At 47.8% G+C, this 142,889-nt stretch overlaps 3 protein-coding genes and 1 pseudogene across 9 annotated transcripts in view; 2 read left to right on the top strand and 2 right to left on the bottom strand.

Moving 5' to 3' along the window:
* DPM1 (dolichyl-phosphate mannosyltransferase subunit 1, catalytic) overlaps window positions 1-844 on the top strand; it is a 25,841-nt gene extending 24,997 nt beyond the window's left edge. For both annotated transcript variants that reach the window (XM_012467455.3, XM_012467454.3), the window contains one exon: window positions 1-844. This exon is cut by the window's left edge and continues 1,819 nt beyond it. The gene's annotated coding sequence lies outside the window, so the exon portion shown is untranslated.
* A 1,446-nt stretch (window positions 845-2,290) lies between these two features.
* On the top strand, window positions 2,291-41,794 carry ADNP (activity dependent neuroprotector homeobox). 2 transcript variants are annotated; one of them, XM_064382521.1, is made up of 5 exons: window positions 2,291-2,896; window positions 4,938-5,112; window positions 29,322-29,434; window positions 31,206-31,298; window positions 37,623-41,794. In XM_064382521.1, the coding sequence occupies exons 3-5, from the start codon at window positions 29,327-29,329 to the stop codon at window positions 40,731-40,733; spliced, it is 3,312 nt and encodes a 1,103-aa protein (XP_064238591.1). In that variant the 5' UTR covers window positions 2,291-2,896; window positions 4,938-5,112; window positions 29,322-29,326; the 3' UTR covers window positions 40,734-41,794. The 2 variants fall into 2 exon arrangements, with proteins under 2 accessions (XP_064238591.1, XP_064238592.1); XM_064382522.1 differs by lacking the exon at window positions 4,938-5,112.
* On the bottom strand, window positions 19,296-19,998 carry LOC105727518 (26S proteasome non-ATPase regulatory subunit 10-like; annotated as a pseudogene).
* A 7,276-nt stretch (window positions 41,795-49,070) lies between the features above and the next one.
* Window positions 49,071-136,530, bottom strand: BCAS4 (breast carcinoma amplified sequence 4). Of its 5 annotated transcripts, XM_064382518.1 has the most exons (7): window positions 119,523-120,142; window positions 116,715-116,834; window positions 111,149-111,220; window positions 109,524-109,579; window positions 99,954-100,055; window positions 89,076-89,210; window positions 49,071-54,192 (listed from the first exon to the last, which is right to left on the bottom strand). In XM_064382518.1, exons 1-7 carry the CDS (start codon window positions 119,755-119,757, stop codon window positions 54,070-54,072), a joined length of 843 nt encoding a protein of 280 aa, XP_064238588.1. In that variant the 5' UTR covers window positions 119,758-120,142; the 3' UTR covers window positions 49,071-54,069. The 5 variants fall into 5 exon arrangements, with proteins under 5 accessions (XP_064238588.1, XP_064238590.1, XP_064238589.1 ...); XM_064382520.1 differs by lacking the exon at window positions 89,076-89,210 and having other exon boundaries at window positions 119,523-120,144; XM_064382519.1 differs by lacking the exon at window positions 116,715-116,834 and having other exon boundaries at window positions 119,523-120,141.
* Between the last annotated feature and the right edge of the window lie 6,359 nt (window positions 136,531-142,889).

Below are 142,889 nucleotides of genomic sequence, written 5' to 3'. Positions count from 1 at the left end.
GTGATCATTCCTGGACAACAGAGTGAGGCCCTGTCTTTTTTAAAAGAAAAGAAAAGAAATTGAAAGTCTAATTTTTTATTTGCATTTCTCTCTGACAGATTCTACCAGAAATGAATCCCAGACTATAAAACCTGTGGTGTCATTTCAAACATTAAAACCTCCCACACTTCTGTAGTTGAACCCATAATACACATTCCAATAAGGACCACTACTGTTTCCCTTTTGTCCAGAACTGACCAGCTGTCCAATGAGGGACCTGCCTTCCTTGGGGAAGAGATTTCTCATTAATAACAACAAGAACATTCATTAGTGCTTGATGTGCAATTACGTTTAAGCTAAGATAATAGAAATGTAATATTCTCAGTTTTTTTGGAGTGATTAGAAATTATTCTTCTTAACCTAAATTCAAAGTTCTCAGTGTCAAGTATGTGGAGCAGAAATTAAATAACCACCTTAGAGAACCTAATACACAGTACTGCCTTCTCAGATCTCACTAGAGTAAATGATGTTTGCTCTTTAAATCTTTTCATTTGTGATTCCCACAATCTTTACAACACTCACTCTTAGAATTTACAGTAGAGAGAGTATTTGAGCAGTGAAGACTCATAGCATTTGGAAGTCATTTAGAAAAGAATCTGGACTATTTAGATGCATTTTTGTAGTAAATCTGGTGCTCAAACACTGTAAAATTAAACATTTACATCTGAATCCAGCATCCTATTTTGCTTTGTAAATGAGGCCAAAGATGAAATCCAGATGTTTTTCCTTTGTATTTGTATTATCACTATATGGAATCTAAGTATATCTAAGGGAAACTAAACTTAAACTTACTTTGCTTATTTCATATTAGTTTTGTCTGTTTTCTGCAGTATGTAATTAAATTATCTTTGGTTCTTTGAATCAAATGCTTTGCCCCAACCCCTTTTTCCACGACATTTTTCAGCTGTTTTCCCTTGAAATACTGACTTGGTTTTTAAAGATATTTTATCACAATTGCAGAAATGTGTTGTATGAAAGTTTTTTTAAACAGGGCTAACTGAAGTCTTAGACGTTGAGCAGCTATGTGTAACCACAGTTTATATTACTTGCAACGAAGTCAGATTATTTTCGGATGTTAAGTATGGCTTAAAAGTATGTTAACTTGAAATGTAAAGAAACAGCAAAAGACAGATGTATTTACAAATCACATATTAAGGAAACAGGCTTGGTTAATTCTTCACTATTGACATTATTATTTGCCAGTACATTTAACCAATGATACTTTAAATCATGATACTTTAACCAACCTACTTTAAAAGGTTGGTTCAAAAGTGTTGAGGAAATAATGTATTGGTTGGGTTTGACCTAAATTTACAACGTAACCATGTGCTGTCTTACACTACCCAGATTGTGGGCACACCAAAAGTTATGTCCCTAGGACTACAAGGTGTGTTGTTAAAGGATCTTGCAGAGAGCCAATGCCCCCATTGGCAACATCACTTCTCATCCTGAAGTTTCACCAGTTGGGAGGCCTCAAGGCACCAAGATTCCCATTTTTTAAATTCAGGTCAAATGGGAAGAGTCCATCACTGTGACTGGGAAGAATGTCAAGTCACAGGGTAACGGCGAACCTTAATAAAACTCGACCCCTCTGCACCGAATACCCCACCAGGAAGGGCTCAGGCATCCTTGGGGTTGTGTCTCATCCCAAGTCGCTGTGTGAAGCACGAAGCCCTCACACCTCATTTAAGGCAGGAGGCGTCAGGGGCGACTGGCCAGGTGTTCCGGCGCCTTTCCACCGCTTCTCAGGCGTGGAGGAAGCGCAGGCCTCTGAGCACGTGGAGCCGCCCCGGGCCGCCCTGCACACCCCTCCCGCCAGATGTAGTCCGGGCCCAGCTGGGCCCGCGCAGGGATCCCCAGCACGGCCACCTGACTGAGTGCTGGGCGTGCTGCGGCCCGCTGCTTCTGCCTCCGCCGCCGGAGCTGCGGCCAGAGGAAGGCGCCCGCCGAGCACACGGGCCCTGGGAGCGCACTGCGGCCATTATCCACGGCGCCTCCTAGTGGGTCAATGGTAAATCCGCCTGGTTCTCGCGAGAGTTCCCCCACTCAGTGGGGATTATATAATTTCCCTCAGGCGGGGGTGGGGGTTCTGAGAGCACCCTCCCTCAGGAAATGTTAGGTGCAAGCACAGGTGGGAGTAAGAGGGGCCCCCTAGGGGAAGGGGGGTTAGGGGTGCTGTCCCCACTGCCCCCCCCAACTTAGCTGGACAATGAGTCCTCTTATGCTAATGAGGCACTTACGTCACTTCCTCTCTTTCTCGGCCGCCATTTTGGCTAGGGCAGGTTCGGGGACTCGGTCCGAGGCGCTTGTATTGTCTGCTGAGGGGAGACGCGGGATCAGCCCCCCTCCCCCGCCTGTTGCCGCCGCCGCCTCCGCTGGCCCGGTCTCCCCTCCGCCGCCCGCCGGGATCCATGAGCTGAACTCCCACCCCCCCCGGCCGCCGCCATCTTGTGCCCCCTCCCACTCCCGCAGGCAGCGCTAAGGGGGATTTTGGCGTCTTCTCAGACACAGCTCCCTCTCTCGGTCCCCGCTGCTGAAGAGCGAGAGGAGCGCGGCCGTCGCCGCCCGCGCCGGTGAAGCCGCCTCTCCCACACCCTCCGTCTCCTCCCTCCGCCCCTCCTTTGTCTGCACCGCTCGACGACGCCGCCGCCGCCCGCCGCTCTGCTGCGCCCGCCGCGCCCCCCGGCAGCACCCGCGGCCGCGGCGCGAGCCGGAGCCCGCCGAGCCGGAGCGCGACGAGGCCCCGGGCGCGCCCTCCCCGCTGCCGCCACCGCCGTGCCGCCGCCATCCGCCCGCCGCCGCCGCCGTCCGGCCCCCGAGCACGCCGGCCCCGCGCGCGCCTTGAGGCCGAGTCAAGGTAAGCTTGGCGCCGCCGCGCGCGGACCCGCGGCCCTGCCCTGCCTCCCGACCCCGGCCCGCGCGGCCGTCCGCCCAGCCCGGCCCCGGGCGCGGGCGCATTGTTGTTCGCATCGCCGCCCTCCAGCCGCACACACGCTTCTTTGCACAACCCGGCGCCGACGGGCCGCCAGTCCCGGCACGGACCGCTACCCGGCTCTGCTCTGGAGGTCCAGGCGCCTCCTCCTGCAGCCCGACCCCCTTCTCCGCCCCGTGAGCCCACCGAGGCCAGCAGCCAGCTTGGCTGCCGGGAGCTTTTGCAGCTAATGGCATCTCCCCCACCCCGCCCCCAGCCAGAACCTAGCTTCTCCCATCCCTAGAACTAATCCCGTCCGCCCCCCACCCCCAAAAGGAGCCCCCCCACGCACACTCCCATGCCTGGAACGAGCCTTCTGCCAGGTCTACCCACCCCTAGCTGGGGGAGGGGGGACGGAGTTGGGGGACCGGGGAGCATGCATGGCACGGAGTTAAAGTCTTTACCTCCCCTGTGCAATCCTTCCTTCCCAACCTACCAGCTTCCCTCCTATCCTGACCACAGTCTACCAACCATCCCTTTTCCCAATCTCAGCTGCCTGGTCAGCGCCTCTTTCGAACATTCTGAGCCCTAACTTTGCAGTAAGATGGTAGAAAATGGAAATCCAGAAAGCTGCAAAAAGATTTTCTCGTAATGAATGGGGAGTAGTTTGGGGAGCACCCTCTTATTCACCTCTTCTTTCCTCTGGGCTGCTTGCCTTCCTTCCCCTCCCCCCCAACCTTGATCCCTGTCTGCTGGAAAAGGCGCGATTGCTTCTCTTCCTCTTCTGCCCAAGGCAAGACTCTAGGTCTGATACCTTTTTAGCCACACACACACACACACCCACCCCACACACACACACACGCGAAGTCTTCTTAATGTTTTTGCATTCATCAGTTTCTCTGGACACTTCTTGCCATAACCCCATTTTACAGACAAAGGCTTAGGAGGGAAAAAGGACCAAACTGTTTCCTGTGTTTGCCATGTTAATGCTGTCCATCCCCACACACCCAGTTCCCATCCCTGATGCTTCTTGTGCCTGTGTCTTGAACCTTCAGAATGGAAAGAAAAAAAAGAGTCTCTTGGATAGCTTGATACAGTTTCTTTAGAAATCTGCATTGTTGCTTCTGGTTTATGGCCATGGAGAAAATACCAGCCCCCACCCAAAATGCACCGCAGCCAAGTCGGCTAAAGGCGATGAGTGTTGGAGTCAGTAGGGGGCGCATTCTCTGCACTGGGTAAGGCTGCAGAGGGGGGAAGGGCCCCCGAGCTAGAACAGGATGTGCTTCACAGCGCCTTCTACAGACCATGGGAAAATGGGCCCAGCAAGTCACACTCGCACTTAAGTTGGTGAGCTGACAGCAACATGGCGAAGGATTAAGTGAGTCAAGAGCAGTGATTTTACTTCTTTTAAAGAGCCCACCCTGCATTTTAGAAGTTTGCTCCTTTTACTTTTTCAAAACTGTTGGCCCTCAGACAGTCCACATTTGTTCTTGACGAATCACCTTGGCACATCCTTGGTTCGGATTCCCTTTCTTTAGAATAACATTTTGAATGTGTCACCATAGCTTTCCTAAGTCTGGTGGTAAAGGAGAAGGTTTGAAACCTGAAAGTAACAGGTTTGGGGGCATTGCTGATTAACTCCCTTCATCATAGCCCAAATCTTTCCAGTTCTTTGAGAGGTAAAAATCATTCTTGACAAATGATGGATTTTTGTGGGGTAGTAATTTTTATAAGTGAGAAGATGGGTGTCATGATTTGCAAAGCCTTCTTGGTAAACATCAAGCCCATGTTGGGTTCTTCATTGTCAAACTCAACAGTGTTGATTGTAAAAATTTTGTTTCCCTCCAAAATTGGACTTGTAATTGCCATTCATTATCTCAGCAGCCAACCACCTTTACCAAAATGTTGATACCAGTCTTCTGTGAGCACCCACCTTCTTAGGGTGTGTTGATTTCTATAGATTTTACTCCTCTTGTTATTTCCATAGGTGTGAGATGCACAATGCGAAACCTAGGCCCCAGCTTTTACACCATGATGCGCAGGGTTGTACTTTTTGTACTGAACTGATAGGTGGCCTAGTGGTTATGCCCTGTACTACCATTTTGAGGATCTGGACTCCGTTTCCTGCCTTGCTCTTTGGACCACATTGTCAATTGACACCGGTGGGTATATTCATTTTGGAGGGTGGGAACTTCAGCAACAGGGAAGCCAGAGACTTCTTCCTCCTTGGTCACCACCAAAGCCAACACTTCCAAAATTTCAGCCTAGCCACATTCTTCAAGGAACCGGTTAGAGCTGTTGCAGTAGTGGGTTCTGAACACTTATTAACATAAGAAATGACTTACAGCTTCTTTAAGAGAAATTTTTACAGATGCTGATACTGTCGTAATCATTTGCATTCTACACCCTTGTGTATAAAGTATGTTAAGTATTCAGTTACTATTACTTTGATGACCCAATTTCCAAGCTTCTAAAAGCCTTAAATATCTGATGAAAACATGCTTTTCCATGAACTTGTTCTTGCTACCAACGATTGACAGTGGTTGATGTTTGTGGGTACCTTTAAGAGCTTGTTACATCTTAGGTAAATACATCAAGATAAGTTTATGGGGAACTGAATGGGTGTATTCTTTGATACCTAGTTAACCAGTTGGTGCTTAACAGGAGAATTTTTTATTGGAGAATTGCTACCAATTAACGTTTTGGTGAGTGAAAAGGAGGCCCTTTGGTACAGGTATTTGACTAGAGACTACGTTGCTTTTACAATTTTTTAGTAATTGTAAAAAATCAGATATTTAAATGGGATTATTTTAATTTTTAAATACTGTATAGTATATGTAGACAGGTAGAGCTTTTATCTTTATTTGGTGTTTTATATATAGTTACTTAAGTCCTAATAATGAGCATATAATTTGAAGACAACTTAGTTGAGGGAATGTTGGAGATGAAGTTTGTGGAGGGGCTTTTGTTTTATTTAGCAAATGAGATACAGTGTTGAATGATGTCCTAAGTGGTAACAGCCATTTTCCGTTAAAGGAAAACTTGCTGTGAGCTCTTAGAAAGCACATATTCTACAGTTTCAAAGGTTTCTTGGTTTTAATACTCAAAAAATAAGGTGAGGTCAGGCGAAGTGGCTCACACCTAAAATCCCAAAACTTTGGGAGGCTGAGGCAGGAGTATCACTTGAGGCCAGGAGTTCAAGATCAGCCTGGGCAACATATTGAAACCCGATCTCTACCCAAAAAAAAAAAAAAGTGAAACAATTGGGCTTGAAGACTGGAATTTATAGTAGGTAAACTGTATACTTATTAAAGTATAGTAAAAGGCTCAACTAGAGTGTGGGAATGGGTAGTCTGTGCAACTGAACTTTAGGTAGAAATTCCTTCATCTTGGCCTTTGTCGAAAAATTTCCTGAGACTGCCTTACTAGGAGCTGCTGTATATTGAAATTAACTTCTTTGATTTTGGTTCTTTTTTTTTTGGAACTCTTCCCCCCACCCCCGATTTTGGTTCTTATAGTCCCTGTATAGGAAATATAGGAGATTGGGCTGAAACTCTTAATGCCTCTGGCACTGCCAACCTTGGAAGTTACTGATTTTAGACATTCCCACTGTTAATTTGCTTTGCTTTGCTTTGCTTAAGTTTATCTTTTTCTCCTTATACCAGAGTGCAGGAAGAGTTTTAATACTATTTATATTAAAATAAGAACTTTGCAATATTGAACAGGTTGTTTTGGCACCACTTGCAAGTAACCAACAGGTAGGCTTTTATCAGGCCACAGTGGCTTATTATTTATATTTGATTATTAAAAACATAAGGCATGCTATGTGTGAAGTGGTTGCTTTCCTTGTAACTACTTAAAAGTTTGTTTGCTTGTTTGTTTGTTTGTTTTTAATTTTAAAGACGAGGTTTCACCATGTTGGTCAGGCTGGTCTTGATCTCCTGACCTCAGATGATCCTCCCGCCTTGGCCTCCAAAGTGCTTGGATTACAGGTGTGAACCACTGTGCCCGGCCCTAAAAGTTTTGAACGGATTAAAAACGTTAGTATTTTGAAAACTGAAATAGCAGTATATTAGTTGAATGAGATGATGTTAGCTACAAGTTTTACTGTGAAATTTGCAACTTAAGGAAGATAGAGCTGTTTTGTTATACAGGAGAAAGTAGGGATTGATGATACTTCACAGGGTAGAAAAGAGAAAAGAAAAACTTCAGAATTTGTCTTTTTTCTTTTGAGAATCATGTATAAGTAACAAAACTGCAATAATTGTAATAGACCTCAGCCAATTGATTTCATAATTGGGATGTGTGTGTGTACACACACACACATAGAACACAGTTGGGTTTTCTAGAGCTGGAAGTGGTTATCATATTATTAAATACAAATGAAAAGTTCAAGTATCAGAGGTGTAGTTTGGGGAAACTATATTTAGTTTTGAGATGTCATTTGGGGACAGTACATCTAAGTGTAGTAAAAAACATACCAGAATTAAACTTTATCTACTTTTTTCCAAGTAACCTATTTAAATCTTAGTGAAATAGAGATTTTAAAAATGATATGAAAGATAAATAATTGAAATTTTTATTTTATAAGGTTAGAAGTATTATTGTGGTTTACACCAAAATACCCATGACTGTTGTGTAAATAAGCTACTTGTTCAACCTGGACTTCCAAAGGATTTTTACTTTAAAAGAGTATCATAAAGTCAGTTGTGTCTTACATAAGGTAAAATACTTTCAGTGGGAGTTTAACCTTCATTCTCTTGCCTGAGACACATGTACATTAAGAGAAACATTGCTCTCCCCATGTGTAAATAATTTTAATTATAGATTCACAGAGCTTGACTTGTTACTAGCATTGCATAAACTTAATAGTTTTTCTTCTCCTAGTTTATTGTTTTGTTTGTCTTTGAGACAGTCTCGCTCTGTCTCCCAGGCTGGAGTGCAGTGGCACAATCTCAGCTCACTACAACCTCTGCTTTCTGGGTTCAAGTGATTCTACTGCCTCAGCCTCCTGAGTAGCTGGAATTACAGGTGCTCGCCACAATGCTTGGCTAGTTTTCGTATTTTTAGTAGAGACAGGGTTTTGCCGTGTTGGTGAGGCTGGTCTTGAACTCCTTATCTCAGGTGATCCACCTGCCTCGGCCTCCCCAAGTGCTGGAATTACAGACATGAGCCACCATGCCTGGCCCCTCTCCTATTTTTGTAAGAGCTTGTGATATTAACTGTGGAGCAAATGCCATGTTTTGCTGGTGTACATCAGTGTCAGTTAACATCTTTTATATTGTTAGTTTGGAAACTTGGTGTTTGAAACTGGTATAAAACAAAGCCCCATGCTAATTAATTGATATTTTGAATGTAAAAGCTGTTTCTTGTTTTTACATTGGCACTTTCCACCTTGATTGTTGAGATACTTTATTAGATAAACCATCCATGCTTTGTCCATCATGGGTGGCCATTGTGACTTCTTGGTTTTTTTGTTTGTTTGCCTGATCCTTTTAATTAGAAAGTGAGGAGAGGATGATTATGCTCCTTCATTCTCTCTGTGTCTTGGTACTCCTTACACCTGTGTTACGTTATGACCTACCTTTGCTATCTGCCAGTTTTGGGGTCAACTTAAGTGAGAATTCACATTCTGCTTCGCTAGAATGAGAAGGCTCTCCTCACATATTATCATGCTTCTCAAGCCAACTTGATTATGTAGAGCATATGTGTGTAGGATGTCACAGATAACATTTGAGCCAGGTATGGAAGGTGACAGTTTTGATTGCAGGGCACATGTTTTTATTCTAATCAATGAAAAATGCAAAATTCATATCACTGTTTTAGTCCTGGGTCCTCTCATCTCTGTGTATTAATTCAGTCCACTGCCTTTAGGGTTCCCTGAGATTCACTCACAGACTTTGGCATTTTGATCCTTACCTTGCTTCCAAGACAGCTGCTAGAGAAATCCTGGAACCCCTCAAGAATTTCAGCAGTGTTCTAGAAATAAAGATGAAGAAAATAAGAGGAAAGCATGGACAAGGTTGGATAGAGTTTACAAAGGGAAGGCTGCTCTGAATATATGCCCTAGTTTTAGATTTAAGTTAAAGATATAATTTAAAAGCATACACATAATCTAAAAGAGTCATGCATTATTTGACCAGCTGTTAGAATTAAAAATGAATCTGCATATCCTAATACCCTCTTCAGTAACGATATAGATTTGTAATTGAGTCACTTAACTGTGGGTTGTGTTTATGTGTCACTTCTCTTGTGACTGGTAACTTGAATGAGGATGCACTGTAAAGTGTAAAGGCCCCCTCGCTGGCCTTTTATGTATTATAATATTGATGGCTTGCCCATTCCATTTTCCAAGCACTTTATAAACTATTCTTGATTCCCTCAGGATTGTCCTTGTTTCACAAGAAGGGAAATCAGGACACTGTCACATACAATGATGAAGTGAGCCACCAAATATGTCTGGGCTGGTTCCTAGGCCTGTGCTTGGAACACAGGCCTTTATGGTGCTCCTGTAAGCTGTTTGACTAATGGGGGCTCACATAAATGCTTTATCATTTCATAGTAAGGTTTTGTGCTTCCATGTGAGCTTACACCCAAGGATCCCAATGGGCCCTACATTTAAAGAAGCTGGCCACAGCCCCAGCAGGGAGAGTATGGGTGTAAATTGTGCAGGTGGCAGTTAATTGAAGTGTAGCATATTTCTACCTTGAAGTTAACTGTATAAGAATCTAAAAAGAAACTTTGTTTATGGTCCCTTTTCTTTTCCCAGTTCTTTAGTTTAAGGCAGTCTTGTTCATTCTCCCCTGAGCAGTTGTTTTTGTTTTTGATAATTGCTGGCTTTTACCCTTTCTTTTTCTGAAGCCTTCATGCTCCATTTAAGAGCTTGTGGAAACCTGTGGTTCAGTCGACAATCTGTAAAGCTCTGCTCTTCTGGTAGAAGCTGGTGACTTCAGAACTTTTTGAGTGGTCTGTTTTGAAGAAACTCCTGTCTAGTGGAAATATGGTGAAATGTATTAAAATTTTAAATTAGAATTATAAATTTAGGTTGACAGAATCCTTGCTCTTGTGAGCTGAGACTGGGAGTGCCCAAATGCAAAAAGTGCTCAGAATCCTGCTTCAAAATTAGTTACATTTTTTTTTTTTGTACATTATCATTATTATTTTAATATAGATCTGTAACTTCGGTTCCAAATTTTTTTTTTTGTACATTATCATTATTATTTTAATATAGAAGTTACATTTAAAAACAGCAACAAGAGGCCAGTCTCAGTGGCTCCCACCTGTATTCCCAGCACTTTCTTTGGGAGGCCAAGGTGGGCAGGTCAGGAGTTTGAGACCAGCCTAGCCAACATGGTTAAACCCCATCTCTACTAAAAATACAAAAATTATCCTGGTGTGGTGGCACACAGCTGTAGTCCCAGCTACTTGGGAGGCTGAGGCAGGAGAATCACTTCAACCTGGGAGGCGGAGGTTGCAGTGAGCCGTGCCACTGCACTCCAGCCTGGGCGACACAGTGAGAGTTTGTCTCAAAAAAAAAAAAAAAAAAAAAAAATTAAACCAGCAACAAGAAAAATGCAAATAAAAACTGGGGAAAAGTATAAAAAATTGAGCCATCCAGTGGCAAAACCTGGTACAAGAATGTTTTTGAAAAGATACCTTTGGTGAATCCTTGATCCTGGGAGATGGCTTAAAAACTGAGAGCATGGTTTAAATAAATTATTCTGTTACTCAATAATAGTGAAAGAAATATATTTCCTATTGTGGGAAATTATTTCTAAGTAGTTTTGATAAAGCATGAAGAATTTGACATCATTTAGATACAAACACTGGCATGCTTCTGAAATAATTTATAAGTGGACATATCTGCTTGTCCTTTTGTGGTGTTATGATAGATACTGGTTTTCGTCCACCACAGTTCCTGGCTCATAACACCCATAACCCCTATTATCGTGTTTTGTTAGAATATTGGGTGTGTTAGGCCTCAGAAAATAATCTCTCTGACCTTCTCTTGCTCTCCTTTCATCTGCCCCAAGGCAAGACTCTAATCTTTACCCAGCTTTCTGATTGTGGGTCTTGAGACCCTCCCTAGAGAGGGCCCCACCCTATACCTGGGGGAAGGGAGCTAGGAAAGGATGCCAACAGGATGAAGCTTGCATAAAAACCCAGGAGGACTGGGTTCAGAGAGCTTTTGGATAGCTGAAAACATGAAGGTTCCTGGAGTGTGGTGCACCCAGTGAGAGCATGGAACCTCCGAGCCCCTATGCATCTCTTTATCTGTATTTTTTATAATAAACTGGCAGACGTAAGTATTTCCCTGTGAGATGTTCCAGCAAATTAATAGAACTTGAGGGGGGTCTTGGGAACCCCAGCTTAAAGCATCAGAAGTTCTGGAGGCCCAGACTTACAGTTGGTATTTGAAGAAGGGGAGAGCAGTCTTGGGGACTGAGCCCCCCAACTTGTGGAATATGACACTATAACCAAGTTAGAGGACACCAAGCTGGTGTCTGCTGCTTGGGGAAAAAACCCATGTTTGGTCACAGAAGACAATGTCACAACTTCTGCGTGCTGTGATGGCAGAGGAAAAACACAATTTTTGAGAGTCCTAAAACACCCCTTAAGGGCTGCTTGTGAGTTATTCCCCTTTTTACATTGCTCTTAGGCCAGGTTGTCCACTTACAGCGACAGCAAGTGGCTGTCTGCCTGTGGAGTGCTTGTGTAGGCATCGGAGTGCTAGGATCACTCTTTATGCTGTGCCCCTGCCTTGCTGCAGTACCTATTTAAAGTGAAGTAAACTGGGAAGTGCTCCTCACCTCACACTCCTCCTTATCTAGATTGGTATATTGTAAAGTATCCTCACTCTGTTTTTCTTGTTTAAGCACTGAGGCATCTTCCCCCATTTACAAAATACAATTTTAGGTGAACTCTTAAATTGTTGAAGGGTTAGCAGGCCAGACCCCTGCCTTCCTAGCTTTTACCTTGTCCCTCAGGCATCATCTTCCCTCTATTTGTGTACAGATCTTAAACTCTTATAGGAGTTCAGCCTGAAAACAACTGGTTCTACTGGTGTGCTGGAAATTCCAGCGGTCCCTGCTAGAATTCTTGCCTGAAATCTGAATACTCAAAGTATCAGGATAAGCAGCAACACAGTCACGGTTTTCCAGTTGTGGGCACCAGTCTTCTAATCTGAAAATCTTCCTAAAAGACCAGTGACTCCATATATTTTTTAAAACATAAGATATGCAAAATCTAGATGACACCTTTAGGTTTGTACATAACCATTAAGTCACCTAGGTTTATTTAAGATAGTTGCAGATGTTCTGTTGCATAAATATTTTAAGTGTCACTGAGCTTGTAAAGTTAAGAATGTGCTAACCTGAGTATTCATGGCTCACACAGATGTAAAATATTGTATAAAAACACTACTGTGCATGTAGCACATTGTAATATGTACAGGAACAGATGTTGTTATGGCAACCACATCTGATTCTTAAGCATAATACTTTGAGCTTTTTGGAGAGGTTGTGCCCTAGTGTGAACTCAGGATTTTCAAAGTGATTATTTCAGTATCTCATCTGGTTTAAGGTAATAATGGTAACTATCTTAAGTATTAACTTGCATCATGTCATTTAGTCTTTCTGACATCAAAACAATGAAATAGTGTCCTTCTGGTTACACTGTAAGAAAATAGACCTCTAGAGGTTAAATAACATGTGTAGGATCGCAAAGCTAGTCAGTGGCAGAGCAAGGATTTCAATACAGATCTGTCCAGCTGTAGGGTAGACCACTGCATCTTACCTTTATTTCCTAGCAAAGAAAGACTTCACTGTGCTAAGTCACCGTACCTCTTGGTAAGGAAGTTTGAAGTTATAAGGTACAAATTTCTTACATATGGCTGATACGTAAATTTTTGTCCATGAAAACAGTATTATTAGCACAAATTTTTACTTAGGCTATAATCTTCACCTGTGAACCTTTTCTTTTCCCCTCCTTTTACAGTCACCCCAGTATCTTCTTATCTCCTAAGGCAGTGATGGTTTCCCAGACCTCTCAGATTGAGAAGATGTGGCATGGGTGTAAACTCCCTCAGGTGATTCTGAGGGTTGGGTAGGTGTGGTATCTTTTCTTAGTTGACTTCCTCCAGGCCTTTATTTTCTTTTCTTTTTTTTTTTTTTTTTTTGAGCCAGAGTCTGTCTCTGTTGCCCAGGCTAGAGTGCAGTGGAGCAATCTTGGCTTACTGCAACCTCCACCTCCTCCTGGGTTCCAGTGATTCTCTGCTTCAGCCTCCTGAGTAGCTGGAATTACAGGTGCCTGCCATCATGCCCGGCTAATTTTTTGTATTTTTAGTAGAGCCAGGTTTCACCATGTAGGCCAGGCTGCTCTCAAACTCCTGACCTCAAGTGATCCACTACCCTGGCCTCCCAGAGTGCTGGGATTACAGGTGTGAGCCACTGCACCTGGCCCTCTGGACCTTTCTTAATGGGACCTGCTGAACACAACTAGATTAATCCTCTTAAAGTGGCATTAGAATCATATCCCTTCTCTACTTCAGTATCTGCTGCATGTCCTCAGTGCCTACCAGTCATGGCAGCAGACTCCAGCTTCACATTCAAGGTTCCCCATCCTATCCTCACCCTGTCTTTCCAGTCATTCATTCCTTGTTACTCAGAAGCTTGACATAGCAGCTATTCTGACTCAGTGGAGTTGAGCAAGGACTTTCAAGAACACCTTGCTTTCTGGCCTCTGGAACCGCACCAGAAGTTTTTTGCAGTAAATGCAAATTTTCCACCTAAGTTAGTGGCCCCAACTCAGTAGCTGTTGCCACCCTCCTTGCTGAGCATGAACTAAATCTCTTATGAAGCCTCCTGGGATTTAGTTTGTGACACATCTGATAACATTGCCTCTTTTACTGCAAATATTTATTTGATGTCTTATCTGTAAGTCTTTTCTAGGCACGGATTCATTCATTCAGTCTGCATTTATTGAGTGCCTACTTTGTTCTTGCCTCTGACATAGATGTTAGAGAGAGCAGGGGAAAAAAACAGGCAAATTCCCAAAGTCTCCCTTAGTAACCCAGCCTAGAGCACCATCAGTGCTCACTGCAACTCGAGTCAGCCTCCCGAGTAGCTGGCATGCACCACCACACCTGGCTTTTTTTTTTTTTTTTTTTTTTTTTAAGTAGAGGCTTCACTATGTTTACCCAAGCTGGTCTTGAACTGCTGGGCTCAAGGATCGTCCCACCTCAGGCTTCCAAAGTGCTGGGATTACAGCTGTGAGCCACACCTGTGAGATGGCACCCTAGTCCTGGTGCATATTTTAGGGTTCTGTTTTGTCCGTGAGTTGAGGTCAGGAAAATGAATGTGCTAAAAGATAATATAATGATTATAATTTATAGACATAAATACCATCCATATCTGTTACTATTTTAGGTTTTATTTTATTAAATCTCTGAGATCATCTGTGATCAGCTTTTAAAATAAAACTTAGAAGTCACAGTGTAATTATAATTTTTGTATAATTCGTAGGTAATGTGATGAACCAGGCTGTTTATTTACCATTAGATTGTTGGTTTGCTATTAATGAACTACACCAGCATGAAAGAAAACAAATTTCCTTTAAGTGCTGAAATTAAATTTTTCGTCATTCTGTTACCTTTCAAAAGCTTCCCATTTTATTTTTCCCAGGACCTCTCCTCTTGCTCTTCTACTTTTGTAGTGGAAACCGAAGGTGATTTGAAAATTTAACATATGGAAATTCTCTGAAGATTTTTTTCTCTACTGCCACATGCTCAAGTTTGCAAAACAAAGTAGTTGAATGCCTCACTGATGAAACCCCAACTGTATTAAATCTATTAGTTAAGGCGGAGTGAATCAGGTCCTTCATTGCCAAAAGTAATATACTGTTCCTGGCCTTTTGGAGTGGAGCAGATTTGCCAAGAACGTGAGCTCCCTACCAGTTTTTTTCCTTAAGTACCTAGGTTCCATTAATGTATTACCACTCATATTAAATGATTATAGTGTCCAAAATGGTCTGGAAATTCGTGGAGACCTTCAAAATGCTGTGTTACATCCACGGTTTGTTCTAGAGGATCTGTCCTGTTCTGGGGAATATTAACAAATGCTTAATATTCATATTTTGGTAAACAGACCCATCAGTGATAAATGCCCCTGATTTTGAACCCAGACTACCCTGTTGTTAAAATTATAAGCCTACTTTGTCTGCTTCCCTAATCAACACTGCTGCCTTACATTTTCCAGTAGCCACTTTTTAAATAATGAATTTATTTTTAATTGTTGTCAAGTATACATAAGCGTCACCATTTTAGCCATTTTTAAGAGTACAGTCTATGGCATTAAGTACATTCACCTTGCGCAACCATCACCACTGTCTATCTTGAGACTTTTTTTAATCTTGCAGAACTGAAACTCTGTACCTATTAAACAAAAACTTCCCATTTTTCCCACTACCCAGCCGGTGACAATCACCATTTCACTTTTCTGTGCCTATGAATTTGCTTATTCTACAACGTCATGAGTGGAATCATACAATATTTGGCCTTTTGTGATTTTATTAGCTTAGTATAATGTTTTCAAGGTTCATCTGTGTTGGAACATGTGTCAGTACTTCATTCCTTTTCATGGCTGAATCATATCCCATTATGTGGATATAACCACATTTCATTTATCCATCAGTTGATTTGAGTTGTTCGTATTTTAGGGGTATTATTAATAATGCTGCTGAGAACATTGATATACAAGTCTTTTTGTGGTCATATGTTCTAGTTTCTCAATTCCTTACGTAACAATATTTGATAGGGAAGCTGGAGGTAGTTGAGAACAGACTAGCCTCCTACCAACTCCCTCCCTTCAAAAAAAAAAAAAAGCCTCCAGTTTCCCAAGGGACTTTCGGAATAACATGCTTAGAGTATTAACAATGGGAAGATAACAAAAGGGAGACATCGGACACATCTGTTTTTTGAAAAGCTGGCCTGTTTTTTAAGGATACCAAGGTTGTGGTTTTCCTTTTACAAGCTATTATGATTTGGATAGAAAGAGATTCTTCAGATGTGACTAGTGACTCTTGGCATCCATGGTGATGGTAAAAGAGTGATTTAAGACAAGTGTCCTTAGAGCTGAATTCTTCTCTGGAGGTGACAGGATCATCTGACTGACCTGAGATATGTACAGATTCTTAATCTCTGTATTACCGCTTCAGCTGGTTTGGCTGAGCTTTTTAATTTTTTAAGGCCATTTCAACCTTGGGTATTGAAGTTCTCTGGCACTTTCAGATGTACGTAGGGAACATGCTGCTGTTTGTTTTTAGTGAATGTCAGAGGTAGAGTTTGGTCAGCATGGGTAATGAGAGGAGGGCTGCATCTTAGGTCTGGAGGGTGGCCTTGAGACGCAGCTCGCTCCTGGGCAAGCAGTTGCTTCACCTCAGCTGCTAATTTGTAAGATGAGAAGAGTTTAGATTAGGCAAACCCTAGGTTCTTTCAGTGATTCAGAGTGCTGCTTTTTCGTAAGAGATTTCAGTTGATGGTGTGATTTGGAAGATGAATCTCAGTCTTTTGACTTTCCTAAGGCCTGTACTGGACATTTGTTTCTTTAATTATTGGTTTTTTGTTTTTCCCCCTCATTTCAGAAACAGAATGCTTGTGTTCCTGCAGTTGAGGAGACACTGAAGACTGGTGGTTGTTACTTAGATTCAGTGCAAAATACCTCTTTCCTCACCAGCTGAACAAGCTAATTCTGAAAAGCCACTGCTTGCTTTTTTTTTTTTTTTTTTGGAGACAGATTTTTGCTGTCACTGTCCAGGCTGGAGTGCAATGACACAGCTCACCGCATCCTCTGCCTCCTGGGTGCAAGCAATTCTCCTGCCTCAGCCTCCCAGGTAGCTGGGATTACAAACATGGACCACCATACCTGGCTGATTTTGTATTTTTAGTAGAGATGTGATTTCTCCACATTGGTTTGGCTGGTCTTGAATGCCTGACCTCCCAAAGTGCTGGGATTACAGACATGAGCCACTGTGCCCGGCCTGGCACTGCATATTTTTAAAAATATATTTTATGTCAGATGTATGAAGTGGATGCCATTTACACAGTGCACTTTTCAGGAGCATTAATTGAAAAACTAATGTCCAGAATTAGAGTAGTGGTGTCTAACTTGACCATCTCCTGAATATGTCACATCCGAATAACAGTTTATCCAGGGAACCAGGGAGACTGACAAGCTGGAGCTTATTCTTTGGAGAGCGGCCTGTGAGATCACAGAAGGAATGGTGAGAAGAACTGATCCTGGTTAATTGGGAGAACAGGGGGTGTCTTAAAGTTTTGAAAGTCTGTCATGTGATTGGGAATTTATAGCTGAACCGAGAGCTATGGGCATGTTACACAGCATTGTGAAGTGTAACCTGTGAACAGAAGCTGTCCAGTGTGGAATGAGCTGTCTGGTGGGATTTTGTGCCCCTACCCCCTTACTTGAGGTGATCAGTCTTTTAGAGCAGAGTTTTTTGTAGAAAGGATTCACACAAAACGTTGATGGAAAGTGACAAAACATATTACTTTGACTAAACATTTTTGTACAGGATGCTGTATTTAGATAAGCATTATCTTTCGCCTTGCATAAATGTACACTCCCAAGTAAAGAAATTGTTATAAAAACTTAATTATAAAGAATTTAATAATTGATACAGTTAAAAACTTTAAAATCAATATTTGTGGAGGCAGTATCAAACTGGGAGAATATGAAAGTCCAATGAAGTTAGTAAGAATAGTAGAATACAGAAATTGGTTATATTTCCAGCCTGCTGCTTATCTTTATTTAAGAGTGTTCTAATACGATTGTCTTAAGCAGTATAATTGATGTTCATTATTCAGATTTAGCTTTGAGCATGTGTGTCATCATTTGCAAAGTAGTTTTCTTTCTAATCTTCCTTGTTCTCTAACTCTCTCATCCCCCTTTTAGCCTCAATACTAGTGCACATTTTCCCGTAAGCTTAAGGAAAGAAGAGACTAAACTTTCTTACCCCCTCTTGCTGCAGTTTTATCTGCTAACCCCGAAGAACATTCTGCCCCCAGAGAGTCAGAATTAACGTGTTCTGTAGATTTGAGATTGAGGAGGAGAGGAAAAGAAAGAGGCATTAGAGTTTCCAACATCTGTAAGCTCTTTTGCCTAAGCTTATAGGAGAATGGAAATCAGCTACCTCTGTTCAAGGCTGTGTATTTTAGGAAAAGATTGAGTGGGGTGATTGCTTCCAGGCTGGCTGTGGGCTCTCAATCTTAAAGCAAAGCTGTATGAGATTAATTTTTAAAAATGCAAATATATAAACCTTTTTGCAACTGGTTTTATTTAAATATAGGACTAGTGGCACATGTAAAGCAAATAAAGTTTGTTCACCTCTTCGGATGTAAATCCTAAGGTAGTAACAATAAGGGCTTATTGGTTATAAGAAGAAATAAGGTTTTACTGTGACAACAGTTTTTGACTCAATGAGTAAAATAGACAGGTATTAAATATGTTGCTGAGGGAAAGGTAGGAAGAAAGGAAAATGTGTAAATAAGAGAATGATTTTTTTTTCTTTTCAGCGTTTTTTAGTTTCTGAAATACAAATCAGAATACATTTTGTTAATACCATTTTAACAAGCTTGACTTTTTTTCAATATAAGGTGACTCAATATAGGTACTTTAAAACTCCTCCCTCCTCCTTTTTTTTTGTTTTTTTAAAAAAACATATATTTTACCTTGGGAAGTAGCTCATCAAAAAACAAAAAAAATACACATGTACACGGGCATATTGTTTTTCATTATTTTAGGGCACACCCTCCAACTTAAAATTTGGTCCACTAAAATATGTAAATATTCCTCCTATCACAAAAATAAAATCTCATGCTTGGGAAAAAAAAATGTATTTGGCATAGGCCTAAGTGAGCTTGAAAAACAAGTTAGGATGTTTTAACTATATGGAGGAGCATTACGGGTCCACCCAGAACCATCTAGCAGAATGACTAGCCTGTTGCCATTGGAGCTCTTCTATTTCAGAGACGGATATAAAGTGTACAGGAGGGTGCCGAAGATTCACAACAGCCACAGAGTTACTCAGAATTAACCAAAATTTCAGTACACAAGGACATATGACAACAGTAGAACAATGGTAACAGTTATTCAGTGCCTGGAAAGCAAGCTGTAAGTTTAGAACAAGAACCTCGGCAGGAACAATAGTCAACATGTTTATAAGACTTTGGAGGTGAGAAAACATTTGTAGGTGATGTCTTGTGCACAAATACGTTAGTTTCCAGGACACTGGTGATGACACTGCAACTTACGAAGTAGGAATAAAGCCAAGCTGTTTAACCTTCTACCATTCTCTTATTAAACCCAGGCCACCTTTGGCCAGTTGCTGGGTTTCTTTTCTTCTTTATTCTCAATGTAAATATTTGCTCCTTGGGACACCAGCAGTTTTGCTTCTTCCACTCTTTCCTTATCATAGGCTAAGTGTGGAGGGGTGTTACCCTCAGTGTCTTAGATGCTTGTGGATGCTTTGTAGTACAGAAAGATATGAATTATCTTCAAGTTTCCCTTGGCTGGGGCCTGGTACATTGCTGTAGCCTCATAATGATCCTTACCATCTGGGTTAGCCCCACGTTCTAGTAACATGACAGCAATCTCATGCCTGTTTTTGGAAGCTGCAGAATGTAGAGGAGTAGAGCCATTTTAATTGACAGCATTCACTTGAGCACCTTTTCCCAGAAGGGCTTTTACAGTGTCATCCTGGCCAGCAGAAGCAGCAATCTGAAGAAGAGATCAATCTGCATAGTCTTTATCATTTACTGGCACTCCAAGTTGAAACAGAAATTCAACAATTTCTGTATGTCCGGCTGAGCATGCCCAATGCAATGCACTTCTGCTGTCCTGGCCAGTTCTCATAGCCAGGGTTTATTGGCCAGAATTCTCTCCTTCACCTCCTCCAGCTTCCTGCTGTAGACCAGGTTGCAGACCCTTAGGTTAGACACATACCCCTTCATTTTGCCAGGATTGATGTTTTCTCTCTGATTTTTTTTTTTTTTTTTTTTTTTTGAGACGGAGTTTCGCTCTCGTTACCCAGGCTGGAGTGCAATGGCGCGATCTCGGCTCACTGCAACCTCCGCCTCCTGGGTTCAGGCAATTCTCCTGCCTCAACCTCCTGAGTAGCTGGGATTACAGGCACGCGCCACCATGCCCAGCTAATTTTTTTGTATTAGTAGAGACGGGGTTTCACAATGTTGACCAGGATGGTCTCGATGTCTCGACCTCGTGATCCACCCGCCTTGGCCTCCCAAAGTGCTTGATTATTTTTTATCTTAACAGGTACTAAATGTTTCCACAGAGACATAACAAAATCTGTTTTCTAAAAATAAATAAAGTACTGTCACAGGTAGCAGTGACATTAACTGATGCTTTGTCTTCATGAGAAGCAAACACTTGTCCCTCTTAGAAAATTGCCAGCAAAACTTAACTTTCTTTTGTAGATCATTGGTTTAAAGAAACTTCAAAAATCTTACTCTTTTTTTTTTTTTTTTTTTTAAATCTTACTCTTAAACCTCAGTGGGGGTTATAAGAAAGATCTGTACAAAAATTCTTGTATCAGTATCAATTGGAGTAATTTAAGTATCAAGGGTCTGAAATTCTTACATATTAACTTGGGTCTATGTTATCAAAAATTGAAATTGTTTATGTCATAGTAGCATGATTGTCTTCTAATTTTTATCAACTTAGAAAATATAGCTACCCTTTTTTCTTTTTTGAGACAGAGTCTCACTCTGTTGCCCAGACTGAAGTGCAGTGGTGTGATCTCAGCTCACTGCAGCCCCCGCCTCCCAAATAGCTGGTATTACAGGTATGTGCCACCATGCCAGCTAATTTATTTGTATTTTTAGTAGAGATGGGGTTTTGCCTTGTTGGCCAGGCTGGTCTCGAACTCCTGGCCTAAGTGATCACCCCCCCCCTTGGCCTCCCAAAGTGCTGGGATTACAGACTTGAGCCACAGTGCACCCATCCTGACAGCTGCCATTTTTCTTCACTAGTAGTAACCATTCCTAGCCATTGATTCCACACTTTCACTTCTTCCACCCCTAGGTAAAAGATAATCCCAGAGAGACTGTATTTTTCTTTACAATTTTAGTGTAGAAATGTTTAAAAATAAATATCACATTGTAAACTTTATTTTCTGACTCTTTATGTTTACTGTGGATTCCCTATAACTTCATACTCTAATCAGACTAATGTTATTTGGTGAAGATTATCAGTAAACTATCGGAATTCTGCTATAGCCATCAAACTTCATGCTTTTGTTTGATTGCCCACTATGCCCAGATTCTACATTTCAGTAACCTGCCACTTTTGCATAAATTTGCATCATGGGCTTAGATTAGATTAGTGACTATTTCTTGGAGGTACTTGGGTGCAGGGAACTTTTCTATCTTTCAACCTGAGCACTTCTAATTTTTATCTTTTTTATATTTCACCTAATATTCCTTTGGAAACAAGGGTTTCACTGCTTTTAAAAAATAAAAAGTTTGAGGCTGGGCACAGTGGCTCATGCCTGTAATCCCAGCACTTTGGGAGGCCGAGGCAGGCAGATCACTTGAGGTTAGGAATTCGAGACCAGCCTGGCCCAACATGCTGAAACCCCATCTCTACTAAAAATACAAAAAATTAGCCGGGCACGGTGGTGTGCATCTGTAATCCCCGCTACTCGAGAGGCTGAGGCAGGAGAATCGCTGGAACCTGGGAGGCAGAGGTTGCAGTAAGCTGAGATCATGCCACTGCACTCCAGCCTGGGCAACAGAGGGAGACTCCATCTCAAAAAAAAAATGAATAAGGTTTGACGAAAATCATTTGTTGAGACTAAGTGCAGCTTATGTTTAGGTGTCAACAAGAAAGAAGTGTAACGATCCTTGTGTAGCTCTCATTGTAATATTAGAGATGCTTTTAGAATGGAAAGTAAAGTTTTGCATTCACTAGTAGAACTGATATATTAGTCATCACTCTGGGATATGTTCAGGTTTTGGTTCCCCAACATCATAAAGTAACAGAGTTACACCTGCAGTTGAAGGAAAGTAGGACGCACTATAACATACTAGACCTTCACTTGGAATCGTTTAAAATGTACTCTGGACAAGTTGGATTTAGAGGCTAGTTTTTTATTCTGCTTATCTGTGCCAGTTCAAAGTTGTTACGGCTGGTTTATCTTTTGGTTATCTAAAAACAGGTTTATCTTTTTGTTTTGTCTTTGTTTTGTTTTACTTTCAGATGATACTGGTAAATGCTTTTCTGCTTTTTTTCTGCCCCTAAAAATACAGACTCTATGGTGCCATCCTTGATGTGGTAGCTCTGCAGAAGAACTGCCATACACAAGCTCCACCGATTGTTGGTGTGTCAGATCCTGCAGACCTTACCTTGAGCCTGCTAAACTAGGACTGTCATCTGCTGGGGGATTATCCATCTGCCTGTCCCAGAAGAAGCAGAGTACACCTTCTGATTAGATCCAGGGCTTTTGGCAGAGCAGTTGTTTCATAAATCATTGTAATTGTTGTTGGTTACCTCTTTGCTTAAAGTTCACAGTTATCAATGTTGTATAATTGTCCTTCCCCTGTACAGTGAGCTTACAAATATTTTTTCCTCGTAAGCCACGTTCTCTGTACCTCTTAGTACATGGAGTGTTTTTACTTTTGATAGTTGGAAGAGAGGATCAGATTTTTTCTTAATTAAAATTTTATTTGTATTAATTTAAGGAATGCAAGTACAGTTTTGTTACATGGATATATTGTGCAGTGGTGAAATCTGGGCTTTTAGGGCCGGGCACAGTGGCTCACGCCTGTCATCCCAGCACTTTGGGAGGCTGAGGTGGGTGGATCACCCGAGGTCAGGAGTTGGAGACCAGCCTAGCTGACATAGTGCAACTCCATCTCTACTTAAAATACAAAAATTAACTGGGCTTGGTGGCGCACAGCTGTAATCCCAGCTACTCTGGAGGCTGAGGCAGAATTGCTTGAACCCGGGAGGCGAGGTTGCAGTAAGCCAAGATTGGGCCATTGTACTCCAGCCTGGGTGACAAGAGTGAAACTCTGTCTCAAAAAAAAAAAAAAAAAGAAAAGAAAAAGAAATCTGGGCTATTATTGTATACATCACCCAAATAATGTACAAGGACACCTTTTTCAGTCAATGGTGCTAGGAAAATTGGATTGCCATAAAGCAGAAGAATGAAACTAGATCCCTATCTCTCACTATATACAGAAATCAACTCAAGATAGAAAAAAGACTTAAAGCAAGACTGAAACTAAAAATACTAGAAGAAAATCTAGGGAAAACTCTGGATGTTGATCTAGGCAAAGAATTCATGACTACGACTTCAAAAGCACAAGCCACAAAACCAAAAATAGATGGGACCTAAACTGAAAAGTTTCTGCACAGATATATATTTATCATGTATATGGTTTTAATTTATCTGTAGCCTAGGGCCTGGATGAATCTCAGATTTTCATTCCAGCTGTCTGACTCTTGCTTTGTAAGAAAGCACATGAATAGGATTTGGGCTTGGCTTAGTAAAACTTTTAACGTCTGGGCCCTAATCAGTAGATGTGGGTATAATTTGCAAAAACTAATAGGAATGAGTATGGCTAGTTCACTCAACAGTGTTATTCTCCAAAATTGAATGTTGGCTGGGCACAGTGGCCCATACCTGTAATCCCAGCACTTTGTGGGGCCAAGGTGGGAAGATCACTTGAGCTCAAGAGTTCGAGATCAGCCTGGGCAACATAGGGAGGACCACTTCTCCATTAAATTAAAAAAAAAACAAAAACAAGAAATTAGCTGAATGTGGTGGCGCCCACCTCTAGTCTCATCTGCTTGTGAGGCTGAGGCAGAAGGATTACTTCAGCCCGGAGAATTGAGGCTGCAGTGAGCCATGATCATACCACTGCACTCCAGCCTGGGTACCACAGTGAGACCTCTTCTCAAAAAAAAAATAATACTAATAATTGAATATTTATATGTAGTTCATCAGATGGCATGTGCTTACCAAAAGGTTAGTTACACTCTTTATTTAGAGATAGGGCCTTACTCTATCACCCAGGGTGGAGTGCAGTAGCACGATCATTGATCATTGTTCATTGCAGCCTTGAACTCCTGGGCTCAAGTGATCCTCCCACCTTAGCTCCCTGTGTAGCTAGGACTACAGGTCCACACCCATGCTTTTCTGTAGAAATGTAAGTCTTACTGTGTTGCTCACTCTGGTCTTGAACTCCTGGCCTCGAGTGATTCCCCCACTCGGCCTCCTAACATCCTGGGATTGTGGGTGTGAGCCATTGCACCCATACCTCGTTACTTTCAGTCATAAATAAAACACTTGCAAATCTTAAGTCTATTATTAATAGATAATGAGCTTTCTCTTAATTCTTTTACTATTTAGGGTGTTTAACTCTCCATATAGTGTTTTTGTTTTTTTACTTAATGAAATTGGGGGCCAAAGCATTTTTTAGAATAACTTTCATCTTACAAATTCCTACTAGACCCAATTCACAACTGTAATTATTTTGCGTAAATACCCTATCTACCTCTTAATTATCCACTTTCTGTTCTGTGTCCCACTGCCCAGTGGGTCTGTCAGAATTTTTGGTTGTGAGTGATACAAAGTTAGCTTAGGCAGAAACAATAATGTGTTTGTTTATATATTGGAAAAGGCTGGCATAGGGAAGTGGTATTCTTCAGGCACAGCTGGGTTCAGGACCCTAAACAATATCAGTAGGAGTTGTTCCCTACCTCTGCCATGTGATGGCAGGTTCCAGCTCTCCTTTTCAGCATTACTGTCAGCCTTGTTTGGGGGACATGTCCAATTCTAGTGGTCATCATCTACGGAGATGAAATATTCTTACTAGTCAACCTAAGTCAGGTATACTCTCCTCTGCTGACAGAGAGACTTCCTGTCTTTCATCAGTTGTGGCAGAGTCAGTTCCAAGAGGAGGCTGGGCAGCCAAAAACAAGGTCTAAACCTTGACTGAGGGCTGCCTGTGTAATCCAGGCTGGAAGAAATGGACTGTTGAAGGGAAGAACTGTGTCTTACTCATCTCTCTTTTCCTAACACAGTTGAGTGGCTAAGTGCAGGTTCTCTGAAAGTGATTGTCTAACAGTTGAACAAAATATTGGTTTGTTAAATTGGATATTTTTCCTTTTTTATGTCATGAACTGAAAGGTTTGGCTGAAGGGAGCCAGCTCTCCTTGGTATTGGAATAATGATGTTCATCTGAAAATTTTTTTTTGTTCATCCTCATAACCAAGGAGGCAAAAGAGAAAGGATTAGCTCCCACCAGACAAATATGGGGAGACAGTACGCCCATTTCTCTGCATGTCAAAGCCTCTATCTCTTGGACCATTTTTGGCGTTAGTGTTAAGGTGTCTTTCTCCCTAACAGAAAGGATTATCCGTATTTTAATTTTTAGCTTTCTTTGCATTCAAAAGTGAAGAAAGGCCCCTTAATCTCAGGCAGAGACAATTTTATATTTATTCTGTTCCCACCCCTCAGTTACTTAAGTATGGATCCCTTGTCCAGATTGCTAAAGAAGAACCAAGTAGATAACATTAATGAACCCTGGAGCCGGCTATTGATTTGAACTTAAGTTTCTTAACAGCAGGCAGTAGATGCAGAGAAACATAGGGCCCTTCTGTTCTTTTTCTTATTACCGGTAACGATTGGTAGAGTTGAAACTTTTTTCCAAAGAATTGTTTGGCTTGTTGTAGTGCAAAAACTCACAAGAAAGGGTAACCGTGGCCCCTTCTGGGAAGGGGAGCTGTGTGGCTGGAGGGATAGGAGTGAGAAGGAAGCCTTCTTGGCGTATATTTCTGAATTGTGTGCTTGTTTTATCTATTGAGAAAAGTATTTAAAGCAAGAAAAAAAAAAACCAGAAAAATCTTTGCAAATGATTTTGAAGATGCCAGTGCACACCACTGTGTTATTTGAGCTCCAAATGGAGAAAATCTTAAGAGAAATGACCTCCATGAACAAATGCATGGAGGGCATACTTTGATCTGGAAAAAGGAGCATTATGGAATTTCCAAGATTATTAGGAATGTTAGAAATATGCATATGAAGAAAGTTATAATCTTTACATTGAAAGATGTAGAATGTTCCGACTTAACATAGATTCCTGGCCAGGCTTGGTGCCGCACACTTGTAACTCCAGCACTTTGGGAGGCCAAGGCGAGCAAATCACTTGCTCAGGAGTTCAGGACTGGCTTGGGCAACATGGCAAAACCCCATCTCTACAAAAAATACCAAAAAGTTAGCCAGGCGTGGTAGTGTGGACCTATGGTCCCAGCTGCTTGGTGGGGCTGAGGTGGGAAGACCAGTTCTGCCCAGGAGGTTGAGGCTGCAGTGAGCTATGATTGTACCAGTACACTCCAGCCTGGATGAAAAGTGGAACCCTGGCCGGGTGCGGTGGCTCATGCCTGTAATTCCAGCACTTTGGGAGGCCCAGGAGGGTAGATCACCTGAGGTCAGGAGTTCGAGACCAGCCTGGCCAACATGGTGAAACTTCGTCTCTAGTAAAAATACAAAAATCAGTGGGATGTGGTGGCACAGGCCTGTAATCCCAGCTACTTGGGAGGCTGAAGAAAGAGAATTGCTAGAACCTGGGAGGCGGAGGTTGCAGTGAGTCGAGATTGCACCGTTGCACTCCAGCCTGGGCAACAAGAGTGAAACTCCGTCTAAAAAAAAAAAAAAGTGGAACCCTGTCTCAAGGAAAAAATACAGATTATTCCTAGTTGTTAAAGCCTACAGCAAAATAACATTTTTTTGATATAGCATTTCCCAATAAGCAGTGTCACTGTTTTATTTATAAGCCTTTTAAATTCAACATAGTTAAGTAAACCCAACACCAACTCTGTGGCTGAAATACCACTTTTAATAAATTACAAGTTTCTTACAACTGAGTTCCCTTACAGGCATACTCACTTTTTCAGAAAAAAATACCTACCAGGCAGTGAGATGTTTCATCTTAATGTCTTAAACTGACTTTTAAAGCTATGGGTAGGCACTTAGGAGAATGGGATTTTCTTTACCCCAAGCTGCAGCTCGATTCTTATTTTATGTTTTCTATAGACGAATGACCTCAGTGGTGGCTGCATTTCCAAATCTTTATGTCTTTGTTTTGCTGAGATTGTTGAGTCACTCATCCAGGAGGCAGGGATACCAGTAGTGGCTGGCTTCTGGACACATCTCTTATGAAGTGTGAAGCAGGGTTAACTGAGAAAGTTCCCAGATAACTGAATTTTGGCACATAGTCTATGAAATGAATAGAGAAACAAGATGTCTCTTCCCAGTCTTAGGTGTCTGTGGGCATCCATTTTAATACCCAGTTTCTTCAGAATTAACCTGTAATACTTTTCTGTATTTCTGAAATATTTTTCTAGTATGTGTGTCTGTCTAAAAAAGACTTGATTTGTAGTAACTGTTTTAAAGGAAGCAACTAATGAAGAATTTTCTGTTTTTAAGCCACCACAAAAAGATGGTTTCAAACCATCTTTTTGTGGTGGCTTAAATCATTCAGTGATGAAATTTGGACCAAAAAAATTGATTTGGTCTTAATTTATATCAGAATAGACTTCTAAATCTGCAGTTGGCTTCACAACACGTAAACTACTAGCATGGCAGAAGGCAGGGGACACTATAGTCATTGCTTCATAGCGAGCAGCAGTTCTGTCTTGAGTATGATAAGGCTGAGAAGGTTTTTTCAAAATACTTTTCTCTTTTGGCCCCAATTAAACTTTGGTACTTGATAGAGAATATTTTGAGAATTCTAAGTTAGGGTAACATACCCAGTTTCAAATTTTCTAGGAGTTACAGTTTGATTTTGGTAGATTTCACTTTTGATTTTTTATTTTTTATAGTTGACATTGATTTGGATTAAAATAATAAATAGGCAACATATTTTATATTTGGATTAGTTGCAGTTTACAGATGATACTGGTATTACAGAGTAACAGCCTTTATTAATTAGACCACTGGATTTGCATATATTAATTTTCCATTCTTGGTGCTTTGCCTTTTGTTTTTGCTGTTTTGGGTTTTAGAACTACATTATATCCTGTAAAATTGTGTTAGGTTTGGATTATTAAATTGACAAATTTTTACCATATTATAGGAAGCATTTATGATCACATTAGAAACCATACATATTCTCAACTGCCCAAGTTTTATTGATTTTATTTTCTCCTTAAAGACAAACTTTTGTTTTTAAGGAACTTGGGAAAGTTGATCTAAATAGCTGATTTAATGTATTAAGTCATTCAAATAATTTTTCAGTTTCCTTACACACATAACAGGCTTTTCATGATTTCAAAGGATCCTCCTTAAAGTCTTTAACAGTTGCCATTTGTGAGTGCCTTTGCCCAGGTATGTTGCAGACAGGGGTAAACTGGGCATGTTTTGGTCGAGTCACATATCTTTACTGTCTTTAATTTGGGCAGTATACAGAAACTGTAAAGTTTTTGTTTTTGTTTTTTAAGACTACCATAGCAGTAGGCAGGACAGTTCCCATTCAACAAAATCCTCTCTACCTTGGCACTCAAAACTGTGTAATGATGATGAAATGGTTAAAGCACTTTTCTGTTTTCAGAGGTTTAACATCAAAAGGAGAAAAGCACTAACACTTGATTTAAAACTAATTGGTTGCTATTATGTCTTATAATTCTCAACTATAAGTTCATCGCTGAACTGTTTTAAGTCTAATCAGAATTATGCCAGATTAGACTCATAGTCAAAATGTCCTGTTAAAAACTAGGAAGATCAGAGAGTACTTATTTTGCCTGCCTACTTTAAGTATTCAAAACATAGTAGATACATGCCTGGCTCAGTAGCTCACGCCTATAATGCCAGCACTTTGGGAAGTCAGGGAGAGAGGATGACTTGAGTCCAGGAGTTCGTGACCAGCCTGGGCAACATAGTGAGATCTAGTCACTACAAAAAATTTTTGAAAATTAGTTGGGCATTGTGGTGTGCTCCTGGAGTCCCATCCTCTTGGGAAGCTGAGGTGAGAGGATCACTTGAGCCTAGAAGGTTGAGGCTATGGTGAACCATGAGTGCACTACACTCCAGCCTAGGCAACAGAGCAAGACTCTGTCTTAAAAAAAAAGATGGATGGATGGATGGAGCGAGCCATACGCACATGCAAGTGTGTGTGTGTGTGTGTGTGTGTGTGTGTGTGTGTGTACACACTAGATGAGGATACCTATGCACCTTTTTTGTCAGATGGGTAGGGTTTATGATCCTGTCATCAGTGGAATTAGTAAATATTACAAGTTGTACGTGTTTTGACTTTGACTTAAATTTTTTTTTCCAATAGAAACTATGTTCCAACTTCCTGTCAACAATCTTGGCAGTTTAAGAAAAGCCCGGAAAACTGTGAAAAAAATACTTAGTGACATTGGGTTGGAATACTGTAAAGAACATATAGAAGTAAGTAGCATGTCATTTTTAAATTTTAACATGACTCAGCTTCTGATCCATTACTTTGTGTCAGTGGCCAAGATGGCTAATTCTTAGATGTGATTCTGAATTTCAGCCACAGCAGTAGCTTCACGAAAGCATTCTCAATAGCATAACTTGTGCCCTTCTCCCTAAAATGGGCTTTTTCATTTTTGCATCCTGAAGCAAAAGGCTACCATTGAGGACTTCAGCATGTCAGGCAATTGTACTAGGTGCTGTCAAGTTGTCTATACATTTATTTCTTAAAACAACCATGGAGGCGGGAGGCAGTGTAGGAATTCTTATATACACTTTACAGATGAAGAACAAATAAATAGGCCCAGCCTTGCAGCTGAGAAAGTGGCAGTGTCTGTGGGACTCAAAGCCTGTTCTCATTCTGATAATGCCTGAATGTTCTGGTTGACCTTCTTCTAATTGTTGAGGCATGGTTGTGTGGGTGCTTGTTGTCTCTTTCCTTAGGATTTGAGCATTTGTTGCCCCTTTTGACCCATCATAGACTATTACTTTCCCCCTTGTGTAACAGTTTGGGCTTTATGAACTGTTTTTCAAGCTGTTTTATTCTGTGAGCTTTATCACAGCCCTATGAGATAGCCATGCAGTGGTCTCCTCCTTTTCCACATCTCACTGTTGTAGGTCTTACGGTTTATTGGTCAAAGTCCCGGATTGAAAAGAAAAGTTTGAAGCTGTTTCCCCTACTAACCTTTAAGTTCTAGCTGGCTAGGGACCATAGCTACCCTGTTTATCCATTTGTCCCCAGCACCTAGCACAGTGTTTTGCACATAATAGGCGGTCAGTAGATATTTGAATGGAATTGAAAGTAAAAAAGCAAATTCATTTATGCAACACATTTTCTTATTTTGAGTTCCACTAATGCTTGAAGAGTATATCTTGGAAACTGAAGCTGCTCAAAAGTTGACTTCTCTAGTTATGTTCCAAGTGTGGAAGTAGCCTTTCTCCAAACCCAAAGTTCAGGTAGATCTGCCCAAATGAAACAGTCCATTCACTTTGCACTCTGTGGGATCATCTTCATAGAAATAATTAATGCCAACATCACAGTATGTTTTCTATCATGCATTTGATTTGTTCCTCCTATGATTATTTACGTGTATACTTCGTTTTCAACCTTGAACTGTGACCCTTTCAGGTACAAGTGGGATTTTACCCTAAGACTTTTAATCTTCCTAGTCTGGAGGGAAGTGGGCCATTAAATTTTTACATTAGAGTATAAATTTAACATCATATGGCTTAACTTTCTTTGAATAGCTTTCTTTCTGCCTTTTTGGGTTTGAAATTCTGAGTTTTCATTCTGATCTGATATCCTGCCCCCTCCCCTCAAAAAATTTTTTTTTTTTGCACAGAACCAGAAATTATATCTGCAGGGCTGTAAGCAAACATTGGTATTTTAGACGCCATTCCATTGCTGTAACCGATGAGTTACAGTACTCTAATGAAAAGTGCTTTGATATTAGTGTGTGGCTGAATTTTTTACTGAATTAAAACTTCAGCAGTTTCCTTGGAAACCTGGCCAACCATCAGGAGAGTGGTTGGTTAATATAAAATGTAGACTGCAACTTCCATATGCCTTTTTATATTTAAGAGCCTTATCACTCCTAGTTTAAGTCCTTGATGGGGTTGGTTTTCCTGTCCTCTCTCCATCTTAGTTAGAAGTCGGATTTATATGTAAGGTTGGGTTAGCGTTTATACCGCTATGTTTTCGTAAACTTCTTTCACTGTTTTCTAGGATTTTAAACAATTTGAACCTAATGACTTTTATTTGAAAAACACTACATGGGAGGATGTAGGACTGTGGGACCCTTCACTTACGAAAAACCAGGTGAGTGGCACAGTAGACTTCCTCAAATGTCAGCATGGTATACTCCCTTTTCAGTTCTAGGCCTTTTATAGCAATGAAGTGATTGTAGGCAACAACCTAATGTGGAAAGTGTCGAAATTGCATTTCATATTTTCCTGAGCTGTGGGAAGACTAAGAAAAACTTTTTGTTTTTGTCAATGGACTGAAACTGTAGGTTTAAGAAGAAAGGGAAATTTTGTTACTTAAAAGTTATGAAGACTGCTGTATACCAGCATTTCCCCTAAAGCACTCTGGCTCTTCTTTCTGCGTCTTCTGTGTTTCTGTGTCCGGCCATTCTTTTTTTTTCTACACAGAAAAAGACCAGACCCTTCCTTACATTAAGCTTTTCTTAGTTCTCTATGTTGATGGCATCCAACTTCTATGGGAGGCCTGGGAAGGACGTCCTCTGTAGGACAGCAGTGACAGAGATAAAACTTAACTTTATGCATATTGGCATTATAAACAGTATTAGTCAGCAGTGCCAGCAAATATCAATACATGATGATGTCATATACATAGAGGGAGCGGGAGTGATTCTCACTCTACATGAATGATCTGTTCATCTATTGGAACATACTCTTTAGGGAATTAGTACTTCTAAACTTCACCTCAAAAATTTGACGACTTTTTTTTTTCTTTTTTTTTTTTAATACCCTAGGCAAAAGTACTAGCCAGCAGTCTTAGAATGAGAATGCTTTCCAGTGGGACACATCATCTATTTAATTCAGTTTTATCAATCTGAAAGCCTCATAGCTGAATACTAAAGAGTTGAGCTTTGAGGAGAAGCAGAGTATTTCATCTTAGTTCAAACCAATATCTGAAACAAAGTTGGTTTCTAGGGAGAAAAGATCATGTCTTGCCAAGCATATGTCAGTTAACCTATCATCATCAAAGGACTGACTAGCTAAGTGTTAACAATCCTAATTCTGAAAGTTGCTCTTTGATATCAGTATATTCCATAATGCATTATTGGCTTTTAAATTTAAATACTACACCCTCCACACAGTCTGTAGGGCATTTTATTTAACTTCTTGATTTGAATCAAAGCAGCTGTTACTTCGTTAACTGTTTTGAAGTGTTCTTGGTTGAGAAAGAGCAGCATGGCTTATAGAAGAAAGCCAACTTTTGAAATCAGTCATTTTTTTGATCAGCACTGAATCTGATACTACACTATACTTTAATCATAGAAAAAAATGGAGATTTGCCTTTTTTCTATGAAAATTTCTCCATAATGGGGAAAGGAATAAAAGGGTATAGCTTTGTCTATTAAAATTGTCTAATTGTACTAAAATATTCTGGCCCTGAATTTTACTACAGTCACGTACCGCATAACGACATTTTGGTCAGTGACGGACTTCCATCTACAACAGTGATCCCATAAGATTATAATTGAGCTGAAAAACCTCTATTACCTAATGACATCATAGCACAACATACACATGTCTGTAGTGATGCTAGTGTAAACACACCTGTGTTGCCAGTCATATAGAAGTATAGCACATACAGTTATTTATAGCACATAATACGATGAGGCACTGCTTAATGATGGAGTGCATTCTGAGAAATTCCTTGTTAGGTGATTTCATTGTTGTACACACTTCATAAAGGGTACTTACATAGACCTAGGTGGTATAGCCTACTGTACACCTAGGCTATATGGTATGCCCTGTTGCTCCTAGGCTGCAAATCTGTACGGCATGTTACTATACTGACTACTGTAAGAGTGATTAATACAATGGTAAGTATTTGTGTTTCTAAACATAGTGATACATAGAAGAGGTACAGTAAAAATACAGTATAAAAGATAAAAATTGGTACATCTGTATAGGGCACTTGTGGGACTGGAAGTTGCTGAGTGGTGAGTGACTATGAAGGGACGTACTGTACATCACTGTAGACTTTATAAACACACTTAGGCTACATAAATTTATTTCACAAACTTTAAAATTTTTAACTTTTGAATCTTTTGTAATGCTTAAGACACGAACACATTGTACAGCTGTACAAAAATATTTTGTCCTTATATTCTTATAAGCTTTTTTCTAGTCTTAAACCTTTTTTTTTTTTTTTTAACTTTTTAAACTGTTAAAAACTAAGTCACAGAGACAAAATTAGCATAGGCCTACACAGGGTCCAGATCAGTGGTATCACCACTGCCACCTTGTCCCACTGGAAGGTTTTCAGGAGTAGTAACACACATGGAGCCATCATCTCCTATGATGGAGTGCCTTCTGGATACTTCCTGAAGGGACCTGCCTGAGACTGTTTCAGAATTAACATTGTTTTTAAAAAATAAGTAGAAGTGGTACACGCCAATAATGATTAAAAGCTCATTACCAAAATCCTTGCATACTCAAGTCCCACAGTTGGCCCTGAGGAACCTGCATATACCAAAAGTTAGCCCTCTGTATAGGAGGTTTTAGGATCCCAAGAATATTGTATCTTTCATCTGAATTTGTTTGGAAAAAATCCATATATAAGCAGTTCGAACCCATGTTGACGGGTCAACTATACAGTAAATACTAGGTGACAGAAATTTTTCAGCCCCATTATAATCTTAGGGAAACATAGTCACATGTGCAGTCTGTACTAGACAGAAACATCAGCACATGACTACTTGGTATGATAATTAAAAACTACATTACCAGTTTTTTTGCTATATATACTTTTTATTATTTTAGAATGTACTCCTACTTAATAAAAAAAGTTTACTTTAAAACAGCATTTCATGGTAAACTGGTAGCAGCCTCATATATCTCGTGTTTACTGTATCTTTTGATTGCATCATTTTCTCTTGTGCTGGTTTAATCTCATGGTATTTTGTTCATCATGGCCCGTTAGCATACAAAATCCATAATGTTACCAGTAAGAGGCCATGTTGAGTGATTGACCTGGAAGCAAATGATTAAGGACTACAAAGGTGGAAAATCAGTGATGGTTAATTCTTGCCAGTGAGGCATGTCTTATTCCACCATAGCTACGATCTTGAAGAACAACAACAAAGTGACGGAAGCTCTTAAAGCATCTGCTTCATTGAAGGCAATGAGACTAACAAAAATTGAAGAAGGACCTTTATCAGACACAGAGAAGCTTCTGATGACCCGGCTTGAAGACCAGACACAGGTACACATGGTGCTGTGTACCTCTCAGCACCATGATGATCACAGTCAAAGCAAGAAGTTTGTTTGCAGTGTTGAAAGAAAAGGCTGGACCTGGCTGTGATGTTGAATTTACTGCTAGTTCTGGGTGGTTTAAACAATTCAAGAATCATTACTCATTACATATTGGGAAAGTGGTGAGTCTGTGAGTGCTGATGTGAAGGCAGCTGAAGAATTTTGGGAAGCTCTAGATAAGCTGAGTCTGGAGGAAGATTACTTGCCAGAGCAAATTTTCAACATGGATGAATCCTTTGTATTCTGGAAAAACAGATATGCTTAAAAGGACTTTGATCCATAAGGAGGCCAAAGCAATGCAAGGTTTCAAGGCTTTTAAGGACGATGACAGTCTTGCTTGGGGGCAATGTTGCAGGCTACAAATTGAAACCCTTTGTGATTTCGCACAGTGAGAACCCTAGGGGCTTCAGGCATATCAGTACACACACACACTTGGCCAGTGCACTGCAGGAGCCATATGAAGTCATGGGTGACTCTTCCAAGATGACCTCCTGAATTGATATGCCTGCAAAATGGAGAGGTAGTATTGAGAGAATAACATACCCTTTAAGCTTTTGCTTATTGTCAATAATAAGCAAATGCCTCCTTTAATTGGCGTTTTCATCCCAATGTCAAATACCACCTCTTTGATCCAACTGATGGACTTACAGCAGCTTTTAAGGACTTCTATCTGAGAAAGTCCTTTGCCCTGTTGTCGCAGCTGAGGAAGACACTGAGAAGATTCTGATGTAATTCTGGAAGGATTACAACATCTGTGACTGTATTAAGAATCCTGCGTGGCGCGCGCCTGTAGTCCAAACTACTCGGGAGGCTGAGGCAGGAGAACTGCTTGAACCCAGGAGGCAGAGGTTGCAGCGGAGGTTGCGGTGAGCCGAGATCGCGCCATCGCACTCCAGCCTGGGTAACAAGAGCGAAACTCCGTCTCAAAAAAAAAAAAAAGGAATCTTGTTTGGGCTTGGGGTAATGTCAACAAGGAGTGTATGCATGACATCTAAAAGAATACACTCAAGAGGTTTGTCCATGACTTCAGAGGATTTGCATAAATCACAAAGTCTGTGGTTGAGATGGCAAACAACTTTAACCTGAGTGTGGATGAGGATGACCTTAGAGGATCTCCTAGAGGTAGTTCCTGAGGAATTAACCGGTGAGGAGCTGTGGGAACTGGAACAAGAATGCATAGCTGAAGAGGAAAGAGAAAAGGAAACTGCAGGAAAAGCAAAAGAAGAACCCCCCAAGAAAATGTACGGTGAAGAATTTAGCAGAAGCTTTTGCAGACCCCAGCAAGCTCCTTAAGAAGTTTGAAAACATGGATCTCAATGCCAAATTGTGTTCATTAATAGAGAAGAATGTTCATGGTTCATTATCTGCATACAAGCAAATCTGTGATGAAAAAGGGAAACAAAGCACCATAGACTTATTTCTGATCAGTGTGACACCTCCTCAAGAAGAGCCTCAGGCAAGTCCTTCCACAGTTATCGAGAAGGCATTGTTATCATGGGAAATGACAGCTCCCACGATAACATGTGTGTTATTGTTCCTGAAGACCCTCTAGTGGGACAAGATATGAAGGTGGAAGATAGTGATGTTGTTGATCCTGACTGTAGGCCTAGACTAAGGTATGCATTTGTGTCTTCGATTTTAAGGAATAAAAAAAGTTTTTTAAAGTTTAATAGAAAAAAGATAATGGGTATATAAAGATAGAAAATATTTTTGTGCAGTCCTACAATGTGTTTGTGTTTTGGTTTTTAGTGTTTAACTCTGTTGCCCAGGCTAGAGTGCTGTGGTACAATCTTGGCTCACTGCAACCTCCACCTCTTGGGTTCAAGTGATTGTCCTGCCTCAGCCTCCTGAGTAGCTGGGATTATAGGTGCCTGCCACCATGCCCAGCTATTTTTTGCATTTTCAGTAGAGCCAGGGTTTCACCATGTTGGTCAGGCTGGTCTCAAACTCCTGACTTCAGGTGTTCCACCCACCTGGGCCTCCCAAAGTGCTGGGATTACAGGCATGACCGCCTGCACCTGGCCAATTGTGTTTGTGTTTTAAGGTAAGTATTACTACAAAAGAGTCAAAAAGCCAAAAATTTAAAAGCATATAAATTTAGAGCAAGCTGAGGTTCATTTGTTATTGAAGAAAAAATATTTTTTTAGGGCTGGGTACAGTGGCTTACAATCCCAGCACTTTGGGAAGCCAAAGCAGGAGGATTGTTTGAGCCCAGGAGTTCAAGGCCAGCCTGGGCAACAGAGTGAGACCCTGTCTCCACAAAATTTACTCAAGTGTGATGGCAGACTCCTGTAAGTCTCCAGGACTGAGCTGGAGGTAGGAGGATCCTGTGAGCTCAAGAGGTTGAGGCTGCAGTGAGCTGTGATTGTGCCACTGCACTCCAGCCTGAGCAACAGTGAGAAAAAAACATGATTTTTTTTTAGTGAGTTTGTGTAGCCAAGTGTTCATAAAGTCTACAGTATTGTACAGTAGTATCCCGGGCTTTCTTATTTACTGTCTCACCCAGAGCAACTTCCAGTCCTGTAAACTTTGTTCATGGTGAGTGCCCTGTATAGTATAGTTTACTATACCTTTTCTGTGCTTAGCTATGTTTAAAAACACAAATATTTACCATTGTGCTGATCATTGCCTAGGGTATTCAGTACAGAAACATACTGTACAGGTTTGTAACCTAAGAGCAATAGGCTGTGCCATGTAGCCTGGATACGTAGTAGGTTGTACCATCTAGGTCTGTGCGAATACACTAGGATTTCACACCATGATGTATTTTTCGGAATGTATTTCTGTGGTTTAGCAACATATGACTGTATAGTAAACCTGAAGTCTTTAGTGACTTCCTTCATTTAGGTTTTTCTTGTCATTTCTAGCTGCAAAATGTTTATCTTGAAGTCATTAGTCTTTGGTTTGGCTAAAATGTGACTTTTTCTAAACATTGAGAAAGAACTTAGCATTGACTTTCTAATTTACACTCAAAAATACGCTTTTTTTGAGTTTTTTCTGTTTTATAAAGTTACTATACAAAAAGAAAAAACAGACTAAAATCAGTGCATTATTAAGAATGCAGGGCATCTGGAATCTGTTAATTGCTTGTCTGAAGTGGCATTCTAATTCTAGTTGTGTTTGTTTACTTTAGGACTATCGGACAAAACCTTTCTGCTGCAGCGCTTGTCCATTTTCCTCAAAATTCTTCTCTGCCTACAAAAGTCATTTCCGAAATGTCCATAGTGAAGACTTTGAAAATAGGATTCTCCTTAATTGCCCCTACTGTACCTTCAATGCAGACAAAAAGACTTTGGAAACACACATTAAAATATTTCATGCTCCAAACGCCAGCGCACCAAGTAGCAGCCTCAGCACTTTCAAAGATAAAAACAAAAATGATGGCCTTAAACCTAAGCAGGCTGACAGTGTAGAGCAAGCTGTTTATTACTGTAAGAAGTGCACTTACCGAGATCCTCTTTACGAAATAGTTAGGAAGCACATTTACAGGGAACATTTTCAGCACGTGGCAGCACCTTACATAGCAAAGGCAGGAGAAAAATCACTCAATGGCGCAGTCCCCTTAGGCTCAAATGCCCGAGAAGAGAGTAGTATTCACTGCAAGCGATGCCTTTTCATGCCAAAGTCCTATGAAGCTTTGGTTCAGCATGTCATCGAAGACCACGAACGTATTGGCTATCAGGTCACTGCCATGATTGGGCACACAAATGTAGTGGTTCCCCGATCCAAACCCTTGATGCTAATTGCTCCCAAACCTCAAGACAAGAAGAGTATGGGACTCCCACCAAGAATTGGTTCCCTTGCTTCTGGAAATGTCCGGTCTTTACCATCACAGCAGATGGTGAATCGACTCTCAATACCAAAGCCTAACTTAAATTCTACAGGAGTCAACATGATGTCCAATGTTCACCTACAGCAGAACAGCTATGGAGTCAAATCTGTAGGCCAGGGTTACAGTGTTGGTCAGTCAATGAGACTGGGTCTAGGGGGCAATGCACCAGTTTCCATTCCTCAACAATCTCAGTCTGTAAAGCAGTTACTTCCAAGTGGAAATGGAAGGTCTTATGGCCTTGGGTCAGAGCAGAGGTCCCAGGCACCAGCAAGATACTCCCTGCAGTCTGCCAATGCCTCTTCTCTTTCATCGGGCCAGTTAAAGTCTCCTTCCCTCTCCCAGTCGCAGGCATCCAGAGTGTTAGGTCAGTCCAGTTCCAAACCTACTGCAGCTGCCACAGGCCCTCCCCCAGGTAACACTTCGTCAACTCAAAAGTGGAAAATATGTACAATCTGTAATGAGCTTTTTCCTGAAAATGTCTATAGTGTGCACTTCGAAAAAGAACATAAAGCTGAGAAAGTCCCAGCAGTAGCCAACTACATTATGAAAATACACAATTTTACTAGCAAATGCCTGTACTGTAATCGCTATTTGCCCACAGATACCCTGCTCAACCATATGTTAATTCATGGTCTGTCTTGTCCATATTGCCGTTCAACTTTCAATGATGTGGAAAAGATGGCTGCACACATGCGGATGGTTCACATTGATGAAGAGATGGGACCTAAAACAGATTCTACTTTGAGTTTTGATTTGACATTGCAGCAGGGCAGTCACACTAACATCCATCTCCTGGTAACCACGTATAACCTGAGAGATGCCCCAGCTGAATCTGTTGCCTACCATGCCCAGAATAACCCTCCAGTTCCTCCAAAGCCACAGCCAAAAGTTCAGGAAAAGGCAGATATCCCTGTTAAAAGCTCACCTCAAGCTGCAGTGCCCTATAAAAAAGATGTTGGGAAAACTCTTTGTCCTCTTTGCTTTTCAATCCTAAAAGGACCCATATCGGATGCACTTGCACATCACCTACGAGAGAGGCACCAGGTTATTCAGACGGTTCATCCAGTTGAGAAAAAGCTCACCTACAAATGTATCCATTGCCTTGGTGTGTATACCAGCAACATGACCGCCTCGACTATCACTCTGCATCTAGTTCACTGCAGGGGAGTTGGAAAGACCCAAAATGGCCAGGATAAGACAAATGCACCCTCTCGGCTTAATCAGTCTCCCAGCCTGGCACCTGTGAAGCGCACTTACGAGCAAATGGAATTTCCCTTACTGAAAAAACGGAAGTTAGATGATGATAGTGATTCACCCAGCTTCTTTGAAGAGAAGCCTGAAGAGCCTGTTGTTTTAGCTTTAGACCCCAAGGGTCATGAAGATGATTCCTATGAAGCCAGGAAAAGCTTTCTAACAAAGTATTTTAACAAGCAACCCTATCCCACCAGGAGAGAAATTGAGAAGCTAGCAGCCAGTTTATGGTTATGGAAGAGTGACATTGCTTCCCATTTTAGTAACAAAAGGAAGAAGTGTGTCCGTGATTGTGAAAAGTACAAGCCTGGCGTGTTGCTGGGGTTTAACATGAAAGAATTAAATAAAGTCAAGCATGAGATGGATTTTGATGCTGAGTGGCTATTTGAAAATCATGATGAGAAGGATTCCAGAGTCAATGCTAGTAAGACTGCTGACAAAAAGCTCAACCTTGGGAAAGAAGAAGACAGTTCCTCAGACAGTTTTGAAAATTTGGAAGAAGAATCCAATGAAAGTGGTAGCCCTTTTGAACCTGTTTTTGAAGTTGAGCCTAAAATCCCTAATGATAACCCAGAGGAACATGTACTGAAGGTAATTCCTGAGGATGCTTTAGAACCTGAGGAGAAGCTAGACCAAAAAGAGGAGGATGGTTCAAAATACGAAACTCTTCATTTGACTGAGGAACCAACCAAACTAATGCACAACGCTTCTGACAGTGAGGTTGACCAAGACGATGTTGTTGAGTGGAAAGACGGTGCTTCTCCATCTGAGAGTGGGCCTGGGTCCCAACAAGTGTCAGACTTTGAGGACAATACCTGCGAAATGAAACCAGGAACCTGGTCTGACGAGTCTTCCCAAAGCGAAGATGCAAGGAGCAGTAAGCCAGCTGCCAAAAAAAAGGCTACCATGCAAGGTGACAGAGAGCAGTTGAAATGGAAGAATAGTTCCTATGGAAAAGTTGAAGGGTTTTGGTCCAAGGACCAGTCACAGTGGAAGAATGCATCTGAGAATGATGAGCGCTTATCTAACCCCCAGATTGAGTGGCAGAATAGCACAATTGACAGTGAGGATGGGGAACAGTTTGACAACATGACTGATGGAGTAGCTGAGCCGATGCATGGCAGCTTAGCCGGAGTTAAACTGAGCAGCCAACAGGCCTGAGTGCCAGGTTCCCTGGCATCAGTGACATGCTGCAGCCTGGAACTCTAATCTCCATTCAGTGTGATTGCAAAGCTATCTTCTAACTGGTACTGCCTTGTGAGTACTGGTTGGACTGTGGGACATGTGGCCGCTGAGTTCCAGTGGTTATTTCTAAGTCTATGACACGATAGGCTGATCTTGCTTCAGAACCTTCTCTGACAGACACAGTAACTAAATGTGAAGACCAGTAAGCTGGTGGCTCATGAATACACATGAGGGAAAGCAGAGGTTTATTTTATCTGCCTTTTCAACATTTCTTTCCCTCTGTAAAATGATTGGTCTGATGTCTTTGAGAAGCGTTAACCTAATTCACATGGTAGTGTAGGGCCAACGTAAAAGCTACCAGTCTAATGTGTATAGTAGACTTGGGGAAAAGCGATTTTTTTTCATGTATTCATTCTGAATAGTTGAAATGTATATTTGTACAGTCTTTTAGACCTATTCAAGTGATGCTCATGATACTGTTACTGTGTGCCCATCATAGATTTCTTTTTTTAGTGTTGACCTTGCTGTGTAATAAACGCTGTATCTAGTTTACCTAGCAAAAGCTCAAAACTGCGCTAGTACGGACTTTTGGACAGACTTAGTTTTTGCACATAACCTTGTACAATCTTGCAACAGAGGCCAGCCACGTAAGATATATATCTGGACTCTCTTGTATTATAGGATTTTTCTTGTTCTGAATATCCTTGACATTTACAGCTGTCAAAAACAAAAACTGGTATTTCAGATGTTTTCTGAAATCTTTTAAGCTAAAATCACATGCAAGAATTGACTTTGCAGCTACTAATTTTGACACCTTTTAGATCTGTATAAAAGTGTGTTGTGTTGAAGCAGCCAACCAATGAGTGCTGCATTTTGGATATTTAGTTTTATCTTTAGTTAAACACCATCCTGGTGTATTCATTTATACCATCTAATATATGACACACTGTTGTAGTATGTATAATTTTGTGATCTTTATTTCCCTTTGTATTCATTTTAAGCATCTAAATAAATTGCTGTATTGTGCTTAATGTAAATATTTGCTTTATTACACATGACAGTCCTGTGTGTCCATTTTATCTTGTGCCATTTAATGCCATAACTCCTTCATCACAGATGGCAGCCACAGTCACAGAGGAAACTTGTGGAAAACCAAGATCTGCCATCTGCATAAAGAATGCTTTCTCTTGAGGCACCTGGTACACAATGTGTTTTGTGGTTTTTTTCCTTTTAACTGAAAAGTAAACATCCTTGAGTTTTTCATTTCACCTTTTGTTAAGGAGCAGAGCCTGCATATATATGTAAATGTCTCAATGACTTTAAAAAAAAAACAGGATGTAAACAGGGATTGACATTAATTCGAAAGCAGAATTTGAATAGCCTGATGGGGTTTTTTTCTTCTAGACGAAGTAAGTGTTCATTTTCACCTTAACAATGGGAACAATTGTAGTGCAGGCAGCTCTGCCTCTTGCCACTCTTGGCCATCTTGCTATTAAGGGAAAGGCTTTGAAGAGTGCACACTTAGAGGGCTGTCAAGATGGAAGGAGCTGGTATTTTTACTGTGTGTAGATTCCCAAGAGCAACTTGTACTAAAAAGTGGAACGTTACAAGGAAGCAGAGTTAGGCCAACATTTTCAGCAGTTAGTTGATGATGGGATGTTCCAATCCACAAGGAGGCTGGTCAGTCATCTCTCAAGGATACTGGCCTGAAGAAGTCTGAAGTGGCTGATGTCCTTAACTTCTGAGTCCCTTTCCAAAAGACTTGCTGTTACCAGAGAGTAGATATTTGACCAGCCTCTCCCTAAAGTGTACAAGTGCAAGAATAGACTAGAACCTTTAAGGAATTCGGGGCTGGAACGGAGCTATATTAAATCTGTTATACAGGTAGATTATAAATTCTACATGCACTAGCCAAAATTTAGGACAGGATGTCCCCACAGATTACCAAATCAGAAATACCAGCTGAATTTAGGCCAGCTCACATTTGGAAATTGCCCTCCCTGATTAACAAGTGGGAAGAACTTAGCTTGAGCTTCTGAGTTCTACGAGCAGGACTAGTGAGACTTGTACAGACAGCAAAAGGCTCAGGGTCCAGGTCCCACATGGATATTGGAACAGAGACAAGTGTGTTTTCTCATTAAGGTGGTGGGAGTAGGCCTTTTGGCATTCAGAAAAGGGCTTAGCCACCCTAAGAGTTGGAAATAATAAAGATTCCCAACTGGAAATGTTGCAGAATCCCTAAAAGTCTCAATAAAAGCCATTTTAAAAGAATATTGTTGCTGTTTGCTTTCCAAATAATCTGGAGATCATTTAACATTAGGCTATGGCAATGTTCCACCTCCTAGAGGATGCTTATAAATGTAGGCTGAACAATTCTAACATGAGAAAATCAAAGTATCCTAGAGTGGTTTGTTTTGTTTGTTTGTTTGTTTTTGTGAGGGAGTGTGGGGAGGGGTGGTTTTTGGCCCTCTGAGTTTTCTTGTGGGAATGAGTTCCACAGACCAGCTAGGGCTGTGGTTTCTCTCCCTGTTCATCACATGGAGCATTTTCTCATCCTAGCTTTGGTTCCTTGTCATTGTGCAGTATAGGAAGAGAAGAATCTTTATCAAACAGCTTCATTCCCTCTTGAGAGCCAAGGAGAAAGGGTATCTCCCTCTCATACTGCTCTAGAATTGTATGTCAGTTTGATCCAAATGCCTGCCCCTTTGTAAAGACATCCATTTCTGACAGGAACAAAATGAGTGCCAGATTTGAAAACTGGGTGTATTAAAGATGGGAGTTTCCCATCTGAAATGCTTCATGCTAGAAATGACAACCTGCTTATTGCCAAGTAAGTATTGGCGTACAGAAGGGTAGTTCCTTTACCCTTAGACCTCAGACTACTAGTACTGAGCCCTTGAGATGTGGCTCAAGGATCATCTCTAGGTTCTACGCCACCAACATTTGAGAACCATTCAGCTTGAGTGATGGAAATTTTCTTTCCCTATTGAAGTAGAACATGTTGAATACATGGATATAGCAAAGTATCAGGCAGTGGTTTCTATTTTGTTTCCTCCTGCCTGTTGTGACCCTAACTTCCAACCCCCTGCTGAGCAATAACTTGGTACCGGTTGAGGCATGTTTCACCAAACTGTCAGGCAGAAAAAGCTTCCAGAAGACTTGAATGAAGAGGCTGCTCTCACCTTTAGGAAATGGCATTTCATCATCCCAATTATCAGTGGGTCACCATGAGGTAATCTAGAAAAAGACCGTCTTAGCTGATAAAAACTCGACAGGCAGGTTTGAAAATAAAAGGCATTTTTCCCAACTGCTGGAAAGTGGCTTGAAAACTTGAACCAAAGGAAGGTCCCCATTTGCTATTCTTTGCGTCCTGCTTCTCACTGACTTGCACCACTGTAATAACAGACTACTTACTGTAACTTGAACGAAGTGGAGCTACAGTGTCGGTGGGATTGTGTTTGAAAGCACGTAAGAGTTGCATGTAGTCAAAATCACTCCCTGAAAATTCTTAAGTCATGACGACAAAGCGTTGCAACCAAAAGGAGGGGACATGGGAAAGAAGGTCCAGGAAGTCATTTCCAGGAAAAATCTTCCACATTATTTAATGAGTTTGGTTGCACGTGTGTGTTTTCAGCATACAGCATCACTGCATCTGTGATGCATACTCCTTCCCCATCCAGGACACCATCTAGCCTTAAGGTATAAGACCATTTAAACCTGAACTGGTTTTTGCAATTAAAAATCCTTATTTTTGGCCACGTGCTGTGGCTCACGCCTGTAATCACAGCACTTTGGGAGGCTGAGGCAGGCGGATCACAAGTTCAGGGGTTCGAGACCAGCCTGGCCGATATGGTGAAACCCCATCTCTTCTAAAACTACAAAAATTAGCTGGGTGGGGTGGCTTATGCCTGTAATCCCAGCTACTCTGGGGGCTGAGGCAGAAGAATTGCTTGAACCCAGGAGGCGGAGGTTGTGGTGAGCCAAGATCATGCCATTGTACTCCACCAGCCTGGGCAACAACAGCAAACTACATCTCAAAAAAAAAAAAACAAAAAAACTTATTTTGGCCCCAGCACTTTGGGAGGCTGAGACAGATGGATCACCTGAGGCCAGGAGTTCAAGACCAGCCTGGCCAACATGGCAAAACCCCATCTCTACTAATAATACAAAAATTAGGCAGGCGCGGTGACGGGTACTTGGGAAAAAGAGCGAAACTCCCATCTCAAATGGAAAAAAAAATCCTTATTTTATGTACCTTTAATAATATTATTATAAGTGAAGCAAAATGGATACTCTAATAAGCAGACCAGGCACCTTTTAGGAACCATAATGCCGTGGAAGTAAAAGGGCTTTTCCAATATGCTTGATGTGAGTGCTGTTCTGGCTGCCATCCTAGACTGCAGCGGGACGTGACAGCTGTGTACATGAAGTAGCATCTGCAAGTCCAGGAATCAAAAGCAGAGATCCTGCCTTGGAGACAGAGGAAGAGACAGTGGCGTGGTTTGCCCACTGCCACTCAGTCTGCCAGCAAAGCTGTATCAGCATCTCCTGGGGAAGCTCAACTAGAACCCTCTCCTCCAAGGAGGGGTCTCTGCACATGGGGCTCCACTACACCCTTCCTACAAGGGCAGTGTTGTTCCTCAAAACACTTCAAGCTCTGGCATCATGAACACACAGCTACCCCACAGGTATTTTCAGAACTGACATGTAGTTCCTGGGACTAATTGTAGAGCGCTGGAATCCAAGGAATCCAAGGTATTAGAGTCCTCAAACAGTCCAACCCCAGTCCTCTTGTACGCTCCTCCAAAACCCCAAACCCTGGAAAGGGAGTCGGAGCTCCAGGTTTCAGGTGCTGACATGAAGGTGCAGAGAAGCTAACTTGTCCTGACATCGCAGCAGGCAAAGGGGAAGCTGCTGACTAGGACATGGGCTACCTGAGTCCACAACGGCTGGTTATTTCCGGCCACACCACGCACCTTGGCCTGGAGTGGACACTGGCCTCAGAAGAAAGGCGGCTGCTGCCATGAATGAGAAGACGTGTGAGCCCCACGCAGTGTTCAGTCCCCGGCTCAGCGTTCCCCAAACTGACTCACACCCCACCACCATTGTCAGTGTTGCCACATCTGCCTCACAACTGCTTTATGCTCTTATTACGGCTCAACTCTGTCACTCCCTTCTTGTGGGGGACAGAGTCTCCCTTTGTCACACAGGCTGGAGTGCAATGGCACGATCACGGCTTGTGCAGCCTCAACCTGCTGGACTCAGGCAATTCCTCCTGCCTCAGCCTCTCAACTACTGGGACTACAGGCGTGAGCCACCATGCCTCACCCTCCCTCTCCCTTTTAAAGGAAAACGTCACCAAAAAGCAAAATCACCAAAAAGCAAAAAATAATTTGCCACAAATTCAGATGACCATAAAAGTGACTAGGAAAGTAAAATACAAGACAAACATTACATTTTTGCTACCTGTTACACTGCATGCTGAGGCTGCAAGCCTGAGACTGGGTCTATTAAAAAGGAAAATCAGCAGGGTCCCAGGTCCATGAGCACCAAAATGAGACCCAGCCTCGGCGCAGACCCGCCTTATCCCGGGGTGACTCTGCCACCTCTCACATGCTAGATAGCGTTGAGCTAGGGGCTGAGAGACAGGCTCCAAAGCCAACCTGGACTCAGGGAACTCTGCTTCCTTTAGCAGTGATGACTCACTTTGCTTTACCCAACCTCCAACGCTTTTATATTAATTAGGACTCTCAATGGCAGGTAACGGGAAATCCAACTCAGACTGGGCTTAATAAAAGTGAGAAGGGGGCAACTGGCTGTGTCTGGGGAGGGCAGGCTGCTCAGGAGCATCAGCAAGCCTTCAGGTTTTCTGTCTCCATCCTGCCAACCACAGGGTCACTTCATCCTAGGCGGGTACCCTGGCATTCACAGGTGCCTCCCACTGACCTAACCTGAGTGCTTTCCCCTTCGCTCAGTATTGAGCAAGAATCCCGAACTCTGAGCCAACTGGACCATTCCTCGCATCCAACTGCGCGGATGGGCTTAGTCCAAAGCGACCTGGTCAGTCACTGAGCTAGCATTACTCTGGTTGGCTTAGACCAGTTGGGAGCCATCTCTGGAGCTCAGGTGAAAGCAATTCAAACCCAAATCTGTGCTACACTCAGAAGGGCCAGAGGGATGTTGAGGACCCAGCACTTCAAAGGAAGCCTTGTGCCGTATGAAAACCAGATAAAAGGTGCAGTTGCTCCAACTCAGAAGACGCAGCAAATCCTGAAAAATCTCTTGACCTGTACTCTCTGGAAGCAGTGATTCCCAGCCCTGGCTGCATACTGAAATCACCTGGGGAGCTTTAAAGACAGGCGATGCTGAGGTCCACCCCCCTTGGAGATTCTCATGTAATTGGTTTGAGGTGTGGCCCAGCTGATTGCCAGATGGAACTGATGATTTAAAGACGCGCAGTGAACGTGGGCTACAAGCTCGACCCTTCCCCTGATAGCATTATCTGCTCCTGGCAGTTCCTGTGAGACCATTTATTCTCTTTCCCTGCCATTCAACAGACACCTGCCAGCAGCCTAAGAAGAACCTGTACACTCAGAGATGCAACCTGTGTGTAGAAAAACATTTCACGAGCGTAGACCCACCCCAACATCTCCTTATTTATCATGGCAACAAGGAGACCATGGCCTAGGCTGGAATCCTTACCTTCTGGGTGGTCCCCACTGCAGCAGTGCTAGGCTTGGGGATGGCAACAGAAGACCTGCTCCTCCGGCTTCACCTCGGCCTGGCTCCTCCAGCTGAAACTGTGCCCATTACGTGTACAACGGAGCATCTCCGTGGAAGGCTCAGTGAGAATCCCCTCCTGGTTGAAGAGGCTGGCCTTGGACACTCAGGCTTCACTGGTTTGATTTTTCAGGGGAACCATGTGGTCATTCTGACCAAATATTATACATGTGTCCCCTGCTGTCCTTCCCTTAACTGCTTCTCCAAACTCAGCATCATAAGCAGTCCTTAAAGCACACTCTGCCAGAAGGCCCGGCGAAGACTGCGGAGGCCAACCTCAGACCTGCTGCCCTCCTTTCACTGCCGCTGCTGCAAGCCTGAAATGCATCAAGCTGATGATTACCTGTAAGAATTTCCAGACTTTTGAATCCACAGCGAGGCCAGAGAACTCAGGCGATTCTGTGACAGCTGCTGGAAATTAGAACTACTTTGAACTCCTCCCAAAGATGTTTGCACTCTTGACCATAATGCAAAGTGGGATTTAGTGGGATTTTGCTTTAAGAAGGAGAGGAAGATTCCTGGACACCTGCAGTTGCCTGGGTCAATTAAACATCTCCAGGAGTTAGTAAACCCTATAAGCAGGCATTGTGGTCTACTTACAGAAGCTATCTGCCTAGCTTCTAACCTTATCAAGAACTCCCCTTTTTACCCCAAGAAGGAGAGTTTTATCACAAGTAGGTGTTGGATTTTGTCATATGCTTATTTTCTGCATCTATTGAGATGATTATGTGGTTTTTATCCTTTTTTTTTTTTTTTTTTTTTGAGATGGAGTCTTACTCTGTCACCCAGGGTGGAATTCAGTGGTGTGATCTTGGTTCACTGCAACCTCTGCCTCCCGGCTTCAAGCAGTCCTCCTGCCTCAGCCTCCCAAGTAGCTGAGCCTACAGGCACGTGCCACCACACCCAGCTACTTTTTGTATTTTTAGTAGAGACAGGGTTTCACCATGTTGGCCAGGCTGGTCTCGAACTCCCAACCTCAGGTGATTCAGCTGCCTTGGCCTCCCAAAGTGCTGGAATCACAGGTGTGAGCCACTGTGCCTGGCCTTGTCCTTTATTAATACGGTGTGGTACACTGACTTTCAGATGTTAAACCAACCTTGCAGTCCTGGAAGAAATCCTGCTTTGTCATGGCCTATAATCCTTTTTTTATATGTTGCTAGATTCTGTTTCCTGATATTTTCTCGACTTTGCATTTGTATTCATGAGGAATATTGGTGTAGCTTTCTTAAAATGTCTGACCTGGTATCAGTCACCTCTCAAAGGAGAGCCCTGGACAGCACACACTTCTCTAGTGGGACCCCATGCCCAGGGAGTTTGGAATTGGGGCTTGAACTGCAGTGATCATCCAGCTGCCATCCTCCACCACATGAAGTGGAAACCAAGATGCATTTCTTCACACACCCCATATCCTTGGAATAAATTTCCCATTGTCTGAGTCTCTGGTTCTAAGGCTCTCAAATGCAAATGCCCACATGGGATAGGAGGTGACATAAATTAGTAATTTGGGTATAAGAAAAGCCTGGAGAGCAGGACTCCCCCGAAAACAACTTGACTTTATTTAGCTCATTGTTTGTTTAAAATTAGAATATCTAAAAACAGTGGGCTTCAATTCTTAAGGCAACAAACAAACAGGAAATCCAGCTCTTTATATGCATTCTCCTAACTTTTAATTGGTGGCAACTGATTTTAACCATTTTTTGAATCAGCAAACGCCAAAATGTCAGAACTTTTAAAGTACAGTGAAAAGGATACCTGTCATTCCAGATATCCACCATTCTCAAATTTGTGTTTATCCTTCCAGAGAACTGTAATGCTTTTCTTTTTCACATAGATAATAGCATAACACATACATTTTTCTGCATTTGGCTTTCATATCTTGGCAATATTTCCACACCAATTCACTCTTAACCCATTTTTACAACATTATAGTATTCCATCATATGGCTAGGCTTTTATAAAGGAATATATCTCAGATCAATGAACACTTGGGTTCTTTCTAATCTTTTGCTATCTCACTATGGAGTGACTAACCTTGTACATTTATCTTTTCTTTCTTGGGTGTGTAAGCTGGATTCCTAGGAGTAGAATTACTGGGTCCGAGGACGTATCCCCCCGACTTTTTTTATTTAAAAGAGATGGGGTTTTGTCACCCAGGCTGGAGTGCAGTGGCATGATCACAGCTCACTGCAGCCTCAACCTTCTCGGTTCAAGTGATCCTCCTGCCTCAGCCTACCAAGTAGTTAGAACCATTTCTAATTTTGATAGGTATGCCCATATCCCCCCATGAGAATGGTGTCCCACTGTCAATGCACAAGAATATTTTTCTTCAAAATGTCACCCACAAGACCAGGCACAGTGGCTCATGCCTGTAATCCCAGCACTTTAGGAGGCAGAAGCAGGCAGATCACTTGAGGCCACGAGTTTGAGACCAGCCTGGCCAACATGGCAAAACCCCATCTCTACTAAAAACACAAAAATTAGCTGGGTGTGGTGGTGTGCACCTCTAATCCCAGCTACTCAGATGCCTGACGTGCGAGGATCGCTTGAGCCCAGGAGGTGGAGGTTGCAATGAGCCAAGATCATACCACTGCACTCCAGCCTGGGCAACAAAGCAGACTCTGTCTCAAAAAAAAAAAAAAAACCAGTGTCATCCAAAATTTTAAACTTTGCCAGCCTGAAATGTGAAAAATCTCAGGGTAACGTCAATATTTTTCTATACTTACTGGCATACATTGAGGCTGAGTATCTTTTCATATTTTGCATTTTCTGTGAAACTCCTATTCATACCCTTTGCCCATTTTGCTACTGCCACTTCTTAGCGAGATTATCCCTTTGTAGCATGAGATGCAAATATATTTTCCCAATTTGTCATCTGTCTTTTCAATTTGCTTAGGATTTTGTTTTGGCTTTTTTTTTGGAGGGGGGTTTCTGTTGGTTTTGCCATGCAGAGGTTTAAAATTTATATATATATAATCAAATTGATTTCTCTTACGACCTCTTGATTTTGTACAATTCTCCAGTGTTTTTACCTATTTCTTCAACAGATTTGTTTTACTTTTTTTTTTTTTTCCTTTTTTTGAGATGGAGTTTCCCTCTTGTGGCCCAGGCTGGAGTGCAATGGCGTGATCTCAGCTCACTGCAATCTCCACCTCCTGGGTTCAAGCAATTCTCCTGCCTTAGCCTCCTAAGTAGCTGGGATATACAGGCATGTGCCACCACGCCCAGCTAATTTTGTATTTTTACTAGAGACGGGCTTTTTCCATGTTGGTCAGAATGGTCTTGAACTCCCAACCTCAGGTATTCCACCTGCCTCAGTCTCCCAAAGTGCTGAGATTATAGGCATGAGCCACCACATCCAGCCTATTTTACTTTTTTTTTTTTTTTTTTTAAATAAAGATGGGGTTTTTCCACATTGGCCAGGCTGGTCTCAAACTCCTGACCTCAGGTGACCCACCCACCTTGGCCTCCCAAAGTGCTGGGATTACAGGCATGAGCCACTGCGCCAGGCCCTATTTTACTCTTTAAGACAGGGTATCACTTTGTTACCCAGGCTGGAGTGCAGTGGCACAGTCTCAGCTCACTGCAGCCTCAACTTCCCTGGCTCAAGCAGTCCTCCCACCTCCCCGCAAGTAGCTGGTACTACAGGCAAGCACCAACATGCCTGGCTAATGTTTGCATTTTTTGCAGAGAAGGGGTCTTGCCATGTTGCCCATGCTGGTCTTGAACTCCTGAGCTCAACAGATCCACCTGCCTTGGCCTCCCAAAGTCGAAGGATTCAGGTGTGAGCCATTGCACCCGGCCAATAGATTCATTTTATACATTCAACTCCTAATCGATTTGCAATTCTGGAATTGTTCCAGGTGTGCTGAATGAGGTATGGAGTTCTATTTCTTTCCAGAAGGTCACCCAATTGTCACAACATGAAAACCTCTTAAAACAATTCAGGGCAAGCCACACGTTTCTGCCAATCAGATACAACCCCATGGGCTGCTGTCTTGAAACCTCTTGCTTTGGTGAGCACGAAGTTCACGTCCGCTGGGAAAGTGATTCACTGAAGAGCCTTGCTCTTGGAAAAAACTCCATAGTGACCCTTCCTACTGATGTAACTGTCCAATATCAGCCACAAAAGAAAAAGATGGGCAGGCCTCTGTGGCTCACCACTGTAATCCCAATACTTTGGGTGGCCCAGGTAGGAGAATCGCTTGAGCCCAGGAGGTTGAGAACAGCCTGGACAACATAGCGAGACCCCATATCTATTTTAAAAAGAAAAAGATCAGATCACCCTTTTTTAGGCTGCAGTTACCCTTACCAAGCAAGGGGTTAGAGGCCATCAATGGGCAGCAATTGAGGCCATAATTGACAACGGAAACGTGAGGCACTCGCTTTAATGAGGACGTATCTGAAGTCACCTGGCACAAGGACAGTGGAGCCACTTAGAGGACTGAGGTTGGGGGTTCCTGCCAGGGCGCAGTGTCCCAGCCTTCTTTCCCCCCAGGTGTCTCCAAGTCTCCCTTAAAACTCATTGTTTGGCAGTGCAAATTCTAGGAAATTTGCAATGGCTACTTCTAGTTCGCCTGTCACTGTTTGCCCATAGATTTCCCTATGCAACCTCGCCCCTCCTAACAGGGCAGGGAAACCCAGAGAGAACAGCCCCCACTCTCCTGTGACTTCTAACTCTGACATGTAAGGACAGTCCCTGAGTCACTCGCTCTTCAGGCCCTTGGATGCTGCTGGTCAGCTGAGAAATGCAGCACAGTCAACCCTCTCCCCGTCACAGCCTGGTCCTTGCAACATCAGCCTCTCACTACTGAGAGCCCCTCACCAGGCCCTGTGTTCAGCACACACAAATCTCACCTCGTGTCACCCTCACCTCAACCCATCAGGCCAGAGACGTCCTCACGCCTTACTGCAGGGGAGGCTGGGCTCAGAGAGGGCAAGGGAAAAGCCCAGCCCACACAGCCAAGAGGTGTGGGAGCAGACAGTGCCACCAGGCGGGCTAACCTCAGGGCTATGCTCCTAGTGCGGGGCCTGTGGATCTCTACTTTAGGACACTCATGTTGCTGTGGCTTAATCACATGGCATTTCCTTCCAACTCTCCCTGGCCTCTGCTTCAGGTGCTGGGAAGAGAAAGAAGTCTGGGAGCGCCCAACAATCAGCAGACACTCACCCTTCTAGAAATGCGTGTCCTCAACTGCTTGTCTAAAAAATTAACATGAACTTTCTCCTTTTTTTTTTTTGAGACAAGGTCTTGCTCTGTTGCCCAGGCTGGAGTGCAGTGGCACGATCTTGGCTTGCTGCGACCTCCGCCTCCTAGGTTCAAACGATTCTCATGCTTCAGCCTCCCGAGTAGCTGGGATTACCAGTGTGCGCCACGGATCCCGGCTGATTTTTGTATTTTTAGTAGAGATGAGGTTTCACTATGTTGGCCAGGCTGGTCTCCAGTTCCTGACCTCAAGTGATCTGCCCACCTTGGCCTCCCAAAGTGCTGGGATTACAGGCATGAACCACAGTGCCTGGCCAAGTTTCCATCTGATACCTGTTCTCCCTACGCACACTGGGGCATGCACGGTGTCCAAGCTCCCTTCGTTAAAAACAGTCCCAGCCAATACAACACAGCCATGAGAATGAATGATCTACAGGGACGCAGCAACCAGGACACCTCCCACAGGTAACATCAAGCCAGTGAGGCCAGAGACAAGAGATGACACAGTGTAGGTACACATCCCATTCGTCCCCTCTTTATACAAAGCAAAGAAACCGGGAACTCCAGCCCACACGGTTAGATGTCAGGATTCTGGGCTGGGGGTGGTCACGGGCACAGGCATGGACCAGAAGGGGGCTGAGGGGGCTGCTCAGTGCTGATAATGTTGGTTGGTTGGTTTCTCAGTCTGCTGAGGCTTAAATAGATGCATTCAGTTTGTGAAAAATTTAGTGAACCACTTAGGCAACCCATTCTGTAATGTAAATTATACTTCAATCAAAGTTTGTGCCAACATAACGTTTTAGGAGGCCAAAATCGGAGGATCCCCTGAGGCCAAAAGTTTAAGAGCAGCCTGAACAACACAGGGAGACCCTGTCTCTACAAAAAATAAAATGAGTTTGAAAAGTAGCCAGGCATGGTGGTACACTTCTGTGGTCGCAGCTATTTGGGAGGCTGAGGCAGGAGGATCACTTGAGCCCAGGAGTTTGAGGCTTCAGGGAGCCGTGATCACACCACTATACTCCAGCCTCAGTGACAGGTGTCTCATAAAAAAAAAAACTGCAAAAGTTACCTCAACAGGAAAATGCTGGCCAGGCAATGTGGCTCATACCTGTAATCCCAGCACTTTGGGAGGCCAAGGCAGGTGATCACTTGAGCCCAAGAGTTTGAGTTCAGCCTGGACAACATAGTGAGACCCCATCTCTACATTGTTAAAAAAAAAATTTTAATGTAAAATAAAACAGCAACACAAAAAATAAATAAATAAAAAACCCAAGCTACTCCATGTACACGGTGCCACTTTCAGCGTCCCTGAGGGGAAGAGTGCAAAGCTCACAGAGGCGGAGGGCAGGTGCGGGGGCGGTGCTGTGCCTCCCTGGCGTCCACAGGAAAATAGTCCTCTGTCCTATACAGTGCAGGCAGCTCGTATGTCAAGGGCACCGGTGCAGGCGACTTCTGAAATGACAAGAAATGGTGCTCTATCAGCAATTTGGATGACCCAGGAATTCCAGGTCTACAAGTTCATCCCACCGGAGTCACACATATGACCAAAGACTCTGGGCTCCTCTGACAGCACTGCCTGTGACAGACAAAGCCGGCCACCCGAAGGGACCAGGCCCTCTCCACAATGGAATACTCTGTGGGCATCAAGAAGAGCCAGGCAGGCCAGGCGCAGTGGTTCATGCCTGTAATCCCAGCACTTTGGGAGGCCACAGTGGGCAGATCACTTGAGGTAAGGGTTTGAGGCCAGCCTGGCCAACATAGTCAAACCCTGTCTCTACTAAAAATGCTGAAATCAGCCGGGCATGGTGGCGCGCACCTGTAATCCCAGCTACTTGGGAGGCTGAGGCAGGAGAATCACTGGAACCTGGGAGGCAGAGGTTGCAGTTAGCTGAGATTGCACCACCGCACTTCAGCCTGGGCAATAGAATGAGTCTGTGTCTTGGAAAAAACAAAAACAAAAAAAACAAAAAGAAGAGCCAGGCAGATCAATACATTCTGGCAGAGGAAGACTAAGAAAGCAAGGTGAAAAGGGCAGACGTGCGACAAAGGGACCATATACTGACACGTGACAGCTCTGCAGGGCCATCCCAGAGCCTGGGTACAGTGGCTGTTGTTAGTGACAGGATTTTTTTTTGAGATAGTCTTGCTCTGTCACCCAGGCTGGAGTGCAGTGGTGGCATCTTGGCTCACTGCAACCTTCACCTCCTGGGTTCAAGCGATTCTCCTGCTTCAGCCTCCCCGAGTAGCTGAGATGACAGGCGTGCGCCACCAGCTAATTTTTTTTTTTTTTTTTTTTTAGTAGAGATGGGGTTTCGCCATGTTGCCCAGGCTAGTCTTGAATTTCTGGCCGCCGGTGGCCCGCCCTCTCGGGCTCCCAAACTGCTGGGATGATAGGCGTGAGCCGCTGCGCCCGGCCAGGACTGATTTTCCTTCCACTGGGTACCCATCTGTGCTGCCTGGAGTTCCTGCTATATGCATGTGCTACTCTTGCATACACACAAAAAAAACCATTTTAAGAAGTGTTTCCTCGTTTCTGATAAGGATTTTTGTCGAGAGAGGCAGGGAAGGGGAGATTTCCCATCGCGCCACTCCCTGCCTGTGCGCTGGCTGGCAGCCTCCTGTAGGCTGCCGAGCATCTCCAGGAAAAGCCAGGTCACTGAGAATCACCTGGAATGATGGATCTCAAACCTGGCAATGCGCTGGAATCTCCTGGGAGTTTTATGAAATACTGATGCCCGGGCTCCACACCAGGGAGTGGGATGTCACTAGTCTTGGGCGTGGCCTGGGCGTGGGACATTTCACAGCTCCCAGGCGATTCTCATGCAGAGTCCAGGCTGCACGGACCACGGCCTGCTCCACAGGAAGGAGGGGGCTGCTGGGCTGCTGCTCCTGGTTGGAGCCAGTGGAGACGAGCCAGGATGCAGAGTCAAGGGGGACCAAGGGAAGGGATCTCCTCACCACCTCCTGGCCCTGCCCCCAGCTCCCTGCAGTCTCATATCCTGGCCACCTCTGCCCACTCTGGCTGAGACCCAGTTCTAGCTACAGCTGAAAGCTGGGTGTCGGTGCTGGGATGTGGACTCCAGACTGTGGCCAATGACAGCTCCCCCCATGCCAGACACCTCTGCAGGCCCCTCCCCTCCCCCTGCACATGACAACATGATCCCAGTACAGAGGGGGAGACCAAGGCTCAGGAGATGCCCTGCCCCAGGTCACATCCCCCAAGCATCTATCCACCAACCGCCAACCCAATGGGCACCAGGCCAGCCCTGTCCTGTCCACTGAGGACACAGCTGTGAACAAGACAACCGTCCCAGCCTCCATGGAGCATGGCACTTAGTAGGGACGCAATCGAACCAGGAGAAACAATGCCACCCCGTGATGTGGGCTAATGGTAGGAGGGCACAAAAGCCTGGGGAGCCCAGATGGGGCCTCAGCTCGTCCTAGAGGTCGGGGAGTTCCTGAGGGCTGAGCCGTCTAGGACCTTCACAGCCTCAGCAGCAGCTGGCCAGGAGTCAGGAGAAGGGGGTGTAGAGGTGCCAGTGTTCCAGGCCGAGGGAACAGCCTGTACCGAGTGGGTGGCGTGTGGGGGCTGCGGGAATCAGATCCTAGACAGGGAGGAAGCCAGACAACGGGCCTGGGTCACTTGGGCTCTTGCAAGCCAAGCTATGAACTTGATCCTACGAGCACTGGGGAGCGTTTGAAGCTCTTAGGCAGGAGGCTACATGTGTGATGAGGTCCGTGTTTCAGGAAGAGAAGAGAATACACTCTAGGGGCAAGTGGAGCCAGGAGGAGGCTGTTGCATGTGTCCCCTGAAAGTGAGAGTGGCCAAGTGCTCACGTCCAGGACCTGACTTTCCATCACACCACACAAGCCTCTGTTGCAGAAGGGAACCATCAAAGGTTCTTAAATAAGCTAGAACATACTCTGGTGCCTAGGGACTTCATACCAACATGCGTCACTGCCTCCACATCTGGAAAACCAGGACAAGCAATGCACCTTGGCCAAGGGTGAGCCTCACACATGGCGAATTGAACATTCTGCCCATCCAACCCTCAGTCGGCCACTTTTGGCTTGGCCTGCTCAGCGGATGACCTGGGAGACGAGATCTATTCCCACCTGCCCCTCTTCTCCCAGCACTTCCCCAGCTGCCCCTGCCTCTGTGGGTCAGTGGACACATGGCCCCTTGACAGCGCCACAGTCGGAACACAACCAGGAACTAAGCCACAAGATACACATCCAGCCAGAGGGCTGCAGCTGGTGGGTGACCCACAGATGTGGAATCTTACCCTCCTTCTTCTGATGGCCTGAGGACTGGCTGCCATGGTATCTAGAAAATGTAACATCCAAGTGAATCATGAGAGTTCAAAGCCCGCCCCTCTCATCCTGATACATGACTGGGGCCAAAGAGTGTTCTGTAATCTGAAAAGACATGGCCCTTCCTCTCCTGACCCTGAAGACCCAGGCAAGGGTCAGCGACCAGGCCAGCCAGGTGGCCTCTGCTGGCTGAAGAGAGATGGGGTTTCTGTCTCCTCCCTCAAGGAGATGGATTCTAACCATGGAGGAAAAAATCAATATCATTATGAAGAAGCCAAGGAGAAGGCTTGGTGAGAGGCCTCTGGCAGCTCTACATGAGACCATCTCTTTTCTTTTTTCTTTTGAGATGGAGTTTCACTCTTGTTGCTTAGGCTGGAGTGCAATGGTGCGATCTTGGCTCACCACAACCTCTGCCTCCCGGGTTCAAGCAAGTCTCCTGTCTCAGCCTCGCAACTAGCTGGGATTATAGGCATGTGCCACCACGCCCAGCTAACTTTGTATTTTTAGTAGAGATGGGGTTTCTCCATGTTGGTCTGGCTGGTCTCAAACTCCCGACCTCAGGTGATCCTCCCACGTCTGCCTCCCAAAGCGCAGGGATTATAGGCGTGAGCCGCCGCGCCTGGCCATGATGTGATCTCTTAGGCCTGGAGAGAACGAATGCAAGAAACTCCCAATCATGGCATCCCTCCTGGTGACAGAGGGCAAAGGTCATCCCTGCATTTGGACAAGGGGGTGGCAGGGAGACAAGCTCTGTCAGTGTCTGGCCAAACGTCATGATGGATTATTGAACAAGCTGCTTCCTGTGCACTTCGAAAGGAAGGCAATCACTAGGAGCCCCCAGGGCTCCGCAGAGAACAAGCATGCCACTGGGCTGGAAGAGCGAACAAAAGGCTGCAGAGGCTGATGCCGCTCCATGTCCACTCAGGCCCAAGCTGACACCTTGGACGACACACGGGAGACACGTGGGTGAGTCACCCACAGCTCTTTGGAGAACTGGGCTGAAGTCATCCAGGCAGGGATGGACGGGGAGGAGACTGGGCTGAAATCATCCAGGCAGAAGCAGAGGGGGAGGAGCCAGGAAGCTAGGTGTTTCCTCTTCCGACCAAAACACAGTCTCGGAGAGCGGTGGGCATGGGTGGGCATGGTTTCGGCCTGTCTGTCCATGTCCCCTTGGGATGCTGGCATCTTGATTTTTCTTTTTTCTTGAGAAAGAGTCTCATTCTGTCACCTAGGCTGGAATGCAAGGGCGCCGTCTCGGCTCACTGCAACTTCCGCCTCCCGGGTTCAAGCGATTCTCCTGCTTCCACCTCCCAAGTAGCTGGGATTACAGGTGCCTCCCGGCTAATTTTTTTGTATTTTTGTAGAGACGGGGTTTCACCATGTTGGCCAGGCTGGTCTTGAACTCCTGACCTCAGGTGATCCACAGGCCTCGGCCTCCCAAAGTGTTGGGATTACAGGCTGCCTCTTGATTTTTCTAAGGGATCCCTTGTGCCCAACTCCCCATCCAAGCAGCTCCCACCCCTTCCACAGCTCAAGTGGGACCAAGACCAGGCCCGGTCCCTGTGAGCTGCTCCCCTCCACCCAGACAGATGAGTCCAGAAGTCGGCATGTGACAGGGCCACTGGGATTCTTGCTTCTGGGACAGGGATGCTCCCCCAGAGGTTCCTAGGAGTTCAGGCTGTGGGCCACTCCTGCCACCCCACCAGGGGCCCACCTGAGAATGAAGCCCACACAGAGGGGTGCGGAGTTGGAAGACGGGGGAAGACAGTCCTGTCAATATCACTCTGAGCAGTGAGCCCTATTTTGCTGAAGGCTGGAATTGCCCTGGGGCTTTTCCTGTTCATGGGCCTCAAAGTTCTCTTCTTCCCTCGAGCCACGCTGACCAGGGCTGCTTCTGACTAAGAGTCCTGCTGAAATAAATAATAAACCCCCAGGGTGGCAGCAAGTGCTTCGAAACCAGCCATGTGAATCAGCAGGTGAGGGCTGGCGTGTGAGGCTGAAAACAACCAGATGCCCCCAGGGCTGTCAGGCTGCAGACGCCGCCCTGGCGGTGGACAGGACCACGCCCTGGAGGCAGACCCCTCACTGCATACCCGCAAGCCACAGAAAACACTTTCACACCCGATCTCTCTTGGATTCTCATGGCAGCCTGCCAGGGAGGAGTCGCTGTGTCTCAGAGGTCCCAGGATCAAGGGAGCCATGGAGCAGGGTCCACTCGGGCTGTCCAGCTCCAAGACCAGCCCCTGCCCATCGCCCTACAGGGCTCCTTGGGGATGGAGCAGCAAACTCAAACCCTAGGGTTTTCACCCCTGAACGTCTCAGAGGGGGCTTCTTCAGAGCTCTCCAGCTCCCACCCCTCACCCTCTGGCTGGGAGTGAGTCCCTGCTGGGGTCCAGGAGGTATGTCCAACCCTTTGGAATCTGGCTCCCCACCCCCTCCACCCAGGCTGCAGGCAGGAATGTTCCCTGCTCTGGGACAGGATAGGTCAAGACACAGAAACCTGACACTGCTGCGAGGTCCTCCCCAGCCCACCCCCAGCCCAGGGCCCCGCCTCTGCCAGAGGGAGTGCTGGGGCACAGGGCCTGGCAGCGGAGTCTCCCCACACCCCCGGAGGTCCCCGCCTCCACCCTGGACACCTGAGTTCCCAGACCTGCAGCCCACAGGCCAAATGCACATATGCTGGGTCTGCTTCGTGATTTTGTAAAAATGGAATTAACTTCAAACAGTACAAATCAGATTTCCCGTGAAAAGCAGGCTGCTGGTTTCTCTTGGAAAATCAGACCATTGGTCAGCTCCAGGTCCACAGTCCCTTATGGCTGAAGGTGGCTGAGCTGAGGAACCCCAGCCCCTGAGACCCCCACAGTTCCCGTGACCTGCTGCATCTGGCCAAACCCTCAGGGTTGGCCCCGGCAATCCTCACTACCAAGCAGCTCCTACTCTCATAAAGACCCCAAACGGCTGTCACAGCACGTGACAGGGTAAAGCCTCAGGCCCCGGTGGGTTCGCAGCCTCTCTTCTGAAGCCCCCCAGTCAGAACAAGCTCTGCTCTACAGCCAAGCCCACCACCTCTGGGCCTTTGTTTGCCCTGTGCCGCCGTTTCCACAGCCCCTCCGTGGCCCCGCGCCAGTCCTGCCCACCCTGCATCTCCCTCTTGGGAAGCCCTAATCACAAATCCCTGACCCTGTGTGGCTTTCAGGTCAGGGTCAACAAACATTTTCTGTAAAGAGCTAGACAGTAAATATTTTAGGCTTTGCAAACCATACAGTCTCTGTCACAACCACTCAACTCTGCCCTGGTAGTACCAGTGCAGCTACGGACCGTATGTAAACAGAAGGCATGGCTGTGTGCCAGTAAAACTTTACAAAAGCAATGGCAGGCCGGGTGTGGTGGCTCATGCCTGTAATCCCAGCACTTAGGGAGGCTGAGGCGGGAGGATCTGCCTGAGGTCGAGTTGGAGACCAGCCTGGCCAACATGGTGTAATCCCGTCTCTACTAAAAATACAAAAATTAGCTGGGTGTGGTGGCAGCTGCCTGTAATCCCAGCTACTCAGGAGGCTGAGGCAGGAGAATCACTTGAACCAGGAGGCGGAGGTTGCAGTGAGCCGAGACTGCACCGCTGTACCCTAGCCTGGGCGACAGAGCGAGGCTCTATCTCAAAAACAAAAACGACAAAAAACATGGCAGGCCAGATTTGATCCCCAGACCACAGTTTGCCTCTGAATTAAATCTGTCCTCCAAATAGAACAGGAACGGCAAACCCTTCCCTGCATATCTCCCATCCAAGCGGGCACTGAAGGGTAGGTCACCAGACATGGCTGCCAGGCACAGGGCCAGGCCCGCCTCGGGGACCACCCTCCGGCCTCACTTTTATGTGGCTGGCTACTCTTGGGTGATCACTGCAGCCCCAGCCAGTCCTGGCTCGCCCAGAACAGGCAAGAGGCACAGGTCATCAGGGCTGCTAGGCCCAGCATCCTCCACCCCAAAAGGAGAAGTGGCCGCACTGCAGCCCGACTCGAAGGCTGGGAGCTGAGGTTGCCCAGCCACTCACAGCCCCACCAGAGCCTGGGCCAGCCCCTGGGAGGCTGAAGCCTCAAGCCAGCTAAGTGGAGGAGCTCAGGTGCCTGCTGTCCGAGGCCCGCCCTCATCCCCCAGGGCACTCCAGTGCCAGGGAGCTTGAGAGAGGCCCCTCCTACTGTGGAAACAACCATGCCTACTATACGCCCGGTTACCCAATTTCTAACCTTGCGGCACTCTTTAAGTCAGGGTTTCTCATCCTCCTCAGCCTCACTTTCTTTTTCTACAAAATGGGGATAACGCCGTCAACTTCACGGAGTCCTGCCTGGAGCACGGCGGTGAGGCTGGAGGTGCCGCAGCTACCTTGGGACCAGAAAGACAAAAGCCACATGCTAAGGATGGCAGAACAGCAGTCAGGGGAAGCCTGGGTCCCTGACTACTTCCTTGAGATACCCCGTCAGCTAACTGGCCACCTCAGGACTTCTCGTCACAAGTAGGAAAAAACCTCCACCGATTTGCTCAAAGCACCAGGTGCAGCCTGATCTGCACGTCTTCTTGTTCTCACGATCCCTCCTTAATGGTGAGTCACGCAGGTTACACTTAGAGTAAATGGGCTGAGCCAGGACTCAAGCCTGGGTTGCTTAGATAATGAAATGAAAAGATCAGGCTAAGTGTGGCAGCCTGTAATCCTGGCCTTTGGGAGGCCAAGGTGGGAGGATCGCTTGAGTCCAAGAGTTTAAGGCCAGCCTAGGCAACAGAGTGAGCCCTTCACCTTTAGAAAAAAACAAAAGATTAGCTGGTCATGGTGGTACACACCTGTAGTCCCAGCTACTTGGGAGGCTGAGGTAAGAGGATTGCTTGAGCCTGGGAGTTGAGGCTGCAGTAAGCCGTGACTGCACCACTGCACTCCAGGCTGAGCAATAGAGCAAGACCCTGGCAGAAATGAGAGAGAGAGAAAGTGAGAGAGAGAGAGAGAAAGAGAGAGAGAGAATCACCCAAAGAAGTAACAACTACTAGATGCAAAAGCAAGCAGACAAGGAAGAGATGTGAATCTTCAAACTGTTGCAAAAGAATTCTAAATTGTTTGTCTGCGTTTGTCTCTCCTGGAGCTGGAGCTTAACTGTCCCTCCTCCCTTGAGTAGGGCTGTACTTAGTGACTTGCTTCCAAAGAGCAGGGTATGGAAAGGAGGGAAAGAAACTGCACAGTGCCGGGCGCCGTGGCTCACACCTGTAATCCCAGCGCTTTGGGAGGCCGAGGTGGGGGCATCACCTGAGGTTGGGAGTTCAAGACCAGCCTGAGCAACATGGAGACTCTACTAAAAATACAAAATTAGCCAGGTGCGGTTGTGGGTGCCTGTAATCTCAGCTGCTCAAGGCTGCGGCAGGAGAATCGCCTCAACACGGGAGGTAGAGGTTGTGGTGAGCTGAGATCGTGCCATTGCACTCCAGCCTGGGCAACAAGAGCAAAACTCCATCTCAAAAAAAAAAAAAAAAAAGAAAGAAAAGAAACTGCACAGTGGAGAAACGTGGCAAATGCCACCTCGGCCAGGTGACCCATGTCCAGTAGCATCAGTGCTGAGCCACGTTGAGGTATCCCTTGCTATGATGTGATGAGAAGGGCGGTTACCTCTGCGGTCTTCCTCCGCTAAACCCACAACCCTGGTCTAAGCATGAGAAAAACATCAGATAGGCCCTAATTAAAGGATATTGTTCAAAATACCTACCTGATATTCTCAAAACTGTCAAGGTCATCAAAAACAAGGAAAGTCAGGCTGGGCGGTAGCTCATGCCTGTAATTCCAGCACTTCGTGTGGGTTTTTTTTTTTTTTTTTATCTGAGATGGAGTGTCTTTCTGTCACCCAGGCTGGAATGCGGTGGTATGATCTTGGCTCACTGCAACCTCCGCCTCCCAGATTCAAGCGATTCCCATGCCTCAGTTTCCCCGTTAGCTGGGATAACAGGTGCATGCCACCACACCTGGCTAATTTTGTATTTTTAGTAGAGACAGGGTTTCGCCACGTTGGCCAAGCTGGTCTCATACTCCTGAACTAAAGTGATCTGCCTGCCTTGGCCTCCCAAAGTGCTGAAATTACAGGAGTGAGCCATCATGCCTGGCCAATCCCAGCACTTTGGGAGGCCAAGGCAGGAGGATCCCGTGAGTGCAGGATTTCAAGGCCAGCCTGGGCAACACAGGGAAACACCATCTCTACAAACAAAACTCAAAAATTAGCTGGGCACGGTGGCATGCACCTGTAGTCCTAGGTACTTGAGAGGCTGAGGTGGGAGGATCGCTTGCGTGCTGGAGGGCAAGGCTGCAGTGAGCCACGATCTTACCACTGCACTCCAGCCTGGGCGACAGAACAGCCTCTCTCCAAAACAAAAACACAAAAACCCAAAACCAAACCCAAACAAAACGAAACAAAAAAGGGAAGTCTGAGAAACTGTCATAGACCAGAGGGGGCCGAGGAGACATGAAGACTGAATGTAGTACGGGATCCTGGGACAGAAAAATACAGGGAAACCGAAGCAGCTGCGGACTTGAGTTCATCAGAATGTGTCAGTGTTGGCTCCTTAGCTGTGACAATGCACACAGTAAAATGTTAACAGAAGAAGCTGGGCAAGGGGTGTAGAGGGAGTCTCTGTACTATCTCAGTGACTTCGCTCTCATTCTATAATATACATTTTATTTTAAAGGCAACAGAAGAAACAGATCAGTCTCACTCCATAAACCAAGCCCCAACCTCTCTTAATTCAACCTCAGTGACCAAGAACTGAGCATTTACAGAGTGCCCAGGCTGCGACAGGGTCTTCAGGTCACAGAGATTCACCCCCAGAGTGGCTGAGAGAGGAGGGATCCTCCATCCCATTTTCCCCTCAGTTTCCCGATCCCAGAAGGGGAAACTGAGGCTCGGGAGTCGCTTGGCCATAGCACTCAGCTGGAAATTGGTGGAGCTGGGGTTGAGCTCTCAGTCAGGAAACAGGATGTCCCTTCAGCATCTACCCTCCACCCTCAGGACCCTCAGGGGTCACCTGATCTGGCCCACTCAGAGAGCACAAACGGTTCACCTTTGGTCAGCATCCGGCTTGCAGACGAATTTTAAAATGAGTTTGTTGTTGACAGTGAAGAACTGTGATGTTGAAATAAACACAGAGTGCCTGTTTCTCTAGAAAAACTGCGCTATCTGGCCACGGCGGGCCCACATTCCTGCAGGGTGCAGTGAGCAGCCCCGTCCGCCAGGACACATGCTGTCTGGTCTGCCACCGTCCCCACCTGGCCTGCAGGATCTGTGGAGCCCTATGGGGATCCGAGCTGGCAGTGGCTCCGTAAGGCTGTGGAGGACGCCAGTGGAGAGCCCTCTGCTTACCCTGAGCCCTCCGGGTAAGGGACTGCTGACCTGGAGCCACTGCCACGGCCAGTGGCTGCTGTCCCTCCCCCACTGTCTCCCCCAGTGCCTACAAGAGCCGTGAGTGAGGACCTGTGATGACGCCCACTGCACAGATGAGACAGTAGGCTTGGAGACCAGGGCCAGGCCATGTGCCCAGGGTCGCAACGGGTCAAAGGCTGAGGAGGACTCAGCTGGGCTCTTCTGAGTTCTTGGTGGCAGCCCCCACCACGGCCGGCCCCCAGGGCCTGATCCCTTGGTCCTGGCCTCCCTGCTGGGTCCTGGCTCCAGTCTTTCTATACCTCAGGCTGTCCCGCCTACAATGTCTGTGTCTGCCCCAGGGCCCTGAGTCTTCCAGAACACTCTGACAGCTGTGAGCAGAACCCCTCCCCTTTCTCTGTAGGCAGCCCCTGCGTGTCCAGTCCTGCCCTTGGGGTTGGGCTGGCCAGCCCTGCAGAGCTTGTGCGACAGGCACCGGCCTCTTCCCATCTGAATCCTCCTGCCCAGCCCAGCCCTGGCCCCACCCTCTGCCGGCCCAGTGACCACAGCGGCTGGCGGACGTGGGAGGCTGCCGAGGCCCTAGTGACAGAAGCACAGGGGTGGGGCTGCTAGAGCTAAGCCGGTGCCCAGGGTGACCCAGCAGCAGGGACAAGCTGGCACAATCTAGTTAAGGTGATGCTGACCCTAGCGGGCAGCTCTGGAAGGTTCCTGCATTCCCACGGATTCTGCTTTTAGCTGGAGGAAAAGCGTTAACATGGAAACAGCAGAGGAGGAGCCCCCAGAAGTTCTGCTGAGCTGCTGGCTACTAAACCCAGGCTCATACACAGGGACAGCAGGTGGGGACAGTCCGGGTCATGGCGCCCTCCAAAACTAGGTCTCGGTGGGGCACCGCTCCTGATCCGGACTGGTCCCTCCAAACTTGGCCAACAGACTCTGCTATCCATGGGGCAAGTCCCCTCTTTCCTCCTGCGCCTCCCCATCCCTCTGTCCTAGAGTCCCGACTCCCTCCTTCAATTGATGGTTTGTGCCGTGTCATCCCACTTGAGCACCAAGGCGCCTGGGCTTTGCTCCCCATCCCATGGCCACTGACTGTGTCTCCTCTCCATACACACACGAGTATATCTTTATTTTTATTTATTTATTTTGAAATAGAGTTGCTCTGTTGCCCAGGCTGGAGTGCAGTGGCATGATCTCATCTCACTGCAACCTCCCCCTCCAGTGTTCAAGTGATTCTCTGCCTCAGCCTCCAGAGTAGCTGGGATTACAGGCATGTACCACCATGCCTGGCTAATTTTGTATTTTTAGTAGAGATAGGGTTTCACCATGTTGGTTAGGCTGGTCTTGAACTCTTGACCTCATGTGATTTGCCCACCTCAACCTCCCAAAGTGCTAGGATTACCGGTGTGAGCCACTGTACCTGGCCCCACCTCAGTCTTCTGAATAGCTGGGACTACAGGTGTAAGCCATCACACCCAGCTCATTTTTTTATTTTTTGTAGAGATAGGGTCTTGCTGTGTTGCCCAGAATGCTCTTAAACTCCTGGCCCCACGTTCATTTTTTGAATGAAATGCTATTTCCTTTTAAAATGTGCATGTCAAGTTTATCTTTCAAAATCAGGGCTAAACAGTGGTTCATACCTGTAATCCCAGCATTTTGGGAGGCCAATACAGAAGGATTACTTAAAGCCAGGAGTTTGAGACCAGCCTGGGCAATACAGAAAGACCCCATTGCTACAAAAATTTAACAAGTAGCCAGGTGTGGTGGTGCATGCCTGTAGTCCCAGCTACTTGGGAGGCTGAAGCGGGAGCATCACTTGAGCCCAGGAGTTTAAGGCTATAGTGAGTTATGGTCACACCCCTGCACTCCAGCCTGGGACACAGAGCAAGACCCCGTCTCTAAAAAATAAAAATAAATACATAAAATAAAAAGGTCATTTATTATTATTGTTTAGACAGAGTCTCACTCTGTCACCTAGGCCGGAGTGCAATGGTGCAATCTTGGCTCAATGCAACTTCCACTTGGGTTTGTATGATTCTCCTGCCTCAGCCTCCCAAGTAGCTGGGATTACAGGCACGAGCCACCATGCCTGGCTAATTTTTTTTTTTTTTTTTTTTTTTTAAAGATGGAGTTTCACCATGTTGGTCAGGCTGGTCATGAACTCCCGACCTCAGGTGATCCGCCCGCCTTGGCCTCCAAAGTGCTTGGATTACAGGCATGAGGCACCACGCCCGGCCAGTATTTTTTTTTTTTAAGTAGAGACAGGGTTTCACCATGTTGGCCAAGATGGTCTCGAACTTCTGACCTCAAGTGATCCGCTTGCCTCGGCCTCCCAAAGTGCTGGGATTACAGGCATGAGCCACTGCACCCAGCCAAAAGGTCATTTAAAAATAAATAAAGCACACAGAAGGCGGCAGATGCAAAGTGCTGGGAGAATAACACAGATAACAAGTGCGGTTAAATAATATCAATAATTGTGCTTTGAGAGGCCGAGGCGGGCGGATTACCTGAGGTCAGGAGTTAGAGATCAGCCTGGCCAACATGGCGAAACCCATCTCTACTAAAAATAAAAAATAAAAAAAATAAAAAAAAAAGAGCCAGTGTGGTGGCGTATACCTGTAGTCCCAGCTACCCAGGAGGCTGAGGCAGGAGAATCTCTCGAACCTGGGAGGTGGAGGTTGTGCAGTGAGCTGAAATCGCACCACTGCACTCCAGCCTGGGTGACAGAGCAAGACTCTGCCTTAAAAAAGATGATAATATCGAGACCAGCCTGACCAACATGGTGAAACCCTGTCTTATTAAAAAAAAAAAAAAGATAATAATATCAATCATGATCAACAGTACGGACAATAGCAGCTCCCCCTTACCCTGTCTCAATGACTGCACACAACAGTCCTCTGCAGTGGATATGAATGGTGATCCCATTTTACAGCTATGGAAACTAAGACTCAGTGGGGTTTAGGGAACTCGCTCAAGCTGTGATGCTTGTACCACAGACCCGGCCGGTCTCGGGAGCATCCAAACTCATGCAAATTGGCCCTGCTATCCCTGTCTTGACGTTCTGAATAAGTTTGACAAAGGGGCCCTGCTTTGGCACTTCAGATTATCACCTGAGATCTGTGTGCCCCCAGGATGGTGTTCTTCATCCTGTGCTATCAGTCAAAAGGGTGAGTCGAGGAAGGTGCTACGGATGAGCCCTGGGCATGGAACAAGGGCCAGCATGATGCTGGCGCTCCTGGCTGAGAAAACACCATGGGGCAAAGGGCGGAGGTGGGGATGGTTGGTAGAATTTGGTGGGGGGGAGACATGAGCAGATGGCTTCAGCTGGAGCTGGGATTGACCCACTTGCAGGACTGAGCAGCAAATGGAAGAGTCCTTTGTAGCCCAGGGCAACACCAAGAGCCGCACCCAGTGGCCTTGCCGGGTCCCCCGTCACACTGAGATCCCCCTCCCCAAGGGAGGCAGCTTTAGGCCCAGACGCATTTGCCTGCAGTCAGTGTCCAACCTCCAGATCAGTGTCCCTTACTCCATACTGACAGCTGGCTATGGTCTGGCCACCAACCGCTGTCACATCAGAGTGGTACATTTCTCACTCTGATTCTGAATTATCAATAGAATCACTGAAGGTTTTGTTGGCCGGCCTGGAAGGTGGTTGACTCCACAAAAAAGTATTGAAAATAGCACCAGCTAGTCCAGGTGCGGTGGCTCACTCTGTAATCCCAGCACTTTGGGAGGCTGAGGCAGGTGGATTGCTTGAGGTCAGTTCGAGACCAGCCTGGCCAACATGGCAAAACCCCGTTTCTACTAAAAATACAAAAAGTAGCCGGGCGTAGTAGCACACGTCTGTAATCCCAGTTACTCGGGAGGCTGAGGCAGCAGAATCGCTTGAACCCGGGAGGCGGCAGTTGCAGTGAGCTGAGATTGCACCACTGCACTCCAGCCTGGGGGACAGAGTGAGGCTCTGTCTCAAAAAAAAAAAAAAAAAAAGAGGAACAATTAGCTCTGGGAAGCAAACATAACCTACCATGTTGTCAGATTCCACAAATACTACTTGGGGAAGCCCAGTTCCTGATGCGGGCAGCTATTATCCATTCAAGAAACAAGCCCTGGCCAGCTGCGGTGGCTCATGCCTGTCACCCCAGCACTTTGGGAGGCCGAGGCGGGCAGATCACTTGAGTTTAGGAGTTCCAGACCAGGCTGGTCAATGTGACAAAACTCTGTCTCTACTAAAAATACAAAAATTAGCCAGGTGTGGTGGCGTACGCCTGTAATTCCAGCTACTCGGGAGGCTGAGGCACAAGAATCAATTGAACTCAGGAGGTAGAGGTTGCAGTGAGTGGAGATCATGCCACTGCCCTCCAGCCTGGGTGAAAGAGTGACACTATGTCTCAGAAAAAAAAAAAAAATGAAGAAAGAAGCAAGCCCTGAGGACAAAACCAGGGGCAGCCTGGAAGCAGCAGGTGTTCAGATGGCTCCTCCAGGCTCCTGCCAGGGCTGGAGAAATTCCTTCCTAGAGCTGTGCCCCGCCCCACAGAGAAGCATAGCCACAGAGGTGCAGGTGAAGGACCTGCTTCAGAGACAAGGCCTGGAGTGTCCCCTGTGCCCCTTCGCTCCCCATTCCAGGCCTCCAGGGAGCCTCGGCAGCCACTTCTCAATCTGCCCTTTTCCTCGGACATGGGGTGTCCTTGGTGGTCTGGCTGTGCCCATGCATCTCGGCCCAGCCACCCTTCTCCCCAGCAGCACTGACGGCAGCCTGTACCCGCACCTGTGCCTCCCTCTCCTGCCATGAAATTGCCTGATGAAGACATTTTATTCATCTGGGCCCCTGAGAGTGAAAAGGGATGGGTGGTTTTCAAGGTCTGGGGAATAATTTTTAAGAGGGAGAGAAAGGAAAAGAGGGAGAGACGGAGATGGCACAGCAAAAACAGGGACGAACATCATGAGAGACAGGAGGAGATGCCAAGGGGAACAAAAGAAGGCTTGAGAAAAACGTGAGAGAGAGCGCCGAAAACAGGAGGTGGGGATCCAGGGACAGGAAACAGATGGAAAGGAGGGGAAAATGGGGGGAAGTGGGGAAGACAGGAGAAGGAAAGAATGAGGCAGAAAGAGAGAGAGAGACCGAGGTGGGACGATCACTTAAGCTCAGGAATTCAAGACTCCAGGCCGGGTATGTTGACTCACACCTGTAATCCCAGCACTTCGGGAGGCCAAGGTGGGCAGATCACCTGAGGCCAGGAGATCAAGGAATTCAAGACTCCAGCCTGGGCAACATAGCAAGACTCCCATCTCTAGTAAAAATAAAAACCAAATAAATTAGCCAAGCATGGTGGCATGTGCCTGTTTTCCCAGCTATTTGGGAGGCTGAGGCAGGAGGATCGCTTGAGTCTGGGAGGTGGAGGCTGCAGTGAGCCATGATTATGTCACTGCACTCCAGCCTGGGTGACAGAGCAAGACCCTATATCAAAAAAACAAACAAAAAAACAGAAGTAGAAAAGAAAGTATGAGGGAATAACCTAGTGGCCCTGATGCAGACATGAGGCAGCCAGATAGGGCTGGGAAGCAGGGATGAGGGGCCAGGCTGGGGAAAGGGGCTGCAGGGGAGGAGACGGGAAAGGAAGCTGGGGGAGTTGCTGCAAGGATTCCAGGCCTCTCCACACCCAAGCCAAGGGACAGGCAGCCCCCTCACCTGCCAACCTCATCCCTCTGTCAAAGCTACGATATTCTAAATGTACAAAGGACATCTCAGAAGACAGACCTGTCTGTGTTGGACAGAGGCCATCTCGCCTTCAGCGCAACACTGCACTCTTCTCATTTCACTCAGGGCTCCTGCAAAGCTCTAGTCCAGCCCCTCCACCCCAGGGCCACACCGCGGGCTCCACACGGCACAGGCCCTGGGGTCCTCCACCGCTGCAAAGCCAGAAACCATAAGGGAACAAGATCCCGAGCCCTCTCCCTCATCCAACCCACACCGCCGCTGCAGCTGGTCAGCCCCTCGCCAAGCAGGCAGCTCGTTCGCCCCGTTCACTGCTACACCCGCAGCCCAGGACAGCATCTGCTGCACAAGAGACACCGAATCCAAGTGAACTCAGACCCCCAACCTCTGGGCCTCCTGCTCCTGGGTGACTTCATTCGGCCTCACAGAGACACAGCGCAGGATGCCTCCAGCCCTGAACTCCACGCTCAAATCTCCAACTGCTGCTTGACCACCCTAGCAGATCCTGTTGGCTCTGCCTGCAAACGAATCCAGACTTTCTTTCTTTCTTTTAAGAGATCGGGCCTTGCTCTGTCACACAGGCTGAAGCGCAGGGGCATGATCACGACTCACTGCAGCCTCCACCTCCCGGGCTCAAGTGACAGACTCTTTTTTTTTTTTTTTTTTTTTTTTGAGATGGAGTCTCACTCTGTCGCCCAGGCTGGAGTGCAGTGGTGCGATCTCAGCTCACTGTAGCCTCTGCCTCCCAGGTTCAAGGGATTCTCCTGCCTCAGCCTCACGAGTAGCTGGGATTACAGGCACGTGCCACCACGTCTAGCTAATTTTTGTATTTTTCGTAGAGACGGGGTCTCACCATGTTGGCCAGGCTGGTCTTGAACTCTCTGGTGATCGACCCACCTCGGCCTCCCAAAGTGCTGGGATTACAGGTGTGAGCCACTGCATCTGGCCCAGACTCTTAGTTCATGTAGCAACTTGGACAAATCTCCAAGGAAGTGTGCTGAGTGAAAACAGCCAATCCCCAAGGGCTACAGACTGCACAGTTCCATTTATAGAACACTTTTGAAATGGCAAAATCTTAGAAACAGAGGGCAGATGAGTGGAAGCCAGGGGTTGGGAGGGAGTGAGGGGGCAGGAAGGGCAAGAGTGGTCATAAAGGACAGCACAGGGGACCTGGTGGGACCCTGCTCAGTGTCTTGGCTGACACAAGTAAACTGCACAGAATGAGTACAAACCTACAGAACTTACGGCACATACAAATGAGTCCAAGTCGGACTGGGGAGCTCTGCATCGGGTCAGCAGGTCAGATTCCTGCTGCTATCCTGGTTGGGATATTGCGCTCTAGTTTTGAAAAATGTTACTGCTGGGGACAATTGGGCACAGAAAGGGATCTCTCTTATTTGTTATTTGAGGCAGGGATCTCACTCTGTCACTCAGGCTATAGAGCAGTGGTGCAATCACAGCTCACTGCAGCCTCGACCTCCAGGCCCAAGCAATCACCCCAGCTCAGCTTCCCAAGTACCTGGAACCCCAGGCATATGCTACTATGTCCAACTAATTTTATTTTATTTTTTGTAGAGATATGGTCTCCCTATGTTGCCCAGGTTGGTCTCGAATTCCTGGGCTCAAGTGATCCTCCTTCCTCAGCCTCTCAAAGTATTGGGATTACAGGCATGAGCTGCTGCACCCAGTCTCTCCATGTTATTTCCTTTTCTTTTCTTTTTTCTTTTCTTTTTTTTTTTTCAGACATTGTTTCACTCTTGTTGCCCAGGCTGGAGTGCAGTGGCGCAATCTCGGCTCACAACCTCTGCCTCCCAGGTTCAAGCGATTCTCCTGCCTCAGCCTCCCAAGTTGCTAGGACTACAGGCATGTGCCATGCCTGGTTAATTTTTGTATTTTTTAGTAGAGACAGGGTTTCACCATGTTGGCCAGGCTGGTCTCGAACTCTTGACTTCTGGTGATCCACCCGCCTCGGCCTCCCAAAGTGCTGGGATTACAGGCGTGAGCCGCCGCACCCGACCCCATGTTTATTTCGTGTAACCAAACGTGAATCGACAATGTTCTCAAAAGAAAAATTTCAATTAACACACACATAGATCCAGAGTTGGCTACACCTCCCCACCTCCGCCTGCACCCCGCCTGCTCCAGGCCACCAGCACCTCTCCTGGACTATCCCAGAGGCTCCACGCTGCACACCTGGCATCTTCCCTCCACACGCAGCAGAGCGGTCCCGGTAAGACAAGGGCTGAGCAGGTCTCAGAGCCTCCAGGCTGAGCCTCTCACTGGCCCCAGAGCCTGCTCCCTCCACTGCCTGAACTCCTCTTTCCCAGGCCCCCTTCTTCCTTCCCCCAGGGACACCTCAGACACCTCTTCTTTCCCTTCCTTACAGCACTCTCCCTGGGGTGTCAATCACACACTAGACCATCGCCAGGGCTGGCAGCAGGTGGCCTCTGCTCCCTCCACACCAAGGGTCTGAACAGTGCCTGACTCACACAGATGGTTCAAACATACGTGCAGTCGGCCCTCCACATCCATGGGTTCCATATCCGTGCATTCAACCAACCATAAATCAAAAATATTCAAAAACGAGGCTAGGTGTGGTGGCTCATGCCTATAATCCCAGCCCTTTGGGAGGCTAAGGTGGGAGGATCACTTGAGCCCAGGAGTTTGAGACCAGCCAAGGCAACACAGCAAGACACTGTCTCTACAATAATAATAACAATAATAATAAATTAGCCAGGCTGGTGGCACATACCTGTAGAGTCTTAGCTACTTAGGGGGCTGAGGTGGGAGGACTGCTTGAGCTCAGGAAGTCGAGGCTGCAGTGAGTTGAGATCTCACCACTGCACTTCCAGCCTGGGTGACAGGACAAGATTCTATATCACATAATAATAATAATAATAATAATAATAATAAAAGCAAGACCCTGGCTCTACAAAACATACAGAAGTTAGCCAGGTACATCAGCGCTGTATGGCAGTGGCACGTCGCTGTGGTCCCAGCTATTCAGGAGGCTAAGGTGGGAGGACTGCTTGGGACCAGAAGTTTGAGGCTGCAGTGAGCTGTGATCTGCGCCTCTGCACTCCAGCCTGGGTGAAAGAGCGACTGACTATCTCACCAAAAAAAAAAAAAAAAATTTTAAGTAAAAAAAGGATGGTTGCATCTATACTGAACAGGTACAGATTTCTAGTCATTATTCTCTAAACAATACGGTATAACAGCTATTTATATAGCATTTACTTGTTTTTTTTGTTGTTGCTGTTTTTTGAGACTCAGTCTCACTCTGTCACCCAGGCTGAAGTGCAATGGCGCGATCTTGGCTCACTGCAACCTCCATTTCCCGGGTTCAAGTGATTCTCCTGCCTCAGCCTCCCAAGTAGATGAGATCACAGGTGCTCGCCACCACACCTGGCTAATTTTTGTATTTGTAATAGAGACAGGGTTTCATTATGTTTGCCAGGCTGGTCTCTAACTCCTGACCTCAAGTGATCCACCCACCTTGGCCTCCCAAAGTGCTGGGATTACAGATGTGAGCCACCATCCCTGGCCAGCATTTACTTTGTATTAGGTATTATAAGTAATCTAGAGATGATTACAGTATACGGAAGGATGTCTAAGTTATATGCAAACTCTCTCCCTCTATTCTCTATAGCAGAGACTCAAGTACCCATGGATTTTGATAACCGAGGGGGTTCCTGGAATCAAGCCCTATGGATACCAGGGATGACTGTATTAACTTGAACGAATGAATGAAGAGAGGGGTGGAGCTTTGGCAGTAGAGTTAAGCCTGGCCCAGGGGCTGGAGTCACCAGTTCTCGGCAGCTCCTGGAGCAGACAACGTGGCCAAGAGGGGACTGTGTGGGGTGGGAGGGCCGCTGGAGGTCGGTGGAAGGCAGTAACACCGTGGGTTGGTCCCCAGGCTCAAGAGCCCTAGGGACGGCAGGGTGAGGTGGCTCACGCCTGTAATCCCAGCGCTTTTGGAGGCCGAGCTGGGCAGATCACCTGAGGTCGGGAGTTTGAGATCAACCTGACCAATATGGAGAAACCCCAACTCTACTAAAAATACAAAATTAGCCGGGCATGGTGGCATGTGCCTGTAATCCCAGCTACCTGGGAGGCTGAGGCAGGAGAATCGCTTGAACCTGAGAGGCTGAGGCAGTGGTGAGTGGAGATCACCCCACTGCACTCCAGCCTGGGCAACAAGAGCAAAACTCTGTTTAAAAAAAAAAGAGCCCTAGGGACAGAGGGAAAGAGGACAACACCCTGCAGGGCGAGCCACCCACACTCACCCCCACCACGGACATTCTCAACAGAACCAGAAACGGGGGACTCCCGGTGGGGAGAAACTCACTTCTCGGGGCCTCCTGAGGGCCCAGGCACAAAGCCTTAGGGGCTTCCCACTACCTGCCCATTCCCTGGTGGGGCTCATGCTGCTTATGGGAATAAGGGTGGGAGTGGAGGCGGGGGTCACAGAGGGCCTCGAATTTGCACTTTGACATCCCCTCAAGGCCCCAGAGCTGCTAGCATTGAGAGTGGAGTCCCTTCATCCAGCGCAGTAAACTGTCCCATTTCCAAATCCCTCAGATGGCAGCGGTCCCCCTTTCTAGCTGTGTAACCTTGGCCAAGTTACTAACTTCTCTATGCCTCTGTTTTCTCATCTGGAAACTGGGGCTAATAATCGCTCCCACCTTACAGGGCATTATAACCATATGATGCAAAGTGCTTAGAAAATCGTGCTCGATGAGTGCTGGCTAATTTCATTCTTAATAGGGCTCCCTGCATTCATATGCTTTAAAAATGCCATCATTAGCTTGTGAGCAGCCCAAACGTACATTTTATAATGTTGCATTTTTAGTTATTAAATGCATTCAGTTTCAAAACATGAACATTTAAACTAAATTGCAATTACGGGAGCCAGTTTTGATACTGCTTCGATGTTTAACTTAAAAGAAGCCTTGAAAATTACAAGTGCCCGGCCGGGCGTGGTGGCTCATGCCTGTAATCCAATCACTTTGGAGGCCAAGGCGGGTGGATCACCTGAGATCGGGAGTTCAAGACCAGCCTGACCAACATGGTGAAACCCCGTCTTTATTTAAAAAAAATACAAATTAAAAAATTAAAAAAAAAAAAGATAATTACGAGTGCCAGAACATCGCTCAGCCACTGAGTGATGTGACTCATCTGTCAATCAGAGGGCCTGGCACACAGTAGGTGCTCAATAAATGCCTGCTGGTCAGAGAGTGAGAGGTTACAGGAGGCCACACGTCAGGCAAAAAGATGCTGGCAGGCAGTCCTGCAAGAAAGCCCCCATGTCTCTCCAAGCACTGAACTGCTGTCACTCCAAGCACTGAGCCCCTCCTGCCCCGGACCAATGCATACACTTCCAGGGGCATTGCCCAAGGCCTCTGGAGCCAGGTTCAGGCCAGCAAAGAGCTGCCAGACACAGAAGGGACAAGGAGGCTGGAAGACTGTGATCACCAATCCTGGTCAGTGGTACCTCGAAATTGGCACTCGGGGATGTCCAGCCCTGAAACAGCCACCTCCCTGCTCCAGCTTCTCCCTCCATTTAAAAACCAGCATCTCCATCTCCAGCTGAGGTTCCCAGGTTAATGATTAGGATTCCCTAAGTAACAGGAACTTTGACCTTGACTTTGGGCCTGGCAGCATGACAAGGTGTGATGTTATCAGTCAGAACAGGCATCGGGATGAACTCACTGCCTAATGAGACACGGTTTATTTTCCCAGCAGAAAGCTGACCAGGAACATAGCCAAGTACTTCCCAGGCTCCGTGGGCATCAAAGGGATTGCACCTTTTCCAGACCCAGTCCACAGTTGCAGGCAGCCGGCAGGAGTCTGCATTGCAAACGACTCATCTCTGTGTACTGCTTGATTCCAGAACCTGTGTTCAGACACCGACCATACCTGCCCTCCCCTGCCGGGTGCATCCTCCCTCAGGAATGCCTGCAACCCAGCAGCCTGTCGCAAACTGTCCTGCGAATGCCACGCCAGTGCCACACACGGCCCAGGCTCTTCCCTCCCTCAGGCCTTTCCCAGCCTATCCCCTGCAACTTCCCTGACCTCTTTCCTCTCCCTCTCTGTCAGCCATGGAAGCCAGATGCATGCGGCCCACCTTGTTCTTATCCGCTGATAGTTTCTGCCTGTGAGTTTTCTTCTCCAGACAGACCCTAAGCCCAGGCAGAGACCCAGGTCCATCATGCATTCATCCTCAGGTTCACGGCTGTGGTTACTACCAGCTCCCACGTACCAAGTGTTCTCCAGTGACGCAGTAAACGTGTCCCTGGGGGGCCCTCCTGTGGGTGCACTTATGTCCTGATGTGGACATCAGGGCTCAGAGAAGGGCAGTGGGTGCCCACGGTCCCGCTCAGCCCAGCTGGTAGATGGCAGACAGACTCAGACCTGCCCTACCCCGTCCCGGCCCATACTCTTCCCCTTCCAGTCTGAGGAGGGAGGGGTCCCGGGAGGGTCCCTTCGAGGAGCCAAAGATGCAGGTGGGGGTGTGGCATGAGGGGGATGAAAGGATTGTGGCCTGGGGGGTGGGGTGCAAAGTGAAGGTTTGTGATTGTGTGGGTGACACACGGAGAGACATGGGACAGAGACACAGGCAGGAGAGACAAGGAGGCAGAGTGGCAGAGATGCAGAGACACATGGAGAGAGGCAGAGACAAGCAGGGTGAACAAGACATGGATCCAGCAGTGACACAAAGAGACAGACCTGAATACCAACAGAGATGGAGACGGGAAGACGGACCGCAGGAAGCAGGACTGCTGGGGATGCACAGTCAGAGGCTGAAATCTCCACGACGCAGGGGTGGGGGTGAGGGTGGGGCCTAGCCTGTGTCCCTCTGAGAGTGGTCAAGATGGAATGAGGGGCTGAAGATGGGAGGAACTGGGAGAGGTGGGACCCAGGACACCCCTGGTGGGTGTGCCCAGGTGGGCGTGGCTAGCCCAAACCCTCATTACCCATCATCACTTGAGACACATCATGAACCCGGCCACTCCTAAGCACCACCAACGTGCTCCTGGCATGAAGAGTGTGGAGGGGCTGGCCCAGATGGACAGTGGCTCAGAGGGGAGTGAGCCACTCGATTCAGTTCCTGCAGGCGAGGTCCATGGTGGCCCACATCAGCACATGGCAGGAAGCAAGTGACAGGTTATTCTGTAAACAGCAGCTTCAGGACTTGGCTTTGGCAGCCTTGAAGATGTCAGAGACGTACCTAGGGTGCCACATGGTGGGGGGTTGGAACAATCAGCCCCTCCAGAGAGAGCTATCTACAAAAGCAATCCTCACAGTCCACCCTAACTGAGCACCTACTATGTGCTAGCATTGTGCCAAGTGCATAAGTGAATCCCTTCAGGCAGCGTGGAGCTCAGGACTGCAGGCTCTGGAACCAGGCAGCCTGGGGGCACCTCTTCTACTTCCTTCTGTTAATTGTGGCGAGAAACTCCACCTCCTGCTGCCTCAGTTGCTCTTCTATAAAATGGGGCCAATGATGGCAACTTGCCTCACTACACAGCAGCTGAGCAATGGGGTCAGTGCAGGGCGTCTGGGTGCCTGCCTCGTGCGAGTACTCAACAAAGCTCGCCATTCCACAACTTATGAGTCTCAGCTGCTAGAACAGTGCCCGCAGCAGAGTACTGCTCCCACAGAAGTTTGTCAGATGAAAAGCAAATCACACATATTCAAATCCTCGACCTGACGCTGTGAAGCTGGAGAACTGCCACCTATTTCACAGAGGGGGAAGCTGAGACTCTCCCAAGGCCATGGAGCCAGCCAGCACCACCACCGAGATACGAACCCAGGACTGTGCGGCTCCAGAATTCATGCTTTCACAGATTTTTAAACTTTTTATTCTTTTCCATACTTATAAGGAAACTTTTCCATATTTATAGGAAACATATAAAAGCAATGAAGGGACTCTGATGAGTCCCCACGTACCATCACCCAGTTTTGACAGCTGTCATTCTTCTGGGCCAGTGGTCCTTAACTCAGGGTGACTTTTGGCAATTTAAGGGGACATCTGGCAATTTATGGACTCCTTTTTGGTTGTTTCTCTATGGAGAGGGTGCATCTAGTGAGTGAAGCCAGAGACGCAGCAAAACACCCGCCAGTGCGCAAAACATCCCCTAAAATATCCCCCAGTGCGAAAACACCCACCAGTGCGTAAAAACACCTCCCAGCGCGAAAAACATCCCCCAGCGCGAAAAACATCCCCCAAAACATCCCCCAGTGCGCAAAAACGGTCCCCACTGCAAAGAATGATCTGCCCCAAATGTCCACAGCGCTGAGGTTGAGAGGTCCTGGTCTGCATCCATGCTCTTTATCCCCCTCCAAATGCTGCAGGAACTGGATCTGCAGTCTTCAGGGGTGGATGGGGTTTGCATTTTGATATGGGGAGCTTCAAGGGGCGGAATTTCTCTATGATGAGTGACCTTGAAGGTGACATTCTGATTAGAAACAGGGGTGTTGGCTGGGTGAGGTGGCTTACAGCTGTAATCCCTTTGGGAGGCCAAGGCGGGCAGATCACTTGAGAGTAGGAGTTCAAGACCAGCCTGGCCAACATGGCAAAACTTTGTCTCTACTAAAAATACAAAAATTAGCCAGGGTGGTGGCACGTGCCTGTAGTCTCAGCTACTGGGGAGGCTAAGGCAGGAGAACTGCTTGTGCCCAGGAGGCGGAGGTTGCAGTGAGCCAAGATCATGTCACTGCCCTCCAGCCTGGGCAACAGAGCAAGACTCTGTATCAAAAAAAAAAAAAAAAAAGGTACAAGGCCTGGCCACTCTGGTCTCCGTTCGAGGCTGCAGCTGAGGACCCTGCCTCCCCTCGTGGTCACAGCCCCAACCTGGCCTCTTTGCATCACTCAGGGCCTTGCCTGGTCTCAGTGAGTGTTTGAATTTCGACTCCTGGGGTGTGAAGAATGGAGGATGCTGGAATCAAATGGGATGGGCCCTGGCTTTGTTAAAGTTCTGAGCCTCGGTTTCCTCACCTGAAGAGTGGAGATGGAGACAGTTACTCTGTCCCAGGTGGCCTGGGGATGAACCAGGCAGGGCAGGTAAGTGCTGCTTGTGGTGGCCCAAAGAGGAGCCTGGAACCCTCCAGCAGCATCAGAACTCTCAGCACCGTGGCAAAGACAAGACACAGGCCCCGCCCACGAGCAGTTCTCAGTCTGGGGAAACAAGGTGAAAATGCAGACGACCGGCTGAGGCCTTGTGCCAGCCAGGGAATGAACCAGGGTTTGGGTTAGGGAGCTGGCTGGAGGAACCCAGGCGGCTTCGCAGGGTGGTGCTGTGTGACTGGGGCTTTGAACAAGAATTAACATCGGCAGGCGGGGAGTAGGAAGGGTTTTCCAGGCAGGGGAACAGCATGTGCAAAGGCCACAGGCGATGTTCAGCAAGCCCAGGATGGCAGGCCTGGGCCCAGGGCACTGCTGCCACAGGGGATGCCCCTGACGTGGTGCTGTGGTGAGAAGGGCATGTTGAGGGTCCCACCAACAGGGCAGGGGTGCCTCCACACAGGGCCCAACAAACAGTACCCCCAAAATGAAAACTTACTATTGGAAGGAACTTCCCTCTCATCCTCAGACTCTCAACAAGAATGAAATGCCTGAAAAACACGATACTCAGACCAGCCTGCTAGGAGCCCTCCGTCCCCCCACAGCACTCCACCTTGAAGGAAAAAAACCTGGGAAGTCCCTGGGGGCCGTGGGGAGGGGCTGGTGGGTGGGGGCTGGGACCCAGCGCCCCAGGGCCCTCCACGGTAGGCCGTGGTCCTCCTATTTGCCATCTGCTCCTGCTGCATTTTACCGCAAGGGCTGATGGGTTCAGCAGCAGAAGAGCGGCTGGTTCAGGACCAGGAGAAGGCGCCTCACAACCTCCTCTCCCTTCTCTGTGTCTTGCTCAGCCTCCACCACTAGATAAAGCAGAGCCCATCGGCCTCCTCCCCAAGTCGCCCCCCGCAGGGGGATTGTGCAGGGGAGAGGGGATGTCCAGAGAGACCGAGCCCCCCTTGTGGTGCTGGTCAGGGAGGGGAGAGGAAGCGAGGGGCAGGAGCTGGGGAGTCCTGGGGGAGGGGAGCATGCTGAGCCTGGCACTGATGACTCCTATAGGCCAGCTGGGGCAGAGCAGCTCCACCCATGGCCTCATTACCTCCCTTTCAGCCTTGAAAACCCTCTCCAGCCCTCCAGTGCCTGGAGACGCCCCTAAGACATCTGGGAGGCAGGCAAGAAGCCTTCACAACATCTGCTGATGACTGTTTATTAAACACCTACTATGTGCTCGACCGGGGAGGAAACGCAAACGCACCAGCAGGCACTAAAAGTGAGCATGGTGGGCCAGATGCTGGCTGGGCAGGGACGCGGCTCAGGGCCCACTCGGTCCTCTGCTCCTGCACCAGAAGCCACAAGGGCAAAGGTGGGGTGCTTCCAGATAGGGCTCGACAAACAGCATCCTGCCCCAAATAAAAACTACTTGCTGTCAGAAGGAACTTCCTCCCCTCTCATCCTCAAAATCTCATGTGAAATTTGCTTTTTGGCAACTAACTCAAGTTAAATAGACCCATATATCACGCTGGCCAAAGAGCAGGTGCGGCTGAGGCAGAACTGGCCCAAAGCTCTCAAGTTCGCAGCCTTGGCCGTGGAAGTTTCGGTACCTGCTCTTGGGAAGTTCACAGAGGGAGGTAGAGACACACGCTGACCGGCCGACCAAGGTCAAAGCTGGATCAAATCCCAGTTATGCTGTGTGATCCTGAGCAAGTGAACAGCCCTCTCTGAGCCTCAGGGCATTTATTTCTAAACTGGAATAACAGCATCTACCTCTGGCATTGTTACGGAAATTGAGATAAGGCACAGAAAGCCCTTCCTACACAGTAGGGGCTCAGTACAAGTATTGGCTGTTAGTCATGTGGCTGCTTAGAGTGAAGAGCTCCCACTAAGGCTGGTGCAAAAGAGTAGAGAAGATGCCTCTTGACTCCTCCCTGGTCCCAAACCCTCCACAGTGGAGGGACAAGGAGGTACAGATCATCAGCCTGAAGTCCAGAGCTTGGGGTGGGGGGTGCCGCCCACAGTGCAACACAGTTTTCTTTTATGATTTTTAATTTTTTAAAATAGAGACAGGATCTCACTATGTTGCCCTGGCCTCCCAATGTTGCCCTGGCCTCCCAAAATGCTGGGATTACAGGTGTGAGCCACTGCATCCAGCCCCAACGCATTTTTCCCACACCATATTCAACAGTAAGAAAAATTACTGACTTTTTGACATGGGAAGAGTCATTAACAACTACACACCTCCAGATGTCCAGCTTTCTCCCCCATATAGGAAATCCTGGTGACCGCTGGCTGCCATTTCTGCAAGACTGGTGCCAGGCAAGCTCCACTCCTGCACGTGAGCCATGGGCTCTGCAATTCGCCACACTCCCCACCACTCCCTCCTGTCTCATGCCCAGAAGACTCAGTCACTGCTGTTACCAGATCACCCTGGGACTGCTGCAATTGTGGGACCAGATGACATCTCATACCCTGCCTGTCCTGGCTCTGCTTGGTTCCAAAGCCACTTTGGCTCCCCTCCGGCCCCCCTGCTCATCTTTCTTTCTGGGCAGATCTCAGCAACCACGGTCTCCCCAGGCCCCTGCTGCCCTGGTGGGGGTGAACGGGTGGGCCAGGCAGCCCCAAGTCCCAGCCAGGCTTCCCTCTACAGGGCAGCAGCACTCTGTGTGGGAGGCAGAAGCTGGCCGGGTCAGCTTCGCTGTCAGCCAAAGAGCTCCCCTGGGAAGCACCGCATTCTTCTCCATCAGAAAAATTAATCAAAATGACACCTCGTGAACAAGATGTTTTGGCGGCAGAAAACAAACAGTGGTTTACAACAAATTAGTGAGGCTGCTCTGTGCCTCTGGGCACGTGAGCCAGGAGGGCCGGCCTGGCACGGTCAGCAGGAAGCTGGCCCGGGCCAAGGGGACACCTGCCACGGCCTCTGTGCACTTCCGAGGCCGGCAGCCCGCACGGCTCCAGCCCCGTTTCACACTCACATCCACACATGCCTGAAACCATCTCCAGATGTGAGGGGCCCTCCCGTGCAGGCACGGGGCTGACGGCTGCCCCCTCCAGCAGGGTCTCAGGGACATTGGTCTGGAAGACCTGGGCCCCCTTTCTGGAGCCTCTTTCCTTTCCTCTGATTGGACAAGGGCCCTGAGACATGGGGAGGCGAGGATTCCAGAGAGCTCAGGGCACAGCATGAGACGTTTCCAGGGGAGGAAACATTCCAAACCTGCAGCCTGGAGGGCATCCACGTGCCCTGCTCAGCTCTGGTATCCCAGTCCCAAGACACCACAGACCCTGAATGTCAGCCTGAGCTCAGAGCAGAGAACGATCCCTGGTTTCTCACCAAGCGAAGCAAATTTGACCAAGTCACTCCAACCCTGCTACAAATACTTCCATAGCTCCGATCATCACAGAACAGTGCTAAACTCCTCTGTGTGGCCTTGAGACCCTGCACAATCTGCTCTCTGCTACCTCCCAGACCTCTCTCTCCACTCTGCCCTGGCTCACGCAGGCAGCCCATGCCAGACTAGCGATTCCTCAAGCACCAAGCTCAGGTGTGTTGCAGAGATTTTGCAATTGTAGTTCCCTCGACCGGGAGCACTCTTTCTTTTGACTCCAGACAGACGCTTACTCATCAACCAGGTCTCAGCTTCCACGGTCCCTCCTCAGAGGCCACTCCTGCCCAGGGCTCCCTTTCATTTAATTTTTTTATACATTTTATTTATTTTTTATTTTTTTTGAGACGGAGTTTCGCTCTTGTTACCCAGGCTGGAGTGCAATGGCGCGATCTCGGCTCACCGCAACCTCCGCCTCCTGGGTTCAGGCAATTCTCCTGTCTCAGCCTCCTGAGTAGCTGGGATTACATGCACGCGCCACCATGCCCAGCTAATTTTTTTGTATTTTTAGTAGAGACGGGGTTTCACCATGTTGACCAGGATGGTCTTGATCTCTTGACTTCGTGATCCAACCGCCTCGGCCTCCCAAAGTGCTAGGATTACAGGCGTGAGCCACCGTGCCCGGCTACATTTTATTTTTTAGAGACAGTGTCTCACTCTGTCACTCAGGCTGGAGCGCAGTGGTGCAATCTCAGCTCACTGCAGCCTTGAACTCCTGGGTTCAAGTAATTCTCCTACCCCAGCCTCCCAAGTAGCTGGGACCACAGGCACGCACTACCACGCCCAGGTAAAGGGCCCCCCTTTAGAAACAGCTATCTAACTGATTTTTCTTTTTGTTTTTTTGAGACAGACTCTTGCTCTGTCACCCAGGATGGAGTGCAGTGATACAATCATGCCTCACTGCAGCCTTAATTTTCATATATATATTTTTTTATAGAGATGGGGTTTCGCCATATTGCCCAGGCTGGTCTGGAACTCCTGGGCTCCAGTGACCCACCCACCTAGGCCCCCCAAAGTGCTGGGATTACAGGCATTGAGTCACCATGTCCCACCTATAACTACATTTTCTTCCAATTTGGTCATTGTCTGTATTCTCGCACCAGACACAAGCTCCCTGAAGGAAGAGATCACAGCTCTCTACCAAGGCAATATGTGATGGAAAGAAAAACATGGTTTCATATCCTCATGTCCAACTGTGTGATCCTGGGTAAGTTACTTATCCTCTCTATGCCTCAGTTTCCTCACCTGTAACATGGGATAGAAATAGCACCTCCCTTGTGGGATGTTATGAGGATTGACAAGATGAAAACGCTGCCTGGCACAGCAGGGCTGACTCTATGTCAGCCACCCCGTGATTCCCACTCACCGCTGAGCAGTAAGCATTGAGTCTGTCCTGGACCACTCCATTACTCACAAGCAAAGCTGGCTTTTCAGCCGGGCGCAGTGGCTCACACCTGTGATCTCAGCACTTTGGGAGGCCAAGGCAGGTGGATCACTTGAGGTCAGGAGTTCAAGACCAACCTGGCCAATGTGGCAAAACTCCATCTCTACTAAAAATACAAAAATTAGCCAGGTGTGGTGGCACATGCCTGTAATCCCAGGTACTCGGGAGGCTGAGGCAGGAGAATTGCTGGAACCCAGGAGGCGGAGGTTGCAGTGAGCTGGGATCGCTCCATTGGCTGGCTTTTCAGGCGGCTGACGCTCTTCCGCTCCATGCCCAGAATCCCTCCTGAGAGTTCTGGAGCTTCTCTCCCCTGCTTTAGTCCAGGCCCTCATCATTTTCCATCAAATCCAAACTTGCGTTCTAGCAAGCAAAGCCTCTCATGAACCTGCCCGAGCCAGCTCACTGACTCAGTCAGACTCTCTGAGGCTTAATTGTTTTTGAGTTTTAAAGATATTATTTTAGGCCGGGCGCGGTGGCTCACGCCTGTAATCCCAGCACTTTGGGAGGCTGTGGTGGGCGGATCACCTGAAGTCAGGAATCCGTGACCAGCTGGACCAACACGGCGAAACCCTGTCTCTACTAAAAATACTAAATTAGCCAGGCGTGGTGTCAGGCGCCTGTAAGCCCAGCTGCTTGGGATGCTGAGGCAGGAGAATTGCTTAGACCCAGGAAGCAGAGGTTGCAGTGAGCCGAGATCGCACCACTGCACTCCAGTTTGGGCGATGGAGCAAGATGGTCTCAAAACAAACAAACAATCAATTAGAGACTGCACATGGCTGGAGCACGAGCCTCTTGCAGGCCATGATGAGGAGTTTGGATTTTATTCTCAGGTCATTGAGAAACCATCTTGGAACAATTAGAAATAACTTTAAGATCTCAAAAAAAAGATATTATTTTAATGATCTCTAATCGATTAGAGATGTGGTCTGCCTACGTTGTCCAGGTTAGTTTCAAACTCCCAGACTCAAGTCGTCCTCCCACCTTGGCCTCCCAAAGTGCAGGGATTATGGGTGGAAGCCACTGTGCCTGGCTGTCTCTGGGCTTAGAGAGGCCAAGAGACTTGCCCACGGTCACACAGCTAAGACATGTTACAGAAGGGGCTTGGCTACAATGAAAGAGAGGAGCAATTCTTAGTTAAAACCTCAAAATGTTATAACGATCAATATAAAAACATAATGAAAACTTTCATTTATATAGTACGGCATGAAAATGTGTCCTTTTGTACCATGAAAATACGTATGTTGTAGCGTGGGCACGTGTACATTTTGTGGCTGGGCGCTGAGGGCCTGGGGCACAGGCTGGCTCTGTCTGTGAAGCAAATGCTTCTTTCTCAGGCGGCTCAAAGGTAGGGCTGAGAGGCTGGGCTCCAGTCAGAAAGCTGGCCGAGGGGGAACACTAGTAACCCCAGGTCACTTCCTGCACGGGACCCCTCGGGCCAGCCCAGGCCGCAGCCACTGTCCACGCTAGCACCGAGTCTCATGGGCAGTGCGCAGCCTACCTCCTCTGGGGGCTGGGCCTCTGGTGAATGGTGTGGCTCCCCCACAGGGGCAGAACTCCATGCCAGCATTCCCGTGGGACCACCCAATAACCCTGTCCCAGCCCTCTCCACTCCATGGACCTTTGGAGGCAGAGCGGGTGGGTGAGGAGCAGATAGCCCTGGGGTGCCACATGGCCAGGTCCCCCTGGCTGGCTGCTGTGTCTGATGGTCACTGTTCAGGCCAGCCCAGCAGGGGGAGGCCTCAAACACCTGCGCTGGGGGAGCAGTGGGGTCCTAGGGGAGACACCAGGAGAGAAACTAAAGCTCTCCAAGCCCTCGGCTGCCCGGGCCCCTCAGGCCCGCACACGGCATCGGAACCGGCCCCAGAAGAAGGGCTTGGTGGAGGCTGAAATGTCAGCCTCTGATGGTGACGGCCCTTCAGGGTCACCGAAAGAAGTGTCCACCCTGGGGGAGCACTGAGGGGAACTGACTAGACATGGCACAAAATCCCAGCTTTGAAAGAACTGAGATGGAAGACCCTGAGAATACCTGGGCGTCCTATGAGGACTTCCACCTCCCAGAAAGCAGGTCTGGGGGTCAGGCTGGGCACCGACTGGACCAGCGGGGTGCAGGGCACCAGCTCTGGGCCCAGACATCACAAGTTCAAACCCCAGCTCCACCACTTTCTGGGTGGGCAAGCAACTTAACCCCTCAGTGACTCAGTTTCCTCATCTGTAAAACAGGAACAATGACCAGACCCTCTCCACAGGCTGGGGCATGACGCGCTGCAGCGTCGGCCCCAACTCCAGCTGTGATGATCATCATTCTAGAAGGGCCCCTCCAGCTCACACCCTCGTGTAGCCACAGTGCTGGAAGTTCTGCACACACATGTGCACACGCTCGGCTGCATCGCCTCCCCCAGACAAAGCCCTTGTGGGGCCAAGATCAACACACTGGGGTTGGTGAATGACTCACCCGCCCCTGGCCAGGACGTGCTTCCTGGAACAAGTCACCACAGGTAGGTCTAGGGGGCTCTCCAAAGCTTAGCAAGGCCCAGAGTGTGGCAGAGAGGAGAGGGTGCAGCCCCGGCATGCCCCAGCCACACCCCGGGGGGAATGCCACATCCCTGTGGCAGGAGTGGGGGGTGGACCTCAGTTTCAGAGCCCCACAGGCCTGGATTCCAAACCCAGCAGTGACCCTGGATAGGTGATTCTTGTCTCCAAGCCTCAGTCTCTGCCTCTGTAAATGGAAACATGAGTGCCAACCTCATAGGGATGATTGTGCAGACTGCAAAAAGTGTATCAAATGACAGCCAGGACCCACTGTTAGGATACTCGGGTCCTAACGGGCCACAGGCAGCCAAGGTCCTGTGTCCTTTCTTCCCCTGATATGACTTAAAAAAAATTTTTTTTAAATGTTCAGAGATAGGATCTTGTTCTGTTGTCCAGGCTGGAGTGCAGTGGCACGATCATGCTTCATTGCAGCCTCAAACTCGTAGGCTCAAGTGATCTTCCTACCTCAGCCTCCTGAGCAGCTGGGACCACAGGTGCATGCCATCACACTTGGATAATTTTTTGTAGAGATGAGGTCTTGCTTTGTTGCCCAGGCTGGTCTTGAACTCAAGCAATCCTCCCACCTTGCCCCCACAAAGTGGTGGGATTATGGCCATGAGCTACCACATCTGGACCCTAATGTGCTTTTTTTTTCAGACAGGATCTCACTCTGTCACCCAGGCTGAGTGCAGTTGTGCAATCTTGGCTCACCACAACCTACACCTCCCAGGCTAGGCTCAAGCGATCTGCCCACCTCAGCCTCCCAGGTAACTGAGACCACAGGCATGTGCCACCATGCCCAGCTAACTTTCCTATTTTTTGCAGAAATGGTGTTTCGCCATGTTGCCCAAGCTGGTTTTGAACTCCTAGACTCAAATGATGCATCTGCTTTGGCCTCCCAAAGTGCTGGTATTACAAGCATAAGCCACGGTGCCTGGCCCCAACGTGCTTTTAAAGTCATCAGTGGGAAAAGTCACTCAGGAATGGTCACCATAACTTGAGGGAGAGGTAGACAAAGGATGCAGCTCATGACTTCATTGTCTTTGGAAAGCAAAGAGATGGAGTTTGTCTGAAGAGGGGCAATCCCAGAGGGCTTCTTACAGGAGGTGGCATTAACTTTGGCTCTGAAGGATCAGTAAGAGTTCCTAGACCGTGAGATCTGGGAGGCCACTGTCCAGCTGTTACAAGCTTGGGCAAACCACTCCCCTGCAAGCATGCAGGTGAGCAGCATGTGCCTCAGGCAGGTACAATAAGGCCAGGAACCTGTGACCTGAAAGCAGATGCCCATCAGGCATTTTGAATCACACCGTTTGAAAATGCAGTCCCAGCTACTTGGGAGGCTAAGGTAGGAGGATCACTTGAGCCCAGGAGTTCCAGGCTGGGGTGAGTTAGGATCACGCCTGCATTCCGGCCTGGGTGACAGAGTGAGATCCTGTCTCAAAACAAAACAAAAAGCACTCACTAAATGGGCTGTGGTGATAAAGTGGAGATAAGGTGGGGACAGAGCAGCAGAGGGGACACCTGCAGGCAGAGCCCAAGGAGCCACAAGAGGCCCTGCTAGGTGACACTTTTCCTGTGAAGGGCACATCCCCAGGGACAGGCACACCAGGCCACATGACCTCAGATAAGACCCTTTATCTCTTTCCCTGAGCTTCCGCCTTCTCACCTATAAATGAGGGTGCCTGGCCAGGCACAGTGGCTCACACCTGGAATCCCAGCACTTTGGGAGGCCGAGGGCAGATCACTTGAAGTCAGGGCTTCGAGACCAGTTTCGCCAACATGGTGAAACTCTATTTTTACTAAAAATACAAAAATTAGCTGGGCATAGTGGCGTATACCTGCAATCCCAGCCACTCGGGAGGCTGAGGTAGGAGATCACTTGAACCCAGGAGGTGGAGTTTGCAGCGAGCTGAGATCACGCCACTGCACTCCAGCTTAGGTGACAGAGTGAGACCCCATCTCAAAACAAAACAAAACAAAATAGAACAAAAGGGACACATGATCCTTTCTTCCTTTCGGGGCCATGGAGAGGATCCCAGGATGACAGAGGAGAGATGAGGAAGGGAAACACCTTTGCAGGCCGCAAAGAGCCACATGCCGGGGAGATGCCCGTCCCCCTGCCCCGGCTCCTCAGGTCAGCTCGAGGCTGACTCCTGCCTCAGGAAGGGGAACCTGGCCAGAATTCTGGATGTCATCCTGGTCACTGTCCCTAAGTGTGCAAGGATGGGCAGGAGGGGAGGGGCTGTTTCTGCTCACTACAGTAACCCCAGATGGCACTCAGCAAACAGTAGGCGCCCAATAAATGGTAGATGAGCACATGAACAGTCACAGCCTAGGGCTCGCATGGGACAGGGAAAGGCTGAGGTGCCCGGACCCATTTCCTGTCTGCAGAAGTGAAATGTGCCCCCTGAACTCTGCTTCCTGAGTGCTCCTCCCCACTCTGGGATCTGTGGAGGGAAGGGGGGGGCCCTCCCCTCACTCCTCGGGGCAGGATACTCACATTCCTGAAGGAGGGGAGCCCTGCGGATCCCAGCCACCTCCGCAGGGCCTGTGGGAAGGCCCCATGGTCCCGCTCAGCCTGAAGGACGTCTGCTTCCAGGAAGGCAACGTGGCGTCCAACCATCTTGACGAATGCCTGGGAGATAGGGAGAGGCTGGGATGCCACATCTGTGCAGCCTGGAGCCCATTCCTGGCCACACTCCCTAGGCTGGTGGGGACTCCAGGCCTCCCTCCAATGAGGCTTCCCGCAAGGTCAGCAGGGCCTGCTTAGCCGGAGGGGCACTGTAGCAACCCTGATGACGGTCACAGCTCCGCTGGTGACCTCTTGCCTTCTCCCCAGTGACCCTGTTCTTAGCCTCCATGTTACAGGGGAAGGAAATCAAGGCTCACAGAGGCTGGGCACCTGCTCCAAGTCACAAAGTCAGAAAGTGGCGGGGGGCGGTCTCAGGGCACATTCATCAGATTTCAAAGCCTTCTGTGTTAAAAGGTGACTTTTACAGAAACAGCCCAAATGCTTATTTGTACTTTTCATCTACATTAAGGACACACAAACGCTCATTTGAATAGCGGATGTGCTGCATATGGGAACTCAGAAGCCACCAAGGGCCAGGCAGGAAACAAGCAGGTAAAGGGGCTTAATGGGAAGCAGGGTCAGCCAGAAAGCTGAGTCCAGGCTGACAGGGACCACTCAGCTCCAGGCCTCAAGAGCAGAGCTGCTGGTTTTAAGAATAAAAAAGAGCGCGGTGGCTCACGCCTATAACCCCAGCACTTTGGGAGGCCAAGGTGGGCAGATCACCTGAGGTCAAGAGTTCAAGACCAGCTTGACCAACACGGTGAAACTTCATTCCTACAAAATACAAAAAGTAGACGGACGTACTGGTGGGCACCTGTAATTTCAGCTACTTGGGAGGCTGAAGCAGGAGAATCGCTTAAACCCAGGAGGCAGAGGTTGCAGTGAGCTGAGATCACACCATTGCACTCCAGCCTGGCTGACAGAGTGAGACCCCATCTCAAAATAATAATAATAATAAAAAAAACAGGCCGTGCGCAGTGGCTCAGGCCTGTAACCCCAGCACTTTGGGAGGCCAAGGTGGGCTGATCACCTGAGGTCAGGAGTTCAAGACCAGCCTGGCCAACATGGTGAAATCCTATCTCTACTAAAAATACAAAAACTGGCTGGGCGTGGTGGCAGACACCTATAATCCCAGCTACTTGGGAGGCTGAGACAGGAGAACCACTTGAACTTGGGAGGCAGAGGTTGCAGTGAGCCAAGATGGCGCCACTGCACTCCAGCCTGGGCAACAAGGATGAAACTCCGTCTCAAATATAAATAAACAAATAAGATGAAAATAAATAAAAAAGAATTCTGGCTGGGCATGGTAGCTCATGCCTGTAATCTCAACACTTTGGGAGGCTGAAGCCAGGTAGGATCACTTGAGGCCAGGAATTTCAGCTTGGGCAACATAGTAAGACCCCATCTCCACCAAAAATTGAAAATTAGCCAGGCATGGTGGCATGTGCCTGTAGTTCCAGCTCCTCAGGAGGCTGAAGCAGGAGGATCACTTGAGCCCAGGAGTTCAAGGCTGTAGTGAGCTCTGATCAGAGTATCTGGATTAGAATCCAAATTCTACCTCTCAATAGTTGTGTGCCTTTCAGCAAGCTACTTAACTTCCATTAGCCTCAATTTCATTATCTGAAAAATGGGGATTAAAAACAGTAGGAACCTTGGCCAGGTGTAGTAGCTCTCATGCCTACAGTCCCAGCACTTTGGGAGGCCAAGGCAGCTGATCACTTGAGGCCAGGAGTTTGAGACCAGCTTGGCTGTCATGGCGAAACCCAATCTCTACTAAAAATACAAAAAAAAATTAGTTGGGTGTGGCGGTGCATGCCTATAATCCCAGCTACTCAGGAGGCTGAGGGACTAGAATCACTTGAACCCGGGAGGCAGAGGTTGCAGTGAGCTAAGATCATGCCACTGCATTCTAGCCTGGGTGACAGAGCGAAACTCTGTCTCAAAGAAAAAGAAAAAAAAAAAAGACTCCGTCTCAAACAAACAAACAAAAAACCACTATCCTTATTCAATAAGTAGAATGCTTAGCACATATTAAGAGCTCATCAAATCTCAGACACTCTGGTTTTTAAAAGGACATTCAGATTTTATGAAAATCCCGTTTTATTCAATGTTAGCAATGAATCTACACTTTAAAAAAATGCTGTGCAGGCTTAGTACAATTTAACTCACCCATTTGTGACCTCTGGTGTGTGTCTTTTCATACCTGTCTCTGTGCTCAGCACGTGTGGGCACGTGTCAGCGTGTGTGTGCGTGTGTGTACACGGCTAAAGGCAGCAGAGGGAGTGACTACAGTGCCATCTCAGACAAGGCAGTGCCTCTGTGGCCTGCTTTGTTCCATTAGTAAAATAGAAAAGATTTTCTCATACCAGGAACAGGAATGAGGACACCTCAGTGTGGGCTGCTTCCGGGAGCGCCTCCCCTTCAATAATAGCATGAAATACAGTCCTCTCAAGACCTGCCAGGCCTCCTGCCATCCAGCCCTGCCCTCCCTTCTCCCTCCAAGCGCTTCCCTTTGGTTCCTTTAAAGGGCCCAGCCTCACCCCACAGGGCCTCTGCACCTGCACTCCCTGACTGCAGCGCCTGCTCTCCTTTCTTCACGGGCTTCGGCCCTGCTTGTGAGTGTGGTTTTTTTTTTTTTTGAGATGGAGTCTCACTCTGTCGCCCAGGCTGGAGTGCAATGGCGTGATCTTGCCTCACTGCAACCTCTGCCTCCCAGGGTCAAGTGATCCTCCTGCCTCAGCCTCCCAAGTAGCCAGGATTACAGGCATGCACCACCATGCCCAGCTAATTTTTTTTTTTTTTTGAGACAGAGTTTTGCTCCTGTTGCTGGGCTGGAGTGCAATGGTGTGATCTCAGCTCACCACAACATCCACATCCCAGGTTCAAGCGATCCTCCTGCCTCAGCCTCCCGAGTAGCTGGGATTATAGGCATGCGCCACCATGCCCAGCTAATTTTGTATTTTACAAAATGTTTCTCCATGTTGGTCAGCCTGGTCTCAAACTCCTGATCTCGGGTGATCCACCCACCTCAGCCTCCCAAAGTGCTGGGACTACAGGTGTGAGCCACCAACCCCGACCTGAAATGCTTATCTATTCAGGGTCCATGACCTTTAGAAGGTGGAGCTGCTGAGTCAGCACTGCTCACAGGCCAAGACCAGAGCCTGGTCCAGGAGCCCAAGCATATGGATGGCGGATGCATGAATGCACACGTGCATGAATGAATGAGTGAATAAGGGAATTAGTGTATCCTTAGCAAAACGACATTGGGTGAACCCAAGATGGAGGCTTCTCTTGTTCTGGGGCCGCCCTGGGGTTCTGGCTGCAGCGGGGCTGAAAGGCTGAATTAGCCACGTCGTGTGTGTGTGTGTGTATGTGCAGATGTATGCCTGTGTATGTGTATGTGTGTGTGTGTAGAGGTGGGTGGGTGGGAAATGGTCCAGGAAGCATCTGACAAGGGCTCCAGCTTCAGAGGCCTGGCTCAGCCAGCACACATGGTTGTAAAACTCAGACGTAAGTCCCGACTCCCCTTCCTCCAGAGGATTCCAATTTTATGCTCCCTGCATTAATACCAATCTGGTGGAGAGTGTGAGGCGACGCCAAGGAATGCGTGCTCGCGATGTCTGAACTGTCTCCAAGATGCCTGCCAGCGAGGCCAGCCCAGCAGAGCCGCAGCCAGAGAGGCTGAAACCTGGGCCAGGGCAGCCCCGACTCCGGGAAGAGGAGACGCACACGTCCACCCGCACAGCCAGGCTGCGGTGGCTGCTGGTGAGTGACAGGGCCCACCGCGCATCTCAGCCACCCAGAGGGCTGGGTGCAGGCAGCATGATTGATTTCTGATATTTTCCTCTTCAATAAAAATGGACTACTTTATAATCAGCTGAGAGGGAGGGAAGGAGGAAAGCTTCATTGTTTAAAAATATATAGGCAAGTATTGAATTTGAACACTTCTCCTCCCACCCCCAACACAGGGGTCTTGCCATGTTGCCCAGGCTGATCTTGAACTCCTGGGCTCAAGTGATCCTCCCACCTTGGCCTCCCAAAGTGCTGGGATTATAGGCCAAGCCATCATGCCTGAAGAATGTGAACACTTCCTGCTGGGCGCTGTGGCTCACATCTGCAATCCCAGCACTTTAGGAGGCCAAGGTGACAGATCAACAAGGTCAGGAGATCGAGACCATACTGGCTAACATGGTGAAACCCCGCTTCTACTAAAAATACAAAAAAAATTAGCTGGGTGTGGTTGCACGCGCCTGTAGTCCCAGCTACTTGGGAAGCTGAGGCAGGAGAATTGCTTGAACCCGGAAGGTGGAGGTTGTGTGAGCCAAGATTGTGCCACTGCACTCCAGCCTGGGTGACAAAGCAAGACTCCATCTCAAAAAAAAAAAAAAAAAAAAAAAAATTAGCTGGGCATGGTGGTGGGCATGAGGTTGAGGCTAGGAAGTGTGATTGCACCACTGAACTCCAGCCTGGATGACAGAGCGAAAACTTGTCTTAAAAAAAAAAGGGTTTTTATTAATACAGCTGATAAAGGTCAAGTTCTGGCCTGAGAGGTCACCTTGTGATTTGCAAGCTCTCACCTGGCAGGTCACAGTGATTTTAAGGGCAGCACTCTGTGGAAACCACTGATACCCTAGTCACCCCAGGACTCCCAGCTGGCAGGGCAGAGCAGTGACTGTCCATCCTGGACAAACTATCCCTCTCTCAGCCTTGGGGACCACAACCACCACTATCATAATAGTCTGTCCTTGCTGAGCGCCTGCAGGATGCCAGGTGCTGGTCTCACTTAATCCTCACAATGACTCTGAGCAGCAGTTGGCACATTCTCTTCCTGGCAATGAGGGGGTCTTGCTATGACACTGACTCCAGGGGGTTCGTGAATTACCAGAGGGGCAGATCAGAGCCCCAGCTCTATGGCTCTGGAGTCCACCTGCCCCATACAATGTCAGGTTCTCAGCGGGTCCCTCAGTTTTACTGTTGATGTCACACACTCGAGCTAACAGGAAATACATCATCTCTCTCTTGATCTTCAAATCCATGCCCCTCTTGGAACCTCACTCAGGATTCCCCCATTTTAATCGAGCATCAGTTACAGAGAAATCTCTCGACTCTACGGAAAGCAGCCACGCAGGGGTGTTGACAAGAGGTGAGTACCACTTGGCCTCAATGTTGGTGAGACTCTAGGGCAGAGTGCGGCCCGTGACCACCAGGAGATTCATACCCCACAGTGGTGGCAGTTGCTTCTCAGCTCCAGCTGTTCCCAGAAAGGAATGGGAAGAGCTTGGGCTTGGTCTTCTAACACCTGGTCCCTCAGCAGTCCTGGCTCCTGTTGGCATCTGAGTTCGCAATCTGCATCTATCTAAACTTTTTTTTCTTTTTCTTTATATAGAGATGGGGTTTCACCATGTTGGTCAGGCTGGTCTCGAACCCCTGACCTCGTGATCTGCCCACCTTGGCCTCCCAAAGTGCTAGGATCACAGGCGTGAGCCACCGTGCCTGGCTGCAATCTTGCAATCTCCATCTAAAACTTAAAGTAGTTGCTGGTGGGAGTTTAAAATGGTGTAGTCACTTTGGAAAACTGTCTGAAACTTCCTAAAACGAGTTTCCATAGCTCTCCTAAAAAGACCTGCCAATAATTCCACTCCTAGGTATCTACCCAAAAGAAATGAAAATACATGTTACACAAAAACTTGCACGCAAACATTCATAGCAGCATTACTCACGACAGCCATAAAGCGGTTACCACCTAAATGTCCACCAGCTAATGCATGGACAAATAAAACATGGTCTAGCCATATACCAAAAGATTATGTAACCACAGGGCCGGGCGCGGTGGCTCACGCCTGTAATCCCAGCATTTTGGGAGGCCAAGGCGGGCAGATCACGAGGTCAGGAGTTCGAGACCAGTCTGACCAACATGGCGAAACATCGTCTCTACTAAAAAGAAAAAAATACAAAAAAAAAAAATATTCAACCACAGAAGGAATGAAGTCCTGGCACATGCTACAACATAGATGAACCTTGAAACCATTATGGCAAGTGAAAGAGGCCAAACACAAAAGGCCATATATGGTATGACTCCATTAGCATGAAATGTCCTGCACAGGCAAATCCATGGAGACAGAAAGCAGATGAGAGGTTGCCGGAGGCGGAGCTGGGGAATGGTTGCTAATAGGCATGCAGTATCTTTTTTTGTTTGTTTGTTTTTCTGTTTTCTTTTTCTTTTTTGTTTTAAGGCATGCAGTGTCTTTTGGGAAAATGTTCTGGAATGAGATAGTGCTGATTGTTGTATCACCTGGTAAATACATCCCACACCTCCAAATGGTATACTTTAAGAATAATTGGCTCGGCATGGTGGCTCATGCCTGTAATCCCAGTGCTTTGGGAAGCTGACGTGGGTGGATCGCTTGAGGTCAGGAGTTTGAGACTAGCCTGGCCAATATGGTGAAACTCCATCTCTACTAAAAATACAAAAATTAGCCAGGTGTAGTGGGCATGCCTGTAACCCCAGCTACTTGGGAGGCTGAGGCAGGAGAATTGCTTAAACCCAGGAGATGGATGTTGCAGTGAGCTGAGATCCCACCACTGCACTCCAGCCTGGGTGACAGAGCAAGACTCCATCTCCAAAAAAAAAGTTTGAGCCAGACTGGGCAGCAACTTAGTGAGCCCTGGTCTCCAGTGAGTGAGTGAATGAATGAATGAATGAACGAATGAATGAAAAAAGAATAATCAATGTCGACTTTCTTGTTGGTGGGAGTGGGGGTTCCAGCAGCTGCAATCCCTCTGATGGGTCCTGTCATTCTTGGAACAGGGTCCAAACTCAAGGCGTTGGCCCTACACTATCCGCCACGCCCCTCACTCCAGTCTCATCCCTGACCTTGAGCTCCTCCCGGCCCCAAGGTGCCTGAGAGGCTGCCTTTTCCCACCCCTGGACCTTCCTTTGCACAAGCTGCTCCCCCACCAGGTTTCCTGCACCAGATCTCAGACCTTAAGGTCAAGGTCACACACTTGGGAAGCCCCCTCTGTTCTAGCTCTGGCCAGGAGCCCTTGGTGTGTGCTCTCGTGGCCAGCCTGCCCCACCTGGACTGCTTCCCTGTCCAATGCTCCTCCAGGATCACCAGCAGGGAACCAGGCATCTCCCCTCAGCTGTATGCCCTGCACCCATCTCAGGGCAGCCCACCGTGTAGCAGACCTGTTGAATACAACAAGGATTTGGGTGCAAGAATCTCACCACTGTAACTCCCATTTTATAGGGAAAGGAGGCTCGGAATTTTCTGGGGGTCACACACGAGGAGGCAGTAGCACTAGGACTTGAACCCAGGCTATGCGGCTCTAGATCAGTGCTTCGCAGCAGAGGTGATCTGGGCTCCCAGGGGACATTTGGCAACATGTTTGGTTGTCACGCTGGGGAGTGGGGCTGGAGGAATGCTAATAGTATCTTGTGAATGGAGGCCAGGGAGGCTGCTAAGCAACTTATAATGCCCAGAACTGCCCCACAGCAGAAAACTTTCCAGGTCAGCATCACTGAGGCTGAGAAGCCCTGCTCTGGGGTGTGTGCTCCTGACCACTAGGCTGTCCTGACTCTTCGGTGGCTTCCTCTTCCTCAGGATAAAGGCCAAAGTCCTGACCTTGGATGGCAAGGCTTGGACAACCTGGCTGCTGCTGCCCATTTCTCCAGCCCCACTGGGGTCAGATTCTCCTTTGCCCCCATTACCTGGCCTCCCAGGATCCTTCCAACATCCCAGTCTTCGCCCTGCTCAGAGCCAAGATCCCACCGGATCCCCTGCCTGAGCTGCGCCCACCTAACCCAGTTCCCACAGGTCCCACACAGAGCTGACGCAGTTCCTTCCACTCGCTCCCTAGGGGCCTGCAGACCCCAGGCCTCAGTCGCTACTTCCCTTCACAGCGCTTGCCTAATGAAAGCAAATCCTGGCTTAGTGTGGGCAGCAGAACAACGGCTCCCAAAGATGTTCATGTCCTAGTCCCAGAACCTGTGAATATGTCACCTTCCTTGGCAAAAGGGCCCCTGCAGGTGCGATTAAGTGAAGCATCTTGGAATGGGAGATCACTGTGGATCATCCGGGTGATCTCAAGGGTCCTTACAAGAGGGAGCAGGAGGGCCAGCAACAGAAAGACAGGAAGATGCCACTCTGTGGGCTTTGGAGAAGGAAGGGGCTACGAGCCGAGGAATGCAGGCAGTGCTAAAATCTGGAACAGGCAAGAAAAAAGGCCAGGAAAGGCAAGGATTCTCCCCAGAGCCTCTGGAAGGGGCCAACCTGCTACCACCTTGACTTTAGCCCCATAAGGCACATTTTGAGGTTCTGACTTCAGAACTGCAAGATAATAAATGTGTGTTGTAGCTGAGCACAGTGGTCCATGCCTGTAATCCCAGCACTTCGGGAGGCTGAGGTGGGTAGATCACTTGAGGTCAAGAGTTCAAGACCAGCTTGGCCAACATGGCAAAACCCTATCTCTACTAAAAATACAAAAACTAGCCAGACATGGTGGCAGGTGCCTGTAATACCAGCTACTTGGGAGGCTGAGGCAGGAGAATCACTTGAACCCAGGAGGCAGACGTTGCAATGAGCCAAGATCATGTCACTGCACTCCAGCCTGGGCAACAGAACGAGACTCCATCTAAAAGAAAAAAAAAGCGTGTGTGTTGTTGTTGCTATTTTTAATTGGGTAGGTGCAGAGAGGCTCCTGCGTGTTGTTTTAAGCCACTAAGTTCATGGTAATTTCTCCCAGCAGCAATCAGAGGCCGATATGGTAATACCCCGCCGAGGGTCTCTCCCGCCCTTGGTCAATGTCCTCGGACTGAATGCTCAGAAGGGAACGGGCAAGACAGCTGGGCTGGCCCAGGCTAGGCAAGTACCAGGCTGCAAATCTTCACATTTTCTTTCCTCTTTCAAACGTGTGGAATAAAATTCAAATGAATAAGCTATTCCAAGGGCAAAGTTTTAATTATATTCCTGTTTCATTCTCTGCTGACAAGAATGTTAATTGTCTGCTAACTCGGTGCTGACGGCTGCTTTGCAGCTTGGGAGGGGCCCCACATTCCCTCTGGCCAGGTGACCAGGACACAACCGCAAACTCCTCCCAGCCTCCCAGTCCTCTTCTGTGCAAGGAGCCGGGGTCCCAAACCCAGGGCCCAGGTGGACGAAGAGCGTCCGCTCCAGCACATATGAGCTGGAGTCCAGGCTTGATGTAACTAGTAGTATGACTGCAGAGAAGTGGCTTACCTTGCAGAGCTTATGCTCCTCCTCCAGGAGATGGGGGCAGTGAGGGGACTGATTCTGCAGTGCAGCAGGGAGGAAATGAGACGGCATGTATCCCAGCCAGGCGAGTAAAAGATGAGTGAGCCACGACAGCAGTCAGGCAACAGGGCACGGTGGGGATTGTGGAAAACCAGAGAGCCCGTACCCTTCTGGGAAGCAGGTGCCACCAGCTCTATCCTTTCTTTTTTTTAAGACAGAGTCTTGTTCTGTTGCCCAGGCTGTAGTACAGTGGCACAGTCTCGGCTCACTGCAACCTCTGCCTCCCGGGTTCAAGTGATTCTTGTGCCTCAGCCTCCCGAGTAGCTGGGATTACAGGTGTGCGCCACCATGCCTGCTTGATTTTTGTATTTTTAGTAGAGACGGGGTTTTACCATGTTAGCCAGGTTGGTTTCATACTCCTGGCCTTGATTGATTCACCCACCTTGGCTTACCAAAGTGCTGGGATTATAATCCAGCATGAGGCACCACACTCAGCCTTCATCCATTCTTGCAAGAATGCAACCCAGGGGCTGGAAATATTCTCTCAATTTGAGTCATCATTACATGATGTTGATATATGTAAAAATTCACTAAACTACACACATAGATGTATATACATCATATATTTATGCCTTGAAACGTAAACAGATTAAAGCATTTAAGGAAACGTGGGCCCAGGGTTATCAAAGCTTCTGAATTTTCAAAAGCTCAAAATGCAGATTTTTATATAAAGTACTCTGATTTTTTTTTTTTGAGATGGAGTTTTTGCTCTGTCTCCCAGGCTGGAATGTAATGGTGAGATCTCGGATCATTGCAACCTCCACCTCCCAGATTCAAGTGATTCTCTTGCCTCAGCCTCCTGAGTAGCTGGGACTACAGACACACACCACCACACCCCGCTAATGTTCTGTAGTTTTAGTAGAGACAGAGTTTCACCATGTTAGCCAGGAGGGTCTCGATCTCCTGACCTTGTGATCCGCCTGCCTCGGCCTCCAGGAGTACTGGGATTACAGCTGTGAGCCACCGCGCTTGGCCTAAAGTACCCTGATTTTTAAACGTTGGAAACTTTTTTTTTCTTTTTGAGAGAGGATCTTGCTCCATTGCCCAGGCTGGAGAGCAGTGGTACAGTCAAGGCTCACCACAGCTATGACCTCCTAGGCTCAAGCCGTCCTCCCACCTCAGTCTCCCAAGTAGCTGGAACCACAAGCATGCACCACCACACCTGACTTAAGTTTTGTATTTTTTAGAGAGATGGGGTTTTGCCATATTGCCCAGGTTGGTCTCAAACTCCTGGGCTCAAGCAATCCTCCCACCTTGGCTTCTCAAAATGCTGGGATTACAGGCATGAGCCACCATACCTGACCTGGAAACAAATTCTTACTTGTGATTTTTTCGAAATATCACTTGAGTGCAGACCCCCCAACCCCCACCACCAACCCCCCTCTATCGGGCTTAATGCCTGACATGCTCAAGGCCGGAGCAGTATCTTCAAGGAAAAGGCAAAAGCCAGATTAAGTCCACAGCCTCAGAACCTTCATTTTCCCGGACACACCTCTAGCCGGTCCACTTTGGCATAGATACCACGCATTTCTGTCAGTTTGGCCTTAAGGACTGGGATGTGTTCCTCCAGGATCTGTGAAGTATCACTCCTGATCTGCAAGGAACAAAACAGCTCGTCAGGCCTTCTGCCCCATCACCGTGTCCTCCTGCCTGCCTCAGAGGTTGGCCAGGGTCTGTGCAGACCTCACTGATGGTGGAGGTGCCAGGTGGCGTCCTGCCCAAGACAGGCCCTAGAACAACCCAGAGCACCAGGGGAGGACCGACCTCATTGCCTCTGCGGACCCAGACCTACCCGGGTATTATTTAATGAACCACAAATTAATCACTTAACACCAAACACCCAGCAACACCAGTCCCAAATTAAATATCTTCATTTTCTAAACGACTGCACTGGAGCAAATGGAAAGAATTAGAATCTCTTCTCTAAACCAAAGCCAAAGTCAGTCCAGTTTTCATTGCATTGCAATTAATATTAACAAGTGGATCATTTTGATTAATATTCATTAATCATGTTAATGAAAACCACAAGTCTCATGTATTAGATGCTTCCGACACTCAGGCACTTTGCTAAGTACTTCCTTGCACCGTTTCATTTTGTCTTCATTTTCTTCTGCTTGCAAGGGCCCCCAAAGTGAACTGTATGAAGCCATGTATCTTTCCCTTGATCACTGAAATCAGATACCGATAGTTCCATTTTCCTTCAGAGCCCAACAACCAAGCCTAACTCTTCTGTGTGTGTGTGAGAGAACGAGAGATTCCATTTTCATGTCATCATATTTTTGCTGTGCAAAAAAGACAATATACTTACGGTTCTCAAATTCTGGGGAGCGGCTAGGTGCGGTGGTTCACACCTGTAATTTCAGCGCTTTGGAAGGTCCAGGTGGGTGGATCACCTGAGGTCAGGAGTTTGAGACCAGTCTGGCCAACATGGTGAAACCCCGTCTCTACTAAAAATACAAAAATTAGCCAGGCATGATGGCGCACGCCTCTAAATCCCAGCTACTCAGGAGGCTGAGGCAGGAGAATCACTCGAACCCAGGAGACGGAGGTTGCAGTGAGCCGAGATCGTGCCACTGTACTCCAGCCTGGGTGACAGTACAAGACCCTGTCTCTAAAATAAATAAAAATTCAAGTGGGGCTCCCATGGGAAATGGCTGGTTCTAGGACTGAGCTGAGCCTGGAGCATCTTGCAGCACCAGAAAGCAAGGAAGTGTTCCACTAAATAAAGGATGGGGCTTACCCAAGGGACACAGAGCCAACCTGCATGAGTGACAGGGCCAAAGCTGGGACAATCTGAGCAACAAAAAACTAACATAGTGTTAGATCATAACTCGAAGTACAAAGTAAATGTGCACAGGCTTAATACATGCAAAGAACTGAACGGGTCTGGAAAGGGGGAAATGGTAAATTCCACTGGAGAAAGCCGGCAGGCACCACCATATGCAGGTTTGCATCCATGATGCCACGTGGGCACTGGGTGCCCTCTGATGGGATGTGATAAGAAGCCCCCCTCTGTGGTGACTGTTCCATAAATTCCTGTCTCCAGTCTAACCACAAGAAAAACATCAAACCAAAATCGAGGGACCTTCTAGGAAGCACCTGACCAGCATGCCTCAAAACTGTGCAAGCGACAAAAAGCAAGGTATGCCTGAAACTGTCACAGACCGGAAAAGACTAAGGAGATGTGACAACCTCGCTCCATGTGGCACCTTAGACTGGACCCTGGAACAGAAAGAGGACCCTCATGGAAAACTGGTGACATCAAAACAAGGCGTGGAGTTCAGCAACACACCAATGCTGGTTTCGTAGGTTTTTTTTGGAGGGGGGAAGGCTGTTTCTTGTTTTTTTATAGGGTCTTGCTTTGTCACCCAGGCTGAAGTGTAGGGGTGCAATCATGGCTCATTGCAGCCTCAACCTCCTGGTCTCAAACAATTCTTCAGCCTCAGCATCTTGAATAGCTGGGACTACAGCTGTGCACCACCATGCCCAGCTACTTTTCTATCTTTTGTACAGACAGGGTTTCACTGTGTTGCTCAGGCTGGTCTTGAATTCCTGGTCTCAAGCTATCCTCCTGCCTCAATCCAAAGTGCTGGGATTATAGGCGTGAGCCATCATGCCTGGCCCCTTAGTACTGACAAATGTACCATGGTGATGTGAGATGTTAACAAAGGGAGCCAGGAGCTCAAGACCAGCCTGGGCAACATAGTGAGGCGCCATCTCTATTAAAAAACTAAAAACGGTGGCCGGGCGCAGTGACTCACACCTGAAATCCCAGCACTTTGGGAGGCCGAGGTGGGTGGATCATGAGGTCAGGAGATCGAGACCATCCTGGCCAACATGGTGAAACCCCGTCTCTACTAAAAATACAAAAATCAGCTGGGCGTGGTGGTGTGTGCCTGTAATCCCAGCTACTCGGGAGGCTGAAGCAGGAGAATCTCTTGAACCTGGAGAATTGCTTGAACCCAGGAGGCAGAGGTTTCAGTGATTCAGATCGTGCCCACTGTACTCCAGCCTGGCAACAGAGTGAGACTCTGTCTCAAAAAACAAACAAACAAAAAAATTAAAAGTATATTAAAAAAAACTTTAATATGGCAACTCTGAACAATCTTTGTAACTTTTCTGTAAATCTAATCTATTCCCAAATAAAATATACAAATGTGGTTTTTAAAACTCAAGGAATTAGGTCTAAATCTCCAGCTTCTCTCGTCAACAGCTTTGGCAATGATGGGCCTGAATCTCCCCAGGCAGCAAAGGCTGGGGCTGCTCCTTCCAGATGGGCCTGAGCGCTGGGGTTTCCACAGTCCTTTCCTCTCCCCAGTGTCCCACCCCAGCTCTATTCTCTGTCTGACTCCAGCATTTGTTACCAGTGACAGGCAAAAGTCCTCAATCTCCTCCCTTTCTTCCCCAAGGCCGGATTTCTAGAGAGAAGCTCATCCTTCGACAAGGCTAAACTTGGAGAAAATCATCCTGATGTAGCAAAGAGCAGATAATTAACTCGAGGGCAAGGTCAGAACATGGGGGAACAACTCGAATCTCATCTTTCTGTTAATTTCTAAAGAAACAAATCGGGGGAGAAGTGAGAATGAGCCTCAGGGTATGGGCTGGGATTGGCAACATACAGGAGACAGAGAAAGCGAGAGAGGAGATTCAAGACCACCCCTAGCTCCCTAAATCCCAAAGAATTGGGAACAAAGAAGTCTCTTCTCTATTTTTTTCCTTACTTTTATTTATTTATTTTTTAATTTTTAATTTTTATTTTTAAAGAGATGGGGTTTCACCATGTTGGCCAGGCTGGTCTTGAACTCCTGACCTCAGGTGATCCACCCACCTCAGCCTCCCAAAGTGCTAGGATTACAGGCATGAGCCACCGTACCTGGCCTCCTTATTTTTATTTATTTAGTTTTCTTTGTTGTTGTTGTTTTGAGACGAATCTCACTCTCTCTCCCAGGCTGGAGTGCAGTGGCGCCATCTCTGCTCAATGCAACCCCACCTCCCAGGTTTAAGCAATTCTCCAGCCTCAGTCTCTGGAATAGCTGGGATTACAGGCACACACCACCATGTCCAGCTAATTTTTGTATTTTTAGTAGAGACGGGTTTTACCATGTTGGCCAGGCTGGTCTTGAACTCCTGACCTCAAGTGATCTGCCCATCTTGGCCTCCCAAAGTGCTGGAATTACAGGTGTGAGCCACCACGCCCAGCCTGATTCTTATTTTTAGAGAAGTCCTTTCTCTGATGCAGCTTCTCCAATGGCTGAAACCGAAGGCAACAGGGAACTGTTTATACCTGCCCAGAGGTTTCCAGCAGTTACTCAAAATGGGGGGCCAGGGAGTGCAATCCCAGGGGCTGAAAGACCCCAACCTTACCCTTGGTTCCACCCTGGACTGGGAACCATAAAGGAAACTTTAGGGCCAGGTGCAGTGGCTCACGCCTATAATTCCAATTCTTTGGGAGACTGAGGCAAGAGGATCACCTGAGGCCAGGAGTTCAAGACCAGTCTAGGCAACATAGTGAGGTATCCTCTCTATTTAAAAAATTAAAAAAATTTTAAAGGAAAAAAAGGAACTGTAGGGTTAATGTAGGACCAGTCTGGAGGGGCGTGATACCGACAGAGCATACTCCATGAACTCTCACCGTGTGCTGGGGATGGGCCCCGTGACGCAAGAACTATTTCCTCTTTAACCTTATTTTAAGGGAGATAAAACCGAGGCTCAGAGAAACTAAATGAGCCAGCCCAAGGTCACAAAGCTAGAAAGTGGGAGAGGGAGGATTCCAATCCCGATGGGCCTGAGGCCACCCTGCCTAACACGAGATCTACAGACATCGTTCCATCAGGCCGAGGCAGTGTCAGCCCAACCATACCTAAAAAAACAAGAACAGTACAACCAAACCAGATGCCAGGATGTCAAAATCAGGATCTTTCCCTTAGAAACCAAGAACTCTGCCTTCTTGTGAAAAATCAGAAGACCTGGCCACGCTGAGCCCAGGTTCCACATGGCAACAATAGCTGGAGCTGAGTGACAGCTGCCACTTTTGTTAACCCCCGTCCCCAACACTCCCTACAGTCTCCCCAACACGGAATCCATGGCTACCCAGAGGAGCACTTTCTTCTTATAGAGGCGTCAAAAGGAAAATGACACACTTTTCATCTCCACCCCACTTCTCGTTACATTACAGGCATTTGCATTTGCATGCCTTGGGCCAGGCTCTGAGAAGAGCAAAGAGATGTCAGTGAAAAAGGCTCCATGCTCCAGAGCCTCTGCCGGGACAACCAACCCACCAGGTATGCTAGCCTAGGGGCCACAGACCCTTCCCCCAACCATCCTCCCACCTCCCCAGAGCTGGTCTCCAGAGCCCAGAAGTCTGGGCAGCAGGTGCTGAGGTCATCGCAGAGCAAAGTCATCTGTCCAGGATGATTCAGGGCCCCTAGGAAGGAGAGTCAAACGCACTTGACCCAAGAACATGCACCCATGCCAAATGCAACTGCTGGGCCAAGGCCAACAGGAAATGTTCTCCATTTATGTGTGCGAAGTAAGAGTCTGCTCCTTGGCAGAAGGTGGGCCCAAGGCCACTGGAGTTTCAGAGGGATCGGACAAGCTACCCGAACCCCAGAGTGCACTGAGCTGGAAGGCTTTCCAAATCTAGCCGTACTGTGGACAACTTCATCCACGCCATGCCCCTCTGGTGCTTTGGTAATGGTGATGATGACATTAGTAGCTACAATTTATTAGTCATCTAATAAACAGCAGGCACTGGGCCGGCTGCGATGGCTCATGCCTGTAATCCTAGCATTCTGGGAGGCTGAGGCAAGCAGATCACCTGAGGTCAGGAGTTCAAGACCAGCCTGGCCAATGTGGTGAAACCCTGCCTCTACTAAAAAATACAAAAATTAGCCAGGTGTGGTGGTGGACACCTATAATCCCAGCTACTTGGGAGGCTGAGGCAGGAGAATGGCTTGAACCCGGGAGGCAGAGGTTGCAGTGAGCCAAGATGGCGCCATTGCACTCCAGCCTGGGCAACAGGAGCAAAACTCCATTTCAAAAATAAAGAAATAAAGAAATAGCAGGCACTGTGCCCAGCAGTGATCTTTAACTGAGTGAGTGTGACACAAAGTGCACAGCTCATAAGTGGGCAGCTTGATGAATCCACACATATGTTCACATCTGTGTAACCTCCACCAGGACTTAGATACAGAATATTTCATCACCCCGTAAGTCCTCCTGCCCGCCGTGACTGCCCTCTCCAAACCAACTACTACCAACCATGACTTACACCACCCATAGACTAGGTCTGCCTGTTCCTGAACTTCAGAGTAACGGAATCACACAGATTGTATTCTTGTGTCAAGCTTTTCAAATGTATTATTATTATTTAAAAATAAAGATGGGGTCTCCCTATGTGGCCCAGGCTGGTCTCAAACTCCTGAGCTCAAGCAGCTCTCCCACTTTGTCCTCCCAGAGTGCTAAGATTACAAGTGTGAGCCATTGTGCCTGACCATGATTTCTTTCACTCAATATCACATGTGTGAGATCATCTATGTTGCTGTGTAGAGCAGTCAATTCTTTTTCATTGCTGTGTAGTACTCCAATATATGCACAAACAGCAGTTGCTTCCCTCATTCTACTGGTGATGGACATTTGGGTTGTTTCCAGTTTGGGGTATCACGAATAAGGCTTCTATGAGCATTTGTGTGCGAATCTTTGTGTGGCGGGCACCTGTTTTCATTCCTTGTTAGTAATGAAAAGAATTAGAATTTCTGGGATGTAGGTTAAACAATGTTCAACTTTCTAAGAGGCCGGGCGCGGTGGCTCACGCCTGTAATCCCAGCACTTTGGGAGGCCAAGGCGGATGGAACACTTGAGGTTAGGAGTTCGAGATCAGCCTGGCCAACATGGTGAAACCTCATCTCTACTAAAAATACAAAAATTAGCTGGGCGTGGTGGGCACCTGTAATCCCAGTTACTTGGGCATGACAATTGCTTGAACCCAGGAGGCAGAGGCTGCAATGAGCTGAGATAGTGCCACTGCACTCCAGTCTGAGACTGTGTCCCAAAAAAAAAACTTCATAAGAAACTGCCAAGCTGTTTTCCTAAGTGGCTGTAGTTTTTTTGCATTTCTACCAGCAATGTGTGAGAGCTTCATTGCTCTACATCCTTGCCAACACTCGGTATTTTGGTGGTTTGTAAGATCTAACCATTCTAGAGGTGTGAAGCACACATCTCCGCCTCATCTATTCCTTACAGTAACTCTTTGGAGATGGAAATTATTTGTAGTGGATTAAGGATGGCTACAAACTCCTTAATTCCTTCCATGAAGGGGTAAAATCTGTATTCTCGTTCTTTGATTCTGGCTGGGCTGTGTGACTGCTTTAACCAATAAACTACAACAGAAGTGACAGTGTTAATTTCCATACTCAGGCCTCAAGACATGTGGCAGCTTCCCCTCCAGCCCATTGGATCGCTTGCTCTGGGGAGGCCAGACAGCCATGCTATAAGGAAGCCCACGCCAGCTATGTGGAGCGCATGCATGGGGGCAAGTTACGCCAACCAGCCCCAGCCATCCCAGCCCAGGTACCAGCCAAGTGATGAAGGAGCCAGCTTCGACTCCAATGAGCTGAGTCCTCTGTGACCTGCTCTAGCCCACAAAATAAATGGGTGGTTGTTTTACATCACTACATTTTCGGGTAGTGTGACACAGCAATAGATAATCAGAACCATTATCTTCATTTTACAGAGGAAAAGATAAAGGTTCAGAGAGGTAACGTGACGCGCCCATGGCCCCACAGTGGGAGAAATCAGAACGTGAAGTGCCAACAATTGGCATTATATCAGATGTCAAAAGAGGTCCTAGAACAGAGGGGGGTGAATTTCAGTGACAGAGATCGGTTAGGTCAGGCTAGTGGAAGAACTAATAGGACAGACGGGAAGCTGGACTTTGATTTCTAATAGCCCAATTTTATCAGAAAGGAAGTGGCTTCTCTCAACCATGCAGTCCAGGGCCTGGCTTCTCTTGGACCTGTAAATTGATCAAACCATGTTTCTGAAGGCTGAGGCAGGGACCTAGGGGAACAGTGGCCCATGGTGTGACATCAGCTGCCCCTAGAGGATCCTACTCATCCCTAGCGTAGACTTCAAAGCAGCTCTTAAAGAGAAAAAGAGGCCCCAAGCTAGGGCTGATCACTAAACATCTCTCTCTGCACTCATGTAGCCCCATAGCACGCAGCAGACACACCAGGTAAACCAAGTGTGAACCTCTAGGAGCTGAGAGCGTTTCTAGAATATAAATGGCATCAGCACAGAATGCCCTTGCAAGGGCTGCAAACTCAAACACCCCCAGGGTTCCCCAAAGCATCACATATCTGCAGAGCTGGCTGGGCACATTCTGTCAACACAGACACACGGGAAGAGCCTTCGCTTCCAAAAGGATGTATGTTCTCTTCCATTTCTTGAACATGGGATCCTCTTGGTCTGGCTTTATTTTCCCACTTTCAGTAGGGTCAAAATGACAGAGAAACAAGGCCGGGCGTGGTGGCTCACGCCTATGATCCCAGCACTTTGGGAGGCCAAGGTGGGCAGATCACGAGGTCAGGAGTTCGAGACCAGCCTGACCAACATGGTGAAACCTCATCTCTACTAAAAATACAAAAAAATTAGCTGGGTGTGGTGGCACATGCCTGTAGCTACACAGGAGGCTAAGGCAGGAGAATTGCTTGAACACGGGTGGCAGTGGTTGCAGTGAGCTGAGATCGTGCCACTGCACTCCAGCCTAGGAGACAGAGTGAGACTCCATGCCAAAAAAAAAAAAAGAGCAGAGAAACATCATCTATCAGAAATACACAAGCACATGGTGGCTGTGGAGTCAGGGAGGGTCCCTGGGAGCAGCCAGCACCGTAACACACTGGAAGGCACACTCGCTGCCCACAGCAGGCGGTCGCTTGCTTGCCACGTGACGTGGTGGCCAATGCTTGACTACGAAGGAACGAGCATCCCAGGAGGGCCAGATCTTTGCTTTTCTGAGAGAAGCCAGAACTCTAGATTTTTCACATGAAATTCTAAAAATATCACAAGCTAATGCTCATTTTTTCCTCCCAGAAACATCAAATTATCTGCAGGCAGGATTAGACCTGTGGGTCATCTGTGTGTGGCCTCAGGATTAAATCTTTCCAAGAAGCATCTCCAGGCTTCGAGTTAGGAGGATCTGCCCGATGCTGCCTGCCATCGTGAGTCTCCTGGCAACACAGACACACACGTCCCACCACAGGAAGCTGCGACGGTTTTTCAGGGCTGGGCCACGTGGGTCTCTCTCCACCTGTCCACGCGAACTCCTGCCTCAGCCCTCTTCAGGCTGCTGCTGGGTTTCCTTTCACAGAATGCCCATGTGGATGGTAGGCTGGGATTTGAGAACAAAGGTGTCCCTGGAGCATCCATCCACACCATCCTCCCAACCTGCCTTCCCTGCCTGCAGCCACAATGCTCCACGCGGTACCTACCACACCACATCCCTGGCCTCCCCACCTTTGCACAGGCTGGTCCCTCAGCCAAAATGCCCTCCTTCCCTATCTGTTGAATTCTCTGTTTCTCCTTCCAGCCCCAGATTCATCACCACCTGTTCTGCGAAGCCTTCCCAATTTCCTAGGCAGGACTTAACACCCCTGGCTCCGAAATCCCTTCACACCTTGACCTCACTTTCGCAACAGCACTGTAGCATGGGATGGCAGCAACTGGTACCCAAATCAGTCTCCCCACGTAGACTGGGGCTTGGTGGGGATGGAGATGGACTGAACTCTCTTTGCAAACTCAAGCTCATCACAGGGCCCATTCATGAGAAAGTGCCCAAAGCGGCCAGGCACGGTAGCTCATGCCTGTAATCCCAGCACTTTGGGAGGCTGAGGCAGGAGGATCGCTTGAGACCAGGAGTTCGAGACCAGCCTGGCCAACATGATGAAACCCCATCTCTACTAAAAAAAAAAAATTAGCCAGGTGTGGTGGCACCTGCTTGTAATCCCAGCTACTTGGGGGGCTGAGGCAGGAGAATCGCTTGAACCTGGAAGATGGAGCTACTTACAGGGCTGAGGCAGGAGAACTGCTTGAACACTCCAGTCTGGGGGACAGAGAGAGAGACTGTCGAAAGAAAGAAAAGAAAGAAAGAAAGAAAAAGAAAAGAAGGGAAAGAAAGGAAAGAACTCAATGCTTGGTGGTAAAGAAAGGACAATCCAGGCTGTTAAAAGCCTGTCTTGTTACCCAGCTCCCACCTGGACCCACATCTGAACTTAAAAATTGACTCAAGAGAAGAAACCACATAGGTTTTCTTGAGACCACTGCTATGACCCCAGAGGCTGGGCCAAGGTCCACTGAATATATATAACTCGGTGCCTGCTGTCTTGGGTGGCTTTGAATAGTGCTAGGCACAAAGGAAGGTGATCAATGAATGTCTGGGGCCGTGGTTACTATTACTCCCTTGGGTTCTCACAAATGCTCTCAAGGTCCAGACACAGTGCTTCTCAGGGACATAACGGATACCACTGGGCCCAGGCGGGCAGGCTTCCTCCACTCTGGGGAGACTCAGGGCCTGATCACAATATGGAGCTCTACCCACTTTGGGCCTCCAGACAGACGCCTCAAGCCCAGGTTGCTGGCTTGCCTCTAATGAGCTTGGGAGCTTCTAGAAAATTCTATCAGTGCTCATGGGGGCTCCACACTTGGCTGGCAACAATCCTGGGGGGTACTGGGATCTAGAAGCAATTTCTTTTTTTTTTTTTTTTTTTTTTTGAGACATAGTCTCTATCACCTAGGCTGGAGAGCAGTGGTGTGATCTCGGCTCACTGCAACCTCTGCCTTCCGGGTTCACGCAATTCTCCTGCCTCAGTCTCCTCAGTAGCTGGGACTACAGGCACCCGTCATCACACCTGGCTAATTTTTGTATTGTTGGTAGAGATGGGGTTTCACCATCTTGGTCAGGCTGGTCTTGAGCTCCTGACCTCAGGTGATTTGCCCGCCTCAGACTCCCAAAGTGCTGGGAATACAGGTGTGAGCCACCACGCCCACCTCTAGAGGCGATCTCTAGAGACTCTGGCACGGGAGGCCTTGTCTTCTGGGCCATTGTCTTCCATCTTCCTCCCCAGCCAGGCGAGGGGATTTGGGCCAAGCAGACAGAGAAGAAGGGAAAAGCAGAGAGAGCGGAAGGATTCAGGAAGGAACTCAATGCCGAACCCCACGACAGTCTGTGGCCTGAGCAAGAGCCTCCTCCTAGGCCTCGCAGGCCTGAAGCCATTTCCTGGCTGTCTCCATGTTTGCACAGCGGAAGGCGCAGAGCTGAGGAAAGTTAAATATAGTCTAGCGTCCCCGCTGAACGGCTCCCTGCATCGGTGCCCGAGAGTGCCACCTTGTGGTCCACTCCTGGCTCCTCTGCGGAATAAAAACCATCTCGGGGGAAGGACGAGATCAAGATGGCTGCCTCAGGAAGCACTTGGGGTTGAGTGAGAGAGAGAGAGAGAGAGAGAGGAGAGAGAGAGAGAGAGAAAGAGAGAGAGAGAGGAGGGAGTGTGTGCACGTGGCTTTCCTCTCACCGCTGGCCGCTGCCCCATTCCTTCTGGTTGCTAACTCACCACCAAAATGGCTTCCCCAGAAAACCCAGGCCTGATGCCTGGCCTGGGCCTAAATCCACCCCTCCCAGGCCAGGCAGCCACTCACCAGGTGGGTCAGGCTGCAGAACTCCTCCAGCCTGAGGAGCATGCCCTCGATGGTCTCCTCCACCTCCTTCGCCTGAAAAAGAGACGATATCCTGGAGATTAGCAAGTGGTTTCCAGGGAGACAAACACCCTTCATCTTTTTTTAAAGCAAACTAAGTCTTAGGATTATGTGCCCAGCTCCTGCTCGACCCCCTTCCACTGCCTTATTTGAAAGAGCAATAAACGGGCAGCAGTCCTGGCGCCCATCATGGAGGACTGGTTAAAGCCACCACGGCCTCTCCACTCTCCGCAGCTTCCAAAAGGGACAAGTTCAACAAATACAGGAAATAACAAAGCTACCCTTGTTCTCCACATTGTACAGATGAGGACATGGAGGCTCAGAGAGGTGGGGTAACCTGCTCAAGGTCACACAGTTAACAAACACAGGGCCAGGATCCTAATCCAGATGGAGTCCACAGCCTCACAGCCTGCTCTGATAAACACAGTGTCCCCGGTGACACCCCGGAGAGGAAAAGCAAGCTGCAGACAGTGTCGTATACAAACCATGCCAAAAAATGCCCTAGGTGGGCGATCAGCTGAGGTCAGGAGTTCAAGACCAGCCTGGCCAACATGGCAAAACCCTGTCTGTACTAAAAATACAAAAATTAACTGGGCGTGGTGGCATGTGCCCATAGTCACAGCTACTCCGAGGCTGACACAGGAGACCTGCTTGAACCTGGGAGGTGGAGGCTGCAGTGAGCCGAGATCGCACCACTGCACTCCAGCCTGGACAGAGGAAGACTCCATCTCAAAAAAAAAAAAAAAAAAAAAAAAATTCCAGTTTCAGTTTTCTGCAATTAAAAAAAAAAAATGTACATGGCTCCACAGAGAAAGGCCTGGAATGATATGTGCCAAACTGCTAATAGTTAAGGGATGTGCTTATACTAAAAAAAATTATTTGTTGTTTATCTGAAATTCAAATCCAACCAGGTATCCTATAGTTTCTTTGGAAACCCTATTAATAGGGCTTACTTAGCCCTGGGGAGTAGGAATTGGGGAAGAGACTCAGACAAGGGAAACTTGAATTGTTTATGTTATGTAAAGGGTCCATGGCCGGGCACAGTGGCTTATGCCTATAATCCCAACATTTTGGGAGGCCGAGGCAGGAGGATCACTTGAGACCAGGAATTCGAGACCAATCTGGGCAACATGGGGAGACTCCATCCCTTTAACAACAACAAAAAATTAGGCTGGGCTCAGTGGCTCACACCTGTAATCCCAGCACTTTGGGAGGCTGAGGCAGGTGGATCATAAGGTCAAGAGTTCGAGACCAGCCTGGCCAATATGGTGAAACCCTGTCTCTACTAAAAGTACAAAACTTAGCTGGGTGTGGTGACAGGTGCCTGTAGTCCTATCTACTCAGGAGGCTGAGGCAGGAGAATCGCTTGAACCCGGGAGACAGAGGTTGCAGTGAGTGAAGATCACACCACTGCACTCCAGCCTGGGTGACAGAGTGAGACTCAGGAAAAAAAAATTAGCCAGGCTTGGTGGTGTGTGTCTGTAGTCCAGCTGCTCATGAGGCTGAGGGTGCAGTGAGCCATGATAGCACCACTGGGCTGGGTGCACTCTAGGCTGGGTGACAGAGTGAGAACTTGTCTTTAAAAAAAAGAGAAGAAGAAAAAAATAAACCCAGTTATCAGGCTGGACAAGAACATAAATGAGTGAATCAGGTCATCGGGCTTGTGGTGATCTGAGAGGCGTCCATCCAGTCCTTCAGCTGCTGGCCACTAGCCGCCATCAGGAAACGCAGGCCTGGGGCTGCCAGATCTTTCCATCTTCCAAGAGAAGTCAGAAATTCTAATTTAATAGGCAATGCCCCAATGTTTAAACATGGAACACATTTAAAAAAAAACAAAACCTTTAATGCTTCACAAATGAAGCCAATCACGAATGTGCAAAGAGCCTGCCAGTATACAAATGCTTCATGCGCTTGTGTAAAAATTAGGGGCTTGGCCGGGTGCAGTGGCTCATGCCTGGAATCCCAGCACGTTGGGAGGTCGAGGCAGGTGGATCACCTGTGGTCAGGAGTTTGAGACCAGCCTGACCAACATGGCAAAACCCCGTCTCTACTGAAAATACAAAAATTAGCCGGACATGGTGGCATGCATCTGTAGTCTCAGCTACTCAGGAGGCTGAGGCAGGAGGACTGCTTGAACCCGGAAGGTGGAGGTTGTGGTGAGCAGAGATCAAGCCACTGCACTCTAGCCTGGGAGACAGAGCAAGACTCCATCTCAAAAAAAAAAAAAAAAAAAAAAATTAGGTCTTTCTTTTCCCTCAAGTATGTACTACTTTAATGACTTCTAAAATACCAGTTTCTGTTGTTATTTTTGTAATGGCCAGCCATTCAGGAAGAAAGTTCACCAGCATGTGATCTGCTTTCTCTGCCTACCAGGCCACACAGTCCTGCGCCAGGGAGGCAAGCTTAGGATTTCTGGGCAGGCCTAGTCCCCGCCCCCTGCACCTGAAGGCTCCCTCACCACCCACTTGTCCCCAGAGAACTGTTTATACAGCACCAGTTCCTGCTGCCTCCAGCATGAGCCATCTCCACCACAACAAAATAAACGACTGTGCAAAAAAACATCTTTCAGACTGGAGTATAAATAGTACCAAGTTGCAATTTTAAACCCTGCAACCCTCATCTCACAGCTGGGACTATTTCTGTGCCTCAATGAGGGAGACGGGCGGGAAGACTGGGAAAAAGAAAGATCAGCCCCCCACCCAAGTTAAATTACAATGAGAAAATATCATTATCGCCCCAAGGGAGAAAGGATGAAGCCAAGAGGTCACCGTGGTAGGAGAGGGGGAAGGTTGGTTGTTCTTTCTGACCCAGGGGAAAGAGAAAGCGAGGAAAGGAGCGGGGTGCAGTGGGTGACAGAGAGATCGTGGGAGCGCAGGTGCACGCAACACAGACCCGGGTCCAGACAGGCTTAGGAACACACAAACTGCGTGGGAAGCCATGGGAGCCCATGCCCCAGCTGGGTGGGATGCCTCCTTCCCGAGATGTCTCTGCAGCGCTGTGCTTATGGGAAGCACATCACAACCCATCCTGGCCCGCTCAGGAAGAGCATGGCACTGCTGGGTTCACCTTCCCCTCTGCCAGCTGTGCAGCTGGAACCCGATGGCTTCATCTCTGCATTTCACTGCTGCTGGCTCTCCTGTGACAGGAACCATCATGCCCTTTTGGCAGAGTGGTCAGGAGGTTAACCTGACGTCCTAAGTGTGGCTAACTTATTTAACGGATGCTAACACATAGCAGGTGCATGATGAGGGACTGCTTTCCACAGCTAGCTCTCTCTTTTTTGTATTTTAATTTTTGTAGAGACAGGGGTCTCAATATGTTGCCCAGGCTGGTTTCGAACTCCTAGCCTCATGCAGTCCTCCTGCCTCAGCCTCCCAAAGTGCTGAGATTATAAACATGAGCCACTGCACCCACCCAATCTCTCTTACCATAGGATAAAAACAAGGGCTAATCACTGTATCTGAATTACCTCATTTACTTCTCACAAGAGCCCTATGCAGTAGGTACTACTATTTCCCTCTTTTTATAGATTGAGAAACAGAGGATCAGAGAGGTTAAGTCCCTTATTCAAGGTCACACAGCTAATAAATATCAAAGCCAGAATTTGACCCTGAGCACTCTAACTCCAGAGCTAGAATGTGTAACCAGATATTCACTGGGGCCGGGTACAGTGGCTCATGCCTATAATCCTAACACTGGGAGGCTAAGGCTTGAGGATCGCTTGAGCCCAGGAGTTCTAGTCCAGCTTTGGCAACAGGGGGAGAGTTTGTCTCTATAAAAATAAAAATAAAAAAACTAGCTGGGCATAATGCTGCATGCCTGTGTGATCTCAGCTACTTGAGAGACTGAGGCGGGACGGTCACTTGGGCCCAGGAGGTCGAGGCTACAGTGAGCTGTGATGCACTCCTGGGTGACAGAACAAGATTGCCTCAAAGCAAAGACAAGATGTCTTTGGGGAGGTTAGAAATGCATCCCCTCAGCCGGGCACGGTGGCTCACACCTGTAATCCCAGCGCTTTGGGAGGCCAAGGTGGGCAGATCATGGGGTCAGGAGATCGAAACCATCCTGGCTAACACAGTGAAACCCCGTCTCTACTAAAAATACAAAAAATTAGCCGGGTGTGGCAGGGCAGGTGCCTGTAATCCCAGCTACTCGGGAGGCTGAGGCAGGAGAATCGCTTGAACCTGGGAGGCGGAGGTTGCAGTGAGCCGAGATCGCGCCACTGTACTACAGCCTGGGCGACAGAGCGAGACTTCTCTCAAAAAAAGCAAAGAAAAAGAAACATGTTCCCTTCGTTGCTGCTTGTCAGCTATGGTCAGTACCCCACCTCACCACCTGGTACCTAAGGAGGTTCCCAAAAGCAGGAGGGAATCTAGAGAGCGTTTGCTGACTGTCTGGCTCACTCAGCTAACAGGAAGGTGCTCAGAATAAGCCAGCCCACCATGTCCACAAATCACTCACGGGACAATTTTCTCACAGGATAATCCCCTAAGTGGCCTCAGAAGTGAGAGTCCCCAAGCTACAGCCCACGTGCCTTTGTAACAGCCTGTGAGCAAATGAATGCCCTTGCTGTTCTGTGCAGCTCCCTGGGCAGAAGTGGCTTCACTCAGAGGGGAGGAGGTGAGAGGCTGACTTTAAGTGACATTCAGAAACGGACCGGTGGAGAGGGTGAGTGGGTTTTTTGTTGTTTTTAAACACCTGCAAATCCTAGTTTTCACTTTCTTTTCCCACATCCCCCTTCTCACGGTGGCAGTAATAACTCCCCAGCTGGGAATGCCCAGAAAGCGGAGAGGGGCTGGCCCCGCTCACCAAGAGACTGGCACAAAAAAACACAAAAAGATCCTCCACCATGATCCTCTCTAACTCCACAAATGGATACTCCATCATCCCCTTGCTCAGGCCAAATACTTTCGAGCACCCTGGACCCTTCTCTCCCACCTCCCACCCCATCCAATCTGCCAGCAAATCTTCTCAGTTCTACCTTCAAAATGTCTCTACCCAAATCCAACTACTTCACTCTCCCATACAACCAACCACCCTGGCACAAGGCACCATCATCTCTTGCCAGGACTGCTGCAGTAGCCTGGTCACTGGTCCCAGCTTCCTGTTCTTACTACCCTTCAGTCTACTCTGTGCGGTCCTGCTAAAACAAAAGCCCTAGGCCAGGCGCGGTGGCTCATGCCTGTAATCCCAGCACTTTGGGATTCTGAGGTGAGTGGATCACCTGAGGTCGTGAGTTCAAGACCAGCCTGACCAACATGGAGAAACCCCGTCTCTACTAAAAATACAAAATTAGCCAGGTGTGGTGGCCCATGCCTGTGATCCCAGCTATTCAGGGAGGCTGAGGCAGGAGAATCACCTGAACCTGGGAGGTGGAGGTTGCAATGAGTCAAGATCATGCCATCACACTCCAGCCTGGGCAACAAGAGCAAAACTCCGTTTCAAAACCAAACAGCAAACCAAAAGCCCTCCCCACCCCAAATCCTCCACTGTACCACTTTGCACTCACAGGGATGGCTGCAGTCACAAACACGGAAACTGATGAGTGCTGTGAGGATGCGGAGGAACCGGAAGCTCACGCACTGCTGGTGGGAAGGTACAACGGTGCAGCTGCCCAGCCCAGCATCTCCTCAAAAGGAACAGAGTCACTTTACAACCAAGCAGTGTACCCAAAGGAAATGAAAGCAGGCCAGGCACAGTGGCTGATACATGTAGTCCCAGCACTTTGGGAGGCTGAGGCAGGCAGATCACTTCAGCCCAGGAGTTCAAGTCCACCCTGGGCAACATAGTGAGACACCATCTCTACAAAAACAAACAAAAAACCTACAAAAATTAGCCGGGCATGTTGGCATGTGCCTACAGTCCCAGCTACTTCGGCTGCTGGGGTGGGAGAAGGGCTTGAACCCAGATGATCAAGGCGCCACTGCACTTCAGCCTGGGCAACAAAGCAAGACCCTGTCTCAAAAAAAGAAAAATAAATAAAAAAGAAATGAAAACATATGCTCTCACAAAAACTTGCACAATATTCATTATGGTTGGGTGCAGTGGCTCATGCCTGCAATTCCAGCACTTTGGGAGGCCGAGCCAGGCAGGTCACTTGAGGTTAGGAGTTCGAGACCAGTCTGGCTAACATGGCGAAATCGTGTTTCTACTAAAACTACAAAAATGAGCCGGGCATAGTGGCACAAGCCTGTAGTCCCAGCTCCTTGGGAGGCTGAGGCATGAGAATTGCTTGAATCCGGGAGGCAGAGTTTGCAGTGAGCTAACACCACGTCACTGCACACCAGCCTGGGACACAGATGCAAGACTGCATCTCAATTAAAAAAGAAACAGCCGGGTGCGGTGGCTCGTGCCTGTAGTTCCAGCTACTCAGGAGGCTGAGGTGGGAGGATCGCTTGAGCCCAGGAGTTCTGCGCTGTAGTGTGCTATGCTGATCGGGTGTCCGCACTAAATTTGGCAACAATATGGTGATCTCCTGGGAGCAGGGGACCACCAGGTTGCCTAAGGAGGGGTAAACTGGCCCAGGTCGGAAACGGAGCAGGTCAAAACTCCCGTGCTGATCAGTAGCGGGATCGCGCCTGTCAATAGCCACTGCGCTCCAGACTGGGCAACATAGCAAGACCCTGTCTCTTAAAAAAAAAAAATAGAAACAACCCAATGCCCATTAATTGATGAATGAACAAACAAAATGTGGCGTATCCATACGATAGAATATCATTTGTCAATAAAAAGCAATGAAGCACTGATGCACACTGCAACATGGACGATTCTTGAAAATGCAATGCTAAGTGAGAAGAGCCAGGCACAAAAGGTCAGGCATGACATGATTCCATTTCTAAGAAATGTCCAGGCCGGGCGCAGTGGCTCACGCCTGTAATCCCAGCACTTTGGGAGGCCGAGGCGGTCAGATCACTTGAGGTCAGGAGTTTGAAACCAGCCTGGCCAACATGGTGAAACCCCATCTCTACTAAAACTACAAAAGTTAGCTAGACATGGTGGCATGAGCCTGTAGTCTCAACTACTTGGGAGACTGAGGCATGAGAATCACTTGAACCGTGGAGGCAGAGGTTGTAGTGAGCCAAAACTGTGTCACTGCACTCCAGCCTGGGCGATAGAGTGAGACTCCATCTCAGAAAAAAAAAAAAAGAAATGCCCAGAGAGAAAGGCAAATCCCCAGAGACGGAAAGAAGTAGATCTGCGGTTGCCCCTCTGGATGGACAGGCAGGGAGAGGAGGGAGTAACTGCTAATGGTGATGGGATTTCTTTTTTTTTTTTTTTTTTTGAGACAGACTCTCTCTCTGGTGCCCAGGCTGGAGTGCAGTGGCGTGATCTCGGCTCACTGCAACCTCTGCCTCCCGGGTTCAAGTGATTCTCCTGCCTCAGCCTCCTAAGTAGCTGGGATTATAAGCACGTGTCACGATGCCCACCTAATTTTTTTATATTTTTAATAGAGATGGGGTTTCACCATCTTGGCCAGGCTGGTCTCGAACAGCTGACCTTGTGATCCACCCGCCTTGGCCTCCCAAAGTCCTGGGATTACAGGTGTGAGCCACCATGCCCAGTCCGGTGATGGGGTTTCTTTTTTGGGTCATGGAAATGTTCTGGAATTAGCTCATGGTGATGTCTACACAACACAGTAAATATACTAAAAGCCAACAAATTATACACTTTAAAATCATAAATGTAAAAGTGAATCATATATCGACTTTTTTTCTTAGAGACATGATCTCACTCTGTCATTCAGGCTAGAGTGCAGTGGTGGGATCACAACTCACTGCAGCCTCCAACTCCTAGGCCCCAGGGATCCTCCCACCTCAGCCTCCTGGGAAGCTGGGACTACAGATGGGCACCACCATGCCTGGTTTCAATTTTTTAAGAGTCCTCCCTCATCTTCCACCCTCTCAAAAAACACCTAAGGGGGGCCTCCCCAGCCCTACCCCGTCTGGAGACTCCACCTCCTGATCTGCATGCCCGCTGCCCAGCCCCCACCCACAACACTAGCCACAGCCTCACCACAGGGCCTTTGCACCTGCTGCTCCCTTTACTGGTGAAAACTGTCTCTCACTTCCTTCCAGCTTTTGCTCAAATATTTCTTCTCGGTGAGGCTTTCCCTGACCCTGTAGCTCCCCTACTCCTGGTCCTCCTTCCCCAATTTGCTTTCTTGTTAGCGTTTATCACCACCTAACACACCACCTATTTTTCTCAACTTGTTTCCTCACCACAAGGAAACCTCTGGAGGGCACAGGTTTTCATCTATTTCATTCACCTTTCAATTCCCACAGCCTAGAATGAAGTCTGGCAAATGACAGGTACTTACGTTTCAAAGATGGACCTCCAACTCCCTCCCATCCCACACTGCTTTTGCAAAAGGACCTTGCAGCTCCTCCGGTGAAGACGCGGGATCCACTCCTCCCCACCGCTGAATCTGGGCTGGCCTGTGACTTGCTTGGGCCAATAGGATATGATGGGAGCAAGGCTCTGTGACTTCCAGTTCTAGGCCTCGAGACACCTCGCAGCTTCTGATTCACCCTCCGGGAAACCAGAAGCCACATAAGAAAGTCCAGGCAGCACCACGGGACAACAAGAATCAACAATAACTTAACTGTACATTTTAAAATAACCTAAAGGTCCTAGCCAGAGCAATCAGACAAGAGAAAGAAATAAAGGGCACCCAAATTGGTAAAAAGAAAGTCGAACTGTCACTGTCTGCCGATGACATAATCGTAGCCCTGGAAAACCCTAAAGACTCCTTCAGAAAGTCCTACAACTGGTAAATGAATTCAGCCAAGTGTCAGGATACAAAAATCAATGTACACAACTTAGTAGACTGCTATGCACCCAAAGCAACCAAGCTGAGAATCAAATCAAGAACTCAACTCCTTTTACAAAAGCTGCAAAAAGTAAAAAAATACTTAGGAATATACCTAACCAAGGAGGTGAAAGCCTTCTACTAAGAAAACTACAAAACACTGTGAAAGAAATCATTGATGATGCAAACAAATGGAAACACATGCTCATGGATGGGTAGAATCAATATTGTGAAAATGACCACACTGCCAAAAGTCACCTACAAATGCAACTGCCATCAAAATAACACCATCGTCCTTCATGGAACTAGAAAAAAACAATCCTAAAACCCGCATAGCCAAAGCAAAATTAAGCAAAAAGAACAAATCTGGAGGCATCACGTTACCCGATTTCAAAATATACTATAAGGATTGGGTGCAGTGGCTCACGCCTGTAATCCCAGCACATTGGTAGGCCGAGGCGGGTGGATGGCTTGAGGTCAGGAATTCGAGACCAGCCTAGCCAATATGGTGAAACCACGATTCTACTAATATATGAAAATCAGCCAGGCGTGGTAGTGCATGCCTGTAATCCCAGCTACTGCGGAGGCTGAGGCAGGAGAATCGCTTGAACCCAGGGGGCAGAGGTTGCAGTGAGCTGAGATGGCACCACTGTACTCTAGCCTGGGCAATAGAGTGAGACTCCATCTCAAGAAATATATATATATATTTTTTCATAAATATATATTTCATATCTATACTTCACATATATATGCTTCATATATATTTCATATATATATAAATATGTATTTATGGCCATCATCATCAAGATAGCATTTTATTGGTATAAAACTAGGCACAGGCTGGGGATGGTGGCTCATGCCTGTAATCTCAGCACTTTGGGAAGCCTAGGTGGCAGATCATAAGGTCAGGAGTTCAAGACCAGCCTGACCAACATGATGAAACCCTGTCTCTACTAAAAATACAAAAATTAGCTGGGTGTGGTGGTATGGACCTGTAATCCCAGCTACTCAGGAGACTGAGGCAGGAGAATCACTTGAACCCAGGAGGCGGAGGTTGCAGTGAGCCGAGATGGCTCCACTGCACTCCAGCCTGGGCGACTGAGTGAGACTCTAAAAAAATTAAAAAATAAAATAAATAAATAAATAAATAAAGGCACATAGCCAGGCACCATGGCTCATGCTCGTAATCTCATCATTTTGGGAGGCCAAGGCGGTTGGATCACCTGAGGTCAGGAGTTCAAGACCAGCCTAGCCAACATAATAAAACCCTGTCTCTACTAAAAATACAAAAAAATTAGCCAGGAATGCTGGTGGGCGCCTGTACTTCCAGCTATTCAGGAGGCTGAGGCAGGAGAATCGCTTGAACCTGGGAGGCGGAGGTTGCAGTGAACCGAGATTGCATCATTGCACTCCAGCCTGGGCAACAAGAGTGAAACTCCATCTCAACAACAACAACAACAACAGATGGGCACATAGACCAATGGAACAGAACAGAGAACCCAGAAATAAACCCAAATACTTACAGCCAACTGACCTTTGACAAAGCGAACAAAAACGTGAAGTGGGGAAAGGACGCCCCATTCAACATATGGTGCTGGGATAACTGGCTATCCACATGTAGGAGAATGAAGCTGGGTCCTTACCTCACCTTATACAAAGATCAACTCCAGATGGATCAAACACTTAAATCTAAGACCTGAAACCATGCAAATTCTAGAAGGTAACACTGGAAACCCCTTCTAGACATTGGCTTAGGCAAAGACTTCATGACCAAGGACCCAAAAGCAAATGTAACAAAACAAAGATAAATAGATGAGACTTAATTAAACTAAGAAGCTTCTGTGCCGCAAGAGAAAATAACCAGCCAAGTAAACAGACAGCCCACAGAGTGGGAGAAAATCTTCACAATCTACGCATCCGACAAAGGACTAATATCCACAATCTATAAGGAACTCAAATCAACAAGAAAAAAACAATTCCATCAAAAAGTGGCTAAGGACACGAAGGGACAATTCTCATACACAAATAGACAAAAAACATACGAAAAAATGCTCAACATCACTAATGATCAGGGAAATGCAAATCAAAACCATAATGTGATACCACCTTACTCCTGCAAGAACGGCTGTAATCAAAAAATCAAAAAATAATAGATGTCTCTACTAAAAATACAAAATTAGTCGATGTGGTGAAAAGGGAACACTTTTACACTGTTAGCGGGGATGTAAACTAGTCCAACCACTATGGAAAACAGTGTGGAGATTCCTTAAAGAACTAAAAGTAGATCTACCATTTGACCCAGCCATCCCACCCCTGGGCATCTTGAAGTCATTATACGAAAGAGATACTTGCACATGCATGTTTATAGCAATTGCAAAAATACAGAACCAGCTCAAGTGCCCATCAATCAACAAGTTGATAAAGAATATATGGTATATATACATACATACACCAAGGAATACAACTCAGCCATAAAAAGAAAGAAAATCATGACATCTGCAGCAACCTGGATGTAACTGGAGACCATTATTCTAAGTGAAGTAACTCGGAAATGGAAAATCAAACCTCGTACGTTCTCACTCGTGTAACTGGGAGCTAAGCTACGAGGATGCAAAGGCGTACGAATGATACACTGCATTTTAGGGACTTAGGGAAAAGGGTGGGAGGGGGTGAGGGATAAAAGGCTACACATTGGGTACCGTGTACACTGCTTAGGTGACACGTGCACCAAAATATCAGAAATCACCACTAAAGAACTTATTCATATAACCAAACACCACCTGCTCCCCAAAAACCTACTGAAATTAAACAATAAAAAATAAAACAACTTAAAGGCCAGGCACAGTGGCCTATGCCTGTAATTCCAGTACTTTGGAAGGCGAGGCAGGCAAATCACTTGAGGTCAGGAGTTTGAGACCAGCCTGAGCAACATGGAGAAACCCCATCTCTACAAAAAAAAAAAAAAAAAAAAAAGATTAGCTGAGCGTAGTGGCACGTACCTGCAGTCCCAGATACTTGGGAGGCTAAGGTGGGAGGACTGCTTGAGCCCTGGAGGTGGAGGTTTCAGTGAGCCAAGATTCCATCACAGCACTCCAACCTGGATGACAGAGTAAAGTCCTGTCTCAAAAAATAATAATAAAATAAAATAGTGTAATTGGGCTAGGCGTGGTGGCTCACACCTATAATCCCAGCGCTTTGGGAGGCCGAGGAGGGAACATCACCTGAGGTCAGGAGTCTGATTACCTGAGGTCACCAGTCTGGCCAACATGGTGGAACCCCATCTCTACTAAAAATACAAAAATTAGCCGTGTGTGGTGGCACACGCCTGTAATCCCAGCTATTTGGGAGGCTGAGTCATGAGAATCATTTGACCCCAGGAGGCAGAGGTTGCAGTGAGCCAAGATCTTGCCACTGCACTCCAGCTTGGGCAACAGATCCAGACTCGGTCTCTCTCTCTCTCTCTCACACACACACACACACACACACACGAGTGTAACGGGACTGTCTGTAACTCAAAGGACAAATGCTTGAGGGGATGGATACCCCATTCTTCATGATGTGCTTATTTCACACCACATGCCTGTATCAACACATCTCATGCACCCCCTGAATATACGTACCTCCTATATACCCACAAAAATTAAAAACTAAGCAATAAAACTTAAGAAAAAAAGAAGTCCAGGCAACTCTTCTGTAGAGGCCACACAGTGAGAGAGGCCCCAGAGGTTGAGAGACCACATGGAGAAATGAGATGCCCCAGCCAGTAGCCTGCACCAACGCTAGACACACGGGCAACGCCATGCCGGACCTGCCAGGGTGGCCAGTCTTCCCGCTGAATGCAGCCCATGCGTGAACCCATGATTGCTTGAAGCTGCTAAGGTTTGGGGTAGTTTGCCACCCAGTGACTGGTAATCAATACAGTAGTCATGAATATTCACTGCAGAAAAGAAAGGAAGATGAAAGGGAAGAGAGAGAGAAGGGAAGGGGTTGGGGAGGAGGTGCACTGCCTGGAAGAGCTGCAGCCTGAGAACAGCAGCCGGGGCTGCTCCTTAGTCCCACCCTTGTATGTTATGCTGTGTGATCTCAACTGCACCTCTGACAATCTCTGTGCTTCTGATTCCCCATTTGAAAATTGTGAGAAGGCCGGGCATAGTGGCTCACGCCTGTAATCCCAGCACTTCTGGAGGCCAAGGCAGGTGGATCACGAGATCAGGAGTTCGAGACCAGCCTGGCCAAGATGGTGAAATCCCGTCTCTACTAAAACTGTGAAAATTAGCCAGGCATGGTGGTAGGTACCTGTAATCCTGGCTAGTTGGGAGGCTGAGGCAGGAGAATCTCTTGAACCTGGGAGGCAGAGGTTGCAGTGAGCCAAAATGACGCCACTGCACTTTAGCCAGGGTGACAGAGCAAGACTCCATCTAAGAAAAAGAAAATTGTGAGGAAAAACAATCCTCAGACTCTGTCTCATGACAGAAGCTAAAGAAGTCTACTAAGTCACTCTGGGTCACTCCCAGTGAGATGCCGCCTCCATATAAGAGGACCCTATTAGGGTCTTCAAACTCAAATGACACAGAAGCTATGCAGGTAATAAATACAAGAGAAGTGGGCTGTGCTGAAGATGGTTTTCTGCAAACTGTTCATTTTCCATTTCCCTCTGTTTTTTTTTTTTTTTTTTTTTTTTTGAGACAGAGTCTTGCTCTGTTGCCCAGGCTGGAGGGCAATGGCACAATCTCAACTTACTGCAACCGCTGTCACCTGGGTTCAAGCCATTTTCCTACCTTAGAGCCTCCTAAGTAGCTGGAACTACAGGTGTGCACCACCATACCTGGCTAATTTTTGTATTTTTAATAGAGATGGGGTTTCACCATGTTTGCCAGGCTGGTGTCCAACTACTGAACTCAGGTGATCCACACGCCTCAGCCTCCCAAAGTGCTGGGATTACAGGCGTGAGCCACCGCACCCAGCCAGTTTCTCACTTTTGACAGAGATTTCACTTATCTCTAGAAAAAATAGCAGTGTAAGTGGGGTCATAAAGAGCAGGTGACATTCAGCCTCCAGGTCAGGGAGACAACAGGGAGTGGTGGAGGCCGCAGCAAACAGGAGACCCCAGGCCCTATTTAAATGGGGTGGCTGCTACTGGGCCCCAGCTTGTGCCAGGTAGGGAGGTGCCAACCCTACTTTGTTCAAGACAAATGGTGATCCAGATGTTTATGCAAATTCTCTTGATTTCAAAATGTTCAAAACTAGCCTGGTAAATTTAAAAACACTATGATGGTCAAATATAACTGTCTGTAGGCTGAATGTGGCCTTCATGCCTCTGGCCAATCTGTGTTTTTAAAACACAAACACATAAGAAATGACCAGAACAGGCAAATTTATAGAGACAGAAAGGAGATTTGTGGCGGTGGGGGGGCAGTTGGGGAATGAGAGATAACAGGTGCAGTGCTTCCTTTTGGGGTCATTAAAATGTTCTAAAATTGGTTGTGGTTGATGGTTGTACAATTATGTGACTATCCTAAAAGCCATTAAATTATACACTTTAAACAGGTGAATTGTATGTATGCAAATCGCATCTCAGTAATACGCGCGTGTGCACGCATACGCACGCGTGCGCGCGCGCGCGCGCACACACACACACACACACACACACACACCACTGAAGAATATTCTTAGAATAGCAAGGTCCATTCAGCCCAGGCAGAAAAAGGATCCCTATCTCTACGCACAGGACAAGAGATGAAATGAAGGTTGAAAGATCCTGGAAGCCAGGGAGCAAATGAAGTGATTCTCTGAGTAGCGTTAATTATGAACTGCAAACAGGAAGGAGCTGGCAGGTTAAACGATGACCCACCGCCCAGAAGAAATGCGGGAATTCTTTCCTCTCAGGTCCTCAAGGCAGGACAGAGTTCCCATCCTGGTCCCAAAAGGATCCTTGATCTTAAGGTCCGAATGTCCAGAAAGTGGTGACTAGTCTGCTCTAAAATCACACAGACCCTGACTTCCAGGAAGGATAATTTGGCAACAGTAACCAACATTTAAAATACATGTGCCAGAAAAGATTAAAAAGGAAAAAAACCACATACACACGAAACTCCCCCCCCAAACACACACACACACAGAGACACACAAAAGAACAAAATATAAAAATACAACACATGTGCTGTCTATGGCCACACTGCCCTAAACATACCTGATCTTGTCTAAAATGCAGGTGCCCTTAGACGCAGTAATACACCTCCTAGGTACTTATCCTACATATTTGCATAAATGCAAAATAATGTATGTGCAGAGATATTTATTGCAGGACACTTTGTGACAGCAAAAGATTCCACATGACTTAACTGTCTGTCAACAGAGGAATGGTTACCTAAAGTGTCATTCAGACAGACAATAAAATTCTGTCTAACCGCTGAAAATAATCAGGTAGCTTCTGTGCGTTCATATAGAAAAGTCTCCAAGACAGGAGTGAAAAAGGCATGAGGCCGGGCACGGTTGCTCACACCTGTAATACCAGCACTTTGGGAGGCTGAGGCGGGCACATCGCTTGAGGTCAGGAGTTTGAGACCAGCCTGGCTAACATGGTGAAACCCTGCCTCTACTAAAAATACAAAAATTAGCTGGATGTGGTGGCACGCACCTGTAATCCCAGCCACTTGGGAGGCTGAAGCATGAGAATCACTTGAACCTGGGAGGCGGAGGATGCTGTGAGCTGAGATCTCACCACTACACTCCAGCCTGGGTAACAGAGTGAAACTCCATTTCAAAAAAAAAAAAAAAAGTTGGGGGGGCCAGGCACAGTGGCTCACTCCTGTAATCCCAGCACTCTGGGAGACTGAGGCAGGTGGATCACCTGAGGTCAGGAGTTTGAGACCAGCCTGGCCAATATGGTGAAACCCCATCTCTACTAAAAAAATACGAAAAAAAAAATAAGCCAGTTGTGGTGGCACATGCCTGTAATCCCAGATACTCAGGAGTCTGAGGCAGGAGGATCATTTGAACCACGGAGGTGGAGGTTGCAGTAAGCCAAGATTACACCATTGCACTCCAACCTGGGCAACAAAAATCGAAACTCCATCTCAAAAAAAAAAAAAAGCACGATGCAGAGACTGGAGGTGGCGGGAGGTAGGGACTTCCTTGTCCTACCTGCCCAGAAGGGGGACATGGGAAATGAACAGCAGGGGGATCTGGGGAGGAGCACAGGGCTGAGGACTGGGAAGGCAGTGCTCCCGCATCCCTCCACGGCCACAGGGTCTTTTGGATTTGTAACATGTGCGTACATTTTTAAATTTTTAGACAAAATTTTTTAAAAAACAAAACCAGCTAAGCATGGTGGCTAAAACCTGTCATTCCAGCACTTTGGGAGGCCGAAGTGGGAGGACTGCTTAAGCCAGGAGTTCAAGACCAGCTTGAGCAATACAGTGAAATCCTGTCTCTTAAAAAAAAAATGTGTGTGTGTGTATATATATATATATTTTTTAAACCAATTCCAACTTACTTTATTTTTTACTTTTTTTTTTTTTTTTTTGAGATGGAGTCTCACTCTGTCGCCCAGGCTGGAGTGCAGTGGCACGATCTTGGCTCACTGCAACCTCCACATTTCGGGGTCAAGCGATTCTCATGCCCCAGCCTCCCAAGTAGCTGGGACTATAGGCGCGCACCGCCACACCTGGCTTTTTGTATTTCTTGTAGAAACTGGGTTTTGCCATGTTAGTCAGGCTGGTTTCAAACTCCTGGCCTCAAGTGATTGCCCACCTCAACCTCCCAAAGTGCTGGATTACAGGCGTGAACCACCATGCCCAGCCAACATGTTTTGTTTGTTTTTTGAGACAGAGTCTCACTCTCTCTTACCCAGGCTGGAGTATGGTGGTGCAATCTCGGCTCAGGGCAACTTCCGCCTCCCAGGTTTAAACAATTCTCCTGCCTCAGCCTCCCAAGTAGCTGGGATTACAGGTGCCCACTGGCATGCCCAGCTAATTTTTGTATTTTTTTTTAAATAGAGATGGTGTTTCACCATGTTGGCCAGGCTGATCTCAAACTACTGACCTCAAGTGATCTGCCCACTTCGGCCTCCCAAAATGCTGGGATTACAGGCATGAGGCAACATGTCTGGCCTAACGTGTTTGTTTTAAGGCTTCTGTGTGATGCTGAGGATCAGCCAGTTGGGGAACCTTCATCCAAGGCTCTAGGCAGACCCTCACCCAAAGCAAGGACGTGTCCTGTCATAAGAGGTTGCCAGAGCCCTGAGGCAGGCTCCCTCTGCCGCTGGGAGGTTTTGTGGGTAGAAAGTCGGGCACATGTGAGAGAGGCTGCCTCTCCCAGCACCTGCCTTGGCCCTGGCTCTTCATGCCCTGGAAGGTTCCGGTGCAGGGAGGCAGCCAGCTCAATCCTAGTCCACCTGGTTGGCGTGGCAGCCGCCTCCGGTCTCCCTGATGCCACTGTGGTCCCCCCAATACATTCTAGTACAGTAGCCACCAGTCTATGAATCTTTTCATTTGTTACTATCTTCGAGGCAGGGTCTTGCTCTGTCACCCAGGCTAGAGTGCAGGGGGGCTCATAGCTCACTGCAGCCTCAAACTTTGGGGTTCAAGCGATCCTCTTACCTCAGCCTCCCAAAGTGCTGGGACTACAGGCGTGAGCTACTACGCCTAGCACAAGTCGATAAATCAGATCCTGTCCTTTATGCATGACCCTAGAACAGAATCCAGACTTCTCCCCTGGGGACCCTGGCCCTAGTGTGGCCCTGTCTACCCTCCCCCGATACTCGCTGTGGTCACTAAGTCCCTCCACTCAGGCACCTCCCGGTTCCTCATCTTTCCCCTGTGGCCAGCCATCTGCTGGCAGATCTTTGATCTCTGGCCCTTTCCATCCTCCTTCCCCTCAGCCTGCATCACCCCTCAGGTGTCTCCTGCGTGGCATTTATCACCACTTAGTCACTCTGTTTGTCACTAGTCTGCTCATCTTCCTCCCCACCTGTCTTGCTGGTCTCACCCAGTGCCTGACGCAGTGTCTGGCATAATGCAGGTTTGCCATACAATTTAAGAAATTGGCCAGGTGCAGTGGCTCACGCCTGTAATCCCGGCACTTTGGGAGGCCGAGGTGGGCAGATTGCTTGAGCCCAGGAGTTCAAGAGCAGCCTGGGCAACAGAGCAAGACCCCATCTCAAAAAAAGTTTTAAGGAATAAATCTTGGAACTACATATTTGAGACAGTAGACTGTGCCCTGGAGTACCACTCAACACACTTTTTTTTTCTTTAGATGCAGTTTTGCCCTTGTTGCCCAGGCTGGAGTGCAATGGTGCGATCTCAGCACACGGCAACCTCCACCCCCAAGGTTTAAGCAATTCTCCTGCCTCAGCCTCCCAAGTAGCTGGGAGTACAGGCACCTGCCAGCACGCCCAACTAATTTTGTATTTTTAGTAGAGATGGGGTTTCACCATGTTGGCCAGCCTGGTCTCGAACTCCTGACCTCAAGTGATCTACCTGCCTCAGCCTCCCAAAGTACTGAAATTACAGGCATGAGCCACCTTGTCCAGACCCCCACTCCAGACTTCTAATCCAGCACCCCAAATGTGAATGCCCAAAGGGGACCAGCAGGTCACACAAGAATAGGACGTTCCCGTAGGCACACTATGTTTGCAGCTTGGACGTAATATTCTTAGCTTCTGCAAAGAAAACGCCTCTCCCACATTTTTCTTGAAACTCAAGGCCACCTTTGACTGATTTACATTTTTCTACTTTTTCCAGGTAGAGCTTAGAGAAATATTTCCCTTTTCTCTAATCCTGACTAGAAAAATCAAAAGTTTGCCAGGCACGGTGGCTCAAGCCCGTAATCCTAGCACTTTGGGAGGCCAAGGCAGGCAGATCACCTGAGGTCAGGGGTTCGAGACCAGCCTGGCCAACCTGGTGAAACCCAGTCTCTACTAAAAATACAAAAATTAGCCGGGCATGATGGCAGGCACCTGTAGTCCCAGCTACTCAGGAGGCTGAGGCAGGAGAATCGCTTGAACCCGGGAGGTGGAGGTTGCAGTGAGCCGAAATTGTACCACTGCACTCCAGCCTGGGTGACAGAGTGAGATTCCATTTTAAAATAAGGAAGAAAAAAGAAAAATCAAAAGTTCAAGCAGACGGTATATGGTGACTGGTACTGACACTGCCTTCAGGATGAGGGTGACGATAAGGAGCAGTGCAGCTGTGGCAGAGGGCCACTACCAGGGCACATGGACCTAGTATCAACAGACTGTCCATTTTAAAAAATAAACAAGAAACTCAGATTTTTCCAAGAAAAATTTCCATTTCTAAAACCCTACAAGCGCTGAACTCTGAACCAGTTCAGATGCTGGATGAGGCCTCTAGGCCACCAGTTTGCGAGCCCTGAGCTAATCCATGTGTGGTTAAAAGTACCAGGTACAGGCTGGGTGAGGTGGCTCACGCCTGTTATCCCAGCACTTTGGAAGGCCGAGGCAGGTGGATCACTTGAGGTCAGGAGTTCGAGACCATCCTTGCCAACATGGCAAAACCCTGTCTATACTGAAACAAAAATCAGGCATGGTGGCATGTGCCTGTAATCCCAGCTACTAGGGAGGCTGAAGCAGGAGAATTGCTTGCACCTGGGAGGCGGAAGTTGCAGTGAGCAGAGATTGCACCACTGCACTCTAGTCTGGGCGACAGAGCGAGACTCTGTCTCAAAAAAACAAAACAAAAAAAAAAGTGAGGGGGAAGTTTACACCAGAAAGAGGGGTGGCAGGGAACCTGGTTGAACGGAAAACCCCAGAGGCCCTGGAAACAGTAACTCACCTGCCAACCCAGCTCAAGACACCGCCCTTTCGCAGCTCCTTCGTCTGGGGAAAGCAGTGTGAAGTCCAGGCAGAGCTTGTGCCCCTCACTTGCCGCATCTCCTGCTGTTTCACCCCCACCCCGTCTTCTATCCCCCAAGACGCCCCAGCTTCATGTCCAGGGCTTTTGTAAGAACTGTTCTCTCTGCCTGGGGTATTATTCTCTTCAGCCAGCCAACTCCTATTCAGGCTCAGGGCTCATCCTAAGACAGTGCTGCTTCAGGGAAGACCTCCATGATTGCACCCACCCAGACAGTAACCTTCTGTTCACCCTCCTGAATCTCTGTGCACACACAGGTGCCCTATCTCACATCCGCCCATGTTGTGTGCTTCGTAGCATTCATTACAATTTAGAGCTCTTATCTGTTATGGTTTTGTTTTCTTTTTTGAGATGGGTCTCACTCTGTCGCCCAGGCTGAAGAACAGTGATGTGATCTCAGCTCACTGCAACCTCTACCTCCCAGAGCCCAGGTGATCTTCCCTCAGCCTCCCTAATAGCTGGACCACAGGCACACACCATCACCATGCTCAGCTAACTTTTGTAGACACAGGATTTTGCCATGTTGCCCAGGCTGGTCTCCAACTCCTGGGCACAAAGGATCCACCCACCTCACCCTCCCAAAATGCTAGGATTATAGGTGTGAGCCACTGCATCTGACCTTGTTACGTGTTTATTGTCTGGCAGTGCCATGGGGCAAGGGCCTTGCGCGTCTCACTGCCTACGGTGTCCCCAGTTCCAGGAAGGACTTGGAACGTAGAGAGGCTGAATGAAGCAGGCCCCACTTCATGGGAGGCCTAGGACCCCCTAGGGCTGGGGCTGACTGGACTGAGATTCCTACTGCTCTGTGGAAGAGGCAAAAGTGTCCCTGGGAGACAGGCTGGTAGGGAGGAAGCTGCTGTCCAGGCCTGTTTGCAAACCAGGTTCCCCTTTTCCTGCTCATCTGCCCCCCTGGAAACTGTTCCAGCTTGGGGATCTGCTAATGAATTAAGCTTTAAAAGAGGAGGCTGCACGTGACTCTGCTCTGGCGCAGTTTCTGTCTCTTTTGGTAAATAAACTTTTAGCAAGCGCGTTAAGTGGGTTATTGCTGCATGGAGCTACAGGGAGTTGGGGCTCTTTATTACACGTCCCTTACAAATGAGCATTACCAAATCCGTGACTGAGCTAAAGAGAGCCCTGAGTGGGAAAATGAAATTAATACATGCAGTTTCTCTTAAAGACTATTGCTAATAGAGACAAAATGAAGCTGGAGCTTAGCCACCGGGCACAATGACATCTTGCTGCTGAGAGTAAAGGAGAGAAGAAACAAAAAACGCACTCAGGACGCTAAAGACAGTGAAAAGTCAGACAACCTGTCTGTCCCTGAGTCCCTAGGACACTAGACCAAAGTGTGCCTGGGGAGCACTGAGCCTCCCCCAGGACCCTGCCTGGCAAAACGCAGCAGCCCTGAACCATTCATGAAGGATTCGTCAGTTACACTACATCCACACGACCTCCTTTAGCCTTGAGAGCCTCCATATGCTGAGCCACAAAATCGACATAACACTATCCCAGTCACTGGGTCACTGCCATGACAATGACATAAGCCATGAACAGAGTTTGGCAAACTGGTGCCACACAGTATGTGCTCAGGAGTGGGTACAATTACCATTTCATCGTGGGACACTAGGAAGTCACAGAGTCACACAGACCCAGGCTCTCGGACGTGGAAGCCACACATCTCATGGGACTACTGAACTCTTCGAATGTGGCCAGTGCAAGCTGAGATAGACTGAAAGTTCAGTGTCAAAAGCCTGATTTTGAAAACGAAGGACAAAGAACAGAATGTGAAATTTCATTAACTTTTTTCTATTGATCACATGTTGAAATATTTTGGATATACTTTTTATTTTTTTTTTTTTATTAACTAGAGACGGGCCTCACTGTGTTGCCCAGGTTGGTCTGGAACTCCCTGGGCTCAAGCGATCCTCCAGCTTTGGCCTCCTGAAGTGCTGGGACTACAGGCATGAGTCACTGCACCTGGCCCAGATATACTGATATTTTAAATATGTTGAAATTAATTTACCTGTTTCTTTTTTTTCTGTCTTCTGGGTTTTCTTTGTTGTTTGGTTTGGTTTTTTGAGACAGAGTCTCACTCTGTCACCCAGGCTGGAGTACAATGGCGTGATCTCGGCTCACTGCAGCCTCTGCCACCTAGGTTCAAGCAGTTCTCACGCCTCAGCCTCCTGAGTAGCTGGGGTTACAGGCATGCATCACCATGCCTGGCTAATTTTTGTTTTTTTAGTAGAGACAGGGTTCCACCATGTTGGCCAGGTTGACCTCAAACTCCTGGCCTCAAGTTATCCGCCTGTGGTGGCCTCCCAAAGTGCTAGGATTACAGGCGTGAGCCATGGTGCCCGGCCACCGGTTTTTCATGCAGCTCCTAGAACACTAAAAATTGCATAGGTGGCTCACATTTGTAGCTCCAATTATATTTCTATCGGACAGTGTTTATGGAAACATAGTCACGTTATTTTTAATTTTTATATTGTTTTTAATTTTTATCTTTTAACATTTTTTGTAGAGACAGCGTTTCCCTGCATTGCCCAGAATGGTCTTGAACTCCCGGTCTCAAGTGATGCTGCCACCTCAGCTTCCCAAGTCGCTGGAATTACAGGCATAAGCCACTGTGCCATGCCTCCATGTTATTTTTTAAATTGAGATAATATTCACAAACCATAAAACTCATCCTTTTAAAGTGTACGATTCCGCAATTTTCAGTATATTCACAAATTTGTGCAACCATCACAACTATCTAACATCCAGAACACGTTCATCACACCAAAACGAAGCCCCATACCTTCCCACTGCTTTCCCCACCCATCTATCTGCCCATGCGATTTTGAGTAAAGAAAAAAAAGCAAGTTGCAGGACAGTATTACAGCAGCGAGGTTTTGTTTAAAACTCATATAGGCCGTTAGCTCAGTGATTTCCCAGATAAAAGAAAAAAACACTAATATAGGCCAGGCGAGGTGGCTCACATCTATAATCCCAGCACTGTGGGAGGCCGAGGCGGGCAGAGCACCTGAGATCAGGAGTTCGAGACCAGCCTGATCAACATGGAGAAACCCAGTCTCTACTGAAAATACAAAAATTAGCCAGGTGTGGTGGTGCATGCCTGTACTCCCAGCTACTTGGGAGGCTGAGGCAGGAGAATCACTTGAACCCGGGAGGCGGAGGTTGCAATGAGGCAAGACTGCACCATTGCACTCCAGCCTGGGCAACAACAGCGAAACCCCCATCTCAAAAAAATGATAATAATAAAACTAGCATAAATGGGCTAGCCACAATGGTACACATCTGTAAGCCCAGCACTTTGGGAGGCTGAGGTTGGAGGATCTCTTGGGCCCAGTAGTTCAAGACCAGCCTGGGCAACATAGTGAGACCTTGTCTCTACAAAAGAACGTTGTTTAAAAAGTTAACGTGACCTGATGGTGTGACTTTGGTCCTGGTGATGTGGGAGGCTGAGGTGGGAGGATTGTGTGAGCCCAGAAGGTTGAGTCTGCACTGAGGTTTGATTGTGTCACTGCACTCCAGCCTAGGTGACAAAGTGAAACCCTGTCTCAAAAAAAAAAAAAAAAACCTAAAAAACTAAAAACTGTTCTGTTCAAAATTGTTAAAAAAAAAGAAAGAAAGAGAAAAAAACAAATATATATGTGTAATAAACATATATACGGAAAGATAGATTTTATGCATTTTCTTGAGAGAAAGTTTCACTCGTTGCCCAGGCTGGAGTGCAATGGTGCAGTCTCAGCTCACTGCAACCTCTGCCTCTCGGTTCAAGCGATTCTCCTGACTCAGCCTCCCAAGTAGCTGGGACTACATGCCCAGCTAATTTTTTAAAATTTTTATTAGAGACAGGGTTTCACCATGTTGGTCAAACTGGTCTCGAACTCTTCATCTCATGATCCGCCAGCTTTGGCCTCCCAATAGTGCTGGGATTACAGGTGTGAGCTACCACATCTGGCGAGACAGATTTTTTTTTTTTTTTAAGAAGAGGTTTCACCATGATGCCCAGGCTGGTCTTGAACTCCTGATCTCAGGTGATCCATCCACCTCAGACTCCCAAAGTGCTAGGATTACAGGCGTGAGCCACCGCGCCCGGCCCGAGACAGATTTTTTAAAAAGAGTCTCACTCTGTCGCCCAGGCTAGAGTGCAATGGCATGATCAAGGCTCACTGCAGCCAGAACCTCCCCTGTCCACCATCCTCATCCCCACCTCAAGCATCCTCCTGCCTCAGCCTCCCCGAATGCTGAGACCACTGGCGTGAGCCAATACTTTACCTAGATATATACAGATATACACAAATCTACATTTGTAGTGCCTTTTTTTTTTTTAGACGGAGTCTCGCTCTGTCACCCAGGCTGGAGTGCAGTGGCACGATCTCGACTCATTGCAACCTCTGCCTCCCGAGTTCAAGTGATTCTCCTGCCTCAGCCTCCCGAGTAGCTGGGACTATAGGAGTCTGCCACCACGCCCGGTTAATTTTTTGTAGTTTTAGTAGGGACGGACTTTCACCGTGTTAGCCAAGATGCTATTGATCTCCCGACCTCGTGATCCGCCCGCCTCGGCCTCCCAAAGTGCTGGGATTACAGGCGTGAGCCACCTTGCCTGGCCCTGTAAATGCACTTAAAATGTCCAGAATGATTTACACCAAACTGTTAATGCTGGTTTTCTAAGAACACTAGAATTAGGGTGGAAGAGAAAAGACAGAGGGGTGCATAGCCTTTATTTTAAATACTCTCGAACTGCTTTTGTGGTTTAAAAAGAAAATGGGTTGAATTTCTGGTCGTAAATAACTCCTAGTGAACTCGGGTAAATAACTTTTTCACAGCACTGTCGACAGATGCCTTCGGCCGGAAGGTAGAGGGTCTCGTTTTGGATCTGCTTTTCATTTGGTGCTTTTAAAATAGAAAGCGCAGACAGAGGCGTGGTGTTTTCGCTCCGAGCTGCAGCAGCACAGCACGGCCTTGGGGCTCCCCGCACAGCCGCAGCCTGCGGCGCCGCTCGACCTGGGCACCGCTCGGGGGCAGCCAGGGCAGGGGCGGTCCCGGGGTCCCCCTCCCCCAGGGCCGGCCTGGCAAAGGGCGACGGCGTCTCGGGACCCAGCCAATGCTGGGGGACCTGGGTGGGGAGGGAAGGCGAGCCTGGGCCTCCGGGGCCCGGTGTCGCCCGGAGGAGGGAGCAGGGGGGACCCGCTGCATCTCTGGGTGGCGCCCCGCAGCCACCCTCCAGGAAAGGGGAATCCCCGGGACCCCCAACTCCGAGAGCGAGAGGATGCTCCGGCGAAGCCGAGGGTCCCTATTCGGAGCCCGGACCCCCAACCGCGAGACCCCTCTCCTGCAACTCCACAGCTCCTTCCCCTACCTCGGCCCCAGGCTCGGGGGTCAGGAAGAGCGCGAGCTCGCGCGCTCCGCTGCGCATGGGCTCCGGTCGGTCGGCGTCCACGAGGAGCATCAGGAGGGCGGCGGGGTCCAGCTGGCGGAGGCTGTCTGGGAGCCCGTAGTTGCGCCCGGGCCTCAGAGCCCCGCCCCCGGCCCGTTGCATGCTCCGCGGCCCGCCTGGCGGAGGAGGGGCAGGTGCGCTCACCGCGGCGGCAGCTCGCGGCTCCAGGATCGCCGGGCCGAGCGGGCAGCGCCACCTAGTGGCGAGAGCCGCGCGCTGCGCCCACCCCCGCAGCACCTGGGCATCAGGGCTTTGCAAACTCGCTTGCAGATGGCAGTCACCTGGAGCTCTTTCAGAATTTCCCAAGCCCGGACCACACAGTCTCTGGGTTGGGAACTGGGCATCAGGATCTTTTGATGTTTGCTAGGTAGTTCCAACCAAATTGTTGAATCAAAGCTAAATTTGAGAACTACTGGGGTAAGCCACCCCTCCCCATCGGAATCCCGCTAGAGCACGGGCTCCCGGCCCCCGCGGACAATAGAATCCCCGGGAGCTTTTAAAAGCCCGGGAGCCAGGCCTCGCGTCAGGCCGAATAATCGGAATCCTTCGGGGTGGGGCTTGGGCATCAGTAGTTTCTAAAGCTCCCCAGGTGATTCCAACAGGCGTCCAGGTTAGAGAGGCGCTATCTTAGAGGAAGCCCAAAGCCGCTCCCCCCTCCTCCGCCGCCGGTTCCCATCCTACTAGAGCATCTAGTTTGCAGCGGACGGAGGGTCCTGGAAGGTAGGGAAGCCCGAGTGTAACGGTCCTCGTCTTCCTCCTAGGGGAAGCTTTTAAAATAAGCTTCACCAGGAAATGATTGAGCGCACTAAATTTGACAACTGCCCCCCACGCCCTCCACGCCCTCGGAGGCTGGCCTAGACCCTTTACAGGCCCTAGGGCTGAAGAGAGGCGCACCCCATCTCCCACCCCAGCAGTGCTAATGAGGGAAGTACTAAAAGGCAAATAGGCATAAGAAAAATCTAGAGTTTTGATTTTTGTTTGATAATATTTATTTATTTATTTGGAGACGGAATCTCACTCTGTCGCCCAGACTGGAGTGCAGTGGTGCGATTTCAGTTCACTGCAACCTCCACCTCCCGAGTTCAAGCAATTATCTCCTTGCCTCAAACTCCGAGTAGCTGGGATTACAGGTGCCTGTCACCACACCTGGCTAACTTTTGTAATTTTTAGTAGAGACGGGGTTTGCCATGTTGGCCAGGCTGGTCTCGAACTCCTGACTTCAAGTGATCCTCCCGCCTCAGCCTCCCAAAGTGCTGGGATTACAGGCGTGAGCCACTTCGCCCGGCCTGATGAGTTTTCTTTAAATGTTAAATTGGTTTTAAAAAGATGATTGCCTGGCAAGGTGGCTCACGCCTGTAATCCCAGCACTTTGGGAGGCTAAGTTGGGCAGATCACGAGGTCAGGAGTTTGAGACCAGCCTGACAAACATGGTGAAACCCCGTCTCTACTTACAAAAAAATTAAAAACTTAGCCTGGCGTGGTGGCACGCGCCTGTAAATCCCAACTGTTCAGGAGGGTGAGGCAGGAGAATCGCTTGAACCTGGGAGGCAGAGGTTGCAGTGAGTGAAGATTTTGCCACTGCACTCCAGCTTGGGCTACAGAGCGAGACTCCATCTCAAAAAAAAAGGGGGGGGGGGGCGGCGCTGAGCTGCCTGGGCAACATAAGGAGACTCCATCTCTCAATAATAATAATAATAATAATAAAAGAAAAAAATAAAATTGCAGAGTGTGGTGATGCACATCTGTAGTCCTAGCGACTAGGGAGGCAGATGCAGGAGGATTGTTTGAGGCCAGGAGTTGAGGCTGCAGTGAGCTATGATCGCATCACTGCACTCCAGCCTACCTGACACAGTGAACAAGAACACACCCTGTCTCTTGTTTATTTATTTATTTATTTATTTTTTGAGTTGGAGTTTTGCTCTTGTTGCCCAGGAAGAAGTGCAGTGGCGCAATTTCGGCTCACCACAACCACCTCCGCCTCCCAGGTTGAAGTGATTCTCCTGCCTCAGCCTCCTCAGTAGCTTGGATTCCAGGCATGCACCACCGCACCAGGCTAATTTTGTATTTTTTGAAGAGATGGGGTTTCTCCATGTTGGTCAGGCTGGTCTTGAACTCCCAACCTCAGATGATCCGCCCATCTCAGCCTCCCAAAGTGCTGGGATTACAGATGTGAGCCACCATGCCCGGCCGGTTTTTTTTTTTAAAGGGGGGCTGGTATCAAGGGTGCGAATAAATAAACAGGTCATCCCACACCTTCCTCTCCATTAAATCTGAATTGATATTGTAGTTGGCAACCCTAGGTGGGGCCTAAACACCACAGATTTGATCTGCCTTTTGTGTCCATCACTGCAGAATTCCCACTTCCAAATCTGCCCACTGCTAATTTCTCCCTATCCAAATGCCCAGGCCTTCAGACCGAAGTCATTTTCTGGAAAATTCTTGGCAGAGACTTGGGCCTCAAGTGCTTGTGTGAACTCACTGAACCCACACTTGGCCATTCATCACTGTTGTGATTTCCCTCATGCTCCAAGCCCTCCTCGACATCCCCTAGGAGCCAGTCTCAGACCCGTGCCCATGCCTGCTGCTGGCTGGCATCTCCCACAAAGAGCCCAGGACTGGCCTCATATTAGCCAATTGACCTGAGCACAGCAAACTTCTCCTGGCAGATAAATCTCAGAAACATAAAGCTAAGGAAGAAAAAGCAGAAAGCTCTGCAGGGCACTGTGCCATTAGCACAGTTTTTAAACCATGCAGAAGCACACTGTATATTGTTTATGGACACCGACAGATGGAGCAGAGAACAAGGCTGTGCATGCGAACGAGGCACCCATGTTCCCACAGTGGCTCCTTCAGGGTGGGGGAGAAAAAACTGGGGAGGGGTATGACAGGGATTTCTTTTTCTTTTTCTTTTTCTTTTTTTGAGACAGAGTCTCGCGGTGTCGCCCAGGCTGGAGGGCAGTGGCACAATCTCAGCTCACTGCAACCTCCACCTCCGGGGTTCAAGCAATTCTCCTGCCTCAGCCTCCTGAGTAGCTGGGACTACAGAAGCAAGCACCACCAAGCCCGGCTAAGTTTTGTATTTTTAGTAGAGACGGGTTTCGAGCGGGTCTCGAACTCCTGGTTTCAAGTGACCCACCAGCCTTGGCATCCCAGAGTGCTGGGATTACAGGTGTGAGCCACCACACCTGGCCCAAGAGGGATTTAATTTTTTTTTTTTTTTGAGACAGAGTCTCACTCTGTCACCCAGGCTGGTGTGCCGTGATACCATCTCGGCTCACTGCAACCTCCACCTTTCAGGCTCAAGTGATCCTCCTGCCTCAACCTCCCAAGTAGCTGGGATTATAGGCACGTGCTACCACTCCTAATTTTTGTAATTTTAGGAGAGATGAGGTTTTGCCATGTTGGCCAGGTTGGTCTTGAACTCCTGACCTCGTGTTTGCCTGAGAGGGATTTCAATATTTGGAATGTTTTACTTCTTCGGCTGATGTTTGTAACGATATCAAAACTGTGTGAATGTCTAAAATGACTCATAAAAAAAAAAAAAAGCCAGCTTAGCATTGTGGCTCACGCCTGTATCCCAGCACTTTGGGAGTGGGAGGCTGAGGCGGGCGGATCACTTGAGGCCAGGAGTTTGATACCAGCCTGGCCAACGTGGTGAAACCCCTGTATCTACAAAAAATACAAAGCTTAGCCAGGAGTGGTGGTACATGCCTGTGGGCCCAGCTACTTGGGAGGCTGAGGTGAGAGTACTGCTAGAGCCCAGAGGTCGAGGCTGCAGTGAGCCAAGAGCAATCCTTCACTGTAGCCTGGGTGACAGAGCCAGACCCTGTGTCAAAAAAAAAAAAGAAAGAAAAAAAGAAAGAAAGAAAAAAGAAAGAGAAGAGAAAGAAAAAAAGGAAAAACAGAATTGCCCATATGTATATATATAAAACCCGGGATGTTAGCTAAAAGTGTTAATTGCCCGAATCCTCTTCCCTGGGGAGAAGAGGTTTGGGGAAGGGGTCTTTGTGTCCCTCACAAATGTCCCAGCAATTCATACCCTGGGCCAGGTTTGCGGGTTGACAATCATTTTCTTTCTAGCCTTTTTTCCTCAATGTGGGATTGTACCTTAAAAACATTTTGCTAAACATACGGATGCCCAGAAGCCCACCCCGGACGTTCTGAATCAGGCTGTTTGGTGAGGGGGGCGTTGGGCCCCTGCACTTCACAAGCTCGGCATCGATTCTAACGCGCGCTGATGTCTGAGAGTAACCCCTACCCAGGGGCTCCGCCGCGCTGCCAGCGTTAGTCAGGGACCCCCGTGGGAGGCCAAGTAATGATTTTACACAAAGCGCGTGGGGTTTTCAACACCTCCGCAGCCTCTCAGGGTGCTGGGCGCCTGCCCCGGTGCCCTGCCGTGGGTGCTCCCTGGCCCAGGTCTGCAGCCCTTGGGGAGGCCCCGACAGCCGCGAGCCTGGGGCCTGGAATGCAGCCCGCCCAGGCCGCACCCTGCCCAAACCAGTTTGAACCAGCTGCAGGGATGGAGCCGTGGCGCGTCCCCACGAGCTCCCTCTGGTGCCCAAGCCGGGCTCAGAGCTGCTGCTCCCGCCTCCTGCTCTGGAGGCCTCCTCGGGTGCAGGCAGTGGCTCCATCCCAGCCTGGGGGGTTGGGGGTGCTGGTGGTTGCCAGACCCGAAGGCCCCTGGGAGCCGCAGTCCCCGTTGGGTCCCACACCCTTCTGCCCCGACGCCATCTGCTTCACCTCTAGCTACAAAATGACTGCTTGTCGGTGTCTTTTCAAAGGTAGTTCTCCCAGCGCAGACCTCAGGCACACAAAGTTCTAGACTAGACAGTTCCCAAACGTGGCTGCACATTGAAAACTCCTGGGAAACTTCCAGAAAATACTGATGCCCAGACCCCACCCCCAGAGGCTGTGATTTAATTGTTCTTGGGTGTGGCTGGGGCTCACACTCCTAATCCCAGCACTTTGGGAGGCCGAGGTGGGTGGATCACCTGAAGTCAGGAGTTCAAGACCAACCTGACCAACATGGAGAAACCCCTGTCTCTACTAAAAATACAAAATTAGCCAGGCGTGGTGGCATATGCCTGTAATCCCTCCTACTGAGGCAGGAGAATGGCTTGAACCCAGGAGGCGGAGGTTGTGGTGAGCCGAGATGGCGCCGTTGCACTCCAGCCTGGGCAACAAGAGCGAAATTCTGTCTCAACAAACACACAAACACACACACAAACACAGTGCCCCTAGGTGATTCCAGTCTGCACTGTTCAGCACTGACATAGCTTTGTCTGGGACCTCTGATCTGTAAAATGTGTCCGGAGCCCTTACTGCCTGCCAGGCACTGTTCCAAGCTCTTGACATAGATGCCCTCACTGGATCTGCACCACACCCTGTGAGGCAAGTAGGTCCTGCGATGATCCCCATAGTCTAGATAAAGAACACGAGACAGGCAGCAGCTCACGCCTGTAATCCCAACACTGTGGGAGGCTGAGGCGGGAGAATTGCTTGAGGCCAGGAGTTCAAGACCAGCCTGAGCACCTCTCTCTGCAAAAACTAAATAAAAAGTGAAGTTGCTCTCCTGCTTAGTGTCTGTTTCCCCGCTAGTGAAATAATTTCAAGCACGTCCCATTTTTATAAAAGCATAGTGAAAACCAGGTCTTGGCCGAGCACAGTAGCTCATGCCTGTAATCCCAGCACTTTGGGAGGCTGAGGCAGGTGGATCGCTTGAGGTCAGGAGTTTGGGACCAGCCTGGCCAACATGGTGAAACGCTGTCTCTAGTAAAAGTACAAAAATTAGCTGGGCCGTAGTGGCACATGCCTGTAATCCCAGCTACTCGGGAGGCTGAGGCAGGAGAACTGCTGGAACCCAGGAGGTAGAGGTTGCAGTGAGCTGAGATCGTGCCACTATACTCCAGTCTGAGCAAGAAAGTAAGATGCTGTCTCAAAAATAAAGAAATTAAAAAAAAAAAAAAAGCCCAACATCACAGACAACAATAAAAACCCAGATATTAAAAACATTTTTGGCCACCCAAGGCGGATGGGTCACTTGATCTCAGGAGTTCGAGACTAGCCTGGGCAACATGATGAAACCTCGTCTTCACAAAAATGAGCCAGGTATGATGGCATGCACCTGTAGTTCCTGCCACTCAGGAGACTGAGGGAAGAGGATCACTTGAGCCAGGGACATTGAGGCTGCAGTGAGCCGTGATCACACCACTGCACTCCATCCTGGGCAACAGAGCGGGACCACCATCTCAAAAAAAAGAAAGAAAAAAAATTTTTATGTCATAATTTTGAAATTTTCACTACAGTAACAGGAAACAGCAATAGCAGCTTCCCATTCTCTCCCTAATAAGAAAAGCTTCTAAGACTCTGCAGTCATTTGAGAGTTTTTCTCTACTTCTTCCCTTCCACAGGGTCTTGTAGCTTTAGAGGTAAGAAGCCAAAGGGGGGTACCAAGTGCTCCCTGAGTGTTGCGTTCAGCCTCACGACAGAGCTTCCCCAGCCTTGAGAAGTGAGAGGAGAGTCACCTACTTGGAGGACAAAGGAATGTCCTCCCTTCCAGCT

This window comes from Aotus nancymaae, unplaced genomic scaffold (genome assembly GCF_030222135.1).
Source record: "Aotus nancymaae isolate 86718 unplaced genomic scaffold, 86718_ANA_hifiasm-v0.15.2.pri h1tg000029l, whole genome shotgun sequence".
Classification (NCBI taxonomy): domain Eukaryota; kingdom Metazoa; phylum Chordata; class Mammalia; order Primates; family Aotidae; genus Aotus; species Aotus nancymaae.
The sequence above is the reverse complement of the archived record's forward strand: the minus strand, read 5'-3'. Positions and strand labels throughout refer to the sequence as shown.

What these genes read in the sequence shown, in the direction of transcription:
- ADNP (XM_064382522.1), top strand. Translation starts at nt 29,327, where the DNA reads ATGTTCCAACTTCCTGTCAACAATCTTGGCAGTTTAAGAAAAGCCCGG. An exon ending in ACTGTAAAGAACATATAGAA is followed by an intron (nt 29,435 to 31,205) that starts GTAAGTAGCATG and finishes ACTGTTTTCTAG; the next exon opens with GATTTTAAACAATTTGAACC. An exon ending in CTTCACTTACGAAAAACCAG is followed by an intron (nt 31,299 to 37,622) that starts GTGAGTGGCACA and finishes TGTTTACTTTAG; the next exon opens with GACTATCGGACAAAACCTTT.
- BCAS4 (XM_064382518.1), bottom strand. Translation starts at nt 119,757, where the DNA reads ATGTGGCTTCTGGTTTCCCGGAGGGTGAATCAGAAGCTGCGAGGTGTC. An exon ending in TCTGCAGCCTGACCCACCTG is followed by an intron (nt 109,580 to 111,148) that starts GTGAGTGGCTGC and finishes TTCTTTCGACAG; the next exon opens with TCTCTCTCTCTGTCCCCCAG. An exon ending in GGCTCCCCTCCTTCAGGAAT is followed by an intron (nt 54,193 to 89,075) that starts GTGAGTATCCTG and finishes TTGTCATTTCAG; the next exon opens with AAGTCGCCTGCACCGGTGCC.